The 110726-nt window shown below is 48.9% G+C and overlaps 27 protein-coding genes across 27 annotated transcripts; 13 read left to right on the forward strand and 14 right to left on the reverse strand.

The window, feature by feature from the left end:
- Nucleotides 1-10710: 10710 nt before the first annotated feature.
- Nucleotides 10711-11170, forward strand: N7473_004455 (uncharacterized protein; the record flags this gene model as incomplete). Its single annotated transcript, XM_057150395.1, has 4 exons — nt 10711-10817; nt 10857-10991; nt 11049-11066; nt 11128-11170. 4 exons carry the CDS (start codon nt 10711-10713, stop codon nt 11168-11170), a joined length of 303 nt encoding a protein of 100 aa, XP_057010505.1.
- A 711-nt stretch (nt 11171-11881) lies between these two features.
- Nucleotides 11882-13195, forward strand: N7473_004456 (uncharacterized protein; the record flags this gene model as incomplete). Its single annotated transcript, XM_057150396.1, has 1 exon — nt 11882-13195. The coding sequence occupies one exon, from the start codon at nt 11882-11884 to the stop codon at nt 13193-13195; it is 1314 nt and encodes a 437-aa protein (XP_057010506.1).
- Nucleotides 13196-13629: 434 nt separating this feature from the next.
- Nucleotides 13630-14453, reverse strand: N7473_004457 (GFA family protein; the record flags this gene model as incomplete). Its single annotated transcript, XM_057150397.1, has 2 exons — nt 13630-14079; nt 14148-14453. The coding sequence occupies 2 exons, from the start codon at nt 14451-14453 to the stop codon at nt 13630-13632; spliced, it is 756 nt and encodes a 251-aa protein (XP_057010507.1).
- A 194-nt stretch (nt 14454-14647) lies between these two features.
- On the forward strand, nt 14648-15834 carry N7473_004458 (zinc-binding alcohol dehydrogenase family protein; the record flags this gene model as incomplete). The annotated part of the gene is made up of 3 exons (XM_057150398.1): nt 14648-14902; nt 14952-15069; nt 15122-15834. 3 exons carry the CDS (start codon nt 14648-14650, stop codon nt 15832-15834), a joined length of 1086 nt encoding a protein of 361 aa, XP_057010508.1.
- A 1108-nt stretch (nt 15835-16942) lies between these two features.
- On the reverse strand, nt 16943-18045 carry N7473_004459 (short-chain dehydrogenase; the record flags this gene model as incomplete). The annotated part of the gene is made up of 3 exons (XM_057150399.1): nt 16943-17034; nt 17131-17889; nt 17970-18045. The coding sequence occupies 3 exons, from the start codon at nt 18043-18045 to the stop codon at nt 16943-16945; spliced, it is 927 nt and encodes a 308-aa protein (XP_057010509.1).
- A 1082-nt stretch (nt 18046-19127) lies between these two features.
- On the reverse strand, nt 19128-20084 carry N7473_004460 (SDR family oxidoreductase; the record flags this gene model as incomplete). Its single annotated transcript, XM_057150400.1, has 1 exon — nt 19128-20084. The coding sequence occupies one exon, from the start codon at nt 20082-20084 to the stop codon at nt 19128-19130; it is 957 nt and encodes a 318-aa protein (XP_057010510.1).
- A 342-nt stretch (nt 20085-20426) lies between these two features.
- Nucleotides 20427-21990, forward strand: N7473_004461 (Zn(II)2Cys6 transcription factor domain-containing protein). The gene is made up of 3 exons (XM_057150401.1): nt 20427-20761; nt 20826-21300; nt 21356-21990. Exons 1-3 carry the CDS (start codon nt 20559-20561, stop codon nt 21887-21889), a joined length of 1212 nt encoding a protein of 403 aa, XP_057010511.1. The 5' UTR covers nt 20427-20558; the 3' UTR covers nt 21890-21990.
- Nucleotides 21991-23154: 1164 nt separating this feature from the next.
- N7473_004462 (uncharacterized protein) lies at nt 23155-25006 on the forward strand (the record flags this gene model as incomplete). The annotated part of the gene is made up of 4 exons (XM_057150402.1): nt 23155-23328; nt 23447-23998; nt 24116-24454; nt 24749-25006. 4 exons carry the CDS (start codon nt 23155-23157, stop codon nt 25004-25006), a joined length of 1323 nt encoding a protein of 440 aa, XP_057010512.1.
- Nucleotides 25007-29301: 4295 nt separating this feature from the next.
- Nucleotides 29302-30888, reverse strand: N7473_004463 (uncharacterized protein; the record flags this gene model as incomplete). The annotated part of the gene is made up of 2 exons (XM_057150403.1): nt 29302-30803; nt 30855-30888. 2 exons carry the CDS (start codon nt 30886-30888, stop codon nt 29302-29304), a joined length of 1536 nt encoding a protein of 511 aa, XP_057010513.1.
- An 11022-nt stretch (nt 30889-41910) lies between these two features.
- Nucleotides 41911-42165, reverse strand: N7473_004464 (uncharacterized protein; the record flags this gene model as incomplete). The annotated part of the gene is made up of 1 exon (XM_057150404.1): nt 41911-42165. The coding sequence occupies one exon, from the start codon at nt 42163-42165 to the stop codon at nt 41911-41913; it is 255 nt and encodes an 84-aa protein (XP_057010514.1).
- Nucleotides 42166-43832: 1667 nt separating this feature from the next.
- N7473_004465 (uncharacterized protein) lies at nt 43833-44417 on the reverse strand (the record flags this gene model as incomplete). The annotated part of the gene is made up of 2 exons (XM_057150405.1): nt 43833-44172; nt 44233-44417. 2 exons carry the CDS (start codon nt 44415-44417, stop codon nt 43833-43835), a joined length of 525 nt encoding a protein of 174 aa, XP_057010515.1.
- A 946-nt stretch (nt 44418-45363) lies between these two features.
- Nucleotides 45364-47044, reverse strand: N7473_004466 (uncharacterized protein). The gene is made up of 2 exons (XM_057150406.1): nt 46599-47044; nt 45364-46543 (listed from the first exon to the last, which is right to left on the reverse strand). The coding sequence occupies exons 1-2, from the start codon at nt 46689-46691 to the stop codon at nt 46493-46495; spliced, it is 144 nt and encodes a 47-aa protein (XP_057010516.1). The 5' UTR covers nt 46692-47044; the 3' UTR covers nt 45364-46492.
- Nucleotides 47045-58219: 11175 nt separating this feature from the next.
- Nucleotides 58220-59097, reverse strand: N7473_004467 (uncharacterized protein; the record flags this gene model as incomplete). Its single annotated transcript, XM_057150407.1, has 2 exons — nt 58220-59004; nt 59031-59097. 2 exons carry the CDS (start codon nt 59095-59097, stop codon nt 58220-58222), a joined length of 852 nt encoding a protein of 283 aa, XP_057010517.1.
- Nucleotides 59098-60846: 1749 nt separating this feature from the next.
- On the reverse strand, nt 60847-61161 carry N7473_004468 (uncharacterized protein; the record flags this gene model as incomplete). Its single annotated transcript, XM_057150408.1, has 1 exon — nt 60847-61161. One exon carries the CDS (start codon nt 61159-61161, stop codon nt 60847-60849), a length of 315 nt encoding a protein of 104 aa, XP_057010518.1.
- N7473_004469 (uncharacterized protein) lies at nt 61162-61761 on the reverse strand (the record flags this gene model as incomplete). The annotated part of the gene is made up of 1 exon (XM_057150409.1): nt 61162-61761. The coding sequence occupies one exon, from the start codon at nt 61759-61761 to the stop codon at nt 61162-61164; it is 600 nt and encodes a 199-aa protein (XP_057010519.1).
- Nucleotides 61762-62421: 660 nt separating this feature from the next.
- N7473_004470 (uncharacterized protein) lies at nt 62422-66362 on the reverse strand (the record flags this gene model as incomplete). The annotated part of the gene is made up of 6 exons (XM_057150410.1): nt 62422-63132; nt 63198-64362; nt 64485-65322; nt 65373-65722; nt 65897-66000; nt 66039-66362. The coding sequence occupies 6 exons, from the start codon at nt 66360-66362 to the stop codon at nt 62422-62424; spliced, it is 3492 nt and encodes a 1163-aa protein (XP_057010520.1).
- A 690-nt stretch (nt 66363-67052) lies between these two features.
- N7473_004471 (uncharacterized protein) lies at nt 67053-67349 on the forward strand (the record flags this gene model as incomplete). Its single annotated transcript, XM_057150411.1, has 1 exon — nt 67053-67349. One exon carries the CDS (start codon nt 67053-67055, stop codon nt 67347-67349), a length of 297 nt encoding a protein of 98 aa, XP_057010521.1.
- A 12898-nt stretch (nt 67350-80247) lies between these two features.
- On the forward strand, nt 80248-80580 carry N7473_004472 (uncharacterized protein; the record flags this gene model as incomplete). Its single annotated transcript, XM_057150412.1, has 1 exon — nt 80248-80580. The coding sequence occupies one exon, from the start codon at nt 80248-80250 to the stop codon at nt 80578-80580; it is 333 nt and encodes a 110-aa protein (XP_057010522.1).
- Nucleotides 80581-81681: 1101 nt separating this feature from the next.
- Nucleotides 81682-84587, forward strand: N7473_004473 (uncharacterized protein; the record flags this gene model as incomplete). The annotated part of the gene is made up of 5 exons (XM_057150413.1): nt 81682-82158; nt 82221-82681; nt 82726-82862; nt 83320-83686; nt 83849-84587. The coding sequence occupies 5 exons, from the start codon at nt 81682-81684 to the stop codon at nt 84585-84587; spliced, it is 2181 nt and encodes a 726-aa protein (XP_057010523.1).
- Nucleotides 84588-86272: 1685 nt separating this feature from the next.
- On the forward strand, nt 86273-86530 carry N7473_004474 (uncharacterized protein; the record flags this gene model as incomplete). The annotated part of the gene is made up of 1 exon (XM_057150414.1): nt 86273-86530. The coding sequence occupies one exon, from the start codon at nt 86273-86275 to the stop codon at nt 86528-86530; it is 258 nt and encodes an 85-aa protein (XP_057010524.1).
- Nucleotides 86531-87133: 603 nt separating this feature from the next.
- N7473_004475 (Allergen) lies at nt 87134-87913 on the reverse strand (the record flags this gene model as incomplete). Its single annotated transcript, XM_057150415.1, has 1 exon — nt 87134-87913. The coding sequence occupies one exon, from the start codon at nt 87911-87913 to the stop codon at nt 87134-87136; it is 780 nt and encodes a 259-aa protein (XP_057010525.1).
- Nucleotides 87914-89041: 1128 nt separating this feature from the next.
- N7473_004476 (uncharacterized protein) lies at nt 89042-89782 on the forward strand (the record flags this gene model as incomplete). Its single annotated transcript, XM_057150416.1, has 2 exons — nt 89042-89441; nt 89502-89782. Coding segments are annotated over 2 exons (681 nt in total), but the record flags the coding sequence as incomplete, so codon positions are not given.
- A 6-nt stretch (nt 89783-89788) lies between these two features.
- Nucleotides 89789-90773, forward strand: N7473_004477 (uncharacterized protein; the record flags this gene model as incomplete). The annotated part of the gene is made up of 4 exons (XM_057150417.1): nt 89789-89836; nt 89889-90011; nt 90111-90348; nt 90382-90773. The coding sequence occupies 4 exons, from the start codon at nt 89789-89791 to the stop codon at nt 90771-90773; spliced, it is 801 nt and encodes a 266-aa protein (XP_057010527.1).
- A 2519-nt stretch (nt 90774-93292) lies between these two features.
- N7473_004478 (uncharacterized protein) lies at nt 93293-93708 on the forward strand (the record flags this gene model as incomplete). The annotated part of the gene is made up of 2 exons (XM_057150418.1): nt 93293-93529; nt 93595-93708. 2 exons carry the CDS (start codon nt 93293-93295, stop codon nt 93706-93708), a joined length of 351 nt encoding a protein of 116 aa, XP_057010528.1.
- A 1006-nt stretch (nt 93709-94714) lies between these two features.
- On the forward strand, nt 94715-95727 carry N7473_004479 (uncharacterized protein; the record flags this gene model as incomplete). The annotated part of the gene is made up of 2 exons (XM_057150419.1): nt 94715-94776; nt 94827-95727. The coding sequence occupies 2 exons, from the start codon at nt 94715-94717 to the stop codon at nt 95725-95727; spliced, it is 963 nt and encodes a 320-aa protein (XP_057010529.1).
- Nucleotides 95728-96180: 453 nt separating this feature from the next.
- On the reverse strand, nt 96181-97176 carry N7473_004480 (uncharacterized protein; the record flags this gene model as incomplete). Its single annotated transcript, XM_057150420.1, has 4 exons — nt 96181-96276; nt 96329-96537; nt 96589-96688; nt 96736-97176. Coding segments are annotated over 4 exons (846 nt in total), but the record flags the coding sequence as incomplete, so codon positions are not given.
- Nucleotides 97177-102102: 4926 nt separating this feature from the next.
- Nucleotides 102103-104859, reverse strand: N7473_004481 (uncharacterized protein). The gene is made up of 4 exons (XM_057150421.1): nt 104674-104859; nt 103622-104569; nt 103319-103530; nt 102103-103260 (listed from the first exon to the last, which is right to left on the reverse strand). The coding sequence occupies exons 3-4, from the start codon at nt 103459-103461 to the stop codon at nt 102813-102815; spliced, it is 591 nt and encodes a 196-aa protein (XP_057010531.1). The 5' UTR covers nt 103462-103530; nt 103622-104569; nt 104674-104859; the 3' UTR covers nt 102103-102812.
- Nucleotides 104860-110726: the final 5867 nt, after the last annotated feature.

Here is a 110726-nt window from a genome sequence, read left to right on the forward strand (position 1 = left end):
ATTCGCCCTCTCAGGGAAGCCAGGTGTAATGGAGTTTCTCTTCTGTGATACGCTTGAAAATCAACAGTTGTCAAGGACAAGTTTGAGGTTATACTCATAATCCTGACCAACGGCTGTATGAAGAGCGATGTCTTCTCGGTTGTCCGTTTCAGTCAATTCCACACCATTCTCAACAAGAAGCTCCACTATCGGGAAATGAACTCGTGGAGGTTCACTTTAAGTGCACAATGCAGAGGGGGTCTCAAAGAAAATTGAATTGATCGAGTTGTTCTTGCCTTGTTGCATTGACATTCGCTCCGTAATTAAGCAAGACCTCCGCCAAGGCGACATGACCCTTCTCCACAGCCATATGCAATGGGGTCTCCCCAGAACTGGTACGTATGTTTGCATCAGCTCCGTAGTCAAGAAGAAGTTTAGCTATGGCCGGTGTCATTGCAAGATGTAAAACATCTCCAAAATCTTCATCGAACTCCTACCTGAGAGGAAGGAGAATTTCACAATGCTTGATCGCTGCACCCTGCGAAAGCAATAACTTCACTCCTCCTTCGTTTTCACGGTGAACACACCATGGAAGAGCTGAACTCGAAGAATTAACAATATTGTGTTTATAAATATGCGAAAGCAGCAGCCAGTAGAATCTTTTGTTTGTCCTCAGCAAAGAGAAAATATCCCTCTCTGTTTTCAGTCTCTCGCTAATTATTAAGATGACTTCGTTTGGTAGGCTCGATAGAGACATCTCAAAAGATTTCAAGTGTCACGGCAATCGAGTTATAATCAAGTGGGGAGAGAGCTACTGGGGAAAATTGACGCCATTGTATGTGCCGAGTTACAAGTCACAATTTATCGTCAGGAGTCGGCTTTCGGCCGAGTTGGTGACGTCTTGGAGCCCAAGCTCGGTTGTGGGCTAAGCAAATGACGGCAAGTATTTATGTATGGAGAAACTGGCCCGCCGATGCCCCGCGGGCTACCAGCTTCTCGCACTCCAAAATGAAGCATGGAGTAACAATAGGCCAATCAAGTCTTCGCACGTCGCAACGAGGCAAGCTATCACAAGACCATCTGCCCTTGTTGATCGAGCCATCGTGCAGGGGAGCCAAGTCCGCGGCACGGATCGCGGGACGGGTCACGGAATCCCCATTGCGATCCAGCGACTTACCTTGACAAGCACCTTCGGATTCGTCGCACAATGGCTGGGGATCGGGGGAATTCCATTTGATTTTACAAGCGCGTACAAGGCGAGGCCAGCGGGTTCAGAGCCAAGGAAGAGAAAAAAGCAGCAGAAGCCAAAGGCGTTAGAAAACGTGGTGAGGGGTCTCCCTCCGACCACACCACTAATGCAACTACCACCAACCACACGGCCGGAGGGAGAATATGCAAAGGAGGTAAATGCCCTGAGCACCAGGAGATCTACGCCGACTGGCCAACACGGGATGCCGATTGAACGATCACTCAATGCATGAAGGTCTGCAGGTGTTGTGTCAAGGACTCCACATGAGGGAAAGGTGGAGGTTGTTTGCTCCTGTTCACAAGTTGCTGGTTGAATCTTGGCGAAGGTTCCTCGTCATTATGGATTCTCTGCTATTCTGACTGTCTTTTCTATGTCCGATCTGTCACAGTATCCTCAGGTGCATTGACCGGAGTGCCAAGGAGAGTGTTTGGAACAAGGGACCATCATCCTCGCAATGACCGGTCGCAGGTCATGGATCTCGGGTACGAGGGTTCATCTGTCCGCGAAGTGGCCCTTATCAGGCCATTATGAGATATCTTTGTGCCCTTCGTAGATCGCTGACGGCGCTGTCAATGAGACTAATCGGGATGTATAATGTTGGTAAAAGTCAGGAATAAAGGCGTAGCTTCCTAAGTTCGTGGGACATACGCAGGTGGAGGCTCACAATACGAAGACAAAGAAATCGCATCCACATTCGCACAGCGTCAATTTGACGTAGTGATTTGAGGCTGTTGCAGATTAGGAATCAAGTCGCATCAGAATAAATTCGAGAAATACCTATGTGAAGCGTGAAGGTGCTTGGAAATCAACATGATACTCTCAATTCATAATTAGCTTCAACCTTCAACTGACCCTTCGACATCATACAAATCATACTTTGTTTAACGAATTACCACAGTTATCCATCAAAGAAAGGAGACCGGTGTATACTCATCACTAATTCAGCACTAATTGAAATATGTTGTGATACAAGACAAGAGCGCATCAGGAACAAGTGGGGCGCTGCCGACTGGAAAAGGCCTGCAAAGATCAACGTTGAACCGTTGAACCGTTGTCCTTGCACCATCAACAGTGAACGTCCAATCTTTATAGTCCATGAATGGTGCTATACCTATGAAAAATTTTCCCACCATTTTGCCTCCAGCCGATGGTAGCGCTGTTAACTATGCAAATTTCATAGGGATTTGGGAAACTGCATCCAGCCTTGAAGGAAACCCTCCGTTTTTGCTGCCAGTTGAGGTGATTCAACAGTCGTTGAAGTACGCTTTTTAGGGTTTGCGGCTAACCTCACGAATCGCCCCACTTGGAACCGTGGCATGCGTGAATCTATGCGGAGCGACCCCTTAGAACCGCAATTTGGTAAAAGCCTCATACACTGAAGATGTGTACGGTAAATCGCCTTCAATAATCGTTGGAATAGGCGCTGAACAGTACGTTTGAAAACACAAATTGAGATTAAGGAAGGCTTGGTGGGAGGGAATCCTAGGGTCTTTTGGTGGGCCATCTGGATGGCTACCCTGGTATTTACTTGGTGGACGTGAGAATGTGTGCGTGTTTTTTGAGGTCTTGGCATTCCTCCTCCCCCAAAATGTCCCGTCTTTGCTATTTTTCAACACCTCTTGGCCGATTGGCCTGGCCACTAGAAGATTTAGTCTGCGAATGGTCTACAAGACCAGATCTTCCACAGTTCTCACAGTAGAGGACGGGATTGCTAACTGCCGAAGAGTGCAAGGCAATTTCGAAAATGAGAATAATCAGGCGGCAGATGCGCCAAGAAGATTTCGAGACTTGGTCAGGACATGACTTTGAATTAGACACATCTGCGCGAAATCTGGGTGCTTCCCAAGGTGGAAATGAAAGGGTAGGTTCAGACATGGTTTTGAAGAATCTAAACGCTATCTAATTCAGTGCGTATAGAATGCCCTGATAATTCGGTCGATTTCTTCAAGGAAAAACTTGGCTAGTACGTAAGAGCAAAACCTCGGGCAATACGACTGCCTTCAACCAAACGTTTGACCAGGAGTACTCTACGAACTATATTCTCTTATTAGGATGCCCAGGTATCGGGCTCTATTTCAAGCATGTCATTCTTCAACCAATAACACCGCACCTGGGTAATTGAAGGTTCTCACAAATGCCCCCACGATTCTCAGACGGGCGGGTATTGCGTAGCCATTTTGCTGTGTGTCATAAGAGGGCATTCTGTAGACAAATGGCGCTAGTGACTGTTTCCATCACTATTGTGTTGATGGCTGAAAATTGAAGGTAAACGTTTATGGTGAACGTTGGTAATTAATTCAGCGGGAACTACGTTGACATTTCCACTGTCCAGCCATGCTGGAAGAGGCTTTGAAAGAGACTGGACGCTTCGTATAAGAGTGAAAAGCTGAGTGTCTCATAAAATAATTTGATTTAGAGATTTGACTCTCTGAATAGCCTAATTGAAAATTTTTCGGATCCATGGAACGCTCACTTTGCGCGATTTCTTCATCCTGTCTTTTGCCGGAAAGGTTCACCGCAGAAACTTCTTTCGTAGGAGGGGACAAGTTACCAGTACAGTCTCAATTAGTAGACGAAAATGGTATACCACTGTTATCACCTTTGTGGTTTGTAAGTGAGATGTTGATGGGCGGTGCTGAGAGCAGTGCCGGCATTTGTGACGAAGATTTTATGTTGATGGGTGGAAGTTTCCTAGGTAGGATTCATACGCAGAGCATTGTTCACTGGCGACGGCCCACCGTTAACATTTGCCAATCTGCCCAGTTGACAACGCTCCACTTTAACTAAAATCCCCACCATCGACCATTTTCCAGGAATGTACTGTAACACTGCTTGGGTCGGTGGCAACCAAGAAATGTTCCTTCCTACACTTTTCCATGCAGCAGACAGATTTTCCCCTTCAATCTAATCTTAACAGTCCTATTTTTTGACCCCTCTTCATCGTCAACCGAGTCAAAAAAATTGTTGACAATGACACAGCATGATAAGAGATCCTCTGAATATCGCTGCAGAAAACTTTTGAGGGATTACAAAAAATGGTGTGATGGCTTGGAGGGAGAGACCTGCGCCTCAGCAAATACGGACTCCTCGAGAACTACAAGCTCGTCTCACACGAAGCTACCGACAGAACACGGTCGCGCACTGCCTCCAGCTGCGAAGCCTGAGAGCAGACGCAATCGTAGGGTTAGAGTTGACCTCACTGAAGGAAGAAAGTCACCAGAGCCAATTCAATTCAGTATAAATGACCAGGCTCATTCTATCAGCCCACGGTGAGTGCTTTTTTACGCTTTGCGCTCCAACACCAGGTTCTCGGAAAGCCATGTTTCTAATTTAAAGTACAGACAGATCACAGGGAAGCAGAAGGGAAAGAGACGGCCCGCTAGACGACAGAGGTGAGTACCCGGAGCCTTCGTCATTATTTCGGGATCGTACAAGCTAGGATGATCGTGTGACTGATGCAAAACATAGATCGATGTCAAGAAAGCGCAAGGAGGGCCGTCGGCAAAACCTTGATGGTAGTTCCAATCTCACCACGCCACGCAAGTCCTGCATGACGTCGAAAGCCTCCTAGAAGGGATCTCAATGACCATGTTGTGACCGGCGCTCGCAATTCCTCCAACCCCGTCCACGCTAGTTTCAGCTATTGTGGGGATTTTTCTCTCGTTTTTGGGTATGATACGGTCAGCGGGCATCCTACCAGCACCAAATTGCTCGGCCGGCGGGTATCGGGTCGCGAGTTTTGATTTACGCTTCACATACTGATTTCTACATTCACGATCGTGATTTTTGTTCTTTAATCTCTACCAGATTCGAATTGTGTTTTAAAATTGGCTGTGAGGACGCTGGAGATCGCCCGACACGATGTCCTGGACTTGCCTGGCTTTGAAGTAGAACATCATGAAGTGTTACCAATTGGCTTCGTCAGTCCAAATATAGATCTGAGCTTCGGTGTCTTCCATCGCAGCGAATGCCGTCCTTGTCTATTTGATGTTCTTGGTAGACATCGATTTAGCAGGTTTTCTAGGGCGCAGCCTACCGGTCCGTGGATACCAAGAGTGAAGGGGCTTGTAGCCGGACCTCGGTAGCACACAATATTCAGGCCTATGCTTCCTCATCGAGCAACTAGGACAAAGCGGTGGTCCAATAAGGTAATAGCCCATCACAATCACTGTGCCGATAGAATTGAGGAACAGGGACAGGGGCATAGGGCTTATGACGTTTTCGAGCATCGTTACTGCGATCGCCGTCGTAGTTCGGATCTAGTACCCAGTGTAGGGTGGGGGAGATTATGGACGCAGGATTCGCTCACAGAAGAAGCAAGGACAAAATATGATCCTGGGAACCTTTTGGAAGATCGATTCATTTCCTGATATTTTTCACGTTTTGATTCACACTTCAATTCAACAATATGAGATGCAGCCCAATGAACCGCGCCTCGTGGAAATTCAACCTGCAAGAATCGCTCCATTTATACAATGAGGTCCATTTCAACACATCTACACATCTCACAAGGCTCCTTATCACATCCGGAGACTCAATCAATCGGTCATTCCAACGTGCGCATGGGGAGGACTTGGGCAATGGGGCATGGGACGGAGTTGTCTGCTGTGTCTGCTGTGTCTGCTGTGTCTACAACTGCACCATGCCAGACTTCAGGACCGGTTTGCTGTAGAAACCAGAAGAGATGACAGGGACTCTCTGCGTCGGGGCTTCAGTCTAAGTAAAGATAATATTCTATGGCGGCACGGTTCATCTGAAGCAGACTTTCCCCGTCCTGGGCCAAGAGATGAACAGCAACGTGACGGATGCTGGCACTTGAATGGTGCTGGTTCTCTATAGAGCTGAGGTTCTTGCAGCACTGCTCAGATGCTATTTTGGATCGATGTTGAGTACCGAATTTGAAGAATTTGTGAAGTTCCAGCGCCTCTGGTCATGCCCATCCAACAACCAAAGACTGCGGTAGGAGCCATCTTTGGACAAATTGGAAGGCGCAATACTCGAGATGACGTTGCACAGTTTAGATGATCCGATACTGTGCTCGAAAAGGAATTTGCGTCGTATGAAATCCGAGCATGGGGTACAGGGTTTCTATGGATTCTATCAAAGGAAATCAGCGAAGGCACTCCAATCCCGGTTTGGACCTACCCGTGACATTCTTCGCCTGGCAATGTTCCAGGCAGCGTTCCAAAGACCTGAGACAAGTCAATTAGAGAACATATTAATTTACGGAGTATCAGCAGGGGTGATTTACCGATGGCTGATGGATCGTAGAGACCATGAGTATTGGGCAGGAAGGGAGTCTCGATTGGGGCTCGACGAAACCATGTTCCGGCGGCGGAGTCAGCGTCGACATCTCTTCATCGATGGTACCTTTTCGACTGGTTTCCGGGTACTGACCCACGAGGCACCCCGATCCTCATGCACTGGTTGATGTTATAGAGATGTGGGCGGCATGATGTCTCGCTGTGGCTGCAACTCGTGACAAGATAGTTAACAACCAGGCAAACGGGGTGGATGGAGGGGGGAAAGCATTCGTTCAGGCGAGAGCATAAACCTTGCAGGCAAAAGTTTCAGTGGCTAAGCAAGCGATTTGCCAAGGCAAGTTTTCCATGGAACGCTTCTATATATTAGCTGCGTGAAAGCCGTTTCACCTCGTTGAGCAACGTTGAGACCAATGATTCGCAAATCGATTGGCCACGGTGCGAACGAATATTGGCAGACTTCTGAAGCTACGGGAAATTAAGCTGCCAAGGCGAGTGGCCCATGGAATGCCACTTCAATCTACACCTCATACCAACTGCGTTGAAGGCCGTTTGACCTAGGTCAATCAACGTTGATGAGGCAAATGATTTGTCACCTATAGCTTCGTGCCAACCACGGCTCCAGGTGGATCCAGCCACTCTACCCGCCCCCCACCCCAGAATCTTGAAAATTCTTATTTCAACGTTGAATAAACCGCCTCAACGCCCAGCAAAAACGCAGCCGCCCGGTACGAAATGGCGAGTGGAAATCTCTGGGTCTGGCAGGATGTACGCAAGTGGTAGCTGCCGAGAAACGTACTCGAAATGGCATAAAAAGTCGCTCTTTTCCCGTCGATAAAGAGAGCAGGGGTTTCTTCCTCACACTCCCGGGCCACTCGGGGTGTCATCCGCAGGATAAGCTCTGCGTTAACAAGTGTTCTTCGCAGGATAATATCTGCGTTACCAAGTACTCTTCGCGGGACAGACTCCGCGTCATCAAGTGTCATTCGCAGGGGGGCGCTGCGTCGCCAATTGAACTCCGCAGGAGAGTGCTGCGTTAACAAGTTCTCCCTCGCAGCAATGAGCCCTGCGATTGTAAGTGTGCTCCCTCACAGACGATGAGCCCTGTGTTGTAGAAACGCGCTCCCTCGCAGCAATGAGCCCTGCGTTGTAAAAATGTGCTTCGCAGGGACATCTGCGATATCAAGAGCCTCCGCAGGGACATCTGCGACACCAAGAGTCTCCGCAGGGACATCTGTGACACCAAGAGTCTCCGCAGGAGACCGCTGCGACACCAAGTTCTCCCTCACAGCCTTGAGCCCTGTGATTGTATAATCTTGAGCTTCCATGCAGCCTTGAGCCCTGCGTTATCAAATTTGTGCTCGTTTAGGCGACCCGTGGCGCCGCGGTCCTCGTCCTGATCCTCTGACGACATGCAGGCACCTCTTCGCGGTGTCAGAGACTAGTATTCGTGTCCGTCTGAGATCTCGAAGAAGCCAAGACCTGCTCCAAAGAATCGATAGAAATCAAGAATCCTCCAAGGAGGCTTTGTGTGTTATGCCGTTCAGCTTGTTTGTAGAGTTCACTATTCATGTTCCTTGTTCGCGTAGGGTATTTTGTAGCCTTAAATCACGCCCTGAGTTTCGATAATGGGCATTTTCTTCCACGTAGTGTGAAGTAGAGCATTATTATTATTATTATTATTAATCAAGTTTATTGTCCATATCGAGCCCTAAAGCTATGACAGACCGTGAGTCTGAGACAAGGTCGGGTGCCGCATGATGAGGCGGCTCCCAGACTTCTGCTCCTATGAGTCCCTGGGCGTGAGCCCCGTGCGCGATACAGGATTGGAATTTGGATATGCCGCCTGCTAACAGATATAATTCCATAGCACGAAAAAGAATTTTTCCAACACCTTCAAATCAAGTTGATGAAGCATAATGTGATATCACCAGCTGCAATATCAACAGTTCTGTAAACATCAACGGAATCCATCGCGGTCTCCAACCTTCCTTATATGGTAAACGCTCCTCTCGAAACATCGCTTTTACATATTTTGTTGGTAGGTTGTAGAAAGCCCCCTTACCGATAATAGACTGGAAAACCACAAGCTAACTTACCTTGTGTTTTGAGGAGTCGAAATTTAGTTCAGAGTTCTTTGTCTTTCGCTCTGCATATTGCCGCTTACGGAACCGACCGAGGTCGGAGATTGTGGAACGATTTTTTGTTGCCTGGATACTAAATTACTCTACTATGTCAACCAAGTCTGGGTTTGGATTAATGCAGTCACCCAAAGCACGGTCTTCTCGGGAGAGAAACACATCAGGTTCCACGGCATGAGGGCGACCAGTCTGATCCAATTCTAGCACAGGTCTTCCAGAATCATTTACTTGTCCCGGGTTCCGGAGGCCGATATGAGAAGTCCCGTCATGAACAGTAAGCACTCTCTTCACTAAAGTATGTCGGATATTGATACCAACGCTGATGTGTTTGAGAGCATCTTTAAGCTGATGGGCCGTGATTTTACGACCATCGCGGGGAATTAACCCGTGATTCGCAAGTGAATAAAGGGCCGGGCAGGGAGATCGTAGATCCCCTAGTGCTGCAGGGCAATATTCGCCTTCTTCCAGTGCTTGTGTGGACTAGACATTTAATCGTATGAGATGGGTGTGCAGCCCTGGTTTCTCTTTGTTTTTGCAGCATATGTTAAGATTACTTGTAGGTCTCGGCGTATCACGGCCCATTGCAAGATCGCAAACATTACGTGAGGTCAGCAGATATTTGTGTCCGAAAGGTCCAGCCCCATCCATATAGCCATAACCAGCAGTGAAATCATATCTCAAATTATAACGAGAAATTAGAAAAAGAGCACGGTACTGCTAACAACAAAACATGAAGTTCTAGATCAATCATTTGCAACCATAATTGCGCCGTAAAGTATGGATTTCGACCACAGCCGCAAACCTCATACCTTCCTACCTCAATCGGTTGATTCTTTATCTTTGGTCGGAAGAAACCTCCAAACTACAGTAGCTATGGCTCCCACTTTTTCGGGGGCAAGTTATGCGTCTTTATTCTGCGCATAATAACGAGTAATTCACATCATTTGTGCTACTCTAGACCCTACGCAATTGCAATTGACTGCATGTGCAATAGTAAAATGGTCATGTAATCCAGATCATATTCCCGGCGGGGCTTCGTCATTCTTACTGGTTAGTTATTTAAGGTCTATGGGTAGTAGAAGCTATTACTTTCCTAACTCTTTAAGTACTACGAGATGTAGGTGACTTTTTATGACTGGCGGATTGATAAAAGGTTGGATATTTGTCAACCCCAATGGGTTGCTACTCGTACCAAAACAAGGATGAACATCATAACAATTGCGTTCCAGCTGATGCAACACTTTTGTATGGCGAATCCCAGCCTTTTATGTTGTCATCAGGCACCAGGATTTTCAACATCCGTGGACCTCCGTTATACTGTAAGTTCATGGGTATTTCAACCCCCATGAGCGCCCTCATTTTATGTTCTTCAATCAATCAATCATACACTCAATTTCTCCCCTTTTGATTCCGTTGCTCTGATTGGCCTATTTCCAAGTACTCCGTAGCTGTCACATTGTTGATAACCGGTCAATAAGTTAATTGCTCTGAATATTTAATTTAGATAAATCAATTGACTGACAAGACCCGTGTCAACATTCACCCCATACATCAACAACGGCAGTTTCAACGTTGGCTTAAACGAACCAAGTCGACGCATACACGTCTTTGCCACAGAGGTGAAGGATGTAACGTCAAATATACTTTTGAGGTCAAACCATGGGACTGAAAGTGATTCATTTGTCATGTTGATGGTTCCACGCCTCAACGGTGAAACACAGAGTTTTTGAATAGGTACTCCGTACAACTTTGCCTGATTCATGCATGCTCTGTTCCTTGTGGATACAATGGGGTTACTGTCCAATAAGATAGGGTGCAATCTGAGTTTGTGGGGCCATCAACGTTGACTTGAGGGATACTTCAGATCGTCTGAAACTGATTTCGATATTCGACACCGGGATTGGAAAGTATGGAAATGCATAGCTGAGTACGTTGGCTACGATTCAAATGGCGAAAGCTGTAAATTAAAAACAAAAAAAGACAAAAGACCGTAGTCCAGTCCAAAATATATATAATGATTGTTATGTGAACGAAAGAGAACACAAACCACACGGCCCCTTATGCGACACTAGACACCGACATGGGATCTGTTCGAAAGTCTACCGGGTATTCCTCTCGACGGCCCGACTTCCGAAGACAACTACAATGTGCGTTGAGCCTGTCCTCGTTTGAGACCGAGGAGCAGTAGTCAGTTCTCTCGGAGAGTGATGGACCTAACGTGCACAGCGACAGTATTGGTCATAGCTACGAAGACCAGATTGACCCTGCGTTGTTTCCGACTACTCAAACGGCGGAAAAGATTGAAGAACAGACAGACCTGCTAAGAGATCGCGACATGATAGCCCTGGAATGCGTCGCAGAGTGAGTACTACACTCGCTGTCTCTGAACTTCTCAAGCTAAATTTGCTTTTTGACAAGGCTAGGTGTGCGAATGAAGTAAGCTGAATCTGGGTGCATCTCATCATCTGGAGCGACTGCGGGCTAATCTTTGCCACAGGAATGTGGAAGATTCCATGAACAACCAAGAAAATGTGAATTAAGTGAAGTTGTCCGCACCGATTTGGCCTACATCCTCGGTAGACTGGCTATTATGGAGGCGAAAATCAGCTTGGCCTCCCAAGTTGGGCAGCAGGTTCCGCCGGAAAATCGTCAAACAGAGCGCAGACGGATTTCAAGGCGATGAGCGAGGTCTTTCCAATCCTAAAAAGTCTTCCTGCACCGATGTGATCTGACTACAAAATCATTATCGCTATTTTGTGATTATAGAGTAATATCATACATTTGAACAGACTAGTCAAAGAACATCGTCTTATGCGGATTGGCGTGCTTTGCATGGCGTTCTCCAAGCTGGTCTAAAACAACATGGCAAGTTCTTGCGCTGCATCTAGAACGTAAACCCTGGCATAGCAGGGACAGGACTCATTGAGGTACCTGGAGAAAGGCGAAAAATGCACCACCATTGGAGAAACGGCATACCATTAAACTTCGCGGGACCGTAGATCCCGGCCGATCATGATTACAAATCGCCGAAATGTGAAAGTATTTGAAATACTGCACAGGTGGAGAATCTAGACCTTTGTTCACGCTCATTTAGACAGTGCATAGCTCATATAGTGTCGAACTTTGTGAGAACCACTGAACCTTAGCGACTCGGTGGGAACAGACCTAATTGAGTTTTCGAGTCAGTCGAGAGAGAAGGCTAGACCACGATTGGAAGTGGCGCTGAACCATCTAATAGTCATGTGCAAACCATGCATACAGCACCATCAAGCGTGCCGACTCAAGACAGACAAGAGGAGCCGCAGGGACTGAGTGGAGTGCGACAAAGCATGTCACGGGACCATTTGAGACGACGGCGAAGGTGTAAGGTTCAGATACGCGGGCTTACTTCACACCGCACGACCGAGAGGGGACAAGAACCTATGGAGCGGAACTTACCAAACACGGAAACCCAGGATCAGGATATGTTAGATCAAAGCAGTCCTCGCGATGAAAATATTTCTCTTCCGGAATCAAATATCGAGACAGCTCCGATCGATTCAGCGATGGCTTCTCCATATGGTTCTCATTACAGTACTGGCCCTAGAGATGCAGATACCACCAGTAATTGTACGAGAATCTCCTTTGAAGCAAATACACCTGAGCAAGACCCGGGCGGAGGATCCTTGACCGTGGCGCCAGATCCACAAGATGCTCACGATGATCAGGTCAGGGTTAATAATGCACTCCCGCCGGCGTCCCCAGAGTCTGAGGCAGACCATTCGTCAAATATCAGTGGCCATCCTGGGCAGCCAGGGTTGGATGCATACCTTGCCCATTTACGGAGAGCTCAGGAAGAGCAGGAACGATTGGAACAGGAACTGGAGCGTGAGCGGCTTAATGAAGAGCTCGGTCTGTCCAACCAAGGGCAACTGCCTCCAGGGGATTCGCCTCAATTTGAGGATAGACAAAATTCACTAGCACCGGCCTCTGATAACGAGCCAGCGGCACCAGTGCACGCGGACATCGAGCACCCAAGTTCTGCTCCAAACGTCACCAGTCACGATCTATCGCCAGTTTCCCGCCGTGAAGGACAGCCAGAACTCACAGTGAAGAACCCGGATCAGATAAGACCGATTTCCCGGGACGTTGTCAGAACGCTCTCTACTCACGCCTCTTCCACCGATGAATCCAGGGCTGGAGAAGCGGACTCGTCTCAACCACAGCAAGGGCCTGTCGAGATTCAGTTCTTGGCTCTTGAACGAGAACAATGGAGGCAGTCCGATCGTCTCCTCGTAGACCCGTCAGACCCGTCGCCGCTAGAGCGACTTGCGCGAAAGTATTTACGGAAAGGTTATTCACTGTACGATGCATATCTTCAACATCTCAGGCCAGCGCAATGTTTCCGGGCGGCCACCGTCGATGGCGAAAATTCCATATTCATGATTTCCGAGCATGAAGAGCGGGAACTTGTCGCTGCAGGCCGGCTCACCCAGGAGAGGCTACTTCTAACAATGGCCTCTCAAGCTCTGGATAGGATAGAAGAGGAAACGCCTGGTCGTTCTGTGACGCAGAGAATATCATGAGGACCTTTTTAAGCTGACGTGGGTACTATGTAGCCCGGAACAAGAGGCCATTAGAGATATGAGCGATGCCGCCCCGAGAGAAAGCTCTTGGAAGATTTGATGAAATGAGCAGCACATCTTGTGTCTATCTTTGAACTATGCAGGGATTCTTGTAGTCTTCGTCGTAGAAAGACGTGGAAAGAAATATTGTTTCGGGTAGATCTTCTTAGGAAGTTAGGGTACTTGGGAACCCCGGAATAAAACCTTTATTCTGAGAGGGTAATCCTCCTGAGAGAATCCTCTTGAGAGGAAATTAGTCTTGGGAGGCCCGACCGAAGAGGAAATGCCACACAAGAGGGTCTACGTCATATGAAACCCCTCTTTGTACAGGACCCGTCCTATAACGGTGGTCCTAGTCCTAGCCTGGTCATGAGCCGGCTTGCGTCATTGGCCAATTATTTCTCAGAGCCCCATTCACTTTCTTCAAGTTCAGAAGGATCAGGACCCCTTGGGGTATAAGCCGATCCCTTGACCTGTTCCACATCACTTACACCACAAAGCCATTGCACATGGTCCTTGATATATAGCTCAAACCGGGGCTTCAATTTCGTTCCATGCAGGGTGATATCATCCACCGTTCCGGTACGCAGGATACTATGGCCCGGCATCACTTCACCGATGCGGTACATGAGTGAGCCACAAATCGAACAGAAAAAATTGGTCATTGCCTTGCCGGAGGCTATGGTTTTCGACTGGCTAAATGTCTTGATGGTTTCTTTGCCACGTAGATGCTGTAGGTGTGTGTCTGCCACGATGAAATTAGTGGCGAACATGGATGCAGTGATTTTTTTGCAGTCAACGCAATGGCAGGTGAAAGTGTCAATTAGGCCGGGGCCTTGTGTTGGCTGAACATTGTCCGTCATATTAACGGGATATACTAGACGGAGTGTATGGGACGTTTGGGAGTACTTACAAAGGCCAACTGTACCGCACCACAGTAGCATGTGGCAGTCGCCTCGCCTTCTTTTGACCAGCCATCATCTGCGCAACCGGCGACAGGTATGTAAGGCTTAGAATCGTCTCGCAGTAGCCATGATTGGGCCTTTTCGAGCGAGAAAGGGTACTCTGTCGTAAACTTGAGAGAAGACTTTTGCTTTGCCCTATAATGGGAGATTAACCAGCGTCCCGGCTCCCACCGGACTCCCACTTTCCCGCTCTCCCACTCTCCCACCGGTCTCCCACCACTGACACTTCGCTTATCATTGATTATGCCGTTCATGACGCAATTCAATGTATGATGGTGGGGTAAATCTCCATGAAACCTGTTGAATGAAGAAGGGGCTTTATAAGCCATTAAATATCAATAGCGGGAAGGCAAAATGTGCATGCTTATAATGAAAGTCTGCCTTCGGCTTTACCCTGGGACTATTAGTGCAGCTTACCTCTCAGTGTCGAAAATTCAGATTGAAGAACATGAAGGAGGTTATCAATCTGGCAGGGCCGACCGTAAAGATTGTCGAGAGCCCGATTCCCGAGCCAAATGATGACCAGGTTCTTATCAAAGTGGTGGTGTCTGGGTCGAATCCGAAGGACTGGAAGGTCCCAGAGCTTGCAGCTTCTGGGAACAACAGTCTCGACATATTGGTTGAGGCCAAGAAGGGAGTGAACCAAGGGGACGACATTGCCGGTGTGGTTGAAAAGGTCGGCTCTAGGGTGGTTGAATTCAAAGTGGGCCTTCCTAGCTAGCTATGTTGGTCTGAGCTAACTTCTTATCAAGCGAGGTGATCGTGTTGCGGCGTTCCACGAAATGTGTACGCCTGGCGGCTCCTATGCGGAGTACGCACTTGCGTGGAGCCATACAACTTTCCATCTGCCCAAGCACACCTCATTTGAAGGTGCGACAAAACAATAGATTCCATACGGCTCTTAGCTAATAATGCTTCACAGAAGCCGCAACAATCCCTCTCGCTGCCTTGACTGCTGCTGTGTCCTTGTACGCGCACCTTCGATTCCCACCGCCATGGACACCTGCAGCAAAACCAACCCCGTTCATCGTTTACGGCGCAAGCACGGCTGTTGGCTCATACGCAATTAAATTGGCGTGCAACAGTAACATCCATCCCATTATTGCTATAGCAGGGAAGGGATCTCGTTATGTACGGGGCCTTCTAGATCAAAGCAAAGGAGACGCAGTGATAGACTACCGTGAAGGAGTAGCAGCAACGACCAAGGCGATAAGAGACAGTCTTGAAAAAGCTGGACATTCTTCTGTGCGGCACGCGCTTGATGCCGTTATCATTACGCAAAGCGCAGAGGTCTTGAAGCAGTCGGTCACCGCAGGCGGACAGGTCGATTTTGTATTGCCCAACGACCTGGACATCTCGCCTGCTATCAAATCGATCACTTCTGTCGGGTCAGTGCACAAGCAGCCTGGTTTTGGCGACTATGAGGAACTCGGATTTATTTTCTCTCGGTATTTTACGAGAGCATTGCAGAATGGCAGGTTTTCTGGTCATCCTTTCGAGATTAGGCCGCGAGGCCTCGACGGTGTTGAGGAAGCCTTGAAGGACTTGAAGGCTGGAAAAGCAAGCGCTACCAAGTACATTTTCCGCATTTCGGATACCCAGGGCTTATTTAGTGCTGGTTCTGCTCAGATCTGAACAAATTTTCAATTATCACGAGGCTCTTCATTGGGCACAGATTGCAGGCCTTTGCCATTTAGCAAACTGAGTTTCCGTTAGTCGTCGATATTGATCTCTATACCACGTAGTAACAATCGCAATAAAAATACTCTTTCACCGTGGGGAAATACAGCTATGAGACCTAGTTACTGGGCCAACCTCGTATCCTTGATGTACGCAATGCTATTGTTGACGGCTAGCCAATGGCAAGAGTGAGCTACTCAAACCACACACGTTAATCCTAAAAATATCTGCCAAATCAGCGTCGTCACCGCATCTCATGTCTCAGTCTTCCCACCAATACACTAAGAAGTCACTAGAATGACGGAACTGTTTCGTACGTCTATTGCTGTATCTGACCGCGCAGTCAAGACCTTGCTGCACATAAGTTCCACTAGGAGCTAGGTATACCAAGAACATATTTTCTTCACTAGAAGCCTTGGTTGAGGGTTGACCGGAAGCTCGGATCCAGCAAAGTTACGTTTAAAGATCAGCTAGCTGAATTAAAAATTTATTTCCGAATCCCGCTCGCTGGGAATTCTTTGTGGCAGATTGCATCTTCATAACCCGGCCCGAAAGAGCCTCTTCGTCGGGCGACCGCGTCCTCCATCTTGCATAGAATACTTCATACTTTACGTGCTTTTAAACCCCCCCCTGAATTGGGGGATTGTTTCTCCTCAAGTAATGACACTGCGCTTCAGCGGAATTCTGCCTCGCAGAAGAAGCTGTGTCAGATTGATCAATAGACCTAGAAGAACTTACCAATTCTTGGAGTTCTTCCGCAGGGAATGGTGGCTGTCGGATCCCTCCCTAGGTATACAATAAACGGTCCACCGTGTACCAGGCAAATAATCATGTCTCGGAGGGTGCTACCAGTAATTATTTGGTCGCCGTCAGCGACTGATCGTAGTTCTACATCGCTATTGCCCAAAAAGAGGAGAGAATTCAAGAATGTGTTCCAAATCAATACGACTTATCAATTCTAGCTATCGAGAACGCAAAGGCAGGTTAGTGAATGCTTCCATCAAGACATATGTATTCGAAAACACGTCTGGAGGTCATCTGCAAGCAGAACCGCAGAGACATTTCAGTAACAGAATTCTTCCCCGACAATTGCCTCACTGAGATTCCACAACTTGTTTGCATTGACGACGTCAGAGGCGTAGTCCAAAACATTTTCTGGATTGCAGTCATTCAAAAAAGACCCTGAGTGATCTGCATGAACTTGTCAGCCCGTTTCCCACTACTGACTACTGCCAAGATTCGTGTACTTACCGCCCAGGGCGGGGTCCAGGGCCGCAGCAAGAGTAGTTGCGCAGCCTTGCCCGATGGTCTTTTCCTTCGGCATCTCCAGCTTCTTGCTTTCAAACAAAGCTCCCACAATTGGCCACGCTTCTTGATCCACTTCGGACAGACCCTTTGTGTGTATCACTCCCGGATGCAAGGAATAGGACTTGATTCCCTTCTTCTCCAGTTTCTCGGCCAATGCAACGGCAAACAAAATGTTCGCTGTCTTGGACTGGCCGTAAGCTTCCCAAGCGTTGTAGGTCTTTCCGTCGGAGAAGTTGTAGTTGTCAAACATGACTGGACTGAGCTGGTACATAGCACTGGCTACATTCACGATCCGAGCGCCACCACCAGAAGCTTCAAGCTTTGGAACAAGGAGGTTGGTGAGCAGGAAATGACCAATATGGTTTGCACCCAGCTGGCTTTCCACGTTCTCAGGAGTGAGAGAAAATTTGACACCCATAATGCCTGCGTTATTGACGAGGACGTCGATCTTAGAGACAGACGCATTGATCTCCGCTGCCGCGGCGCGCACTGATGCGCAGGACAAGAGGTCGATTTTGATAAATCGAACAATGGTCGAGGGGCTGATACTGCTGATCTCTTTCATAACTGGGGAGACTTTCTCCTCGGAGCGCCCAAGAAGAATGATCTCCGCAGGATTGGCAGCTGCTAGGCAGAGGGCTGTGTGGGCTCCAAGTCCTCCGTGACTGGCTCCAGTAATCACAACTAATGGCTTCTCAGCAACTTGGAATCGAGCAGCACATCGTTTCCATTGCCCACTATAACGGAAATCCGGTTGTTGCCAGGACGGAAGGGCTACTTACATGTCTTCCCAGTGACTCGATCTGCCAACGCAGCGACTACTTCAGACCCAGTGGTCGAGAAATTGAAAGCAGTCATTTTCAAGACTGTAGGAGGTAGTAGTACAACACAACCAAGGCGAACGGGAAAAGGTATCAGCTATCCGTAAAATAGCAGTGAGTGTCAACCGGTCACTCAGGACCTCCTTCGAGTTATTTATACGTGTTCTGCTCCTTCATTTGGCTCAATAACTATTACGAAGCAACCCAGTGACAATTACATTTCCAAACACTACATGGCTGTTGCCCGATCAATAACCAATACAGCGCCAAATTTGCGGGTTTCTTGATATACCTGCATTTCCAATTGCTATTCCTGTCGGACCCCGAATCTGTCCGGCTCCGAACTTGTGCTAGGGTTCGAACTCCTCGATTGCTCATCAACGCCCCACATAAAAGCTAAAGAAAGTATTATCCCAACACGGCTGAGTGGAGTGCCGATGGTGGGAGACCGACGGGTGGCCGATGGGAGGCCGGTGGGATACCGAATTAGTTTGGGAATCAATTCGTTAACTTGCTGGCTATTTGACAGGCCTCCTACTCACACTTAGAGATTGTCGACCAGAGAATATAGGCATCCTGTATGATGCATCGACCAGACTTCATCAATAGTATCTCCGTATCCGAGTCTCTTTCCTGACTACCCCCTGGGACAAAAGACAAGCTTAAACGCAAAAGCATAGTTTCAAATACGGGCGGCAAATCCCATGGAGGGCCTCGTGGAAGGGAATATTTTGATTTGGTCACTTACTTCAACCGTGACGCTACCGCAGAAAGTAAACAAGCACGAAACTCGCAGTCCCATACTAAACGGCAAATATCTGGATGGAACGGATACCTTCTGATGGAGATGGAGATTCCCCTTCTGTAGACTCCTGTTTAGCAGGCCTGGCGCCGTTTGTCCTACTGGCCTATAAGAGATCTTTGTCTCCCCTGTCTTCTTATTCTCTCTTAGAGATCTCTAGAGATTCCAAGCTTCAGATAGCTTCCTGACTGCTTCCTTTCGGGTAGGCGTACACAACTGTCGATCTCTTACGACTACAAGCAAATAGATATCATGATTCTCCAATACAAGCAATTTGTTTCATTCTTATAGAGCACTATTGTCAACATATAATTCCATTAGCCCTCCAATAAGGCCTTCAGCGTACCCCCAGGCGTACGCCCTGGAGCAGCAAGCCCCAAGACCCCCGGGCTGGCCGTAGAAGCCGAGCATTTGCCTTCCCACGATGCCTCGGGAGCCCGCTTGATTGAGTAGATGACGTTCTTCGATTCCTTGGTTGCTGCATACTTGTACTCGTACACCATGTCGATGAACGAGACGTCCTTGTAACTAACATCCTTGACGGGCGTACCAATGTGCTGCTCAACCATTGCAACAATCTGCATCCCAGTTATATCCTCGGGTCCATTCAGAACGTATTTGGCCTTGTTATATGCGGAAGTGTCGTCCAGAGACAAGAGATGAGCTGCAATAACACCAATCTCGTCGGGATCGATAATGCCGACGGGTGCGTCCTTTGACAGCGGCAACCGAAGTGTATCCTGCTCTCCAGTCTCACGGAACTTTTTGATGAAATCCACAGCAGGGGACATGATGAGCGGCGAGAAGACGTTCGGCTGAAGGGAGGTCCACTGCAAGCTGTCGAACTCGGGTGAGCCGAGGAGACTCTCAATAGCCCAGTGCTGGCGTGGATAGTAGGCGGGACAGTCCGGGCGGACATTTGCAGCCGTAGTTGAGATGCGCACAACATACTTCACGCCACCGTAGAGAGCGTTGAGGTGGAAGGTCGACTCTTCGGCGAATTGGCTGGGCTCGATGTGTGATGCAATGAACGCTCTGACAACTTGATGTTCGCGGAGCCAGTCGGCGGTGATCTCAGCCCAGTTCTGCTCGATAACTTCAACTCCGGGCAGTTTAGCAAGCTCGCGTGCTACCGGACTGCTCGAGGAGCGAGTGAGAGCAATGACGCGGTGCCCGGACAAAGAGCTGCTGGATTGAAGCAACGTTGGCAGTGTTTGGGCGACAGCTCGGCCAGTATTACCGGTGGCGCCAACGATAAGTATGGAAGGAGTCATGGTTCCGAGGGCCACTGAGCTAGATTGGAAGCCAAATGATCCGCGGCGAGGGGATGTGATTTCCGAGGTATTTATACCGGGACTTTGCCTCAGTAAATCATCGTTTAATAATGGGAATAATCAGGAATCCTAACACAGGATAAGAGTCAATGTACGGGCAGAATTACTAATTGCCTCCCACGCCTGCCCACGCCGCCCATTCGGCATCACTCGAGACTGTGCCCTTTGCAACATTTCTGCAAGTTCGCCGAGGCATTTGCTATATCTATAATCTGACTGCGACTCACATTCTTTGAATATCGATAGCCTTTTTGAGTTGAAGCGCCTCAAAGTGTGTCTTATCGGAAGCGGTGGGAGACCGGGTGGGAGACCGGGTGGGATGCCGGTGAAGTTACTTTGTCGATCCGAACACCCGCGGAGCTCAGCGAGGTCTCATCACTTTCGAAACGCTGATTGTGAGAGCCATGTTTACCGATGGAAGGGTTTGGGAGCGAAATCGAATTCCATTTCCCTCCGAGTCCCTCGGACTCTTTCGCACACGACGCGTTCCGGTGCCGATTTCCTGGCTGCAATGCTCGGTACCGACGCAAGGAGCATCTAAAGCGCCATGAAGAATCAAATCACGCTCCGCAGCAGGACTTTGTTTGTTCCTCCTGTGGACGCCAGTTTAAACGAAGGTATCTGCATAGTTACACTTGCCCTTACTCAAAATCAATCCTGACCAGAGAATGGTGGAATTAGTGATACTCTTCGGCGCCATGTTCAAAAACAGCACAAAATCACAGAGCCTCTCAATCGCGCGCGCCGAGCTTGTGCAAGTTGCCATGCAAGCAAGAGTCGGTGCGAAGGGGGCGTTCCATGTGGGGAGTGCGTTCGTCGCAATGTTTACTGTTCTTTTCAAGACATGGATGCTAGTATTGCAGAAGAACAAGAACAACATCCTAGCTCCTTGATCCCACGTTCATCATCTCCAAACCCGAAAGAGTCACAAACATACTATCTGGAGAAGAGGAAGCAGTTTGCCCATTGTTATTTTGAGGTATTCCACCCCTTTTGGCCTTTTATCCATAAAGCAACATTCGATGTACACCAGGAAACCCCACTACTTCTACAATCAATAGTGGCTCTAGGCATGTGGACATCGGGAGAACGGTCTACGCAGTCTGCGGCGGTGGAACTTCACGGTAATCTTGATTTTGCTATTCGAGATCAGAGGGTACGTCGAATCAGGAATCTAGGATAAACTCGATTTGCTAACGTTCAAACTATAGGAGAAATGGGATGCCTCAGAAGTAGAGGGCGCATGTAGCACCTGCTTCTGGCCAATAGCGACATACCAGGCTATCCTATTACATGTTATTTTTTCTGTTCTCGTTAAAAGCGAGAAAGCTGTCAACCTCGACCTGAAAGCGTCTATTTCCGCAGCGGATCTAACATTACTCAAATCGCTTGTTCGAAGCTGTCGAAGACTGGGCATGTTCTTCTATCCGAACATACTTGCCAAGTATAAGCAATCTGACCTGCCCGGATTTGTCTGGGTGGGGGTCGAGGAGATCAAGCGATTCAATATAGCGCTGTATAAGCTCTGTGCGAAACTGAGCAGCGAAAATCCGAAAGACCGCCCTTTACTGCCTGCTGGTGAGCTTCAATTCCCACTGCCAAGCAACGACTCCCTGTGGAATTCTGTTGAACGACACGAATGGGAAGCTAATGCGAAGAGAGAGGATACGGTTTCCTTGGGCGACGACTTTCAGGCAAAGTGGATTTCCAATTTTGCAGATGTATTAGGATTCTTTGGTGTGTAACTAGACAAATTGACCTTTTCATTTCGAGTTGCCCGCAACAGTTCTGATGGTTCTGTCGCCTCAGGTCTTGAACCATGCGCCACTACAGAGACTCATATAGCTTAGTTCTACTGAAACCACAAGTGCTCTTGATGCCGTTTCCGTTGGATAGGCTCTGTCCGGCCATACTACATGACATATTCTAGACACCTGTGAGGGATTGTCGTAGATTACTATTCATATATCCTGCGATCTGTGAAGGTTGAAAGAAAGCCTCGTCCCCACGAGGGAGGGAATCATCGGCACCTATTTCAATCTCTAGATTACCGGATCTACTGTGACGACGTTGTCCCGCGCATATCCCAAAGTACAGCCAGTGTCTGAGCATGCTAGGGACAGGCAGGCCACCACCGTGCCGGGAAAGGGCAGCCGCTGGTCGTAATACGGGAAGCAGCGAGGGCGAGGATTGCGTGGATCTCATCTCAACACTAATCGATGTCTGTCGATCGCACCTACCATCACTAACCACCATCACTAACCACCAGCTATCCTGGGCGAAGGGAGAAAGTGATTCTCATGGGCGGCAGCGGTACTGAGGCGTCAAGGTGGAGATGGACTGCGGCACTAAGCCTGACACGGATTGGTGCCATAACATCTGGCTCCACCCTGGCCCTCGCCAGCAAAGCAGGTAGTTCAACAAAAAAGATACAGTCGGTTCACTCTTTGCCGCAGCACGTTGTCTGATGCTTCAGTACATTTAAAACATGTTGCCAAAATTATAACCAATGACGTCATCTGGATAATCTAAGTCAACTCTCTGAGAAAAGAGAGAACCAGTTCTCTCTTCGACGCTGAACATCGTAGAAGCGCGCTAAGGTTCGAAATAAGTATATGTGGCTAGATCTTCCTCCTGCTGCTGCTACTGCTACATTGGTACATTCGAAACAGGTCGTATGAAGGCCAATGAGGTCATCTAGTTATTTGAATTCAAGGATCTAATAAACTCTATGCACAAAAAATAACATAGCGAGTCATCACTTAGAGACTGCGCACCATAGAGGTCCGGTCACAGTCGAGTGAGAATCATTAGCATGACGCTGAAAGTGCATGACTTCTGCAAACTCTTTATTGCAAACATTGCAAGCAATAACAGTGCTCGATGCGAGGTTTTGTAGATGCTTTCGCTTGATATGCTTCGAAACATCTCCATGCGATGAGAATTGCTGTATACGCTTCTTGAGAGCTAGGTTTTGCTGTCCCACACAAATGAAACAAAATAACGGTCGATGGTCTTCTATGATAGATCGAATAGCCTTTTCGAGTGGGCTTGCCGATTTAGTTTGGACGTCGGCCACTTCGCCTTCCGGCTTGTTATCATCGACACAATCGCGCTCGGCCGGATGGCTTTCAACCCGTTTATTTTGTGGCAAACGGCACGTGATACCCTCCTCAAATTGACAGTACGCGGCAACAGCATCAATAGCTTCAGTCAAAAAGACGATCGAGCCTTCTCATCTAGGAAGGCCCCAATTCTATCGAATATTCAGACCAGGCTCTCGCTCCCGGCGTCCAGCCTAGGATAAGGGACTGCTTCCCATCCGCCCGCTGCCGGACACCTGCCCGGCCCCTACCACGCAACGCGACGCGCCTAGACGCGCCAACAACATGGCAAGACGTGATAACCAACCTGTTGGCCCTCTGCAGGCCACACTGCAGGAGACAACCACTGCAGCCACTGCTAGAGCTCTAGAAAGCCAGAAAATCTTCAGCCCTATAGCAGCCTTCCTTGACAACCACCGGCGCCAGAATACCAGCCTCACACCTCACCAACTCGGAGCGCTCGCTGCCCTTAGCAACGACCTGGCTAACGTAGCCCAACAACACTTCAATGCCTACATCAGCGGCGTGCCTTTGACCAAAACCCCCATCACTCCTGCCCCTGCCCTTGCCCCTACTCCCCTTCCCCCGTCCCCTCCCCCTTCCCGTCCCCCCTCCGGTCTTGCCCAGTCCACGTACGCGTCTGTCACCCAAAGTCCCCCGGCTAAGAATGTCGCGGCAAAACAAGCCAACAGTGCTTGGAAGACTGATAGACTTGCTACCAAGCTGCCATCTCCCGATAACCGTCTCTTTGTACGCCTCCCGGCGCACCACCTTGCCAAGAGCATGGATGCATTTGCGATATATACTAGCCTACGATCCCATTTAGACACTAATGGAAAGCTTCTCAAAGGCGTCTAAGCAATCAAGACTGGATTCGCTCTTCTGCCCGCCTCCACAGATACCCTCCCAGCCCTAGAGGCCCAGAAGGAAGCTATAAGCGCCTTCTTCAAAGACTGCCAAATTGAACGGAGCTCCCGCTGGATCTCCTATCGAGTAACCAATGTACCCAGGAAGGTTGGCCGACTTACTGGTAGCCAATACTCCATGATCCCTGTCAACCCTGAAATCTTGTCTTCGGAGATCACCGAGATGACTGGCCTTATCCCAGTCTCTATCGCAGAGACCGCCATAAGTGCCGCTAACACGGACACCATCTCATCCAGCTGGTTTATCAACTTCCCGGAGGATAGCAAGGCTAACCTTCCTGTACGTCTCTCCTTATTCGGGATGATTACCAACGCTCAGCCGCTGGTTAGAAAGACAAAGGTTGTACAGTGCAACCGGTGCTGGAAGTGGCATAACGCTAGATCCTGCGCTCGCTAGCCTAGGTGCCGACTTTGTGGCTCCACACAGCACACTGAGAAGGGCCATAGCAACAGATGCAGTACCTAATCTCCCTATACCTGCCCTCTAAGGTGCCTACACTGCCACGGCCCTCATCCGGCGGACTACGAGCAATGCCTCCTCCGGCCTAGCAAGACCGGCACTCGATGCACAAAGGCCCAGCAAGCTGAGATCCGTAAGACTGGCTCCCTAGAGCTTGCCAAGGCACGCGTAGAGAGACAGTGCTGCACGCAAGCCCCCGAGCCTTCCCAGGAACAAGATTTAGCCTCGAATAGCCACGCCTCACCCTTCCCCTTCCGTACGGCTACCCCGCCGCCCCAGGCGCCTCTAGACTCTCCCCCAGTCACAACTAGGGCTGTCCGCTTCGCAAGTCCTAAGCCACAAAACAGCCTCGACGTCCTAATGCACGAATAACTATGATTTACCGAAACCGCCTAAAGAAGGAGTCTATCTCTATACTCCAGCTGAATGTTGGCCGCATTCTAGAAGCCCACGAAATTGCCCTCTCCTAGGCACACTCCAATCATATCGACATCGTTCTTATACAGGAGCCCTATATTTACAAAGACCTCACTCGAAAGATCACGAAAAGACACCCGTCTTATGAGTGCTTCTCTCCAACTGATTCGTGGGAAATAAGTGGCACCCCTTGAGTCCTTACCTACGTCCGCCGAAAATGCGGCATCCGTGCCTCCTAGCTCCGACCTGATACATTAAGCTAGGAGACCCTCTCCGACCTTCTACTCCTCCAGATCTCCACATGTCCAAGGCGATCTGTCCTGGTATTCAACATATATAATGCCCTAATCGCTGCAATCCGGGTAGGGGAAGCAGCAAGAGCCCTTACTTGCTTGCCTGAATCTTACTTTATATAGCCTACCCTACTTGCTGGTGACTTCAACCTGCTACATAGCAGGTGGCAGCCCTCTCTCCGGCGCCCTCCCACTACCTTCGCAGGCGCATTTACAGAATGGCTCGACGAGCGCGGACTACGGTTTACTTCTGAGATCGACACCCCCACGCACGATAGAGGTAATGTGCTGGACCTGACCTTTGTCTCAAGCTCCCCAAGCCTCCTTGGAGCTAGTACTAAGGTTGCATATCATCTTGACGCAACCTCTGATCATCGCCCACTCCTCACGCGTCTGCCTTGGAAACAGGGACCTCTGGAGGCCCCGTAAAGGCTAAGGTTCGACACACTGGACCACACCCGCTTCCTTACACTTCTCGCTTCCAACTTAGCGAACGTCAGGAGCTTGGCAGAGACTAAAGATGAACTAGACTGCCTTGCAAATGAGATCACTTCAGCAATCTATAGCGTATACACAGCCTCTGCAAATAAGTCAGTCCCCTAAGGAGGAGGCCAACGATGGTGGAACACTATATGGCAGAAGGCACTACAAGACTACCGGGCAGGACTTTGCATACAGAAGGACTTCCGGCGAATAACTCGACGAGTCTAAGTACAGTACTGGCGAGATAAGATCAGCGCAGTGACCGAGACCAAGGAAGTCTTCGATATGGCTAAATGGCATAAGTTAACCGGCTCCTACCGCAGTCCCCTACTCAAGGATCCCTTAAGGCCTGACAACCCCCTAGCGGTGAACATGCAAGAAAAGCGAGATATCCTATCCCGGAACCTACTTCAAAACACGGCGGAGGCCGGAGATATCCCGCTAGACACTCCAGCAGTCCTATCTTGCTTACTGCCATTCCCTGATAAAACCGTGGCCTATGTAGAGAAATCAATCCTATAAGCAGGAAATACGACCCCTGGGGCAGACGAGCTGCCTACCTGTATATTCAAGGTGGTATGGCCCTTGATTAAGGACAGAATCTTCACGCTTTACCAGGGATGCCTTCGAACCGGCTACTATCCGAAATCCTTCCGACACGCAGTCCTGGCAATAATTCAAAAGCCAAACAAGTCTGACTGGTCTAGCCCTAGGTTATATAGACCAATCGCTCTCCTCTTAGTGCTAGGTAAAGGCCTCGAGAGGCTAATCGCTCGGAATATAGCATGGATCGCTGTCCACCACAGAGTTCTGGCTAGCTAACAGTTCGGGGCCCTGCCTCTACGTTCAGCAGTTGATCTGACTATATGTCTGCTCCACGATGCGGAACAAGCTCTAAACCAAAAGAAAACAGCCTCGCTCCTTACCTTCAATGTAAAAGGAGCCTTCGATGGAGTCCTCCCTGGAAGACTTGTTTACAGACTTCGGACACAAGGATGGCCTGATAACCTGATTCAGTGGGTAGCCTCCTTCGTCACAGGTCGTGTAGTTCAGATCCGGATTGACGGCGAACTAGGACTAATAACGGAGATACTCTGCGGCCTACCACAAGGCTCGCTAGTGTCTCCTATCCTGTTCATGCTTTATCTAGCCCCTCTGTTCCGGCTTGGAAGTCCAAAGACGAGGTTTGGATACGCAGACGATGCAGCTATCCTGGCAACGTCTCTATCCTTAGAGGCTAACTACCAAAGCCTGTCAACCTCCCTGCAGGAAGCCCTCGACTGGGGCACTACGGAAGGAATCACCTTCGCGCCTGATAAATATGAATTGATCTATTTCTCGCGCCGTCAGGATGACCAGGCTTCTAGCCGCACACTAAGCGTCATCGCGGGCCCGATCACAATCTCTGAGAATACAGAACGCCCCTACCTGCGTTGGTTAGGGGTCCTCTTCGACAAGAAACTTAGCTTCAAGTATTATGTCGGTGAGACAACCTCGAAGGCCCTAATAGTTGCAAACGCCCTCCGCGGCCTTGGGAACACTGTCCGGGGAATCAAGTCATACCTTATGCGGCAGGTCGTAATAGCCTGCGTACTCCGAAAAGCCTACTTTGGAGCGGAAACCTGGTGGCTAGGTCGCTCGCGCCACTGCCCCCGGGCAGGCTCTATCTCAAACTAAGTCCAGGGACATCTGGACAAGATAGCCAAAGTCATACAAACGGGGGCTAGGGCAATTCTCCCTGTCTACTGTACCACTCCCTTACCTGCTCTGTATCGCGAGTCAGGGCTTCTGCCAGCTGAAGTGGAGCTTGATTATATAGCCGCAGCCGCTACTATCTATGTTCGTCGCCTAGATCCTCACCACCCCCTACGCAGGAGGGCAGCAAAAATAGTGCAATCTGGCTGGAAATCTAGCCGGTTTGCGCGCCGAATACTAGCCCTGCCGGAATCAGAGCAGATAAACCCGTTGCAACATGCCCCCTGGCTCCTAAAGGAGTCACGGGCGGACGCGCAACTACGAATAAAGGCACCTAGCGGACGATCAAAGGAGCAAGCAGCTGCCGACTTCCAATCCTTTTACTCCTCCCTCCCAAGCAACGATATGAAAGTATTCACAGACGGGTCGAAAGTGCCTGATAGTATGGCAGGTGCTGGGTTTGCTTTATACTAGACAGGAAGACTCTGTCACCAATTATCCTTTTCCCTCGGACCAAACAAAGAAGTTTTCGATGCCGAAGCTGAAGCAGCTCTTGCTAGTATCAAAGCAGCTATACAGTCTTACACCGCACGTTTTGCTACTGACCTCTGGGTCTGCCTGGACAACCTGGAAGTAGCCACCTGCCTGCTCTCACCCTTTACGGGGTTATCCCAAGAAGTTTTTGAGACCTTCCGAACCCTGGCTTCGACCTGGCCCGAGCGAGAGAGGTTCTCCTATACAAAGGAGGGCTCCGTACGTATCTGCTGGGTCCCCGGACATGCAAAAGTCCCTGGGAATGAAGAAGCTGACCAAGCTGTAAAAAGGGGAGCTGCCTCAGAACCCCCTGTTTCCTCTATTTACTCCTTTGCCTCGCTTAAGCGTCAAACAAAGACTGCTGTAACCTCTGACCTGCAAAGGCACTGGCAGGCCGCGGCTCCGAAGTCATACTAGGATCTTTGGATCACCTCCTCTCCCAGGTGCCCGGCAAAGCTGCGCCTCCCACGCCACTTTCTCGCGCGGATCCTGGCAGCTCGCACAGGGCACGGTGATTTTGCAGACTACCATGAGCGGTTCAATCATGAAGACGCACATCTATATTGCCGGTGTGGAGCCAGGAAGTCTCCAGTTCACTTCTTCTTCTGCCGGGTAGCTAAGAGACGCCTACCCCGACCCTCAGGGCCACCCTCAGAGACGATTCCCTTCCTTCTGGGAACCCCAAAAGGCGCAGCCAAACTGGCTGCCTGGCTAGCAGAAACTCGATTCTTTGACGACATCTGTCCAAGTCGACCCCTGCTTGAGAATGCCTGAAAAAGAAAGAAGAAGAAAAAAAAAAAAAAAAGAAAGAAGCTGAATAAACGTAGAAGGAGAGAGAGAAGGAGGATTGGCGGATCATGGTGCGGAGACGGATCCATGCAGCTGGCATTGCTATATAACCTGCTATTGCAGACCCTCCTGTTGACCGAGGCAGCTATGTGAATGCGCCAAAGTCTCTTAATTGTACATAGAACTAGCAATAGTTGGAGACGCCCAGGACTCACCCCCTGGCGGCCTTTGCCCCGATCGGGGATAGTGGATATCGTGCTCGTCACGAGCCACGGCCGTTAAATACACACTACTACTACTACTACTACTACTACATCTATCATACACATCCCAACCTCATTTACTCCTCCTAATAATCCCTCAACCCCTCAAAACCAGCTCTACCCCCCTGACAAACCCCCTCAACAAAAGTCCACTCGTCCTCCTAATTATCCCTCAACCCCTCAAAACCAGCTCTTACCCCTTGACAAACCCCCTCCACAAACCCCCCTCGTCCTCCACTTTATCAAGCCCCAAAGCGCCAACCTGCCAACTTACCGCGATAACAAGGCTCCCACCCTTGAGACTAACAACAGAAAACACTAGCGGCGCACTCAGCGCATTCCCGGGGTGGGCAAAAACCACCTTTGTGATCCTGCACTTACCTTTCCCTACCCGGGGCGCAGCAGTAACAGGATCAGCAGCCGCTGCTGCAGCAGCAGCAGGAGAAGGAGAAGGATTGAAGGCTAGCAAATTGCTAACCTCATACGAAGCGTCGCGTCTCCCTCCAATCTTACCTAGCGTCCAGCCACGGATGCTAGGTGCGTACCGGAGGAGGCCGATGGCTTGGTCCTGGAGGCGTGTACCGCACGCGGCGAGGTTGCGCGTTATGCTTCGTGCCGATTCCCACATCTCTTCCGACAAAGCTTGCCCCTTCTCTACACCTTCACTCGAATCAGAAGTAGGGTCAAGCGGGATCCGTGAACGGACCTCATAATGCCCAGAAACATACAACCCCCAGTCACCAGCGGGAACCCCAATTGAGGCACGCATATCGACCGCCGTCCCCGAGACGAAGTTCGTGATCTCCTCACTCGGAAGCGCCCGACTCAACGCACAAACAATAATCTGATGCAGCGTCGCCGTGAGCTTCGCTTCATGCGCCCGCGAAGCCGCCAGCGCAGCTGCAACTAGTGGCGCCTCGATCTCAAGCATTCGCACGCGGCTGCACCCTTCGGCTGTCGCCGCCCGGGCTGCATCGAAGAACATCGGCGCGCCCGTCCACGTTCCTTCGTCGATGGAGCTGGTTGATGCGCGGAGGCCGAGGATGTGCTTTAGATAGTTTGGGAGGTACTCGGCTGCGAGGGGGGCGAGGAGGAATTTCCAGGAGACAGGGAGGCGCGAGGGTGTGTCGAATGGGTCGGGAAGGGGGCGTGGCGGGAGGCATAGTGATGGGGAGGATGTGTTCGATTTTGGGGAAGTGATGGATTCGGTCCATGCGGCTTGGAATGTGCGGTGGAAGGTGAGCCCGACGTTTCCGTCGCCAAGAGTGTGCGAGAAGGAGAAGGCGATGAAGCAGCGGGATGCGACTGCTGTCGAGGTTTTGTCAGTCCGCGGTAGCGGGAGAACGACGATACGCCAGGGTGGGATATCTGCTGGCCACGGTCTGTCGAAGCTCGCAGGTAGGATCTTCTCAATTGCCCGGACCTCATCCTCCTCCAGTGACTCGGGGAGGATACAGACGTGCTCCGGAAGGTCGATGCTCGCGACGGCCTCGTACCCGGGCTTATCCGTATCCTTGTCGCGGACGACGACGCTGAGGAACGGATACTTGAGCACGCATTCTTTTAGAGGTGCAATGAAGGTCTCTGGCCGCTTTACATCTATTTCCTGGCTTTCTACCTCGTATGTTGCACCGACGACGACCGCGTTGTAGAACCCGGCGTCTTCGCGGCTGATTGTGCGGTGTTCGTTGGGGCCTGGAATGTTGGGTCAGGGGCAGGTCTGCCTTAGCGTCAGGGGTGGCTTACTCGCAAATCGTAGGAAGGTCCGCGACTCGGCCATTGTGTCCTATATGTGAGGATGTGAGAATGCAGTATAATAAATGTCCTCAAAGCTTCCCCCGATCCTTCTGGCCTGATATATTGTAGAATGAAGGTTTAACCCAAGCAGAGACTTGAATTAATCTATATTCACGTGGAGCCCGCTAGCCCTCGGGGCTCGGATGAATACACGAGTCAGACATAGTCCACCCACCCGTTTAGCGTGCCACATTTGGGAAGGCTTGCGGGCGGAAATGGAGACCGTTTAGGCGCGTTCCTTCCCACCTAGGTAAGAAAAACCAATTTCCTTCTATTTACAAGGGGGAATGATCCTGAGTGCAGCCGCTCCGCTACTGTTCCTACTCACATGGAGAAGCATTTATATTTACAGTAGAATCACTTTCACCTTACACTCTTTCGACTTGATTTCCAGAAGGTGGGTCCTAAATATGTGCGCTCTATTTGATGATGATGATGATGATGATGATGATTTTTTTTACCCTGACCCCTCGCGAACGATACGCAGGATCTGCAACTAATCTACAACTATACAGTATGTGTACAGGTGTCCTGTCCCATTTTTGATGCCGCGCCGGGGCTTCTCGCGGCTCATTAGCCGTTTTGTTATCCTGCTTTCTCCATGTTTCTCGGCATTGAGACCGCTGTGATGCTTCGGCGAAGTCCCGGACAGACTCCCAAGACAGACTCCACTGTCTTAGCGCGTGAGGCACTGGATCTTACCCCTTTCCTCTTCGCCAAATCATCCCAACAAGGTAGATATGCTGTTATAAGCTTCTCCGACCTTCCCTTTGAGCTCTTGCTGAAGGCCTCTCAGCTCCGTGCAATCCAGCATAACATGAGTTACGCTCTCTCGTTCATCACAGGCGCATAGGTCATCATCGCAGAAATGAAAGGTCTTCGCGTATGTTGATAGCCAGCAGTGTCCAGTTCGCAGTTGCGCTAGTAAGTAAGCCCGGGACCCGTAGAGACTGTTGTCTTGCCAAAGGAAGCTTGTTGATTGTTCTTCTTGAGAGAATACATGAGGCTATATATACAACATGAAGTCCAAGTTGATTTCCAACCAACTTGGTTCTTCCTATACATAGAGCAGGAATTATTTCCGATGATGCGGCTTCATTCCTGAGCAGCAAATGCCTGGTATCACAACATTCCCCCTCAGGATCGCCTTGCTGCGAGGCGATACTGAATGCATGCACATCGGTCTGGCCTCGGTAAAACCACTCGAAACCTCAAAGAGGAGAAATAGTGGAAAGAGCGCCATCGCCGTTACACATTTTCCTCCTTCATGTGTACTTCAGTGCCAATTCCTAAGAGATTGCAAAACTTGGTGAATGGAGAGGGTCCCAGAGGCTTGGTCAGTCCATCAGCTGCCTGTTCCTCAGTTGAAACGTATTCGAGACAGATCTCCCCTTTGTTCAGAACGGCTCGCTGGTAGTGGAATTTCACGTTGAAATGCTTCGTCCGTTTGTGAAACTCAGGATTGCGGGAGAGAGCAATGGCAGATTGATTGTCAGCCATGATGTTGGTCACCGGTGATCGAAACAGGTGGGTTTCCGCTAGAAATGTGCGGAGCTATTGTAGGTGAAGAATGGCGTTATATTGGCCAATGTACTCGGCGTGAGTCGTGGACGTCGCCACTTCCCCCTGTCTTTTGGACGACCAGGAAACTGGTGCTCCTGCAAGTTTGAACACATAGCCGGACGTGGAGTATGCACCATCGGTAACAACAGAGCTACCAAAATCGGCATCTGTATATCCGATCAACTGCCCGCTGCGGTATGTGATGCAATAGAATTGCGTCGCCTTGACATAGCGTAGCAGTCTCTGCAATGCGGCCTGATGATGCGACTGCGGTCGGGATGTGAAGCGACTCAACGTCCCAAGCGCAAACGCGATGTCAGGGCGCGTACCGACCATAAGATACATTAGTGACCCGATTGCTGTCCCGAACCGAGCCTTCGCATCTTCATCTAGGTCGCTTTCTTCGGGAACGTAATTCAGGAGAGTCTTTGGTGCCATCGGTGTGGATTTCGGTTGGCAGGTCTCCATGCAAAAGTCGGAAAGCACCTTTTGGATGTATTGATGTTGGTGAATGGAAATAGATCCATCTGCGTGGAAGTCAAATTGGATTCCTAGGAATGAACGGGGGGGTTCCCAGATCGTTTAGCTTGAACTCCGATTCCAGGGCCATTTGAAGTTGCTGGATCTCGGCGTCGTTCGATGCTGCAACCAGAAAGTCATCGACGTAGACGCAGACGACATAGTTTGGCTTATAGAAGACACAATTGTCAGACTGGGCCATGGTAAAGCCGTGAGCCACCAGAACACGCTGGACGCATTGGTACCAAATCCGTGGTGCCTGCTTCAGTCCGTACAAGGAGCGTCGAAGTCGACAGACGTATCCGTCTTCCTCAAAGCCCTCTGGAAACTCCATATAGATAGACGAATCGATATCACCGTGGAGAAAGGCAGTGACGGCATCGAATTGGTGGAGTTTCTATCCACGCAACACGGCACTTGCAACGATGCTGCGGACCGAATCTATTCGGGACACGGCCGCGAAGGTTTCGTGATAGTCGATGCTATATTTCTGTCGGTAGCCTTTGATCACTAGTCGCGCTTTCCGAATTCCATTAGCCTTCGTCTTGAATACCCACTTACAGCTAATGATCCGATCCCTGGAGGGAACTTCATTCCGTGGAACCTTCTCCCATGTGCCATGCTCGAGAAGCGAAGCGTATTCTTTCTGGATCGCGGCCCACTATTCCAGCTGGTTGGGTCCCGACACGGCTTCGTAGAAGGTCAAGGGATCTATGTCTTTTACGACAGTTGCATTTAATGTCCCTGTTGCATAAACTTTGCCTAGAGACTCCAAGAGACGCCTGGAAGGTCTTCGTCTTCGGCCATATAAGGAGTAGCCTAGGTCCTGTGTGGCTTGTGTTTCGCCAGAGACCGGGTTGACGGGTGAAGGAATATCAACTGGTTCAGAAGGCATGTTATCAACTGGTTCATAAGGCACGTTCTCTAGATCATCAGGCGACGGATAGGACGGAGGCGGCGTAAGTGGTGCGTTAGATGAAGGCGCTATTGGTTCAGGATAGACAGGTGATGGAGGAGCGTTATCCGGGAGGTCGTTGCCTGTTTTCCCCTCGATGAGCGGCGCCACAGGGGTCCTTTCATCGAACTCGACATCACGGGAAAAGACTGTCTTTCCAGAGTGTACTTCGTAAAGCTTGTACTGATTGGGTTCGCAATAACCGAGCAGTCGGCATTCAGACGATCTTGGTCCGAGTTTAGCTCGATGCTCTTTTGGGATTAATACCCATGCTCGGGAGCCGATCCGTCGAAGATGCAAGAGCTTAGGCGGCTTCCCGTATATGACTTCATACGGTGTCTTTTTCTGTAGGATTGATGCTGGTGCGCGCAGCTTCAGATAGACTACCGTTTCCAGGATCTCGGGCCACGAGAGAAATCGTCAGTAAAGGTGATGACGTACCTAGAGCCATCTTTAGAAACTGGCATTTCCATAATGTCCGAATGGATCATTTCAAATATTCTTGTCGAGTGCAGACGTGGTCGTCTTGCACGGGAGTTCCTCTTCTGATGCTGCTTACCCGACATGCACGCTGGGCACTGCGGCGTTGCCAGCAGTTCTGCCCGGGTCAGCTGTCGGTACGGAGTGCCGGTCTGACGGAGGACCACCCTTAAGTCTCCCCGATTCAGATGTCCTATCCGAGCGTGCCACAGCGCTTCGGTGGCCTGGTCTACTCCTGTGTTCGCATCTTCTTCGAGTATCCGAGCTTCACCACCGAGTTCAGAGGTGGTCGCCGTGCCTCGTACCACTTAACTCCAGAGGGTCGTCGACGTCTATGTCCACCGCCTGTGGTTCTAGGGAATCTGCATAGACACGGTCCGTCGGCGTCCTCGCCAGTTGGACTCGTTCTCGGGATCTTTGGCTCACATAGCACCGCAGGATCAACAGATCCTCCTCCGTATGGTAGGCGGTCCCCACTGTTCGTCCTCGGCGTTGCACAAAGACGTTCTGTGGGTGCGCTACCACCGAGTAGCGGTCTCGTAATAGCTTCGGCACGCTGATCAGGTTCATCCCGATGCGTGGCGCGAAGTAAACATTCTTTAACACCAGGGGGTGGTTGAACTTCCCCCGGAGCGTGAGCTTCACCGTACTAATCCCTTCGGCTTCCACTGAATCGCCCGCTGTGTCCAGCATCTTATGGTGGGGCCGCAGGCTACTAAAGCAGCTTCGGTCCTAGCAGATATGGCTAGTGGCGGCGGAGTCCAGGATCCACCGGGGTTGCGGCGCGTGGGTATAAAGGGTCGTCACCCCCGCCCTCACGATATTGATCCTCGGTCTCTTGGAAGTCGGCCGGCCCTGCCGTTCTTCCACCTAGCTTGATGATGTTGGTGAGCCGGAAGCACTCCGTTCTGCTTTGTCGGCATGGTCCTTCTGCGGACGCAATTCAGGGTGTTTCTTCCAACACTTCGCGGGCATATGGCCTCGCTTCTTGCAATGGGAGCACTTTCGTGTGTTGGTTTGGATCGTATTGATCGATGCTCCCGGCCCCCTTTGTGGTGGTGTGGGAGAGTTCTTCCCCCGCACCGTCTGTTCGGCATTAGCCAGACGGTTTCCGACCGTGGTCGGATCGACTAGATCCTTGTCATTCTGGATAGCATCCACAATCAGGATGTACTCCGGTCCGATCTGCGTTAACAAGATCGCAATGTGGGCACGATCGCCAATGGATCCTGGTGCGATGGTGTTCAATCGATGAACCAACAGTCGTACGCGGTCGACAAATTCACGCGCGCTGGCGCAACTATCGCCTGTCGTTTCACGAAGCTGGGCGAACAGCTCGCAAAACGTGGCGAGTTCCATGCGCCGGTACCGTTCTTCGAGTTCATTCCACAGGTCGCGGGACGTCTCCAGCCCCGCGACATGGATGCTAACATTAGGTGACAGATATCGCAAGATGATGTGGTAGGCATCGGCTTCACGTCGCGACCATTCCTTATGGCGCTCGAAAGCTTGGACCTCCACTTCGAGGCGGGTTTCAATTGCTCGCTGCCTCACGGCTCCATTGAGGTGGGGCTCCACAAGCGGACTGATATCCGCCGTGATTGGCTTGGCATATTTGAACTGGCAATCAGGACGCTGGAGATCGCCCGACACGACGTCCCAGACCTGCCTTGCTTTCAGGTAGGAGGTCATGAGACGTTTCCAGGTTGCGAAGTTATCGCTTCCTGTCAGAGGCTCAATGGCCATGACGGATCGGTCAGGAGAGTCCTGGGCAAGAGCCGACATGATGTTTGAGAAAGCGGGGTAATATATAATCACAAATCAAAGAGATAAATGGGTCTCGGTGTGAGTAGAGACGGCACCCGAGTGACTGCACTCGGGCTCATAACCTGTTGTCTTGCCTTCCACCGATATGGGAAGGATGCGTTCCCACATTGAGAGAGATGTCACGGTGGTGATTAGCGCGCGACGGGCCAACTCAGGCTCGACCGGTCGCGTCCGACGCTCGGCTAGCAGGCCGTCTCTTAGAGCCGTTGACGACCATTCGAGTCTGGCAATACCTGCTGCGCGAATCAGCATATAAGCAGTTCTTTTACAGCGAGAATAGCAATGATCAGGTAGGTCTTCGGACGCAGACTCTTTGGCATTCTGATGACTGACGCAGACAGACTGTAAACACAATCCGGGACAGCCTCGGCAAGCGCCCGACGCGCCTGCCCGAGACGCTATAGAACTTGCTGCCTGCCCACTGCTCAATCCGAACCGTCGAAAAAGAGCAGCAAGAGCCGTTCAAGGTTGCGAAGCCCTATACCGTCCCGAACACGGCATTTGCGAGAATAGTCGATCAAGCTTTGCAGGCCTATTTTGCTCTGCTGAAATTCACCGATCACATTCCGGTGGTTTACGTCAAAGGCTTGACTAACAAGGCCGATGTATACTTTAACAAGGGTCAGGGCATACTGAACATACATTGCCGATGGTTGGACTTTGCTTGCACGCACCACCGGTCATTCTGCCGGCCCTGGTCTCCGAGCAGCCTCGCTGACACGCACGCCCGTTCTTCTGTGGTCATGTAGTAGAAGAGCTCTTGGTTCGATCGATTGCCTCCATGTTCAAAGCACATCCGAAATCTCGGCCGGCAGAGATAAAGTTCATGGGTCAAATTGGACTGCGATTGCGATACCTGCCGCACAGCATCAAGTTGAAGCCATACCCCAGGGGTATTCTAGTCAGCTGGGAAGATAACGAGACGGAGGCATTTCGCACGCTCGGGTCTGGCGGCCCGGACTACCATGTTGTGCTGCATGAAGGCAATTGTGCAAGTGCCGAGACGGCGTTTCTCCACGAGAAAGCAGGTCAGTGGCAATCGGCCATTCAAGGAGATACAGCTAACCCGTCATATAGCCCTCACCAACGAAGTGGTTCCCTGTGGCTGCCGTCGGCAGTTCGCTCGTCAGACACATCGAATGTTCCTCTTTACCGGTCTGTCGCACACATCGACATATTATGCCATGATTGCGCTGGACGAGGATCGGGCATTCTACGGAGTTCCATCTGATCGAACCTCGCCAGGGTCGTATGAGAATGGCAGAACTACTCTCTAGTAACATTCGGACAATGTATGCCACTCTCTGCAGCATATGAGGCTTTGATGGGAATATGCAGTGCGGGATTAACTCATGCAACAAGAGCACAAATGGTAACTTCATTGTATTCGGATCAAGTATGATATATACTGATATTCTACGTGTTCCGCAGGCGTCCGAGGTTGACTCTGATTCGTATTATTCAAAAGCTATTGCACGCCGTCATACTGTCGAACACCCAGATCTCACGATCTCTGCATCTATAATCACCAAAGTTTGATGAATTATTGAGGGTGCTTGTTACTTGTCTTCTCGCACATATGCAGCGCAATTTGATTCGCGGCCGTGACCAGACAGGATTGTCATCGAACAACTGTCTAGACACGTGCGGAAACATTACGAATGAATATTGACCCCTCGCCTCACATATCCTATCCATTTACCAACCACCGACGTATGCACCACCTTGTGCTATGATCGGTTCAGACGCGACGATCGGCGAAGCGAAGGAGTCGTGTCAGCCAGACGGGCTGACCGACGAACACTGCGTCCCGCGCCAGACATTGTTGATCTGCGGCGCGATGACACTGGCTGCGCCGGTAGACGGGCTGAACCGGCCCGCCGAGGATTGTCGATGGCATCCGTCTCTTCCGCCACTGGAGATCCACGTGTTCTCGCGTTTTCAACTGCCGTGTCGGGATTTGTCATGATCGTCCTCGGTGAGCGGAGCAGGGCATCCAGAGCTTCGTCACTCCGGCTGCGACGTATAAGCAATTGAACTAACTGGGAAGGCTAATCGAGACTTACCAAGCACAGCAGGACATGTTAGATGCCACCTCACGCTTCTGTAGCCACTCCTCCACACAGCCTAGATGAGCTAATCCCCGGCACTGTTTGCAGCGCAGGATTACGCTCTCATCCGCCTGGTCTTCCTCGTCAGCCAGACAAAATGGACAATGTATATGAGACACCTCTTCGCTACGAGTGAGACTGTGCAGTTCCAGATTTTGCATCCCCGCCCCGATATTGAATGCGGACAGAGTGGCTGGTTCAGCCGGCGAGATACACCACCGGACACTGTCGGTGCGTAGCATCAATGCCGTGACGTATCGAACTGTCCTTTCCAATGGCTCGAGAGGAATGGAGTCATGGACCAGTGGTATTTGTCTCTCCTCGTTCTGACGTGTAACCCTGCGGGGAATCTCCGACTCTGAGGGACTCGCAAATACTACAGAAGCAGCCTCAGAGATGGGACCGGCTCGTTCCCGGTTGCGAGCCGCAGCCTCATACCACTGCTGGCCAACTTGGTCTGCCTGTCGCTGTCGGTGCCATCTCGCACAGAGAAAGTTTTTTGCCATATCACATAAAATAGGTCGTAAAGTCGACAAGTCGAGTGGTCGTGCCGCGAGATTTGCCAGTTGCTGTTGGCCGGTCTTGATGTCTTGGATTTTGATGGAGTTCTTGCACGTGCACCCGTCTTGGTGATCCCGCAGCAGATTCGAGCTTCCGCGTGTGCCCTGATACCCATCTCGTAAATAATGAAACGGTCCGACTCTTGGTAAGATGCCATGGCTTGGTGATATGCTGGGAATGAGAAACGATCAAAATGATTGAGATGATTGAGATGCCAACCAAGGGGCGAAGCTACTCTTTTATACAGTACCGTAACTCTGGCTTCGTCTGAAATAATACGAAGCCATTTCATCGGCAACATCTCACATATGTAGCTGCCTACCGCGGTGAAGGAATGTGTCTTTTCTGTAGCTGAGGTCTCCTTGTTTTGGTGGTCATGAACTGAGTGAAGGCTACTGCCTCTCTAAGCAGCCCTGTGGTATTCCGAGCAGTCATGCATCCGCAACAAGTCACCAGTCATGCTTCTAGATTTCCTTAGGAAGCTCCTAGGGTCTTCAAAGTTCCCTGGAGCTCACAAGTATGATCCCCGCGACAGACGCACTGTCTCCAGGATCTTTTGATGCGTTTCTAGGAGCCATTTAGTGAGAATGGCACGACTGAGAAGTCGTGACCAACATATAAAGGTTAATTCCCTCACCAGACTGGCAATACTACAAATTCATCCAATCCACAAGCATCCAGTATTAGTGCCTCTCGCGCATTCCGTTTGCTCTAATCGGTTAACGGCCTCCACTTCCACGACCTACGATTTCCGTTCTACTCTGTCCTTTCAAGAACCAAACAATGGGCCAATACTGGCTAGTGGTTTGCCCATCCAAACGCGAGTACACAACACAACCATTTGGGGGAAAGTTGTCAGAACTGCTTTTTTCCTCGTGGGCCAACATACTGTGTGAACTGATTGAAGACGAGTGGGCTGGCACTCCGCTCATCTGTATTGGGGATTACCTAAGACCAGACGACCTCCCTGCCACGATTCAACAAGACAACCTCCACTTAATCTATAGCGAGGGCGATACAATATCCAAGCCTCTTCGCTACGATATCGTTGAAGAGAAGTTCAAACTTTGCTTTTACGAGGAAGAAGAGGAGGGAGCAGCGACTATCTCGGCCGTGGAAGCATCTGTCAATCCCAAAAATCGAATCCTGAGGAACTTGACTGCCAAGCAATATGTCTGGGAGGACAAATTGCCATCTGGAATCACCATTGGCGATATAGTTGTGATGAGAATTTGTTGGTCGTCTGAAAGTTCAACCGGCATTGAGGGAGGAAAATATCTGGCCAAGGGAGACTGGGCTGGCCATGAGTTCGACATTGTTGACGCCGACATGCTGGAAAATACAAATGGAGAATGGGAAGATGTCCCCGGGGACACCCGCGACGAGGTTCAGGATCTGTGGTCGAGCCATTTCGGAGAGAACTGGGAAACCGAATGGAGTGCATGATACGTCATGAGCAAGAAGCTATGAAATCACTCGATGTAAAGTATACCGGAGATGTAATTCTAGACTATCAAAGAAAGCATGAATGAGAATACCTTTGGAGACGCCCTTGCGCTTTTGATGTCTTTCTATCAATCGTCAAAGAAGCCCAAAGAAGCCCAATCCTCCTCATGCTCCAAGCACGTTTTCACCCTTTCTAGTTGCTCTGTTCTTCTCAAGATACAGCTTTAGAGCTTGATGATGATTTGTCTCAACCTTGTCTTGTTGCAAGAGCCGTGAAAGAGGGGTCAAGGAAATGTTATCCAACGAATTGACGTAGGCTCCGTTCTCCACCAGAATTCTAGCGGTAACATACGAGCCATACTGGGCGGCCCAGGAAAGGGGCGTTCTTTTGCCTCCATCGCGATGATTTATTGGTGTGCGAATCACTAATTGTTGGTATCACCAGCTAGGTACTGTATACACAGTTAAGTGGACAATTTATGCTCCTAAGCAAAAGTTGATTGATTCGTGTATGATAGATGTGTGTCAGCGCATGGAGTGGTTATTTACCACTAGCATGCGATTGGTTGCCCAGGAACCCACATTTCTTTGTGTTTGGTATGGTAAATTGGTTAAATTCGCAATCTCGGTGTTATAACCACCGAGTATCACCACATTCCGGGGGTATTTCAACCTGCCCTTGACCGCACGTTTTCTATTCAATCAATCAATCATTTTTCATCTTAGATTGGTTCCGCTTGATCTCATTCGTCAAATATGCATACTAGTCCATACACTTTTAGCTTGTGCTGATAATGTGTGTTCTCAAGTCAGGTCAGGTGCCAAGATACCCCTTAATTCCATGCGCCGACACTGGGCAGTCACAACACCGGAGCCGCAGCTCCGCGCAAGAATGCGTAGACCAAGCAAGGCATATTATCTCTCGGCTGAGAGAAGATACATCCCGACACTAATAGTTGAAGAAAAAGCACTTTTCAATCACCCATAGCTGTGTAATGAATGAGAGACCTTTTGAATGGGCCTATTGGGTTAGATACGCCTCTGAACTTGAGATCCGAATGAGCCTCTTCGAGGAAATCCATGATCTCTTCGCTGACTTGGTTGTCTCTCATGCGTTTCAAGCGTTGGAATTCTCCATCGATAGAAGTAGTATAGGTAGCCATTAGAGGCCGAATGTAATGATTAGTAGACAGCGAAATCCAAGAGCTGAAGTGAAGGTATTGATTAAGATAGGTCTTGAGATGAGCACTTAGCCATTCCCAGCCTAACGTTCGAAACTCCTGCAGAATCAGATATTTGAGGCTTCTTTAAAAATTTCTGGTTGGAAGGACAATTCGTGTACTCCGAAAACAAAGTATTGCAGGTAGCCTGTGAAGTCTGAGGGCGAAAACAATCCGTATACTACAAGTCCACCAATGGTTAATCGTTCTTGAATTTATTTAAACTCAAATTTCCCGCTCCTGTACTCCGGTGTCGCCGAATAAACGATACCCATCACCTCGATCTGGTTAAAAAACAGGGGATATTGGACTATGAATGCGTTCTAAAGCTGAGCAGGATTCTCCACTAGTTGAGAGATTTTCAACTTTTTGCGACTCTCAGCCTTTACTAGATCTGACTCATCTGAGAAAGGCCGTTTAACCGGCAGCGAGAGTTCTCGATCATGATGATCGGGCCCCCTATGCCGGGGTGTGGTGTTCAAAGCGTCCAGAGCTGCGTGTGGAGCCTGATCCGAGGCCGATAGACGTAAGTCCTTGTCGGGGGATGGTACAACTTCACCACCCTTCTCCTCATTCATGATACGACGATTCGGCGATGCAGGATGCTTTGGCAGAGGCGGAAAGCCGTAGATGGCTTGTAGCCGATTTAAAGAGATTATTGGGAAATACCGTTTTGAGCACTGCAGATTTTCAAAAACAGCTGTCTTTGTTTTCTGGCTGACAAACTGTTGAGGGCATCCGCACGAAGCACGGTCCGCAGCACTGTCCACTGAGTCCGCCCGTGTTAGCAATTGATAGTAATCAAAGTTTATGAGGGAAGGAAAACCATATACTTAAATCGCCGTGAATCAGGTCTGCTCTCACACCACTACATTTCTCTTCATGGAGGACCACGTGATACGGTGGGTCATGAATAGAGCGTTTGCGGATTGATTCCGTCTCGTTGTCTTCCCACGTAACCTTCAAGGCTCCAGCCAAGAACGACCTGGACACGGTGATTGTATGCGGCACGTGCCGAAGCAATCTTCGAATTCTCCGCAGAATCACCACTTCCGCGGATTTGGAAGCAGCGGACCGTCCCAGCAGGGGAACCAGGCAAAATTTCAACAACTCTTCGACAATGTGGTCGCAGAAGAAGACGTTATCGCGGAAGTTGACGTGATTGCAGAAAAAGGATTGCGCGTCCGATCTTCTTGACAGAACTTCGCGACAAAAGCCTAGTCCGTGCGAACCGACAAAGTCCAGCTACTGGTGAGCAACCTTCAAGACCCTGGAGTGAGAGTTATAGAGCGCCTGGATTGCACTGCGTTGAGCACGCATATACTGTACCTCGATCTGTCTGCTGTCTAGAAGGATCGCTATGTAAGCCAGAAACGCTCTGTGTATGGTTTGTGCGTAGCTGGTCTCTGGGACTGGACACACCTCTGTATTGTTGAAACACCCGATTTGTTCTTCCTTTGGCGTCTGGATTAGCGAACAGGAGCGCAACAAAGTCCACAGAGATTCCGGAAGCTTGACCGGCTGTCTCTCTAAGATTTCTCGAATGCTTGCGATGCTCTGTTTTTCCGTGAGCTGCGCGCCACGCAATACCCCGTTAAAGGAAACTTACCTCGGCACTGGAGGCTTTATTGTAGAAAAATTTGTTATCGCTAGCCTCGCCTAGAAGATGCTTCTAGATGAGAAGCTTGGTCGATAATTGCAGAAAATGGGTAGCCGATTCAACATTGAGTGCCTCCGGGGAATTGCGTAGGAGACTAACATAGATGGGAAGAAAAGCGGTGCGATGTTTCCGTATTGCGGCTTCCTAGATTCGTCGCACTATGTTGGCTTCCTTATCTCGATCGACTAGAATCTGTCGGTCGCGATTCACCTTTCCCTGCAAGAAGTTGTAAGCAAATCGATACTGCTTGAGTCCGGACCTAGAGCACGGCAGACGTATTCCCTTGAGGTAGACCCGGCTGTGGAAATCGGGATCGAGGATCAGATCTCTAACCTCGGTTTCAAGAACATCTGAGGGATGCGAAAACCCTCGAATGTCGAGCGTGACTGTTAGCTAAGTACGAAATTCTGCGAGCGATACAGCGTTTTTTCGCGATTCTTTTGGAGCTCGGATCTCGACCGTTATATCTCTCTCTACGCGAGAACGGAGCCGAAATATGTCGCCTCGTGGATCAGAGCTCTCGGGGCTGGGCTGATTGGAAGGCTTAATATCGCAGAAGAGACGAGATTCCAAGAGGCCAAAACGCTAGTAGCGCCTGCTAGCAGATAATTCCACCTCGAATCCACTGCGCACTATCACCAGAGCTGCTAGCTTCAGACCCTCTCTATGACAGCCAGCGGAGTTAGAATTATGTTGCTTCGATGAGCTACCGAGTTCAAGTGCGTTGAGACCTAGTTCAGCGCAGGAGTTGGAGATTGTCACGCAACCGCTGTGCTTGTTATACTTGATGAATCCCAAAGCACGACCTTGTCGATGTCGATCTGAGAGATCAGGGACGATGATCGCAACACAATCGCCTCTATCTTCATAAAATGGCTGAAAGTCGAGACGGCCTAAGTTGGAACGTGCCAAAATGGCATCTCTCCTATGTTTAGTTAGCTTTAGTCTCTGGCTACGTGTTTAGCAGTGGCGACATAGAACTGACCAATTCTGATAGAGCTCCCTGAACGCGGCCCGGGTATCCCAGTCTGGGACATATGACGAAGAGACGCCAAAGAAAACTGTTTTCCCGCAGCCACTCTGGTTTTGATGATGAGCTGGCTCAACTTGGAGAGTTTTGTTTGGATCCAGCTCTCCAACGACATTGTTGGGGGGATTGTTTGGCTGCATCGAGCCTATAGTAGTAGGATTCCCACAGTGTGACTGCTTTATTACAACCATGGGAAACTGAGGTGGAATGCGAGACCAAAATTGATTGATGGGAGAGAATAGTGGGATTTGACGGGAATTTATAGGCGAGCGGCCGCCATTAAGGCTATGATGCCAGCCAGTGCGGTACTTTCATCACTTCCGAAATAAGTCGATTTCCCAGTCCGTTTCAACATCCTGGTGATCACCGGCCAGAAAAGGGTTTTTGTATAGACCATGACATCCAAGTACGTACATCACAGACTGTGCAGCCAAAGGAAACGTTTAGTACTTTTCAGTCTTCGCACAGCATGTCTCATCTGAAATTACTCATCAGTGACCTTTTTAGTCTATTAGCCAGTCGCAAGTCGTCCTGACTTCAATATGACAATTCATGTTGTGAGAGACGATGCATAACCAATTGATAACTTATCGTTTTGTATGATCCGTAAGCAGCCCAGATTTTGTTTATGTTTATGAATAAATGTTGAGTTCATGGTGAACAGGAGTCAGACTTTGATGGTTCCTTTGGAAAGTGGTTTCTCGTAGAGTGGGATGACTTGTATGGTCCTGGGCTCCGGCGGAGGTTGGAACACTTCAGACCCCTCCCCTTCTTTCTAGTGCAAATATGAGGCGTATCGAGTATGCAGCGACCGTTCACGGGAGCGAACTTTTTGGACATGGCGACTGTTGACGCATCCCAACGGTTAAATGTCGACGTTCAACGGTGAGCCCTACTTGCTCACTTCGTGTTCGAAATAGTTTTCTCAGATGTACGATCCATGGTACGCCAAACTGTCTGCAAAGTCAAATCCGCAGTGAAAGAAATTCGGGTCTGGTTTCCCAATAGTATAGCATCGCCCAGATTGTCAATTCGGTAGAGCGAACAGAAATTTTGATTTCAGGGCTTAACAGCACCAAAGAACTGCTGTAGTATCATTCCGTTATCCGCTATTCAGTAGGATTATTCCAAACTCTGTATGATGCATCGGCTTATGCGGGACCCCCGATTTGATCCAGAGCCTTCAATGGCAGAGAGCATTGATTCTCCATTAAATTGTATTCGGCATATTTCTAACAGTAATGTAGTGAGCATAGGCCATGGCAATCGGACTCAGAGCTATGGCACTTATATTTCTTCAAGCTACTTCGTACTTCTTGGATGTGTACTTGAGTTTCCAAGTGCAACGAGTACGCCGGTCTTGGAAATTAAAGTACCAAATACAGCCACAACCTCGTGATTTTATATTAATTTCTCTCAAGATATGCGTGGACCTGTCTGTGATGATATGACGGCAATAACAACTGCCCGGGTCTGACTTGATAGCAGAGCTCAACGACCCCGAGTTGGGCCATACCATGATTTGTTGCCGCTTCTCATTCAAACTCTTTCTCTAAAAATTGTCGTACCTCGTGGGAGAAGTCGTTCTCTACAAGGTGAAGAATTCCTTTAAGGGGTTCTGGCAATGTGATGGAAGGGTGCGACGAATGACTGAGCCCATTCTCTACTCGGCAGGACCGGAGATTTGCCTGTCGCCGTGGAACGACAGACCGTCCAGATGGCCTTGGAAGCGCGACCCGCAGGTATTTCCTAAGACGCCGGAGACTTTGAGTGTGAGAAGAACCACTCGTACGTTGAACAAAACCGATAGCTGCTCGAGTCATCCGCAGAAGCGATTGTCGATCTTGGGCGAGATGATGGACCGCCGCGTGGCGAATAGCCGAGATCGAATCTCGCCAGCCTTGGATATCGCTGACAGCTGGACCTGAAGGATTCGCTGTTGATGCGCGTCGGTGTCGATTGAGAAATTGAAACAGCTTGTGTAGTTCCAAAGCCTCCGGACATGTCCACCTATTTTGTACCGATTCCGGGAGGAAATACCGCTCGACATACCAAAATGCATGATATTCGAGATGCCGCTGGATTGACTGCAGAATTATATGCTGCGCCTGAAACGGAACCCAGCCCTCTGGTGTCCCGACGAGAGAATATAATGCGTAGAGTACATCTGGTCAACAGTCAGTCAAAGGCGTTGGCATCATCCGAATTTGTGTTCTCACCGGACACGGGTTTTTCTTGCAGGGAACGGACGAAACATCTGAGCGTTCTATACGAAGTGTATTAGAGAGCGTCTAGGTTGAAGAAGCTATGTTCATACTCACCTTGTGGTTTCCGGTCGTGAACGCACGCGGGCGAGCGGAGATGTCTGATGGCCAGTCATGTCCTGGCCAGGCCGCGACATCCTCTTGACGCATTTTCCACCAGACAATTCTCGTTTTCGGAGTCGCCGCGATATCTTCGGCATTGGGCTGTTCCAGCGTTCCGTAGTGTAAGGGACGAAGACCTAGTCTGGTAGACTGTTTGAAAATTTGATCTTTTAGCAAGCCAGTCAGTCAGCCAAGATGCACTGAGAAAAGTAGCATATACTGATAACAGTCATGAAAAGGAGAGGACGCCAAACCCACAATTGGACCGCAAGTACCTGTATAGTCGTCTATGCCGGCCACGTAACCGGGAGGATCTTCCTCTTGCCAGACATTTTTCAAACGCAACCGATGTTGCTCAATGCTCGGTTGAACGCGCTTTTCAACGACCGTTGAAGGTGATTCACCGTAAACATCTTGAAAATGAGATGCAACCGCCAAGAGATGGTTCCAAGGATGGCCCAGTCGAGATTCATGCACGCCACGGTTCGAAGTGGGGCGCCTGGCGGGATTGGCCGCAAACTCTAGATCGCATACTTTAACAGATGTTGAATCACCTCAACTGGCGGCAAAAATGAAATATTTTCTGCGGAATTACAGCATAGTCCATCATCTCTCCCATAACTCTGCATACCTGGCAGCTACGAGCGGCCGAAGGCGAAAAGGCATAAAAGGTTTTCGTAGGTACAGTACAATCCATAGGCTATAAAAATTGGACATTCACTAGGGATGGCTCAACGTTGATATTTGCAAGCCTCCCTCACCAACAGAGCCCCACTTTCAACTCAAACCTCCACCTCCAACCATTCAGGGAATAAATAAATATAGCAATACTCGAGTGAGTGGCCACTGATAAATTTCCTGCCGGCACGTTTTCAAGTGGCAGATAGGACCTTTCCCTCGATCTATTTCAGAAAATTCTCTTTTTTTGACAGGCCCTCATCCTCGACCACGTTAGAGTTCCTTCGTTGACAATAGCGCAGTATGACAGGAAAGCCGCTAAATATCGCTGCAGCAAGACTTTCAGGGATTACAAAAAATAGTATAACAGTTTGGTGGGAGAGACCTATTCCTCAGACTCTGCGGGCTCCTCGAAACCTACGCGCTCATCTCGGACGAAGCTAGGATCCACGCCCACAGAACATAGGCGCGCATCGTCCCTAGCTGCAAAGCCTGAGAGCAGACACAATCGGAGGGTTCGGTTTGAGCCCATTGAAAAAAGCCGGTCGCCGGAACCGACTCGATTCAGTTAGAATGATCAGGCTCGGTCTAAAAGCAGTCAGGCCTTTTTGCACTATACGTTGCAACACCACGTTCTCGTCGAGTCTAATTCCTGACAGAAATAGCAGACCGATCAGACGGGATCAGAAGGACAGGAGCTGGCCGACTAGACGAATGAAGTGAGTATTGAAGTCTCTTTCATAATTTTAGGGGCAACAAGCCAGGATGATCATGTAACTAACGCAAGATAGATCGGTGTCAAGAAAGCGCGAGCGTCGTCGGCAAACCGGTGATAAACAGTTCCACCTCCGCCACACCAAATAAGCCCAAGGGGATATCGAACGTCCCATAAAAAAGAAAAGAGGTGTTAGAAGGAACCGGGGCCAGTAGATCACATCTAAAAAAGGGCATACTAAGACACAATATGAAAGGTTATTTTTGAAATTGCTCTCTATAACGATATTTCAATCAGCGCTCCCAGTTCATCAATCACCAATCAAGCTAGTACTAGTCGTTATGGAAATTCTTCGCCTCGTCTTAGGCTAAGGTGCGATCGGCGGCCGTCCTCCCAGAGCCAAGTTGCACGGCCGGCGGGTATCGGCTCCCGAGTTTTGTTATACGCTTAACATAGTCATTATTACATTCTTTGGTCATGAAATCTGTACTGAAAACTCTATCGAATTTGAATTATGTTTTAAATTAGCAGTCAGGACGCTCGAGATCGCCCCACACGACGTCCCTAGTAAATATTCAAAAGAATTCAAATAGCAAGCATATGCTGGAATCATCTAGTCAATGCGACCTGGTTCCTCATCTGCATCCACAAGAGATCCGATCAAGGGCAACCACGTAGCGATTGCCGCCTCCTTGTGATGGGCTTTCAGGTTATTGTGACGCGAGAAGCCGCGCCGACAGTCCGGAACCAGCATGCATGCGGCTTTTCAGCCAAATGGCCGGATAAATAACGCTGAAGGCCTATGAAATATCGAAGGCAACTTCTACACGCCGCAACGCTGCATTTGAATTCTCGCCGCCGGAAGTGCCATGGTATGTTTGCTGTTGCGACTGTGGCTCAGGTGTCACGGGTGGAAAGACAAAAGACCTGGTTTATTAGACTGTTCGCAGGTTTGATCTTTGACCGGCCGTACAGTCAGCCAAGACGTGCGGAAGAGAGTGTATAAACTGACAATAATTTTCGAGACAGAAACGTCCCATCCACATATCTCCATAGAACGACCCAGGAAAAACTCTGATTGCAAAATTTTCTCAAAATTTATTTGCACTTTTCAACGTTTGTTTCAACGACTGTTGAAGGTGATTCACCGTAAACATCTTGAATATGAGATACAACCGCCAAGATTGATTCCAAGGGTGGCCCCGTCTAGATTCATGCACGCCACGGTTCGAAGTGGGGCGCTTGGCGAGATTAGCTGCAAACTCTAGATCGCATACTTCAACGGATGTTGAATCACCTCAACGGCAAGAATGAAGTGTTTCCTACAGGTTTACAGTGCAGTCCACCACTTCTCCCATATATTTTGCATACCTGGCTGCTACGAGCATCCGTAGGCGACAATACATAAAAGGACGCTCCACAACCGGTCTAGAAAATTCAGGACTTCCATCCTCATCCTCCGAGACAGTCACGGTCATCTTCTCTAATTGCAGACTTGACTTATCATCAGTCTTGGCTTTCGCTGGCATGAGCCCATTGAAGGAAGAAATGCGCTCTCTCGCAGGGCAGGCTCTGCATTATCAAGTGAACTCCGCAGTGACAACTGCGATACCAAGAGACTCCGCAGGGGGGCGCTGCGTCACGAATTGAACTCCGCAGGAATCGAAGCGAATCCAAGCCGAAGATGCGAGCGCGCTTGAGCATTAGTACGACCAGCTTGGTCAGCTACTCCATGGCGTACCCTCGCGTTTAGTATACAACTTTGATGAATGCGGCTTCCAACCTGGTCAAGGGCGATCGAGAAATGTTATCGGCTCTGGCTTAGCTTGCCCTGATCTAGCTGAAACTGATCGAGGCGAAACTATTACAGCAGTTGAATGTATCGCTGCTGACGGCTGGCTAATGGATCCGCTCTTTATCTTTAAGAGTAGCGGATCTAACTTCAAGGAAGCCTGGTACGATGGTAGCGAAGCCCTTCCACCTAATACCGGCACTGCAATGTCACCGAACGGCTGGATTTCTGATGAACTAGCCCTGTGCTGGCTAGGGTATTTTATCAATGCGACTGCTGGTGATCGCTTACTACCGGGCGAGAAGCGGTACCTTATCTTCGACGGGAACGGCGCGCATCTAACTCTCCAATTTCTAGAGAAATGCGAGAAGTATGCGATCGTACCATTCGCATTTCTACCGCATTCTACACACCTCTGTCAACCGCTCGACGGGAAGCCCTTTTTGAATTATAAACAGCAATTTCGGCTCGAGAATAATGAGCTATCATTTTGGGGTGGCCGACCGTACGGGAAGGCTGAATTTCTACGGATTATCCAGCCGATTCGTGAGCGAACATTCCACCCGCGAATTATTCGCGATTCCTTCAAAGATAGTGGTATCTGGCCAGTTAACGGTTGTGATATCGTAGATAGTCTTGTACAAGGCTCACTTTACGGTATTCCTGATCTATATGCACCGGAGCTTCGATCGGCCGATCGTACACCATCTCCAGCACTATATACGCTATCTTCTAGTATAGAAAATAGCCCTCCAGACACTATCGAAGCGCTCGAGAGGAATCAGGCGAAGATTCTAAGAGATATCGCCTCTGATTCAGCGAAAGCTCAGCGAAATCTCACTAGGATCTTCCAACACCAGCGAGAGAAGCTTGAAGAGCTTGCTATGACGCAGGACTCGATTCGGCGCATTCGAGCCGCGCAAGCCCCCCAACGTCGTGTATACACTAAGCGGCAGGTTAAAACGCTAAGCCAGGATGGTATCCTACGCCCTCGTGATGCGAATCGGTCAATTAAAGAGCGGAAGGAGAAGGAAAACGCTGCAGAGAAGCGGAGGATTGATAAGGCAGCGGAGAAGGCGTACGGCTTCAAGCCTTCACAACTATCGGATGAGACTATTCAGAGGGCAAAGGATAGTGCGAAGGAAGCGAAGGATAACGGAGAGCTCTTTTTTTATGGGTTAATTGCGTGTTTTTAGCTAGTTTTGGTTGATTAATCGCATGGTTTATTCAAAAATCTATGAAGGTCGAGTGGCTATGAAGGGAGCGTATGGGTGGGTCGCAGCGTAGCGAAGGGCACGGATAAGGCCTTAAGCGGTATTGAAGACTGCTGAAACCTCAACATATAGTAAACCGAAGTTACTCCTACTTTATTGTCTTAAACCCTTCCTCCATAATTAAGCAAGACCTCCGCCAACGGCCGTTGACCCTTTTGCATAGCTATATGTAGTGGGGTGTTTCCAAAACTGGTGCACATGTTCACATCAGCTCCATGGCTGAGAAGAAGTTCAGCTATGATTGGGGTCTTTGCGAAATGTAAAACATCTCCAAAATCCTCATCGAACTCCCACCTGAGAGGAAGGAGAATTTCCGGGTGGTGGATGGTTGCGCCATGCGAAAGCAATAACCGCACCCCTTCTTCATTTTCATGGTTAACACACCATGGAAGAGCCGAACTCAAGAACAAATAACATTGCGTTTGTAAAGATTCGAAAGCAAAAGCCGGTAGAATCTTTTGTTTGTCCTCAGTAGAGCAAAAAAATCCCTCTCTTTTATCAATTTCTCGCTAATTATCAAGACGACTTCGTTTGGTAGGCTCGATAGAGACATGTCGATAGACTCAAAAGGTGTCGGCAACGGAGTTATAATCGAGTGGGAGGGAGCTACTAGAAAAATGTGTCGCTACAGTAAATCGTACTATGCCACAAATTTTATATTTCAACCTGTCATCTTTCGGCCGAGGAAGTGACATTTCGGCGCCTAGCTTGCTTGTGCCTGACACCAGTGACGACATGTATTTTTTATATATGGATTAGCTGATTGGCGCCCACGGGCCTGAAGATCACCAGTTCGTGGGGCCTGGCCCACACTAGGTCGGTCGCGCGACGCTAAAGCGGCGACTCACCCTAAACTCACCCGGGAGGCAACCACCCAGCTATTGACCGATAATCTTTTCCCTTCTTGCTATTCAAAATATCATATCCCCATGACTATCTGTTGACTTTGGCGTGGCTGACAAAGCGCGCTATCAGAAAAAGCACGTTGGTTACTCCGCTCTTAGCCACTAGTTCAGAAAGGCGAATCGCAATCAAGTATCGGACGACCACGTCGCATCCCTTATAAGTTTCCTGCCATCGGATGTCAGCAACTAGGTCTACCGTAAGTCTACTCGCCTGTTAGGCGCAAGTTTTGAACGGATAAACAAAATTACGTGACTGCTTACTACTCCGCTCGTACACCTCGCCCCTGGTTGAAGTTTGCGTTTATATAGGTACTCCCTACATCGCAACAATTAGCCTTCGCGACAGGCACTAGAAGCCTAGAGACAGTGACATTCTCAATTTCATAATCCCACGTACTGAACGCGGTCCAAGGTGGACTTGCTATAAATTGGGAGCGATAGCTCTAGGCCACTCTCCTCGAATATTTAATCTATAGTCTAGTTTTCTAATGTCTGGATGGGAGGATGGGAATTAGACTTGCTTTCGTACTCCGAAAGATATCCGAGAGTTTGATTCGCCCGATTAACGATAACTTACCGTCCAATAGCCTGGATACCAACGCCCGGCTGGCGAGGAATATCTTGCACCTGACAGATTTCCGCCCATAGTACCATATTACCATAGCGCTAGCTATGGACACTTTTCTACTTATCGCTTTTTAGAATGATTCCACCCGGAGATAATCATAATTAAGTGGCACGAACCGCACAGCTTGGCTGCTTGCACAGTACCTATTGACTGACCGTGCGCTTTAAGACACTGATCAATCAAAAACCTCGGAGAATCATAAAGCGTCCAAACGCTATATTTGAGGAGGTTAGGACTGATAAGCTAATTTTGCGGGGTTAGCGGATCCGTTGGCTATTTGGTAGAGACCGGTCGTAAAGGGTTGGACGGTCTAGAACCTACATAGGGATGCCCGAGTGCCGTGGTTAGGCGACTCCAGAGGAATGTTAGAGCAATTTCGGCGCTCTCGGCCAATAGATCTCGTAGTGCCAAGGCGTATTAAAGACTTGTTTCCAGACATTTAGAAGGCCTCTTGTAGCCTTTATAGCTGTATGCTAATGCGGTTTCAAGCTACTGTGAAACCATCCGCAAACCCGACGCTTTCGCTTCCGAGTTTCTGCCGGTCTCAATATCACATATGCGATAGATTGTCAGGCAAGGCCGGATCTGTATAAACGCCGCCGCCTCTTAATGCTCGAAACCTATCAGCTTTCTCAGTTCTAACCGCTCAACTAATACAGCTAAGCTTTAATGTCCTCTTACAATGTCATTTACCTTGTCTTCGTAAATTACCATTTCTACAGATTGTCGCGACTATAGCCTGGTCCTTATTACTATGACTACATTACTAGGTTTTGAACGCGCCCTGTAAGCCATAACTATAAGCTACAGCACCAACGTTAATATTCGCCACCCCTCTTTCAATTTAACTAGTTAAAAACTAGGACTTGCATATAAGCCGTCAAACTGTCTCCTTCTCTAAAGGGCTTTAGACCGTTTTGGACAAAATCAATCCTCGAAAAGATCAATTCTGGGAATTGGCGGCTTTTAAAATGCTACTTGGCTATAGCCAACTGTTGCTTTCAAAAAATGATTTGACTACGATAATACGCGAGTGGTGTATGGATATTCCGCTCCTAAAATGCATTGGATCTGACATTTACACGTTCTTAGACTCTAACCAGAGTGAATTATGTTTTCAAATCAACTACAATGATATGGCTCGCTATATCGAAACCGTTCTGTTGTCCGACGATAAGCATATATCAGAACTCAAATCGGGTTTTGCCTCGGAACATTATATACAGTATGCGTCCGCCAGTCTATTCACGAAGCTCGTGGGGGAGAATGGAGACAATCAAGATCTGGAATGTATTGTCGTCACCGCACGTCTCATCATTAGTGGTCTATTTCCTCCACTGGAACTGTGCTACTCTATCTTGAAAATATTCATTTTATATAGCGGAGCTGAACTTACAGATCACATTTTATCTACTACCGGGGAGGCCGCGATAGGTTTCGGGGAGAACCTAGCGAGGCTTAGCATTATGTGCGAGCAAGGTTCTAACCGTTCACAAGGTGCACTATGATGGGAGGGGATTCCATACGCTTCGCTTAAAAATTTCAATTTGTCGATGAGAGACAACTCAGATTATATAGGGTCGTCTCTGATCTGGAAGTTTTCGCCGTTCAGAATTGTCAAAGCTTTGACAGGGTGCGTGATAACGTTCAAGGCACCCCCGGTTTGGACTGACATTATGATACCGCTGTATACACCGACTTTTGTTCTTCATAATTGATACTTCCCACTCAAATCAATCAATATTTCCAGCTCACCAATATTTGGCTATCTACGCATTCATATTCCACCCCAATCGCCATCGTGGAAACCCTATTGATCAAACTTGTTATTCCGATCAGGATTTGGTAAGTAGAAGGCGGGGGAACATTCAGGGTCCCAACAGCGCTTCGGAACTACCAGTATTTAAATACCTCACTTCAGTAACTGTTGGTATCACCAGCTAGGTACTGTGTACACAGTTAAGTGGACAGTGTTATGCCGTAAAGCAAAAAGTCAATTGATTCAAAATGTAGATAGATGTGTGTTCCAAGTCCTCGTCCAATGCCCCCGAATCCATGCGGCGGGAGCCGCAGCTTAGCAAGATTACGTACAACATGTCTTTGCTTATTCTGACGGGAGGATACATCCCGACAGGAATCATGGCTGGACGATCTATATCCCTATATTTTGTTCAAAACTATAACGTATTCCACAAGCGAGTGGGCCACACAAGCGGGTGGGCCACTCACCCCCATTCCAAAACTTCAAATTCGATTATATCAACCAACACCCATTAATTCAACTAGATAATACGATTTTTACATGAAGTAATCCTATGGCCAATTTGGCCACATCCACTGCAGGTAGGCGGAGCCCTCCTGGCCGGTCGAACCGGCTGATTAGGCAGATCGACCGCTTCATGCGATACTACCTCATCAGCTTCTACTGGCTGAATTGGCTGCTGAGCTAGCTGTAGGCCCTCTTCGATTGTTAGGCCCCCTTTGTGTGCAATCCGCTTAGTCGATCGAGTGCGCTTTTGAAGTTTCTTTTCATTCGCTGCGCGTAGATCGTCGTTCTCCTTGGCTAGTAGCGCAGTGTTATGCAGTGCTATCCAGTGGCCCTTGATGATCTGATCAAGCATGACTTTTGACGGTGTAGGCGGGCTATGCGATCGCTGTTTTAGAAGCTCTTTAAGCATAGAAGCTTGCTTTTCTAGCTGAATCGCTGTTTTGGGCGTTTTTGGTGTGAATTGGCTAGATCTGCTGCTTGGTCGACTTGATGGTGGTGGAGGCGTTCGAAGCGATATATTAAGCTTAGAAAGCACCCGACTAGCATCAACTGGCACAATACCAGTAGCTGCGAAGCTGCTTTGAATAATATTCGGCTGAAAAGCTTCTATCCTCGCGCGTGGGTAATCAGCGAGGAAATCAAGCTTGTCGATATGATTATAGCCTGTTCGGGCTAAATCGCTCACGAAGCGACCGTACGCACGCTTAAGCACTGCAAAGCACCCAACATCAAGCGGTTGAAGTAAGTGAGACGAATGTGAAGGCATACAAAGTGGTATGATATCATTTTCGGCACAGATTCGATCGAATTGAGGTGTAAGATGGCTACCGTGCCCGTCAAGAATCAACAGCCGAAATCGCCCTCGTACACGCGAAGTAGTGTATGGAATAAAGATCTTTTGGAGCCAGCGAAGGCCGATTTCATCGGTAGTCCAGCCATTATCCGACACTTCGATTCGCCAATCCCTCGGGAGATTCGACGATTCAAACCAACCAGCGATATAGACCTGGCCTTTGAAGATAATACAGGGCGGCAGTGAATAGCCGTCAGCGCATATCGTTTCAATTGCAGTAACCCATTCGCGATTACCAGGCTGTAGAATCGATCGCCGACCGTAGTATTCTGCTCGTGTCACCACCCTCTGCGATGATATAAGGCCCATCGCAAAGCCTGTCTCATCAAAGTTGTAGATATCCTCCGGTTGAATCCCATTCTCCTCAATTGCACGTTGCACCATCAAAAACCACTCTTTTATAGCCTTTGGATCCTCGTTAAGAGCGCGCTGATAATCATATCGCTTAGAAAAGCGTGTTCGAAGCTCATCGCGTCGTTTAACGAAATTTGATACCCAATTAACGCCAACGGTTAATAGGGGGGTAGTTCCACGCGCTGCAAGGAGAATATTGGCCATTTCTCGTACAGTAGTGTGCCTAGGCGCTGCTCCACGCGAATCCATAGAGAGTATCCATTCAGTAAGCGAATCCTCTTCTAATTGAGTCAATTTATGCGAATTTGCGCGTGTATCGACGCGTGAGATAATACCGTTCGTCCGGCGTGATAGCGTTTGACGGGGGATATCATATAGCTTCGCTGCTGCGCGAATAGATTTGATGCGGCCATTTTTGATATCGTCAAGGGCTAATAGGATCCTGCCCTCCTGATTGGCCGATTTCTGCGAAGATTCAGTACGAATTGGTGGCATGGTAGGCTGTTGAATTAGGTAGGGTTGTATGGAGACGCGATTTTGGGGAAGGTGGCCCGCCCGCTTGTGTGGCCCACTCGCTTGTGGAATACGTTATCATATCATATACTGAGTCACATCATATGACAAGCCCTTTGATACTTCCACCCAGAAATGTGAAACTCCCCAGCATAGGGGGGACCTGGTCCTTCGACGTCATACCTGTGTTCATGGATCGAACAATTGGTGGAATGGTACTACTATGCATCAAGTAGTGATATGTAAGGAAGTTTGTCAAGACGCGTGTCGTACTGATTTTAAAGCTACGAAGAGCGTGTAAAACTAGGGATTATCAAGGGGAATAGAGGAGAGGGAGTAGACTCGTTGAGAGGTAGATGTTGTGGTGAGATTTGTTGGAGAGACGTATGACTTATATGCTAGCGGTATATCGTCAAGCTGTACAGATAGTCTCCCGATACAGTGCAAAAACTATAAACCCGATCCAAACACCAAGAGCAATAAGGAATATCAATCCAGTCATTTGTGAGCAAGTGTCACAAGTAGTCTGGGGAAATATCTAGAAGTGTCGGGACACATAAGCCACGCACGATTTGCCAATCCTAGCAATTCAGGTAGTTTAACTTGGGGTGGAAATGGGTGATCGCCGTTTTGTGGCCGTGCGAGTAGGGGTGAGATGGGGTGAGTGCGCAATAGACAGGGTAGGGTGAGAAATGGGTGAGAACAGGTGAGACTCACCCTCTGTCGCGCGACCACTGTTAATTTTGCTGTCAAATCTTGGACTCTAGACAAATAGTCCAACTGATGTTGTACAGTATTAGATCACAGAACTGTACCACTACTTGTCAATGTGATTGTTGGATCTATATATCCTTCAGACTTAGCGAGCGCTTCTCGATTTTTGCTACGACCGCCTGTGTCTTCGAGATATTATGCGGCCACTTGACCTCAAGTCCCTTAAGCGCACACCAACGAAGGGGTCAGCGGTACTGTCCGTTGAGTTGCGAATTGTGCCTCGCTAGGCAGACGATCGGTCGAATGTGGTGTACTGATTATACAGCGGATTGACATGTGATCTTGCCCTTTGTCTGCACATTCGCCTATCACTTCTCTGGTTGTCTGGAGTTGTTGGCGAACGCGCTTGCTTGTACCGTATAGTGTTTGGGTTTCCGGTCGATCAACCTCAAGTACCGGGAAGGAAGTATATACAATGGATATATGATGTTGTTTGTCAAATTTGCATTGGCTCAGAGCTTTTCATCGAACTTGTATTGCCTTGCTGGACTATCATATTCTATTCCAAACATTGCTACACTGGCACAAATGGAGACGAATAAGATATTTTGGCCCAAACGGGGCACCTGCGGTCTGAACCCTGGCGATGTAGGCCTCGTTGATGGAGGGCTACAGCGTTGTGAGGGCTGCAGGCGGGCCCAAATGACCCGGTGGGCCAAAAGAGGATGGTGGAGGGGCTGGTGGTATGGAAGATGAGACCGGAGTTGGATGACCGGTCTGGAATTGACGGTTCCAGGCGCATAGTGTTGTTGTAGGTGTCGTGAAGTAAAGGCGGAATGCTTCGGAAGACCATCTCCCAAGGGCTTGAATGTGGTCATTTCTTAAGCCTGCGTTGTAGGCGTGTTGTGCTGCCCCTTTCCTGAAGCTGTGACCCTTAAGTCCCGTGGTATCTTCCCCGGCGCGGTTGAGCTTAGAGATAACCGCACGTTGGAAGGCGGATGAGGTGAAAGGGCGGAGGAGAGCGTAAATAAGGGCGCAGTCGTGGGTTGTGAGTCGTGGAGGAATAGCTTAGAGAGGCCTTCAACGGGGCAGGCAGCATCGTTTGTCGCTGCAAGGACAATATTGACACCTTCGTGGTTTCGGTCGGTCTTGCTTCTCTTTAACGTGAGGAGGACGTGGTCCATGGTGGGGGATAACCTGATATCCCCGCGGGTTAACTTGGTAGCAGTGAAGACTTGAGTGTTTCTAAGGTCGGCAGCTGAGTATGTAAATTCCCCCACCCGAAGGAATCCGGCGAAGGCAACGCGGGCGGCCACGGCAAGATTAAGGTCATTTTTCTGGGCCTCTGAGAGCCTTCGCGGTTGGGTAGGGAGGTGTGAGATATTACTCGAAAGGGTTATGATTGAGGCGCGTGAAATTGGGTTTCGAATCCGTTTTCGGCGGGGTGGTTGTAGCCGGCGAGCGCCATCGACCATGCGACGAAAATGCTTTGCGTGGAGGTCAAAAATTGTATCAGGCAGACCGTTATCGATGTGATACGCGCGGAGAGCCGAGAGCTCAGACATAGCTGAATCGGGCTTCACAGGCGGGGAGCCGCCCGCGCCCAGTAGGCGTTCCGTTAGCCAAGTGTAGACTGCCGAGGCTGTGGCTGGCCACGGCTGTACTCCTATAAGAGCGCAGCAACGGACATACGAGCGCTGTGCAGAGCGATATTCTCTCCTATTGCCCTCTGCAAGGCCATTCCAAACCAGCTTTTCATGGCCAGCATTCACGAAGATTGGCTGTCGGCAGAACCAGGCGGGCGGAGCAAGGGAAAGGAGCTCGTCCACTGTGGGCAAATGTCAGCGATGGTCTTATAATCGGAACGGGATAGTGCGTCAGCAAGCAGGTTCTCTGATGAAGGTAGCTAGTGTGGCTGGACTTCGATGTTAAGGGCGGCTGCTACGCTGAGAAGCTTGAGCAGTTAGCGATGGGCCGGCCCCCGGAGTGCCTGCTTAGACAGGCCATGAAATGCGACGGCGCTGTCTGTGAAAGCGAGGACACGATAATAAGCCTAATAGGGGCTATATAGAAGGAAGGCCTGCAGGATTGCGGAGACCTCCTTGATGTTAATGTGGGCCACGTCGCTGCAGGCGGAGGAGCCGTCCATAATTGCCGCATGGGTGGAAGGCAGGTGAGGCGCTGCAGATATCCAGTCCCTAGCGGAGTCCTAGGATGACGTATAGAAGAAGAAGAGGCCTAGACCTAAGTCGCACGCGTCTATGTAGAGGGCAACTAGGGGGCGGCTCTTGTTGAAGAAATGGATGCCGTTGAATAACGGGAGAGTGTCCCTCTACCAGGCAAGATCCCCGCGGCTATTATAGGATAGGCGGCGAACGGAGCGTTAGTAAGACGGGAAGGAAGCGAGGTCGCTGTAGAGCGACTGAAGGCAGGCTCTGCCAAGACGGATAACTATTAAGCAATGTTGGAGGAAACCGACTACACGTTGCAAAGCTTTATGCGAGACACGATCTAGCTGTAGTAGCGACGCGGCTTCGGAAGATGTGCGTGTTAGCTTATCGCGAGGTATGCGGGCCTGCAGAAGTAACGTGTCGATTTCGACCCTAAGGACACTGACCACGGTACCCGCGGCGTCTTTCGAGTCATTCCGTGGGATGCCTAGCGTATCCGTAAGAGGAATATATACGGTATTGAAAGTGGTAAGAGCTTTCGAGAGACTTCCTACGGAGGAAGGGAAAATAGCGATGAAATCATCAAGGTAATACACGATAGAAGCTAAGGGTAAATAGGCAGTTAGGAGCTAGTTAAGACCCTCGGCAAACAGGTTGAAGATGAAGGGTATAGTTGTAAGGCCGAATGGAAGGCAGCACTCTATATATGTCTTGTTATCCTACGAGAAGGCTAGGAGGGGTCGGTCAGTAGGGGCGACGGGGATATTGCGGAAGGCATCCTTAATATCGCGTTTGATGATATAGCAACCTCGACCGGACGTGCGTATAAGGTCGAAGATGTTGTCTATAGAGATATATTGTATAGCAGAGGCGGAGTTAGGGATAGACTCGTTAATACTGCGACCGTGTGGGTAGGAAAGGTTATAGATCCGGCGCTAGCCCCTGTCGTGTTTAGGCACTAGCCCTAGTAGGGAAACAACAACGGGACCCGTGGATAATTGCACCCGACGACTTAATAGGTTATAGGAGAGCTTCTGGGTAATAAGAGAGGGTTCCTCAATACGGTGGTTCGGAGTTCGACGGTCTGTCGGCCAGGTCGTACAACCGAGACAGCAACCGAATGTAAGGATACCGCTACAAATAGTCCTAAGGTCGCCAGGGTAGTGTTCTAGGAGAGTTTCCCACGCTAAGGTGATGAAGGGGGAAGCAGAATCACGCAGAGGCGGGAGGGAGGGGTCGAAGACTATAAATTGAATAGAAGTATTAGGACGTGGGGCTAGCCAGCTAGTTAGCGGCGATAGCGTTTGAGCTATATCAGGGCCACCCCTAGCGTAGTCCTAACTCGCTGGTTTCACTCTGTAGCTTATCACGGAATAGTCGTTGCCACACTTAGAGCAGACGTGTCTGCGGTGATATGTTCGCCAGTGGCAGCCGGCAGAAGTGTTGAACTTTTCGCAGATAACAGTATCGTTGTTTGGGGCAGCAGTAGAGCGCGTTAACCGAGTGGTTGGAGTAGTCGGTGCCGTCTTCGCTGGGAGTACGTTGTCCGGGCGTAGGTAGGAGCTTTCGAGGGCTTTCCCAATCTCCCAGTCACTAAGAGAAACAGTGAGGTCGCCTTTATCAACAACCATCTGGTGGTAGTCTAGGGCCATTTACAGGATACAATCCTGCCATTTATATACCCTAGCAAGGTCACAAATGCGACGGTGGAAGAGGACCATCCCACTAATGTATACCGGGTGCTTTACAGCGAAGAATTCACACCAGATAGCGACGTAGTTGCTAAAGCAATAGGCCCAGAGGGATACGTCGTTTCCCCAATCCTTGATTAAGATCACCTTACGGAATTGCAGGCCAGATAAAGTAGATTTTAAGTCGAAAGACTCGCCATCCAGTGCCGAGACTTTAAACTCGGGGCTACGCAGTTTTATAAGGTCCTTCTTTAGGCGGAAGGTGTGCTCGAAGATGGCTATAATTGCAGCACGGTCGAGGCCAGGGAAGCGGGGGAGGATAGGCAAAACAAGAGACGGGACCCTACCATGGTCGGCATCCTCCTCCGTAGTGAGATCTATACGTGGGCGCTTGCGCGGTCCATCGCCCGTGGCCAGGGACGCTGACACAGTGGACATGAACGAGTCCCGTTGGGTATCCGAGAGGGAATTCCATATATATTCTGGTGGATAGATCGAGGAGCCCAAGACGGTCTGTCCCCCAGGAGTAGGACTGGGGGCCTCCGAGCTATGACGCACCATTGCAAAGGAATTCTTGGAAGAAACCGTCGCAGAGAGAGCCCGGCTCTCCCTCGAAACGGCGATGTTCCCTTTCGAGGGAGGGGATACCCAAGCGATATTTGTGTGCGATGTCCTGCACGGAATATCGTGGGCCCGACGCAAGGGGCTCTCACTCAACTGTCCCGAATAGAACATATCATAAATATCTAACCACATAGTACGGCTACAACAAAATGTAAGGCTACGCAACGGAAGCGGATTGCGCTAATTAACGAGTATCTAAGCTTACATTCTCTTTATAGTAGAGTTTCCTATACCTAGGACCGGTAGCTATTCTCTTATTTTCCAATTACCGGTGACGATATATCGCCGACGATAACTTCAGTTGCCGATATCGTATCGATAGTTTAAGGAAATGTCGATGTCGATTGCTGATACGATATCGGCAGACTTCGAAGTTGACGATGCCGATTGACGATATGAGGAAACAGTGCCGATATCGTATCGTTAACAGCTCTACCTAGCTGGTGATACCAACAAGAAGTTTGAAGGATTGCTCTTTGTTCACTGCCCATGAATTGCGACCAGGCGTCGCCGATGGACATGTCGCCGATCTGGAGCAGGGAGGTGCGGATGCCGGTTGTGGAGGAGAGCACGTGGTAGTGGAGACTTTAATCCCTTTCAGGAACCATAATCCCGTAACATCTGCACAATCATGTCGTGCCCTTTGGAAGACGCTGCCTGAATAGCACTCCCATACACCCCTCCCTGAGCATTAATATCTTCCACTCCTTTGTTTAGCAGCATCTGGACAATTCCTTTATGCCCCCCTCGACAAGCTGCCTGGAGAGCATTGCCATATAAGCCTCCCTGGGTGTTGATAGCGGCGCCATTGTTCAATAATGTTCGAACAATATTCTCATGCCCTTCTCGGCAGGCCACTTGAAGAGCACTACCATATTTTCCACCTTGAATATTCACATCAGCTCCTGTGTCCAGTAGTATCTGGATTATCTCGGTATAACCTCCCTGACAGGCCGCTTGGAGAGCAGTACCATACTTCCCACCCTGGTAGTTGACATCCTTATCAGCTCCCTGTTTCAACAGTAGCTGGATAACCCCCTTGTGACCACCGTGAGAAGCTGCCTGGAGGGCACATCCATAAGGCTCGCCCTTCATATTGATGTCAGCTCCCTTGTCCAGCAACATTTGGACAATTTTTCCAAACCCCCCATGACAAGCTGTCTGGAGAGCACTACCATGAATTCCGCCCTGGACATTGACATCGGCACCTTCGTCCAGTAGTATTCGGATAACATCCTCATGTCCCCCATGGCAACCAGCTTGCAGAGAACTGTAGTACTCTCCACCATAGCTATTCACATTCATCCCCTTGTTCAACAGGTCTTGAACGATAGCTTTGTGGCCCCTGCAACAAGCTGCTTGAAGGGTATTACCATATGGTCCACCTTGATAGTTGATATCGGCTCCTTTATCCAACAGCATGTGGACAACTCTTCTATGCCCCCCTGTGAAGCTGCCTGAAGCGAACATCCAAAAGGTCCACCTTGATAATTGACATGAGCTCCCTTGCTTAATAGCTCTTGGACAATTGTTTCATGCCCTCCTTGGGCGGCTGCCTGAAGAGAGCTGCCATAGAATCCCCCTGGGACATTTATATCGGCTCCATTTTCTAGCAGCCTTTGAACAATTGTTGTATGCCCGCCTTGGGAAGCAGCCTGAAGAGCGTTGCCATAATTTCCTCCTTGAATATTGATATCAGCACCTTGATCCAGAAGTATCTGGACAACTTTGCCGTGACCTCTATGAGAAGCAGCTTGAAGGGCATTACCAAAGAACCCACCCTGGGAATTGCCATCTTCACCCTGGCGGATGAGAGCCTTCACCTCTTTTTCCAACCCTCCCAGTGAAGCATAATATAATGCAGCAGCTGGTCTCTCTTTTTGGTTCTCAATTTGAATCATTTCAGCTCTCAATTGATCCCTCGATCCGTCGGGGTTGTACAAGCGAATCCAAGTAGTATATGGTCGCTCATAGACATCAAACAGCTTCATGATCAACCCATGCAATATCACGTCTTCTCTGTTACCCTCAATGGCATGGTCCATCCAGTACTGTGCGGAATACCGAGCAAAAGGAAATTTTCCCTTGATTATGGAAACCGGCAGATCCACATCCAAATGCAACAGGTATGTCACACATAGTTTTGCGATTGTGGTTCTCGCTTCCATTTCATGCAGATATTGCATAAAATCATGATTCGCCCTCTTTGTCATCATATACTGCTTCACTGAGAAGTGGGCCAACCGCAGTTCCAGGACTCTCTCATTAGTACCGAGCCCTAAAACTACGAGACCCGAGCAGTATCTTGAAACTTCCTTCGGGTCAGGCATTCGGAACCTTGAGTCGAAGTGCGGCTCTGACTCGGTATCGATTTCTATAGCATCAACAACTTCCTCGAGGAGCAGCGGGCGGTCGGAAAAAGCTAGGAGTTGGAGGATCCGTATAGCCTTTGGTCTGTGGTAAGAAGGAATGCTCTGCAAAATCCGGTTGTATGTCGCATCTAAGCCATCTGGAAGTGATGCGAGTTCAGTACAAAGGCTGCGGTAGTCCAGACAGTTCTTTAAGACATTGAGTTGGCATGTAACCCATAGGAACCTTCTTTCAATTTTAGCTTTCCTCTATTGAATTGACCGAATAATGTCGGTTATGGGAAAACTTACATTCCATCTGCTTTATCCAAAAGCCTAGTCTCGATCTCCTCCTGGACATCCGGACGTGATCGCCAACGTTTAAACCCACTATCATTCCTCACTTTTCCGTGAACATACGAGCGAATGTCATCATGAATATGACTACTCTCAATAGCAATAATATTGTCATCAGATGCCCATTCCCGGATTTCTGAGTTAATATCCTCTTCTGGTCGGCTGATGATCATAAGGTGAACATTTCTGTCCTTGGAGCTTAAGACATCTTTTATCCACGATAGCAGTCCTTCAGTGGAGGTACCACTCCTGGTGCTGCATTCATCAAGCGCATCTATAATGACCCAGACTTCTTTAATCTGCAGTATCATGCGATAAAGGCAATTTGAGAGAAGCTCACGTGTTGGTTGTCGGTGTCCGTTATCACAGCAGGCGAATAGGGACTGCAGAAGAACTTTTGTCTCTTCGCACGTAGAGTACAGCTGGCTGATAAAAGAACGTAAGAGCCCATCGAGGGTCTGCTTCTCAGAATCGTTGAAATCGAAGTAGAAGTAAAGGAGCGGCGTATTGGCCGTAGCACTTTCAAGGGCTTCAATAATAGTAGAACTTAGAATTGTTTTGCCACACCCAGGAATGCCATGAAGCCAAAGAAAAGAGTTCCGCCGGATCTTCCATTCTGAAAAATCATTGCTCTGCAGGAACCAAAGGCCAGAACCTTCATAACGTTGTTCCAAGGCTTTTTTATAATCGACTGAAGCGTCTTGCGGCGATAGCCAATGCATAATATCTTTTCGTCTTTGTGCTCTGTTCATGTTTTGGATTGCAATAGAAGCATCTTGTGTAGTTTTCTCAACTATCAAAGGGTGAGCTATATTCCATTCATAGGCCCTCTTGTGAACTGACCCGAAGAAAGAATGCCAGTAATTCGCTTTTCAGTTTCAACCCTGGTAACGGGTATATGATAGAGAATGTCCATGGCATATGCTGCTGCTATCATTGCTGCATACCCTTGCCATTCATCATTTTTGTGGGAATCTGAGTAATCGCATATACCACGAATAACAAGACAGGCGAAATGATTCATTAATCCTGCAGCTTCCATTTCAAAACATAATATATCTTTGTCTGCCGCAAGCTTGTCCCGTATTGAGGCATCTTTCATTAGTTGATTCCCGGATGCAATCAAGCCGTAATGGATAGTCGGCGTATCATCTTCAACAGTCCGTTCAGGGCGAGATATTATCCGATCTGGACTATCACCACAAACGTTTGTACAGCTTGACTCACTGCCTGGAGGATGAGTAAATTCAGCCCGGTACAGACAATCAGTACTCGTGTCCGGCCTCTTATACTTCTGCTTCATTCTCGGATGATCATTAAGAATAGCAGTGACGGCTTTTTCAAGCTGACTCCCTTTTCTTTCATACCGAGTCCTTAGTCCTTGGACAGCTGCCCTAAGAATACCAGGTGGCTGGTTCAAAAATCCTTGTTGCTGGAAGCTCATATCTTGAATGGCTTTCCCGAAGTCGTACTGAAAAACGCCAGCCTGCCCGTTGCGTGAGCACTAACCACAATATCACCTAGGCGGATATCATGCCTCAAGCTTGGCACTCCACCACCAACACCCACCATTAGACCGAATCGAATGTTTGGAAAGCTGTGGAGCATATCTCTTGCAACACTGGCGGCTGAGGATATGCCATACTCTCCATCGGGTAACACTGCGACCACAACATTGTGCTTTCCGATTTTCCCTAATGTGTAGTAGTTATTGTCGTTAGGAGACACGTATTGCGGTCCCCCGTGCTCCTCGTCGAGAAAAGATTGAGCCGCCACATACTCTGCAGTGATAGCGCAAATCCATCCAACAGAATAGTCCTCGGGATTCGACATGGTTGCAGTGTATCAGACTGAGTTTAGATCATGGAATCGCTTTTCACAAGCAACCCTACCACGGGGAAATATTTGGACAGTGGGAACAATGGGACGCCTTCTTCAGATATACCTGAAGCTCTCAGGTGAGCTGATATTTCTGAATTGGATAAAACCTGCATGATATTACCACCCTTCTCTTATAATTCGAAGAGGACAACACTGGGGCTCCTGTTCTCATGTTTCTTGGTAGATAATCATACCACAGGACTCCACAGCAGCGTTTGTCAGCCGCCACATCACCTCGTATGCAAGGCCATCACATCACGTTTCACAATTCAACCAATTGGAAAGGCCTATCAAGTTTCTCCGTTATCAATTAGTCCAACTCCGGCTCCACATGACCATGCATGACTTGGCAGCTACTTTAATATGCAGGTTATTAGCCGCCACATCACCTAGTATGCAAAGCTATCACATCATGTTAACAGCTCAACCAATAGAAACCAAACTATGAATATTCTTGGCTATCAATTGGTGCAATTACTCCGGAATACCCGGATAGTGCTGTGCATGAGCAACCATGACTTCGGGGTATTATCAGGTGATCAAACAAGGCTATTTTAATATAAATGTCGGCATAGGACACTTAAAATCATCCTTTTTTCAACATCTTTAAATATTCCTCTAATACTCTGGAGGGTTGACATTATGTGGCAGCTTTGGAATCCAACCTCCAGCCATGGCTTACAACTGCCAGCAGATCTCAATGATCAGGCGGCTAAAGGTGCGGCATGGCAATGGCTTGGACACGAGACTGTGTATCAAGGCGAGCAGTTGTGGATGGGATGGGTATATGTACGATTTTGGGATGGTCAGCAGTGGGAATGGAGGCTATGGATAGTCGAGAATGGTACATGGGAAGAGCGCCCTGTCACAGCGCAAGCTTGGCAAGAGCAAGTGGATGATGTTAGTTCAACTCGCACTGGCGATCAACCAATAAACTGACAAATGCAATGATGTTGTAGGGAAATGTGGATCCGGGCTCGTGGCCACTTGCGGATTAGCTGTCTCCAGCTGACGCTCCCAAAATGAAGGCGCGCTGGATCAGAGCTCTCACCCGACTTCGACTTCCGTGGCTTCACGATTTAGCTCTTTAGAAAAGGAGAAAATAACGGGCACAGCGAGTGCACACTCTTAATAAATCGTGGGCAGGCGCGAGAAGGAAGCAGACATATTACAGCTGTATTCTCTATCGAGGAGGTTCACTTGAGCTCCATCATGGGAGATGATTCAAGGTATAATCAGGGTCATCCAGGAAGCACGGAGAGGGACGCTATACTTAGAAAGCATAGGTCATCAAGGATGAGGTCGTGGTCCCGCTGGATGTCATCCAGGAAAACCCCACTGGCGATTTATCGAGAATACACAAAGAAGACTGCTTATGGCAAGTCATTTGCCATGACCTTAAACCGTTTTTACCGTCTCCACCTCTTCACTCCCCCACGCCCTTTTCCGCAAACCCATCTACCCAGATCTCCGCTGTCGAATCTAGCTCTCGACCCAACCCGCACCAGACACCAACAGCTCCTACAATCGTGAACCAAGCGGAACCCGAACACGAGACTTCTACAGAGTTACCACCTGCCAGGCTCGAATCAGTACCGCTAGCACCGCGACCAGCCACCGTTCCTCCACAATCTGTCCAACCCACCCCGAAGACCACATCTCCCCCCACATACCAGAACCAAACCTACGCCTCTGTTCTCCAGCAACCCACCACATCTTCACCGCCACCGACGACTAGACCTCAACCCACACCTCCTAATCCCCTACTTACAATTGAAGAACTTCGCCGCCGTTTTCACAACAAACCGTCGCCATTCTAGCTTGAGAAAAGAAAGAAGAAACGCCAAAAAACCACATCCGCCGCCCAATCGTTGACCAGGTTCTTGAACTCAGCATTACCGGCATTCTCGCGATTTCTGGTGGAGATGCAGCCAGCTGCGGACAAGAGTTGGCCGCCTAGTCCGGGAACTCATCCTAGCCGCGCCAAGAGGGCAGCCTAATAGCGCAAAAGGCCACGATGCCACGAAAGGCTTTACCAGGTGAGGCTCAAAGTCCACCGTCAGGAAGTTTGGAACAATCTCGGGAATCAAACAACATGTATTTAGGAAGTAGTCGTATGCTGCATATCGCTCTCAAGCGAGGGGTCAGCGTAAATGACATCCACCAACCAACCAACCGACTGTATCATTTACGGTACTTCTTCTGGAAGACCGGAATCGAAATCCCGCGGACTGCAAGAACGTGGTGGTTGATATTATCTTGATATAAAACTGTTGTGGGTGTGTGCCGAGCGGGAGCTAACCCCGGACCGATGGCGGACCCACCCGCGGGAGGGCCCGAACCCCCTCCCACAAACGCTCAACGAGGGACAGCGATTTTCACACGCGAGAACTTCGAACCGTCGATTGTGCCTCGTAAAAGAAGAAGCCCTCGCCATGGGGACGAAATCACCACTATTGCACGCTCGAATCCTGAGTTTGCAAACACGGAAGACAGCACTGGACGGGTGACGACCAAGGAGATCCGGCAGCTCATCAGCAGCCTGAAGGAAGTTATCGCCTACCACACCACCGTAATCGAATCCACCAAAGCGGAGCTCCTGGAAGTTAAACACAATCAAAACGTCCTTTGTGATCAGAATGGAAAGCTCTACGACGAAATCAGAACCCTGCGAGAACGAATCGAAACCCTCACGCCAGTGACCGAGGCCAGATCCTGGGCCGCAGTAGCAGCCAGCGGCAGTACCAGCTCCCCTCAATCAAACCACCAGAGACCCGAGAAAGAACGGAACTGCATCCGAATCAGCACCCAGAGATCGTTCGTGGACCCATCAGACAACGACAACACCAACGGAAACACCTTTAGCCGCTATTTCCCCACGAACGCCGCAAACACCCATATACGCACCGCGCTATTAAACGCCCCCTCAACGCAAGATGCCCAGGTTGCCGGAGTTGGCACCACCAAAACAGGTTATGTGATTCGATTTAAGGACCCGGAGTCGGCCGAGGTGGCTCGTAACAACACCGAATGGTTGAACGAACTCGGAAACAACACGAAACTGGTAAAACCACGGTTCTGTGTCGTCGTGCGCCGCGCCCCGACAGAGGATCTCGACCTAAAAAACGCCAACACGAAAGCTATTGAGAAGATCATAGAAGAAAACGACCTAGCTAAACAGGGGTTCCGGATCGAAGAGGTAGCGTGGCTCAAGCGGAAGGACAAAGTGCTAGGGAAATTCGCATCGCTAGGCATCTAGTTTAACTCTGCAGAGGGAGCCGAATACATCCTCAACAACAGTCTTCTTGTTAGCCAAAGACAGATAGGCAGCGTGGAGCGCCGTGTGAGATCAAGAAAAAGAGATGCTTCCGATGCCAACGTTTTAGACATCAAGCTTAGTCGTGCAAGGAAACACCACGTTATAACCACTGTGCCGGCCCACACCTTCGTGAACATTTCCCATCCGGTGTACGGCCGCGATGCCTCGAGTGCAGCGGTGAACATCCCACCGGCGATCGTCAGTGTTTAACCACCGCAACTTTCAACCCCTCTCAATGTTAGGGACTAATCTACGCGTACTACAGTTAAACATTATGAAATCGGGGCCAATAATAGAGGCTCTCATCAACGACTACCAGAGCCAGGACCTAGATATTCTCTTAATCCAGGAACCGTCCATCACTAGCTATTAAACACACGTTAATCACAGTGCATGGCAGCTATACCGACCAACCGTCGACACGGACGCAGTTCGGTTTCTGTATATGTTATCCGCAACCTATCAACCTCCTCGCACCGGCAGATTCGGTGCGAACACCCAGACATTACCGCTATCAAGATCTGGACTGCCGACTCCCAGATTCTCCTGTTTTCCGTTTACCTCCCTTCTGTCCCGTTGCACGCTCCCGATGAAGGATCGGCAGAACCCATGCTCACAGCAATTCAAAATGCAATTTCAATCGCCCGGCGGGACGACCGGAGGTCTACGAGCGTTATTCTATCAGGAGATTTCAACCGTCATCACCCAATGTGGGGCGGCAACCATATTCAACCGAGATTTATTGAAGACGCATGCGAACTCATCACCTTCTTCCAAGAGCACAATCTACAAACCTGCCTACCTCGAGGCACAGCGACCTTCTGGCCTCTCAACGACCCAGGAAAATGCACTACTATCGATTTGACCGTGACGGACCAACCGGGCCTGCTCATCAAATGTCATCTTTACCACGAAAATTACGGGTCGGACCACCGGGCGACATACTCGGAGTGGAGCCTTAAACACTATCACAAGCCTACCGCTAAGACGAGGAAAGCGTACGAACGAGCAGATTGGGACAAGATCGGAGCCGAAGTGCTCCTGCGGATAGGCCCATGGAAAGACATCAGGACGAGACCCGCTCTAGACAAGGCAGTCGAACGGCTCACGGAAATCACGGTATCTGCTGTAGAGAACCACACTCCAAACCGACGCCCATCCCCCTATTCTAAACGCTGGTTCACACCAGACCTCAAAGTCCAACAGACTGAGGTCAACCGCCTACGTCGGAAATGGCAAGAGAGTTGTGCGGAACACGGGCGAGACCATACACGCTCAGTGACCCTCTTCCAAGAGATGCAGCAAAAGCGTCGAGTCTGGACACGCACGATTGAAAAGGTCAAAAAGTCACACTGGAGACAATTCCTAGACGGAGCTGGTGAAGGAACGCTATGGAAAGCTGCTACCTATATGAAACCGCGAGAGGCCTGGGGCTGCGTCCCGGCCTTGCATGTCGAGTCCAACGAACTAGTGGAGAACGAGGACAAAGCACGAGCGTTTCTAGACACTTTCTTCCCTGAGATGGACCAACCGAACGAAGACCCGCCAGTCCAGGCCCCGTTGGAGCTACCCTGGCCACCAATCACGGAACTAGAAATCCAGCGATCTCTTGAAGCAGCCAAAAGCTCAACGGCACCGGGCGAAGACGGTCTACCGACGCTTGTGTGGAAACGCCTATGGAAGTATCTAGGAAAGGTCATCACCAGAATTTTCACAGCATCAATCGACCTAGGGCACCACTCGAAACGATGGCGGGGAGCAAAAATCGTGGTATTGCGGAAACCTGGGAAACCGGACTACTCGATCCCGGGGGTGTATCGCCCGATCTCGCTCCTCAACACCCTCGGTAAACTTCTTGAGGCAGTTATAGCTCGACCACTATCGCACCTCGCCGAGAAGCATGGCTTACTACCCGACACACAATTCGGAGGAAGACCGGGCAGGACAACCGAACAAGCACTGCTAGTCCTTTCCAACGCAATCGACCAAGCTTGGTATAAACATGCAGTAGTGACACTTATTGCGTTCGATCTGAAAGGGGCCTTCAACGGAGTCAACAAAATCAGCCTTGACGCCCGACTCCAAGCAAAGGGAATCCCAGTCGTCGCTAGAAAGTGGATTGCAAGCTTCATGAGCGACCGCTTCGCTAGCATAGGATTTGATGACTTCCGTACCGAGGTCGCTATGCTACCCAACGCGGGACTAGCGCAGGGTTCACCCCTCCCACCCATTCTGTTCACATTCTTCAACTCCGACCTAGTCGACCAACCGGTCACCTTTCGTGGTGGCGCATCAGCCTTCATTGATGACTACTTCCGCTGGCGAGTAGGCCGCTCAGCCGAAGAGAACTTGGCCAAAATCCAGTCAGAGGATATTCCTCGCATCGAAGCGTGGGCGCAACGGACTGGCTCCTGCTTCGCAGCCGAAAAGACCGAGCTTATCCACCTCACTAGGAGAAGAAGCGAGCAGCTACAAGGGCAAATAGTCATGGACGGGGTAACTGTTGAACCATCACCCACAGCGAAGCTACTAGGCGTCATTTTCGACCATGAGCTGCAGTGGAAAGAGCAGGTCCAGCAAGCGATCAAACGTGCCACCAAGGAGACCATTGCCCTGGCTGGACTATGACACCTTCGACCGGAACAGATGCGGCAAATTTACCAAGCGTGTGTCACACCAGTAGTGGACTATGCGTCAACAGTCTGGCATGGCCCTCTACGTGATAAAACTCACCTACGCCACCTAAACACAGTGCAGAGGGCCCCTCTGATCCGCATCTTGTCGGCGTTCAGGACAGTAGCTACCGCCACTCTGGAGGTGGAAGCGCACGTCCTTCCAACACACCCCCGCCTCCGCCGCCGAGCACAACACACTATCGCCAAACTTCACACCCTACCTCGCAATCATCCTATTTGGAACACGCTCCTCCGAGCCCAAAGACGGAGGAACAACATCGGAAACTACGCTCGGTTCCCACTCGCAGAAGCTTTAAAGACCATGGAACTACAAAAATTGGATGAACTAGAAACGATCGACCCAAGACCGCCGCCACCGTGGCGATCGGATCCTTTCACAGAGATTGAACTTGATTCAAACCGAGAAACGGCCGTGGAGCGAGCCGAAAACGTACGGCACACGTCGGACATTGTTGTCTATTCAGATGCCTCTGGACGCGAGGGCTACCTCGGTGCTGCGGCGGTGGCACTCGATGACGATTCGGAGATCGTCAAATCACAACAGATCCAAGTGAGACCAATGGACCGGTGGTCGGTTCATGTTGCGGAGTTTATAGGCATCTTTTACGCTATCAGTATGGTGTTCAAGGTCACCCATCGGCTCTTGGGAAGCTTAGAACGCAGACGGAAAACAGGGACTATCCTGTGCGACAGCAGATCAGCGCTACAGGCAACTCAAACCCCGAGGAATAGGTCTGGACAGCAGATCGTCCACGCGATCCTCCAAGCTGCCACAGAGGTCCAAACAGAGGGAATCGCGCTCCGCCTTCAATGGGTACCAGGGCGCTGCGATAATCCTGGAAACGATGCTGCGGATCGACTGGCCAAGGACGCTGCGTGCCCAGGCAAAACCCATCCTTTCCGCCCACTACTCTCGAGGGAGAGTGCGCGCCTCCGTAGCAATATTCTCAATCAGTGGGAGCAGGAATGGAGGTCATCCAACAAAGGTAGTCACCTACGGAAGCTCGATCGTACCCTACCCGCAACCTACACGAGAAGGCTCTATGGGAGCCTGCCCAGGAACCGAGCGTACCTGCTCACACAGCTCCGCACAGGCCACAATTGGTTATCCACCTACGCTAAGGCCTTTCGCTTCCGCGACGACGACCGGTGCGTGTGCGGCGCACAAGAAACTGTCACCCATGTGCTAGTGGACTGTCCAGATCTGAGGGACATACGAAGAGAGTTACGGAGGGAAGTAGGGGACGCGTTCAGTAGCGTCTCGAGCCTGCTGGGAGGCTCGACCGAAGGTAAGAAAGGTAAACCAGACACCGTCTCAAGGGCGAAGACGGTCAAGGCCGTTTTGGACTTCGCCGAGGCGTCACAGCGGTTTTGGAGTCGCGCGCCACGAGGGCAGCCTAACAGTGGGAACGGCAATTAGGCCACGGCAGGCCTTGACGAGGCTCTAAGTTCGTTTTCAGGAGGTGGAACATTCTACATGTATGTACGCGGATATATATAGTTGAGGTAGCCTGCATATCGCTTTCGAGCGAGGGGTCAGGGTAAATGACATCAACCAACCAACCAACCGACTGTAGGAGACTACTGTTCTGACGCTGAATGTTCCACTTGAGGATGTGGGGCTGTAGTCTGCAGTAGAGATCTTGACATGATATGCCCAGCGAGCCCAGGTCATGAAAGTCTAGCTGAGAGACAATAAGTGAGATAACCTTGTCTGGAAGGACTAGGAGTATTTTCTATAGGGCTTCAGCGGATGTTCACAGGAAACAGTGCAGGGTTTGCAGAAGTGACATTAAACTGACCATCACGGAGGGTGAGTGTTTAGAGACAGTGAGAATCTTGGAAACGGCAGTAAGTTTGTGAATGAGACGAGCTTATAGCTGTTTTCAGATACTGTCCTGATATCTTTATATTCGACAAAACTGATCGTAGACAGCTCCTGGATTCAACTGAAAGATATTGAAGGTCATGTGGCCATTGGAGGACCACATTTGTGAGCTCCAGGGAGCCTTGTCGGTTCCAGGAACATAGTACGAATCCGTAGAACCAGATGAATGATTTGCTGGTGGGCAAGACCTGCTGGGATATTTCGGGGCTATGTGGTCAGGTTCGCATTCTTTCAAGGCGGGAGGCGGCAACACCACTCTCGTGAGCTGAGACTGAGAGGTTGTTTCGAGTCTTCAAGACAGACCCAATATGAAAACCGGCTCCTGGCGCCTAGTTGATTTGTCAGCGCTCTCACCTATCCTATTTCTACAATGGGATGGTTCGTAATTTCCACCTTACAAAGTTTCTCTTCCAACCACATTGAGATGAAATGACACTGCAATGCACTTGATCCGTGCCAGATGGCACCTGCTGCAACAGCTATGGGCGGTTTCCTGTTGTTTTCTTAGATAGATCTCTCGATGTAGTCAAGTATCCTTTCACTGAATATTTAAAAGAACAAGCAGGGCACGAGAGTGCTATCTATAGGAGACACGCTGATTTGACGGTCTATGTGACTCTGGAAGCCAACCTACGATCTAATCCTTATTTCCTTCCAGGATCGCGACCGAGGTTCCCGTGAACGCTACTCTTGAGCCTGGGAATCCATAGGCTCCTGGGAGCGTCTAGTTTGCCTCTGCAGATCCATAGAGTGGCGTGCTAGCCTAACCTAGAATGCTCGGATGATGCATCAGGATCCGAACAAGCGATATAAAAGCGACCATTCCTTCCACCAATACGTTCTGCGATTAGTTTGCCTACCATCTAGCATCTTGACACTCGAGCTTGGTATCATCTCGAATCCACATGATGTCACAAAATCTCAGATGTAACACTTCGAATTGGCTGTTTCAGCTTCCTCCAGAGATTCTTCTCTACCTTTCGGAATTTTTCAACTCATCGCGAGATCTATTTGCGATGGCTTGTGTGAACAGGAATTCAAAAGATTTTTTCCTGCCGTGTCTCTACAGCTTCAATGTTCGCCGTCAAGAATGCTCCGCGTTAATCTGGGCCGCTCAAAATAACAAAGTTGCTCTGGCAAATCGTTTGCTAAAGGAATATCGAACAAATGCCAACACGACAGATAATAGATCTCGCACGCCTGTTTTCCATGCTATTCAAGTTGGAAGTGAGGAAATGATCCGAACTCTTTTGGAAAATGCGGCAGACATTGATTGGCAAGACGACCGAAATCAGACTCCGCTGCTATATGCTCTGCAGCGGAGACACCTGTCCATGGCGCGCGTTTTATTGCGACATTTCAATCTATCAGTGGACTGTACGGACTCCATGGGTCGAAATGCTATCTGGTATGCTGTTGCCAGTTGCGATGAGCAATTGGTACAAATTCTCCTAGAACGGCAAAGTGACATATGGATGATGGACTACCGACAAACCACCCCTCTCAGTCTGGCGATTTCCAAACGAAATTTGCCTATTATCCAGCTCCTGCTTGATCATTCACAAGCTCGTCCTTCACAGCCTCGACTGGTGGACGTGAATGCTGGAGACCACCCGCTTTGCTTGGCCGTCTACGCTGGTCTGAATGAAATTGCTCAAACTCTGATTGAGTACGGTGCAGAACTCCATGTCAGAGACAGATACGGCCAGCCCTTGTTGCACCGAGCCGCCAGCAATGGACATGATGACGTCACCAAGCTGTTGCTGGGCCATGGAGTGGATGTCAATAGTACTGATCCGGGGGGCCGTACAGCATTGCATTTTGCTGCATTTTATGGCCATAAGTCGACTACTAGGCTATTGTTGAGTACCCCTGGAATTGACATTGCGGCTTGTGACAGCGAAGGAGCTACACCTCTCTGCGCGGCCGCGCGTGGAAACCACCGATCTGTCGCATTGCAGATCTTGGCCGAGGAACCAACCAACATCAATGCACGCGGCTTTGGCCAAAAGACTGCTCTTCACTTTGCGGTTCAAAATAGAAACTTTCACCTCGCGTGTCTCCTTGTGGACTTGGATTCACTGGACCCAAACCTCTGCGATGACCAGGGGTGGACGGCCCTCAGCTACGCGGCATGTCAGGGCGATATCCGGATGTTGGAGCTTCTCCTTACCAGGACCGATCTAGATTTGGATGTACCGCGAGCATCTCCCATTTATCTTGCTGCCGAGAGGGGGCATGTGGAAGTTGCCCGCCGACTCGTTTCCCTTCAACAGGTCGATATCAACCAGACATTCTGTCACAAGTCTCCTCTTTTCATCGCGATCGAAAACGGCTACCGTGATGTGGCCAAAGTGCTCCTCGCACAAGGGTCTCGACTGGATGTTAATGCAAAGACCTCTCTTGGGGACACCGCACTGCACATGGCTGTCTCGTATGGGAATCTGGATATTGTGGAGCTTTTGCTCAAAGATGATCGACTAGATGTCACGGGTACTAATCGATATGGAGAGTCAGCCCTGGAGCTGGCAGCCCGGAACGGAAAGGAGCACGTTGTTAGGCGTCTTTGCCGCGATCACCGCGTAAGAATTGTTTGCCACTTCCGGAGTGCCATGGAAGCAACATCAAATCTTCGGATTATGTATTTTCTTCAGGGGCAGTTGATGAGACATGGCGTGGAACACGGCGTTCGTCGGTCAGCTCGACTTGCCGGAGGAAATTACCAGATCGTAGAATCTCGCACCAGGCCGTCACTTCGAAGGTCGGCGCGCTTGTCACAGTCAAGAGTCAGGAGAGCTTAGATGACGGATTCAGGTCAGTGTGAACTCTAAATTAGTAGTTTTCAGGATTATCTCTCCCTTCTTAGGATTAGTGAACTAAGACACTCAGTAATGGCAATATGAAACATATTTAGGATATCAGAGGAGGAACAGAGAATGCGATAGTAATACCCCATGTCGTATTCCCCCGTCCGAACTTTTTTTTCAATCGTCGCTTGTATGGCCCGGCGGGTGTCTGTTGATGGCGGTGTCCGAAGCCATGACTGTTAAATGGTGTGATTTAGAAGCACTCCCGCACCTCCACAAGCGCTGCTTCCGTTTACAATTATGGGAGTGAAAATTCTCAAGCCTAAGAGAATCGGCAAGAATTTCCGATATCCACGTGAAAAGAATAATCTAGTTCTCGAATGTAGTCGGCGGCGAGAGCAAGTTATTATCAGAAATAAGGAAGTTCACATACAGAAAGAATCATTGGATTATAGGAGTTGTGAGGTTCGAATCTTTCTGAAGTTTCTGAATTGCTTGTCTAGACGTCGGCTCATGACTACAGAAAAGCTCAATGAAAAGGGAGCTTACTACTGTACCATGATTGTGGTGACAGATCGAAAGATACCTGGAATGTGAGCCTCTGAGACTTGTAGAGTAATGAAAACCAGGATGTGCAACGACAGAGATAGCATTAATCACAATATCTGAAGCAGCTACCTGGTCACACTCTCTACTCTTGACGCCTCATTTTAGTGAAGGCATTTCTATTTTCGGAGGCAACCGACTGGGCCTCCAGGAGCGAGATGAACATGTTTGAGAGTATTTCATGGATACATAGAGTTCATGGATACATAGAGTTCATGGATACATAGAGTTTGAAAATGTCTCGTCCTCAGCAATCGACAGAAATGGAACTCATAGTGGTTGGCCCTAAATCCAAGAAGTAGAGCGAGGGATCAATGCAGCAGGGCTCTCTCCCATCTACGGGCCATATTTGGTGCAGAATGGTGCCAACCCCCCTAGATACTGAACGGTCGAACAGAGATACAGGGTGCAGGACTGTACAGTGGCCTACACCATTTGCAGCGTGTGGGCCTCGGGGATATCATGTCATCATCCGCCCTGTGAGCTTCATATATGATGCTTACCGGGAATTCATCACATATCTCGTAGAAGTGAGAGCCAGAAGCCTGCACGTGAAACTACCTGTCCTAGTGATATCCTACATAAACCATTGAAAGTACAGTCCTGGCTCCGGGAACGAGAACAACGGCTCCAGGATCTGGCTCGAGAGCCCTAAGAGCAAAATGGCTCCCGGGGCGAGTTTTGGCATTCCCAGATTCCGTTCAGTCATTCGTAGGATCGCCGATAGGGATCCCAGAACGGACCATTGTCTCTTGGTCTGATCGGAGGAGAAGCCTGCGCGTAAAGCCAAAGTGCCCGGTCTAGTGGCTTCTCACACAGATCTCCGAAACCAAAGGACTGGCCCTGGGATCGGAAGTGAGCGTTGTAGGAGCCCTCTAACCGCCGACACGGTTTAATATGACCCTTAAACCGACCGTGCCGAAATTAGATCAAACTAGGTTGTGAGTATGAGCAAATCAAGGACGTGGCTTTCAGTTCTCAGAGTTGCACAGCCAATGCACTGTAGTCTGGTTGCACTAAATAAAGGCGTATGCATGGATGGTAACTAGGCTCATGCGCGAGCGTACTCAACAAAAGAGGGCGCGTTGACGTAAACTTACTCAGAACAAAACACCTCTACCAGCCTCAGTTTCAAAGCTTAGCCAATCCTGAAAGTGAAATGACGGTGACAACATAGCAGGCCGCAGTGATCCGGCGATCCGCTGCACATCGTTTTTTAGTGTTGATCGTTGATACAAAGTTGAAGCCTCAACAAACAAAGGTGAGTATTGGGAAAAGCCACCACCGCCTCACCAGATGTAGCACAAAGAACCGATGCCATGGTGTGGCTCTCAGAAAAGCCTTTCATTGAATCACCTTCATTGTTGGCCACCCCACCGCCGCAGTAGAGAAAGGTTCAACAGGCATCACTTTGCATATGCATGAGGCTGTTTAGATTGGCGACATGCAGACAAGCCCACGGCATTGCAATATAAAGCACGCGGCAACAAGATAAGCCAAAAACCTATAAATATGGCCTTCTCCCCGGGGTTTCTGTCAAAAAAAACCTCTGCTTTGTCGCATTGGATGGTTTCCATTGCACTAAGAACCCGTTAGATGCTCCGCAGCAGCCAGCCCATGATAAGTTCGTCACCTTCGATTCTCCAAGCCCTTATTGTCACTCACACAAACAGTAACATAAACAGTATACACCCACCCAGCTCTCGCTAGGCCCTCGGCGGTTCACTCCAACCGACTTGTGTTCGTGCCGACCATCCAGACCCTCAGTCCAGACTAGGCTCAAACCGTCTGTATATTCGCACAGCTTCATGAGCCTCGTCGAGTCCAGATATTCATGTCAATTTTCACTAGCCCGTTGAGGACGAGAAGACAAGTGAGTCTTTCTATGCTGGTTAGTTTTTTGTCAGCACAATACAACCGGAGACTATGCTGAAATACCACATATTACGACCAGCCCGGTCGATTCAGATTCAACCACTCCAAATTAGTGTTACAGATGTTCCGCACCCACCAGCCAGCCACAGGCGAAAGCCAAATCGCCAATCAGTCCTGAAGGTGTGAGCCAGCTCTTTATGTGAGTCATGAGTCTCTTGTCTGATCCACTTCCTAAGTTATGTCCAACAGAAAGTGACTCCGGCGAGACCTTCAGGGATCATCAGCGTCTGAAAATGATGCAAGCGCGACTTACACGGCAATACTCGACAGGAATTTGCTAGGTTCACGCACACGTCGCCGTGGTCTCGGGTGATTCGAAATCTGGGGGAGTCTCCGGAGCATGGCTACACCTGCAGTCCGCCACGGCTGGAGCTGCAACTGGCTCGTATTGAAGTATTTGTTGGACTCCGAAGACGTCCCCTCATCGTAATATCTCCGTGATCTTGGTCGAAGCCTGCGAAGACTGATAAAGGACATTAGACAGGATGGGAAGACCGAGAAGGGACTCTCATATTACGAAATTCATGCTGAATATCTTCTGCCATCAACTCTGCAACAGTGGATTCCATTGCCAAGACGAGTACGAATGTCTTTTAACTCGTCAGTCCACGAGCATTCGATGAGCATCGCAGTCTGGTACGACTTTCAAGTCACTAAACATCGATTCATCGACCTCACGCGAAACCAACGACATCGACAGCGCCAGCTTCCTGTCGTCCAACTCCTCGTCGATGAAGCGACTGTCGCCCCGGCTCCTGAATCAAAGGTTCTCGTCAAAATCAACCTGAATGGCTTCTCAATTCAAGGATCGGTAAAGCTGGCGGACAAGATAAAAGCAGTGCTGTCCCCCACGACTACGCAGGGAATCTCCTTCGTGGGCTTGGCAGCTCTTCATCACCACAGTCGCATCGGAAATTGATCATGCGGCGATGAGATGTGGTCTATACGGCGAGATACATCCCTCACAGTAGAATGGAATGGTACTTCAAAACCATCCCTCGTGTCGCATCCCATGCGATAGCTGGGGCATCTCCAAATGCAGCCCTCGTCATTAACAAGCAACTGTCGTGTGCCGTTGAGCCCGCATCCTGAGCATCGGCCCATTTGCTAAACTTTGCCAAAGGGTCAACCCCTTTGGTTTAGCAGTCTCATGATTCCCATGATGAGTTTCTCACCTTTGATACTATCCGACCCCTTCACTTACTGATATGAACAGCATACACCCCCAACCTTTGAAGTCACCAGCTCCGTTACGCAATGCATCTCGTGCGTCTGCTCCGCGCTATTGCCTAGCAATAGTCACACATGACCTTAGCTGAAGGGCAGACCAATACGACGAGGCGTTGGGTCGAAAGTAGGAGGAAGTAGGGCTGATCCGTGCCTAAGTCAGCCGTGCGTTGTCCAAAAGTCCACCGAGCATCTTTAGAGCGAAGCAAAGCGTGGTCAAAATTGAAGATGAAGAGTTGCGAGTGGGCTCTTCTTTAACAGAATGCATACTGTACTGACAAAAGGGTTATTGTTCAAGCGCGGCGACCAGACCAATCCTGCGGGATTAGCGAGCAGGGCGCGAACTTACACGCGTCTTGCACGACCTCACCGCCTAATCGTTCGCGGTGGATCTTTACCAAGGCCAGCCAGGTGACAGCACTGCTTAGCGACGCGTCAGACTCAATGCACGGAATCCCTCATCCATCTGTTGCCCAGTAACGAGCATCCTGATGCGGCATAATCAGGAAAGCGCTCCTACCGCCCATCCCTTTTTTGACGTCCTCAGAGACACCGCGCTGTTTTTTCACCCAAATGGTCGGCTTGACTGGGCAATCAGCAACCACACCCTCTACCATTCTTGCTCACGACAGGCCGCTCAACATTGGCCAGCCTTCTAATTCTTTCCGAAAAACGATATCTACCTGCCGGCTGATCGATACTTACCGATCTCAATCGGCCCATGCTCTGGAGAATTTAGCGAATGTGCATTTCAGCGTGTCATCCGCTCGGCCTTTGTGATGCATGGATATAAATGCTAGCGGATCGCTGTACTTCCGCAACATTTGCGAACGGATCGAGACGAATCCGGGGTTTCAGGAAGATCCCGATCAAAAACAACAACACTTTCCCCAACGAAGAAGCCGATGATCCCACCGAAGTCAATGGGCCTTACAGACTCGTCCGGCAAGTGGCCCATACGCGATTACAACCGCTGGCACTTCAAGGCGTACCGGTTGAGCGATTCAACTCAATTGTTATTGACACAAGGGCCATGACTCCTCCCAAGATAACTGTTAGCTTATCGAGCTCTGTTTCTCTAGGAGCAGAGCATACCTCCTCTGAACTTTTTGGTAAAGTGGGAGATACTCTTTCCCCGGGGCCCGTCGCCGTGGGCTCAAAAACTGGTATCTATGGTCTGACCACTTTCATTCCGATCATCTCTGGCGGACCGATTACATCCCCGTCAGCTACTTCCAATCCTACACTGGAAATCATTGCCCACCAACAAGTACGGAGGCTCAGTCGAGTATTAGCCACCTGTCAGTGGAGCTTGTTGGCTTTATTCGCAAGATTAACTCGTGGGTCGAGCATCCTGGTGCCCCCGAGGCTACAGGCGTTATTCATGCTATCGAGAATATTCATCCGCATATTGAGGGCCTCCTCAGCAAGCTCGAACCCGAACCGGGCTCAAAGAGCTGTAAGAGCACGAGCAGGAAACGCATTAAGAGAGACCTTTCTAGCCGCAGCGCTTTCCTGTCCTTGTTTGATCTCGTGGATAACACCCTTTGTTCGGTAAATGATATCAAAAACAATGTCAGAGACAATATTTTGAACGACGTGAAATCGAACCTCAAAGACCTTCAGAATGCGGTTGACAACCTTTCTCAAGAAGCGGGGCCATATAAGACCCCACTCAGTCTCCAAGCCAATCGTCTTCGAACCCATCAACTTCATCGCTATCTTGCTCTGCGACAGCAACAGTCAGCGATTGTAGTGTCATTTGCGACATATCAACCCTACCCACTTCTACCGTATCTTGCTCTACCACTTGTTGTTCTACATTCTTGGATTCTAGTTCGACAGGCACAACCACAACCACCACTGTCGAAGCCTGCACAAAACCCTCAGGCTGGAACACTGTGGCGGACGGGGAGGATTTTCCTATGTCCCAGCACCTTAGCATATCAGGTATAGCTGCTCCCAGTGGCGCAAGTGCGTCCTGACGCTCTACGTCAATTGCAAGGAGCCTACGACTGGGAGCTCGGCCCAGCTCCTCGGTTCCTGTAGAGACAAGTGTCGGCTTCCCAACCTCATCGAATGCAGCCATCGAGTTGAGCATATCCGTCCCAGATTGTCTGGCAGATAGGGCTCCGCGGTACCGCCCTACAAGTTGGTGCGACTGTGGACCGGGTTCAACCTATCCAACACTGCCTGTTACCTCTGGTTCTACGATAGCCAATTGTGCATACACTTCGCTGCCTGCATCAAAAATTCAACCTGCGAGTACGTCCGCCCGCCGCGCCAAAGAGTATCCTAGGCCAAGGCGGTATTCCGGCCTGTGTTGCGGTTGCTTCAAGCAAGGAAACATCAGCATACTGTAACTGCGGTGGTATACTGGCTCCAACCCTCAATCCCACCGCTTCTGGGCTGCTAAACTGTGCCTACACAGCTCTGCCAACTCATTCCTACAACCCGGGGCGGACGCCGCCATCTGCTACGCCAGCCCGCTCATATGCACCTGGAAAGTGCAAGGTGCATATCGTGCAAGCCCTCGGACAACAATTTAGAGATCCTGAAGTCGTGCTCGGCATTAATATCACTGACGCGCATGGCACCACTATTGGTAATAACAAGGGCTCCGTTAAGTGGGGTCAAACACTCAATACAGACAGTCTACTCCCATGGGTCCTCATAGTGACTCCGCAGAGTGGTATTAGCAGCAAGAGAGGAACATCTGGGGCATTCCTTCGAAAGAGGGTGGGGGGTCCTATTCACTCTAATCGGCTGTTGTTCGTGAGCGGCCCGGTTGATTTTGCGTATGCTTCGCAAACGTGGGATACCACCTCTTCACAATGCTCGGTGGGAGACTAGAATAACGGCATCGCAAACGACTTCTTTGGATCCCTGATTTTCGGTGAAGACTTTTTGCCTAATCGCCAACTCGACTGCTTATTTGACTGCCCGGCTCCAGATAATAGTGAGAAACGGGAAATGGTTGAGCATCATGACAAAGGATGGAAGCAAGGCTTGAAAAGTCCTTCGCCGACTATCGGCAACGACCCGTCACCTAGTGTTGAGCAGCTCTATAAGATACGAGATCTGAATCCCCAAGCAAGTCATGGCGCAGCGTGGGTCAAGTACGCCCCAAGTGGAGCACGATATTTCAAAGAGTGGCAAGAAAAGACAGGCGATGACATAGGATACCCATGCGACTTCGACGATTTCTTCAATGTCGTAGCCTTGAACCGAGCACAGCCAGCAAGCGGTATCCGAGGCAACCCCCAAGAAGCAGGATACGGCACTGGCCGGGAGTATCTCGCTGTCTCTATCGAAGGCCCCAAGGACAATCTCATCGCTGACTTTACCAACACCATCAGCGCCACCCAGGGCGTCTTTCTGGCCAACGCGAACGACCGCGGCAGCCCACGTGTGGCCTGGCAGTTTTCAGCGGTTGCCTGGGAATTGTGGAAAAGAACCGTGCTGACAGAGAACCCGGAATGGAAAAATGACATGTCAAAAGCAGACTACTCAGGCGTCATGTCTTTCTGGCGCCGGGAGATCGACAACGAGGACACCAGTCCATCCTCCACGAAGCTTTCAATGACCTGGATATCAATTCCATCCAGACGTGGTACCCGGCCGATACTAATGAAGATACCAACCCTTTCTGGGCGCTGCTGGGGAGCCCCAATGGCAATGGAATCCAGCACTTCTTGACGGATAACAAGGTGGAGCTAAAGGGTAAGGGAGTGATCAGTATTAGTGCGGTGGTGAGAAGTAGCGGGTATTATACCATGTAGGCGACCTTTGGATGATAGTCGAGCATTATATATCGTCAGAAGAGTTAGATACTGCCCTTCCCGACAAGCCCATTGATCAACACATAAAACATCATTATCTATCACCTGGGCAGAAATTATGAAATGAAATCTATCTGCCATATCTCAGAATACTGGGGCTATTGTGTGCTAAAGATGGCGAGGCGGTTTCGAAAACGATGCTTGTCAGTAGGTAAAGACGCCAAGAAGATGCGAAGGCCTAGCCAGGATCTCGCTTCTGACCCGATACCTCTGCCCGAACCACACGTGCTTCCCACAATGGAGACTAAGATGTGAGTTCGAACACGGCTTTTTCCAACGAGGGCATTATCTAATTCAGTTTGTGTAGGAGGTTCAGGCATTTCGTTAAATCCCTGCAAGGAAAGAACGTATCTGGCGAGAACAGAACCTCGGACGCTACGATTGCCTATGGACTGAAAGATTGACTAGAAGTGCTGTATGCGCTGTATACCTTCTTTGAGATGCTGGAGGACCGAGTTCCATGTCAGGCACAGCATATAATTCTTCAGTCAATCCAGCGGCATCTTGGATATCATGCATTTTGGTACCTCAAGCGGTATTTCCTCCCAGACTCTGAATACGGAGGTTGGGACAGATCTGGACGACCATGGAGACATTTTGTCAAGCCCCTGAAATCAGATTTTCTTTTCACTCTACCTACAACCTGGGCAATCTCATAGTATCAGGAGCCATACGTGATCCAAATCTTAGTCGCTGGCTAAGTTGCTCTCTGCAGATCGTTCTGTGTGCCATAGATCGTATATCTGGAGAATTTTTACAGACCAAAGTGGGTCTCACCGTTGAATTCCGAAGTGTAACCGTTCAGATGTGTCAACGGTCACTTGGTTACAAGGCAAGACGGGTATCCTGTGGTGTCTGATTTCCTCTGGCAACATTTCCTATGTAGGCATTTTTGTGGTTCGATTAGTTTGAATAGAAGATTCCTGGGCTAAACCTCCTGGTGCCCACCAACTTCACAGATCTACAATTTTTGAGAACTGTTGTCAACTTTGAGATAACGGTAGTCTACAAAAGCGATGGCTCGTTCGTTGTGCAGTTGTCCTGTCGGACGTCGTCTGATACATAGCCAGAAATTCGTCACCTTAACGGCCGTAAATAACGAATAGATTGAGGATAGATGGTTGCTGAACACCAGGTAAAATATGCAGCATGGAGAATAAAACGCACACCAATTCCCAAGGCCAGCACTGGCCCTAGGAACTTGATGTCCTTACCAATAATCTGGACAAACCCTCCCAGGATGTAACAGACTAGGACTCAGGAATGGAAGGGGTGGCCCCAGGACTTACCTCGAAGATTTCTAGAAACTTCCCCTTCCTGGGAATAGGTAATATTATGAAACATTCCAAATAGTGTACCCCCTCTACCAGATCAGCCGTATCGAGCTGCCTAGAATACCCGCAATGTCACACTCAGGGTATATCACTGCGTCGGCCCCGCTCAATACCATATCATAAAACGCCGCCAATTACTTTTTTGTTGCAGCACACTCTTTTCAACATACCCTGTTTCGGAGCTCGCTCTTTCCCTTCTCCGCTCACAATGACCAGCCATAGTGCATGGGTTGATCATCCCAACACTATTATTGTACCAGATGAGGATGACACACGAAATCTGGCAGTAGAATCGGATTCTGTACGATCAGCGGGCCGCCTCTTGACTACTTCAGGATACGTGGAGGCTACGGGTGTACTCGTTGGATCCAGCATGAATGCACATGAGACCTCGACCTCTCTGAAACGAAAACGAACGAAATCGAAGGAACTGTCCGACTTGGTATGTCCTGGTTTCGTGACTTGATCATTATCATCTGGGACTGATTGAGACTAGGATCATACTTTTAAGAAACTCCGAACTGCAATTGATACCGAATTCACAACATTACGAAAAGAAAATCAGAAGCTTAAAAATGATATTAGTGTGGAGAGGGATAAAACCCAGAAATTACAAGCTGAAGTCCTAGAGCTGGGCAGAAAATTGAACCCTGAGTGCAAAGTTTGTTACAGACGGGACGAAAAATGGACTGTGCTTTTATGTGGACACATGTTCTGCTGGTCATGTGTTGAAAGCCTCGAGAAGCCACGGAGATGTCCATATTGCAGAGCTGATGTCATGGGATACTTTGTCTGTTATCCATTCGCCGGGTGAATGAGAAAGTACAGCTCCGTGGAAGGGAGGACAGTATTCTATCATGCGCGGACTATCGACCGTCCAGGACTGGCATATCTGAAATTGAATCTGGCTAGTACATGGCAAATTTGTTGTCTGGTGTTCCCTAGACATCGTACGACGACATCTTCCCCGCTGGCATTTACGGCATAGTTGAACGAATAGATTGTTACATTGGCGGATTTTCACGCTATAATTGATTCCAAACGATAGGCTTAGGCACGGTCGGCAAGTCTAACCGCGGTTTTCTGGCAATAGAAATTCATCATAGCCAATACTGACTGCAAGCCTGGCTAGACCAGGTCGAATCGTACCTCCCATCTTAGCATTGCCGGCCACCGTGGTAGTGTAGGCGTTATGGACAGCTGCGCTTCTCGCGTCGACCGATGAGCAAGTGTCTGTGTGGACATCACATATTCTCATACCTTGGACTTCCAATCCGGCCTTCTCTGCAGCTATCGTGGAAACGACGAAAGCTGATCTTCCAAAGTTGATCGCTGACCCAAAGTCGAACTCTCCCCATGTTGCCGCATAGCTACCATCTCGGTCAACTGGAATGGATGAACCTGAAGCAGCGGCCCATCCACCTTGAGAGTTGTCATCGAAAGCTATATACCGAACTTGACCGCGGTCCAGAGTGAATGTTCTGCAAGCGTTGCCAAGCCAACCTCCTAGATGTCCGTCGGAAGCAAAATTATTCCATATCGACACGGTCCAGCTACGTCCATTGCTGGGAGCTTCGAACCGGACAACATATTTGTACTGGTTTGCGGCCTCGGCAGATACTTCGATGATATTGCTACCATATGGATCGCCAACGTTGCCTAGATATTGAACCCTTTTCACCAAGAAAGTTGGAGGTCTGAGGGATATTAATGCAGAGGGAGGTGCACTCATATAAGCGATGTTCCAGTTGAACATAATCTGGGACGCGTCTGTGGCGTTGGAGTACTCATAGCCTCGACAGCATGATTGCAGGAAGGACCATGCGAGAACCCAGAAAGGGGGTAGCATGATCGACAGACGAATATTGCAAAGCGGAAAAAATGATGTGTACGGTATAGTGATATGTTGGAAAAGGAGAACTCTTGACACGATTCGATGGCCTACAAATACTTTAGGTCTTGCTAGCAGCCAATATCAAAGCGGTCTAATAGCACTTCCACGCTAAAAAAATATTTTCTGATACCTCTTTATCCCGGTACATCAAATCCTTAACTAACTAGTGGTTTAAACATGTAAACAGATGAAAATAAGTGCGGTGTCTAGGATAAATCAATAATGAGGTCAACGTTTGATATTGCCCGAAATGACGGCCAACGAGGAAATTATTCGGATAGTCCGCAAATAGTTTGAGGTAAATATTTGATTATCATGACAACATATCAAAAACAAGTTCTTTTGTTCTCTTGGACTGATATCAGTAAACTAAGCATCGCTGCGCATAAAGTTAATATTTGGCACCAAATGAAAGTCGGGTGGGCTAATAGCATAATTGATTCAATCATAGCTCTGAAAGATGCTATAAGACCGTTACTGTTATGGAGAGTTCAGCCGCAGAAAAGTTTTGATTAAGGCCTTGTTAGAAAGCTCTGTTAACGTATATAAGCTACACATAACTCGACTGCAGGACACTATGTAATGAGAAGTACTAAGAGAGATTCTGCTGTGAGATTTCTCGCCTATGAAGATCTGTTAACTGCAGGAAAATACGAGTTCTGATGATGTGGCGGTGGAAAAGCTGAGGTTTCTTAGTACCTTGTTAGACTTAAATACACGAGTTTAGCCTACTATAGCATAGTGCATTCTTCACACTACGTTCTCCATCCTTAAGTAAAATTACAGGTGTTCTGAAATGAGGTTTTCATAATTCGTTAATATTAGGCTGAATGAGGTCTGTCATTACGCACCTCCAATGTCTGGTGCGACCAATTTCAAAATTGATAACTAGAAATTCTCTCAGCAAAGAACGTTGTTTTGAGTAGCCTCAGTATTCTTTTTTGAAGAGGTGCCAATTTGGAGATATAAAGCTTCATGAAACGCTATCTTGTAGAGTCATAGATGTTTTCTCATTATTATCTACACAGAAAGGCTAGAGAATTGGTCAGCTAGAAAATTCCAAACGTCTACCCGATATATCAGCAGTCTGAAATCGATAAAATAGAGCGGGATGTCTTTGCTCATCGCCAGCGACGCTTTCGGTTATCTGCAAGAGTCCACATAGCAAATTTTTCTTTTGAACAAAGTTTTCGCAAACGAATAGACAGTGGTCAGAACACCCGCCGGATAAAACGAATCATGACAATTCAAGGTTGTCGTCGATTAATGCAAAATAACTATGTCCCCGTCATCGTACCCAAAGCAGACTGGAACACCCGTGTTCGTCCGCGTTCACACGATGGTATCAATTTCTGGCTAGATGTTGATCCAGATTATCAGCTCCGCGCCCAGGACCACGAGAGCCTTATCAGAGCCGCCCTTAGTAGGCTCAGTATTCACAATCAATGGTGGATCGCTGATGTATATGTAGTGGATAAGGACGGTACGTCAACTCTAATTCACAAAGACGTAAAAGATCATCGCTAATTATTATGCTATTCAGACGACCGTGACACCAACCCAGATACTGTAAAGCGATTTTTTCGGTCGCTGAACGAGCGATTCTCTAACGACCGTCGGCCCCCTAATAGGCTGGTATATAAGCGGATTCGTTACTATAAAGGTCATCTAGATAGGCCAATCGATAAGTGGGCTGCGAAGGATTGGTGGGCTATATTAGAGACGACGCCTGGCAGTAAAAAAGGGAAATACCTTCGTGCATTCTTAAGGCATCCACGATTTCCCCAGAAGCTTAATTCCCTGCTGATCATTAGTGGTCTATAGGGAGGAATGCGTATTAGTCTTTTACACAAGCTGCTAGCAATACATTGTGATAAGGTACGTCGCTATCCAGAAGTGTTAAAGCTTTAGCTAATACTTTACGTTGCAGCCAATCCTTTGTTATTGGGACTTGATTCTCAAGACGTTTCTGAAAATTGCGGGCAACCGGCATAAGCTCTTGCCTCTGATAGATAGAGCTACAGTGAAGTTGCTCCAATCTCGCGCCCCGAAAGTCTCTCCTCGCGATTATAGATTCTTAAAAGGGAAGAAGGATCGCGCTAAGCTGTTTCCAAACCTGTCGCCTTCACAGCGGCAAGAATTTTGGCAATAGTTACAAGAAATCGACTACCCAATTCCAACTCTGGAGACGTTCTTCAAAGATCGTTCCTATCTCGAGGTCGGCCAAAGCGTTATAAAACAACTTTATCTATCTGATCCGCACCGACAACTCACCGTTGATCAAAAGGTCAGTGAGTTATTCGATACGCCCTTACCAGTCCTTTATACTATGAGTCAGCAAAGGCTTGGACATGATTTACTGGAATTCTGGCGCTTTAGCTTCCAGTACGGTTTTGAGCTGACAGATCACTAACGTCGCAAAGCTCTGGTTAAGGTTTTAAGGGAGTCCACTCCTAGTCCAGTTTTCGAGGAGCCCGGCCCTCCAGACAGGATATATATATGGGGCCACTTCTGCCAAATTATTCAGTCGAGAGGATTTCGACCTCCTACTAGATTCGACTTCGTACCTCGGACCCGACTTCCCGACCCGGTTGCTTGTGATTTTCCCGAGATAGGGCTAGAAAAAGACGTAGAAGTGGAGAAGCGCTCGGGGAAACCCTTCTCCAATACCGTTGAGGTAGACCGCCATGCTCTATCCGCCGAATTTCTTCGACAAAGTTGGACGACTCCTCAAGTGACGGCAGGATTCCTACGGAGGTCCGTGTTCAAGGCATTTTTCTCTTATCTCATCGAAGAGGGCCAGGAATTCAACTAAGCACTAGCAGTCTATAGTGCCCCGATTGATCTCGACGATTTCTTACGAGAGATAGTTCGTCCAAACTCAGATATAGATATCAGAAACACAGAGATGGCATCAAGAATTGAACATACACCGGGATCTGCCATCCCAGTCGAGACATTCACGGCTCTACCCACCGCTGCCATTAAGGGTGATCCAGATATAACAACTCACCCAAGCCAAGGGCAATTGTATTTCCGTATGCTCGTCACGATCGGCAGTGACCAGAAATCGCTGAATTTGCCCGATAACCATGAATTCATAAATTTGTTTCAGCACGGACTGAACCAGCACTATTTTAGTATTGCAGTACCAGACGGACGACTGATTTGTCCGGACGAATGCTATACATATTATCTCCGCCATCCGGAAGCAACACTACATACGCAATATTATAACGGAGAGTATACTATCACTTCTGAGTCAAATTCTCAGGCGGTGTTGACAGGCCCACCCTGGCAAAATGATGCAAGGACCCAGATGAAAAAAGCCAAAAATTGGCTGAACGAAATTGCGCGTCGGTGTGTTCAAAACACTTGATCTGATATAGGCGAGCTGAAATCCTTTTTCCGGACAAGTTACTTCCAGGATCAGCTAGAGACACTCTGCAGGCAGTACAGGAGAGCAATGGAACAGACATCCAGAGGTTTCGCCTGTTGAATCTAGCAACCTAAAGATGTGACAGGCCAGTCATATTAAGGTGAAGAATCACGCAATGCGGATGTGCTATTGAATGAATACTCTCCATTTACCCATTCCTGTCAACACGGGCAGTGTACAGATGAACTTCCTCTATGGTTCCTTAAAGAAGTTTGATACCATTTCGACTTTGAACAGGAATCATCGCAATCGCACTATGGGTGAATATATTTATGATTCTCGGGTCATTCACTATTCTCACATGTCCGCTAAACAATATAGTCTTTGACTATTATCTGCCAAAGCGATAATCTTCTATCCTTTGCCAAGTTCCTCAAATACAGACTTATACAGAACTGTATCGTATATAATCAAGGCGTGGTGTGTGGCCATCTTCAATGCGGTTCCAGTGGATTGTAAATGCACGCTGAGGGCGGGTTTTGCACGTAAAAGTTCGTATGCACTGGGGTTTCCAAGTGCGAAGAGATCAACACCAAGATCACATTAACATACTACGATATAGAGGAGCAACACTATACTTTTTCATTTTGTGATGAATTATATCAGAGCTTTTGAAACAGTCTGAAGATAGAGCTACAAACTTTGAGATAAGTTCCAATAGAAATTCATATGCTTCGTGAAATCTCACAGCTTCTCCCCATTTCAGAAAACTGTGTTCACCCAAGACCCAATATTCGCTGATAGGTTAGACAGTATTCAACTGTGCACCTGGACCTCCAGCGGGCGCCATCACACCGGCGTACATGATGATGCTCTGGAGCAAGACCGCGTGCATTATGACCAAGCCTATTCGGGGTAAAAACCGCATTTGAAAAGTACACGAGTTGCATATCATATAAATGCCAGCACCAAGAGTATTTTGTAATAACATATGAAGAAAATCCACTACAAGCTTAGTTTTCTCTCCCGATATGACTAAAGTATGAAAAGCGGGAACGAGAGATAGCAGTCCAAAACGCGCACACAGGTATAGGAACCGGGCCTCAATTGCTGCGGTGTCCAAAGAGCTGGTATAAAGATCAGTGATGCTGACAAGGAACATCCAGGTAGAAGCAATCAGATATGAAGATTGCAGTAATGGTTCGGTATCAAAGAAAAGCATGATAACAGACGAAGTGCTTCCCCAGATGAGAGCAAGAACCCCTCTATATTCTACCGCTCTTCTAAGTGCAGCATAGCTGCCTTCAAGACACAACTGGCTCTATAACTAGAGAGAGGAAGCACACTAAACAATAGCTCCAAAGCAGTACAATAGGACGGGAACAGTCATTTTCGGCCATGGTTTCGTCTGATTTGGATATGCGAGTGTTGTTTGTGTAGCCAAAGTTGAAAAGTATGCTGCTCCAAAAAGATGAAGCGCGGAGATTATTATCGAGTCGCAAGCCTGAGAAAGATTCATCTCGTCTGTGTGGAGTACTGTATAAAGAGAATGAGAAGTGAATGATTTGGAACCCATCAGCCACTTATAAATTACCCAGTTAGAGGGCAATTGATTTTCGAGACATGTGAAGTAAATATTCCACAGCCTACTGTCAATTGAATTTTTTTTTCTGAAGATCGGAGCCCAGTCAGGCGTTTTGGTGATCAGTTTGTCACTGTTGAAGCCCGTCACTATTGATACCAAAGCGTGTATTTGCGTATTCAACGTTAATAACCGTTTCTATTCAGTAAATGTGACAACTGACAACTGAACAATTTAAGGAAACCGGAAGGTGATTGTGGGGTGTTAAATTGGAGCAATTGAGTACTTGAAGCGGAGTTATATCCCAGAAAACTGACGAGCTTCTCATTCCCGTCTAAGAAGTTATCATCAAAGAATTCGCTCGACAGCAACAATGACTCAAGAGCCGACCGACATCTTTGAAGTTTTGTCATCCTACTACGAATCTGAAAGTGCAGGCTCAGAGAGCTCTTCCGCAGCATCTTCAGAAGACGACAACACAGAAATCAGTGAAGACTACGATTTCGTGGTTTCCGATGGCGAATCCCTGGTCTACACAGAAGTTTCATCAGCCTCCTCTGATGACAGAGAGCTTGAGGAACCAAATTCGGAATATGACGATGCCGCTGCGGTAAGTAGAGCCAGTGGGGTGACTTCAATTTTGAATGATGGTGGGTAATTTAACATTCGGAATAGGTTGGTAAGAAATTTCCTATAAGTGCCATCGCACAACGCGTCATCAATCGAAACGGAGTTCTGGTGACGCAGTATTTGGTTCTTTGGCAGTCCTGGGAAGATTCATATCTATGAGGCTATGAGAACGGCATGTCGCTTCGTTACTGAGGCCATCATAGATCAAGTGAAGGGGCTTTCCAGTGTTAAATTGTACCATCCAATTCCAAAAGAATCAGAGTAATATGTGGTGACTCTACCTTTTCTCATTTCAGGAAGATATCTAAATTCATGACGGACATAATCAAACCAAATTCCATTGAAAGTGGACTGGATTCAGGCCTTTCTTTGACCTTTTTCGGGGTTTGTAGCCGGGATGATGGGTAAATATCATGTCCTCCTGTATCCCGCAGAGTTGCCCGGTCATGTAGCTATAGATACTTTAGAGGAGGCCAAAAACGATCCAGGTTGAATTGTTGTCTCCTATGGGCTTTTTTGATTCAAAAGAGAGAGATAGAGAGTAAAGGATCGTCGGTAAGCTGTTGTCAATTCTGGAGGAAACAAGACAGCATAATGAAAGGGCGTACCTGCAAATAGCAGCTGTTCCTATCTTTGGAAATTCTATCCATGTGTGACGATCTGAGATGTTTATGCGATTTGAATTGAGTTGGCCTGAGACATCAGGCATGGCCGCAGGAGGCAAGGCTGCCTGATCGGGCAAGACGGAGGTTTTCAGGAGAGAAACTTCAGCTAGATACTTCTCTTCTCTTCCTTGAAGACTTCCTTTAGATCTCTAGTCTTGATACTTTCGTTGAAATGCACAAGTTGATTTGATCTGCTTCCTGGCACATAAGACCATGTACCCGTGAAGTGCAAGTGGGATGGGACTGGGCACAAATGTTGAAATTTGCCACCTTTGGTGTGATTTCAGCTTGTCTGTTCAGAAACAGTGACACCTTTATATTCACCATGAGCCAAGCTCTGCACGCACATAACACAGTCCAGAGCTTATATTTTATTCAATGGCAAAGATGATCTTACTTTAGAAAAAACACGGTTCTTTTTTCCCGACTTCACTTTCGGTAAGAGCCGCCCAGAGCTTTTGAAGGTCAACAACCATCTGTTCCAATCCAAAGCGCTGGTGATGTTGATGACTGAAGAAACCTCCGAGCGGATTCGGTGGCAATTCCATAGCCTATACAAGAGGTATGTCACGTGCATTATAGGGTAGTAAACACAAATGCTGATTTTCAAAGCTCAACTCAGACGGTCCAGCCAGAGATTTCGTCTCCATCGGTCCTTCGGTTTCCGTTTATCTACTCCAAGACGGAGGAGTTGGTGTGGCGATGGGATCAATTAAGGCTTTGTGGCCAGAGTATCGACATTGCTCTAGAGACTGTCGAAATACTGGACGACCAACCAATCAACTGGTCGGACCGAGATCACCGGTACATTTCTGGTGAAGGAAGCACCCTCAAAGTCTTACCTCCAGCACATCTCACCAATCTGGACTGGGACGGGTACAAGATTGGAATTTTCCAATCGCCCATGTCAGTCCGCAGGAAGATCATTTTGCTCGGTTATCGAAGCCATAGTCCGATATTCAAATTCCCGAGGTTTTTGCGTCCCCATGGTCGGACTCGATGGAGGAAATTTCAGCAGTGTCGCGTTGGCTGGTCGACTGAATTATGGATCTCGGATTGCGTTGTCATTGATCGAATGAGCCCAGAAAAACAAGAATTGGTGATATCGGCTTTGCGATCTAAAGAGTGTTCCACGAGAGTTTTCGTCTGCATCGGACTACCCGTCACCACATTTGGCCCACTGTTCAATACTATCGTATCCACACAAAACGGTGGCACAGACTCTTTTGAGCTTTCCAATGGCTTCATTTGGGTAGAAGCCTTGTTGGACGTGAAGACATTCTCGATGAAATCAGATACACTCCAGGACCCTATCCACCATCCATTTCTGTACATGCAGAAGCAAATGGGCGGCAAGTCATTATTGGTAGAGGCAAAACTTACTTTCGAATTGGCAACCTCAACCCGGATGAAGACAGCTATACAGGCTGAGTTGCTTGAAGTGTCCAATATTCGCACTACGTCTTCGCACAAACCAATCACACACGCAGAACCTGAGAGCTTGGTCGTGTGAAAAATACCTCGTGGCTCAGACACAGTTCGAAACCGGATCTCGCTCCTTGAAATTAGGATCCAAGACCACATGTTGGTTCAGATAATAATCCAATCCGCAAAAAAAGCTAGTTTTGTCCCATTCTTAAATTCTCTCATATCAATACTACCCGTCACGGTGATCACGTTGCAAGATGCCTTGAGGAACGTGTCAGGTTTCATGGGCGGCAGACTAGGCCTCTTCTCGGGAAAAGTCAGCAACTGATTATGAAATTTTCAAAAAGGACTGGTCTTTCCCGTTTTGCACCCTCATCCTCGATGTTGTAGAAGGACAGTAGTTCATTCGATCCTAACAGCATATTGTGGCGTCATAATCTACCTCTCCACATGAAATGATATAGATAGCACAAACATGGCAAAATTGTGCGAGTATTACCGGCATATTCATAGTACTAGGTAGACATCTACGGGCTCTTCAATTCTCATTTCTGATCTCACTCAAATGCAATGTCGCTCTGGCGAGGCTCATGAGGTCGCTAATTGAATGGTACCTCTCTGCGACAAGTGGTTGCTAGCGGCGGTCAGTGTCTGAGAGCAACGCTTCGGTCATATATGTTTCTTACTTGTTTCAAAACAAAGAGGGATGATTCTCCCTTCGCGGCATTCAGAAATTGAACAATGTTGGATTTGATGGGCGAGCCACTCGACATGTCATTCGCAGCTACATCCTTGTCATCTCGAATCATGAGCTGCATCACAATAGGTGGTATTGCTGCAATATAAGTTGCCTCCGCCTGGGCCGTGGTACAATCTACACACCATTCTAGACGTGCTACAAGTCATCAGCAACGGGGTGAATCTGAGAGGATGATTGCTGACATACCGATCTTTACCACTCCATCCAGTCCAAACAGTATATCATGACATGTCAAGGATGGATGAGTCAGACCAAAGGTGCTGAGGTAGGATACACCGTTGAGAACCTGATAATAAGTCATTCCAGTCCCTATTGCTGCAGAAGGTCACCTACTTGAACCATAATACATCCGAGCTCGAACTCCGCAGGACGAATTGTCGGGCAGGCTATGAGATGGCCGAGGGTTAACGCCAGATCGTCCACCAGAAAATACGTGAAATCAACATCGAGGTAACACTCCAACAAAGAAAGCACATTTCTGTGTTGAAGCCGCCCAAATCGTCCGATTAGCCGCCGCGTATCTTGTTTGGGATACTTCCGGACGGCAACCATCCGAGAGGGACGGGAGCAGCGAGTAGCGATGGTAACTTTCCCTGCGCCTTCGTAGGTGACCACTGGGTGATAGGTATCCCATGGCGATTCTCGTCTGACAATCAAGACGGATCCCATATCATCGGTATTGCACAAGCGAGGAAGATAAAGGGTCTTCGGGGGCCAGTAACGACTTTCGGTCTGGGCGCGCGACAAGATAGGCGACTTTCTCTTTTTGTTATCCACTTACTACCCGAGTTGATGGCGGAACCATTAACTGTTGTTGAGGCGTGCGCCTGAGCCTGAATTGCGGCGAAATCGAACACCACATTAGCCTGGAATGTACTTTCCGTCATAGTAGAGCTAACGGCGAGCTAGGGAGAGAGAAAAAATTGAATTTTTGGCTCAAGCTGACAGATTGGGCGAAGGAGAGGCCGTCTGTATAAATACTTGTCGCGAATGCCATTTCCCACTCCGATGACTTTATATGAGGTGGCCAAAATTTCGACCAGCGGCGCAGAATCATGCTTTCTCTGTGATGCCGCTACATCGAGCTGAGCTGTCTTTCTTGGAGGGCAACCTTTTTAACTGGCCTGGACCGGATGTTGTAATCCATTTCTTGAGGTAAGTGACGGTGAAACATAAAATTGATGGGAGGCTTGAGAGGTTCTTGCCAGCGTGTAGCAACTAAAATAAAGATCGATACAGTAAGCACTCTGCTTAAGTACTAATATTAATTTATCTGCTTCAGAACAGTCTGTGATGATCGTAAATGACAATTTCCAATCGAGACTCGTATCAGACCCGCTTGACGAGAGGGAAACATGGATCGTATGACTATGCCGTACTTGCATATGGCTAGGTAGGGGTACCAATCCTGTATAAAGTCCAGGTAGTGGGTGATTTGATACTACATAAAATACTTAAGCTCTCGGACCAAAAATCCGAGAATCTTTCCGGTATAACATGAGAAGTGCTTCTGATGTCTTTTTACCGTCAAAGAAGCCCAATCCTCCTCATTATCCAAGCACGTTTTGTACCCTTTCTAGTTGCTCCGTTCTTCTCAAGAAACAGCTTTAGAGCTTGGTGATCATTTGTCTCAACCTTGTCGCCTTGCAAGAGTCGTGAAAGAGAGGTCAAGTACATTTTATCCAATGCATTGACATTGGCTCTGTTCTCCACCAGAATTCTCGCGGTAACATACGAGCCATATTGGGTGGCCCAGGAAAGAGACGTTCTTTTGTCTCCATCGCGATAATTTATTGGTGTGCGAATTGCTAATAGTTGAAGCAAAAGCTCTTTGCAATCACCCATAGCTGCATAATGAATAAGAGACCTTTTAAATGGGCCCGATGGGTTAGAAATGCCACTACACTTGAGATCCGAATGGGCTTTTTCGAGGAAATCCATGATCTCTTCGCTGACTTGGTTGTCTCTCATTCGTTTCAGGCGTCGGAATCCTCTATCGATGACAGTGGTATAGGCAGCCATAAGACGCCGAATGCAATTATTAGTAGACAGCGGAATCTAAGAGCTGAAGAGAAGGTCTTGATTTAATATAGGTCTTGAGATTAGCACTTAGCGGTCCTCAGCTTAATGCTCGAAACTCCTGCAGAAAAAGATATTTGATCCTTCTTCAAAATTTCCTGGTTGGAAGAACAATTCCACCTTCCGAAGACAAAGTATTGCAGGTCGCCTGTGAAGTCCGAGGGTGAAAGCGATCCGTATCCTACAAATCCACCAACGGTTGACTGTTCTAGCATCAATTCGAATTCGAATTTCCGGCTCCGTTACTCCGGTCTCGCCGACTAAACGATTTCAAGTCTGATAAAAAACAGGGGATGTTGGATAAGGAATGCGTTCTAACGCTGAGCAGGATTTTCCACTAGTTGAGAAATTTTCAACTTTTTGCAACCCTCAACCTTCGCCGGATCTGGCTCATCTGAGAAAGGCCGTTTAACCGACAGCGAGAGTTTGTGATCATGATGATCGGACCCACTATGCCTTGGCGTGGTGTTCAAAGCGTCTAGGGCTGTATACGAAGCCTGGTCCGAGGCTAATGGACGTAAGTCTTTGGGGGATGGTACAACTTCACCGCCCTTCTTCTTACTAAAAATACGACGATTCGACGATGCAGGATACTTTGACAGGGGTGGAAAGCTATAGATGGCTTGCGGCCGATTCAAAGAGATCATTGGGAAATAACGTTTTGAGCACTGGAGATTTTCAAAAACAGCTGTCTTTGTTTTCTGGTTGACAAACTTTTGAGGGCATCCGCATGAAGCACGCTCCGCAGCACAGTTTACTGGGTCCGCCTGAGTCAGCAATTAACAACGTAATCGAAGTTTGTGAGGGAAGGAAAACCACATACTTGCATCGCCATGAATCAGGTCCGTTCTCGCACCACTACATTTCTCTTCATGGAGGACTACGTGATACGGTGGGTTATGCATAGAGCGTTTACGGAATGATTCCGTCTCGTTGTCTTCCTACGTAATCTTCAACGCCCCAGCCAAGAACGACCTGGACATGGTGATTGAATGCGGCACGTGCCGAAGCAATCTTCGAATTCTCCGTAGAATCACCACTTCCGCGGCTTTGGATGTAGCGGACCGCCCCAGCAACGGAACCAGGCAAAATTTCAGCAACTCTTCGACAATATGGTCGCAGAAGAAGACGCTATCGCGGAAGTTGACGTGATTGCAGAAAAATGATTGCGCGTCGAATCTTGATGACAGAACTTCGCGACAAAAGACCGGTCCGTGCGACCTAACAAAGTCCAGCTACTGGTGAGCAACCTTTAAGACCCTGGAGTGAGAGTTATAGAGCGCCTGGATTGCGCTGCGTTTAGCACGTATATACTGTACCTCGATCTTTCTGCCCTCCAGAAGGATCGCTATGTAAGCTATAAAGGCCCTGTGTATGGTTTGTGCGTAGCTGGTCCCTGGGACTGGATATACCTCTGCCGTTTTGAAACACTCGATCTGTTCTTCCTTTGGCGTCCGGATTGGCGAACAAGAGTGCAACAAAGTCCATAGAGATTCTGGAAGCTTGATAGGCTGTCTCTCTAGGATTTCTCGAATGCTTACGATGCTCTATTTTTCCGTGAGCTGCGCGCCACACAATACCCTGTTAAAGGAAACTTACCTCGGCACTGGAGCCTTTATTGTAGAAAAATTTGTTATCGCCAGCCTCGCCCAGAAGATGCTTCTAGATGAGAAGCTTAGTCGATGATTACAGAAAATAGGTAGCTGATTCAACATCGAGTGCTTCCGGGGAATTGCGTAGGAGACCAACGTAGATAGGAAGAAAAGCGGTGCGATGTTTCCGAATTGCGGCTTCCCAGATTCGTCGCACTATGTTAGCTTCCTTATCTCGATCGACCAAAATCTGTCGGTCGCGATTCACCTTTCTATGCAAGAAGTTGTAAGCAAATTTATACTGCTTAAGTTCCGACCCAGAGCGCGGCAGCCGCATTCCCTTAAGGTAGACCCGGCTGTGGAAATCGGGGTCGAGAATTAGATCTCCAACCTCGGTTTCTAGAACATCTAAGGGGTGGGAAAACCTTCGAATGTCGAGCGTGACTGTCAGCTAACTACGAAATTCTGCGAGTGACACAGCGTTTTTTTGCGATTCTTTTGGAGCTCGGATCTCCACCGTCACATCCCTATCTACACAAGAACAGAGTCGAAACATGTCGCCACTTGGATCAGAGCTATTGGGGCTGGAATGATTGGAAGGCTTGATGTCGCAGAAGAAATGAGATTGCAAGAGGCCAAAACGCTAGTGGCTCCTGCTAGCAGATAATTCCATATCGAATCCACTGCGCACCATCACCAGAGCCGCCAGCTTCAGACCCTCTCTATGACAGCCGGCAGAGTTGGAATCATGTTGCTTCGATGAGCTGCCGAGTTCAAGTGCGTTGAGACTTAGTTCAGCGCAGGAGTTGGAGATTGTCACGCAACCGCTGTGCTTGTCGTACTTAATGAACCCTAAAGCACGACCCTGCCGATGTCGATCTGAGAGATCAGGGACGATGATCGCTATACAATCGCCTCTATCTTCATAAAATGGCTGAAAGTCGAGACGACCTAAGTTGAAACGTGCCAAGATGGCATCTCTCCTATTTTTAGTTAGATCTTGTCTCTAGGCACGTGTTTAGGAGATGGCAACAAAGAACTGACCAATTCTGATAGAGCTCCCTGAACGCGGCCAGAGTATCCCAGTCTGGGACATATGACGAAGAGATGCTAAAGAAGAGTGTTTTTCTGTCATCCCTTTGGTTTTGATGATGATCTGGTTTATGTTGGAGATTTTTGTTTTGATCAAGCTCTCCAACGACATTGTTGGGGAGATTGTTTGGCTGCATTAAGTCTATAGTAGTAGGATTCCCACAGTATGACTGCTGTATCACAACTATGGGAAAGTGAGGTGGAATGCGAGACCTAAATTGATGGGAGACAGTAGTGGGATTTGATGGGGATTTATAGACGAGCGGCCACCATTAAGAGCTAAGATGCCAACCGGTGCCGTACTTTCATCACTTCCGAAATAAGTTGATTGCCCAGTCCGTTTCAACAACCTGGTGATCACCGGTCAGAAAGGGGTTTTTGTATAGACCATAACATCCAAATACGTACATCACAGACTGTGGAGCCAAAGGAAAACGTTTAGTACTTTTCAGTCTTCCCACAGCATATCTCATCGGAAATTACTCATCAGTGACCTTTTTAGTCCATTAGCCAGTCACAGATCACCCTGACTTCAATATGACAATTCATGGTGTGAGAGACGATGCATACCCAATTGAGAACTTGTCGTTTTTGTATGACCTGCAAGCAGCCCAGATTTCGTTCAGTGTTTATTTGAGGCGTATCGAGTACGCAGCGACCGTTCACGGGGGCGAACTTTTTGGATATGGCGACTGTTGAAGCATCCTAACGGTTAACCGTCGACGTTCAACGGTGAGCCCTACCCGCCCACCCCGTGTTCGAAATAGTTTTCTCAGATGTACGATCCATGGTACGCAGAACTGTTTGCAAAGTCAAATCCGCAGTGAAAGACATCCGGGTCTCGTGCGGTTCCCAATAGTATGGCATCCCCCAGATTGTCAATTAGGCAGAGCGAACAGAGAATTTAATTTCAGGGCTAAACAGCACTAAAGAACTGCTGTAGTATCATTCCGCTATTCAGGGGGATTATTCCAAAATCTGTACGATGCGTCGGATTATGCGGCCCACGATTGGATGCAGAGTCAGAGCATTGATTCTCCATTAAATTGCATTCGGCATATTTCTAACAGTAATGTAGTGAGCATAGGCCATGGCAATCGGACTCAGAGAAATGGCACTCGTATTTGTTTAAGCTACTTCGTACTTCTTGGATGCGTACTTGAGTTTCCAAGTGCAACGAGTACGCCGGTCTTGGAAATTAAAGTACTAAATACAGCCACAACCTCGTGATTTTATATTAATTTCTCTCGAGGTATACGTGGACCTGTCCGTGATGATATGATGGCAATAACTGCCCGGGTCCGACTTGATAGCAGAGCTCAACGACCCAGAACTCGGCCATACCAGGATTTGTTGCCGCTTCTCATTCAAATTCTTCCTCTAAAAATTGTCGTACCTCGTGGGAGAAATCGTTCTCTACAAGGTGAAGAATTCCTTGCAGGGGTTCTGGCAATGTGATGGAAGGGTGCGACGAGTGACTGAGCCCATTCTCTACTCGGCACGTCTGGAACCTTGCCTGTCGCCGTGGAACGACAGATCGTCGAGATGGCCTTGGAAGCGCGACTCGCAGGTATTTCCTGAGACGCCGGAGACTTTGGGTATGAGAGGAGCCACTCATACATTGAACAAAACCGATGGCTGCTCGAGTCATCCGCAGAAGCGATTGTCGATCTTGTGCGAGACGATGGACCGCCGCGTGGCGAATAGCCGAGATAGAACGTCGCCAGCCTTGGATATCGCAGACAGCTGGACCCGAAGATTCCGCTTGCGGTGCGCGTCGATGTCGATTGAGAAATTGAAATAGCTTGTGTAGTTCCAAAGCCTCAGGGCATGTCCACCCATTTTGTACCGATTCCGAGAGGAAATACCGCTCGACATACCAAAATGCATGATACTCGAGATGCCGCTGGATTGACTGAAGAATCCTATGCTGTGCCGGAAGCGGAACCCGGCCCGCTGGTATCCCGAGGAGAGAATATAATGCGTAGAGTACTTCTGGTCAACAGTCAGTTCAAAGACGTTGGCATTATCCGAATTTGTGTTCTCACCGGACACGGGTTTTTCTTGCAGGGAACGGACGAAACATCTGAGCATTCTATACGAAGTGTATTAGAGAGCGTCTAGGTTGAAGAAGAAGCCATGTTCGTACTCACCTTGTGGTTTCCGGTCGTGAAAGCACGCGGGCGAGCGGAGATGTCTGATACAAAGTCATGTCCTGGCCCGGCCGCGACATCCTCTTGACGCATTTTCCACCAGACAATTCTCGTCTTCGATGTCGCCCTGTTATCTTCGGCATTGTTCTGTCCCAGCGTTCCGTAGTGTAAGGGACGAAGACCTAGTCTGGTAGACTTTTTGAAAATTTGACCTTTAAGCAAGCCAGTCAGTCAGCCAAGATGCACTGAGAAAAGTAGCATATACTGATAACAGTCATGAAAAGGAGAGGACGCCAAACCCACAATTGGACCGCAAGTAGCTGTATAGTCATCTACGCCGGCCACGTAACCGGGAGGATCTTGGTCTTGCCAGTTCAAACGCAACCGATGTTGCTCAACGCTCGGTTGAACACGCTTTTCAACGACCGTTGAAGGTGGTTCACCGTAAACATCTGAGTTGCAACCGCCAAGAGATGGTTCCAAGGATGGCCCAGTCTAGATTCATACACGCCACGGTTCGAAGTGGGGCGCTTGGTGGGATTGGCCGCATACTCTAAACACATCCTTCAACGGCTGTTGAATCACCTCCACTAGCAGCAAAAATGTAATGTTTACACCGCAGTAAATCATGTCTTCCATAGATTTTGCATACCTGGCAGCTATGAGCGGCCGGAGGCGAAAAGGCATAAAAGGACGCTCCATGACCGGTCTAGAAAATCAGAACTCCCATCCTCATCCCCCAAGACAGCGTGGTCGTGTTGTCTGCCTGCAGACCTTGGCTTCTAAGTCTTGGCTTTCGCTGGTATGAGCCCAGTGAAGTAAGAATTGCACTCTTTTGCAGGACAGCCTGCGCTTCGCAGGATAAGCTCTGCGAGATCAACTGTGCTTCGCAGGGGGGCGCTGCGTCACGAAGTGAACTCCGCAGTCTAGGGTCTGTGATGACAAAATCCTCGCAGCTTGAGCTCTGCTTTACCAACATCCTCCCTCACAGACAATGAGCCCTGTGTTTGTAAAAGCGTGCTCGATCGGGTAAGACCTGGGGCCAGGGTCTACACCATGATCCTCTAGCGACATGCAGGCACCTCTCCGTGGTGCTAGGGACCAGTATTCAAGTGCCGCTGCGGCGCTTGAAGAAGCCAAGATCTGCACGACTCATCTCTGGGTACATTATGTAGCCCGGACCATGTAGCCCGAACCATGGGGGAAGTCGATAGCATTGCAATGAAGATAAATTCTCGATTCTGACTTGTCCTATGTAGAGATAGAGCTTGTAAGCCCCGTCACTGAAATTTCAATATAAGGGAGGCCACTACGTGGAAATCCTCAAACCACACGGGAAGAAAGAGCATACATACAGTATTGTCTTAGCGAATAGAGACAACAGGATCACAGGCGACCCGTCAGTATGAGAAGCAATCGTCTGTTCATGCCGGTGTCTCCCATGTAATTCACGGATATTGAGATGCTTGTTGACGGTGTTGACGGTGAGGATGGTGAGGACCGTGAGGATGGTGAGGACCGTGAGGATGGTGAGGATGGTGTTGACGCTGCGTTGATAAACGGAAGTGCTGAAACGTTGGAAACTGTGATCTCCAGGCGGTGAACCAGGCTCATCCCTGGCGCCACACGTATTTGCCCGTTAGGCACAAAACCCCTCCTACACAAGTTACAGTGGCCGTTCAAAAGTATTTGGAACACAGTACTTCCCGCCCGTACCGCTTTCTAACACCGCCTACCTTTAGTAGCTACCTACGACCTTATGTAAGCAGCCAAATCTAGTGAATCTATTTGAAGTATTCACTAAATTGTTAATCTAGCTAAATTGAAACCTCGTAGTGTAGAGTAAAGTCATTAGATAGAGAAAATCCGTTCTAGTCATTAATATATTGAGTGACGCTGGTGGTTTTGCCAGCAGAAAAATACGTGGGGCATGTAGCATGTTCCAAATACTTTTGAATGCTGACTGTACTTTTTCATTTGCAGTGTGCATTACGCACTTTTCGTCAGCAGGCAGGTTGGGACCGGCTTGTCAGGATCGCTTTTGTGAGGTCGTACTTGGCTGCTAAACATTGTATCCCACATACATAATTCAACGGTGACGGTCAATCCAATGATTGATTATGGTTGCAAACGATCCTCCAACAGGGCTTTTTGTTCACCGCAGCACTTGTTGACTCAACAGCACTCGCAACATCAAAATTACATTTCTGTGCTGTGACTATTCCAGGGTTGAGGCGGTAGACTGGAATATTTGGCAGCTCACACTTCGCAAATAAACACGGGTGATACGAGTTGCGGCTTTGCCAATTAGGACCCAGCGGTGTTAATTTGCGGTCGCGCTTTCTGACATTAGGAACCACAACAGACACTTTACCGGTCCGATGGGATCCATTAAATTGTTGAACGGCGACTTGTTTGGTCTTTTTTCTTGAATTTTGAATGGCTCACATGTTTCTTGTCGTGTGGTGGGTAATACGTGGATTCGTGGCTGCATGACACTTTAATCCGTTCTATCTACATGGACAAAATATATCTTGCCCTATATTGACACGAATGCATATTCTACACAACACCAACACCTTGGGGTGGTCGCAGGCGCACAGCAATTTGCAGGACTGCGTTCTTTGAACAAACTTTGCCTTTCTGAACCGCTTTTCTTTACCTGAATAAGCCCAAATCGAGACCAAATAAGAACCAAAACCTCTCTGGAACTTTTTGGACCTCGGAGGTGATCGGGGCTACATGCGAAAGTCTAATTCCATTAACAACATGAGTTGAAACGATTGTAATACTTTTTGGCCTAGTGGTTATCTTCTTCACTGGGGTCTGGGGTCGCGCGTTCGAATCCTCCGCGCGTCGTCATTTCCGAGCGATATTTAGATATTTTGCGTTTGATCAGTTTCCCCTCATGGGTCTAGCCATTCGGTCTTCAATTCAGTCTTCACTTCCGTGTCGTGTTGTTGACTGCTCAAACGTGACATCCAAAGCCGGTTCGCCCAAGTAGAGAGGGCTCGCGTAGCGTCGCCAGGATTCATGTCGTGTTTCCGCACTTTCGCTGATCGCCCCTAGCGTCCGTCTTTAACACAACGCGTCACCAAAAATACTTCAATCCCCCTGCTCTCATGGCAAACCCAGTTCAAATATCGGGCAAGCCCATGTTTACCTCTCTGACCGGCCAGCCATCGGATGTCAGCTGTCCGCGGAAACAAGGATCGTATGCAGGGCTAGTCCGATCAAGAGTAGCCACGTAGCGATTGCGGCCTCCTTGTCTTCCATGTGTGGCATAGTGGGCTTTGAGGTTATCGCGACGCGAGAAGCTGCGCTGGCACTCCGGAACCCAGCAGACATATGACTTCTCAGCCAAGTGGCCGGACAAATGACGCTGCAGGCCTTTGAAATATCGAAAGCGACTGCTGCACTTCGCAACGCTGCACTTGAATTGCCGCCGCGGAAGCTGCCATGGTATGCTATTGAGGGTGTGGCTAGAGTGTCCTTGATTGTCACAGACGAGGCGTGTGAATTCTTCAAAGTCTTGCCAGGACGTCGTCCTCCAACCACCGTCGGGCGGTTTGTCGCTCATATTTGGCTTGATCACGCTGTATGGCGGCTCGATAGTGGGATTTCTCGTGAAAACCTCGACCTCCGATTCGAGGACGGACCCATCTTTGAACCAGTCCATATTATGAAGTTGATCTTGCTGTGTAGGAGCAGATATGACACATTCCCTATCGGGCCAGGTAGTGCTTTGGAAATCCCAGTCTACTGGGACTTGGCTGTAATCGGCGTGGAGGCTAGGCCATTGACCGGATTCTTGCGGAGGATAGAAAATGTTCCACTCTGCATGGCTTGTTTAGCGATGTCATTGAGTTACTACGAGGAGGCCATAAGAACTCACCGCTGTGGTATTCTCCACCATTCTCCTCCGCTGATGGGGTTGCTGTCCTATCCTGTGAATGCATACGGCTGATGGGCAGATTTAACAATCTCTGCAGACACGAACATCAGGGCCCGAACAGGGAGATATAGGTGAAAGGCAAGTCCGCAAGATAAGGTATTGAACATAGGAAGAAGTAGCAGCTAGGGAACGCTGTACTATACGGGACGTGCAGCTGTTGCAAGTAGATCCGCTTTCCTAAAGCCTTAAGCCGTGTTAAGAATCTGATTCAACTGGCCTCAATCATGCGCAGCTGCGTGAGCATGAGCGGGGAAGGTGATCGTTTCACCGGGGAATAAGTCTGTTGATTCACACTATCACCGTTTGACCACCCTAATAATACGCTTAATAGTATGTATAGTCATTATTTTGGAACAATTTCTAGTTCTGTTCACTGAAACGTACATCGAAAAAGATATAACTTCTCGTGCAACCTCGCGAAGCACCAAAAGAATCTTCCACGATCACGCTCGACCCAATATGGACGCTTCTCATGCCCGACCTGTCAAAGACCATGCGGAGGATCAGCTCACAAATGACCATCCTCCGATCGGCAAACCTGTCCCCGAGAATCAAGACAACCTGCAGACTACGGTCGACCCACCCTCTGACCCACCTGCTGTGAGTAGGGAAAGCACGACCATTTTGATGATTGAGCTGACCACTGCTTGACAGCCCGAGGATCCACGGAGACCTCCCTTGACGGATCAGCCGTTTGAGCTTGCTATGGAAGCTCTCGCGCGGCTCGAACGCGAAGACCCTAAACTTGCCTTCCAAGCCGCGAGAATCGTCGGACTGTATCGGCGCTTGTGGGAGTCGTGCACATCGAAGCATATAGAGGGAAGCAAGTTGGCCAAAGCGAATCACGGTCTACGAGAGACTAACCGACATTTGACCGACGAGAGGAACAAAATGCAGTCGCGTCACGATGATCAAATTGCTCGGTTGCAATTCTTTGACCAGGCACTGGAGTTATCTCGGATTCGACTGTCTGATATTCTTAAGGAGTGGGACGGGTACTCCGAGGGGGTCCTAGCTCAAAGCACAGTGAATGATAGGGAGTGAAAGGGACATGGCGGCAGTGGAACGATCATCGTAGGAGATATCTTGGGAGATTCAAGATGATGATAAGACTATAACAGACCCTTCCACTTTTGAAGTCTCTACAGTAGCGTTTTATTGCGAGGGGTCACCGTAAATGATATAAACAATGAATAAACCGACTATATCAGCAAGGGTTCACAGAAGCCTCAGCTATGCTATTGTTGTTGAAGAAATCGCCCGTGGCTGAAATCAATTATTGCACATTAAAGTGTGATTAAGATTTGATCCGCCGCAAAGTGTCCAAGGGGAAGGGTCTGATCCTGGATAGTGGTAGTGGAAGAAGAGATACAATTCCCAACACAAGCCTCCCTTTACGGGTTGAGTTAAAATGGAACAAACAATATTTTGGAATATAAAATTAGATTTATGTCGAAAACTGGAAGGACTTGGGACATAGGAATGGAATAGAAGCTGATTAAAACCTGGGAGAACATGTCGTAGCCGACATATTCACTTGCAGAGACACTCGCACACAGAAGCCATGGACAAGTGATGTTGGCTATAGCAAAAGTAAGCGATCGCTCACCGAGAATAAGACTCGCAAACACAACGGACGCCAAAAAACAACCAGCTCTTCTCGTATTCTCCTTTATCGTGCCATAGAGACACTATTTTAACTCAATCATCCTGAAGGCGCGTTTCTCGCTCGCCTTCAAAACCTCGACAATCCCATCATTCAAGGCAGCCACAGCTTGCCTGCGGCCAAACAGCTCCAGAGCCTGATCGTTGCAGCACTGGCGCAGTACATCGCATTCGGCAGTCAGCCACTCGATTGACCTCTGAAGATGACGTTGCTCCTCCTCAAGTCGTATCTTCAATGCAGAATCGACAACGTAGCATTTCCACAAGCAGAGATACAAGCCAAGAAGGCCGACGATGGGAGCCGCGAGGGAGCTGTGATGACGCAATATGTATTCAAACTCCGTGGTGAGGCTTGCTGAAGGAGAGGGAGCCTAAATCAATCAGCATAGTTATACAATAAGTGGGAGGCTATATAACCTTGTTTCCGTCTACCGAAATGATTTTCTCAGGTGGTTGATCGTGAATTTGCTCCGGCAACTCATCGTCAGTCTCTCGGTGTACCTGTTGTCTTTTGGAGGACTGGAATGTAGGAGAAGACAAAGGACGTTTCGAAGAGCTCATGGTGTTCGATTTGTTGCTGGATGTAATCTGACTCTTATGAGTGCTTAAATAGGCCGTATATCTCTTCACGATATAATATACATAATTTCTACCAGTGCAACGGTAAACTTCATAACGGTGGCGTTCACAGTTTATCAAAGTCTAAATGCTCCCCTCGGAAACGATCAAGTTGCATCAACGTTCAGACTTGGCCTGTCGAACCCAGTTTCTAAGTCGATAGCCTCGACCGCCCTTAGCTCTCGGACCATTGAACGGAACCCATAGCCACTGAAGAGATCCAACGTGACTAGTGCAAGTGTCCATAGGAGGTGCAGTTCGGTAGTGTTCGCTTCGGATTTTGTTACCAAGCTGGGGCTTAGCCAACCTTCCCTTGCCGGCGCAGGTTCCGTATTGAACGGCGTAGGTTAAGGCACTTTCTCCCTCTCGATTTTGCATCCGAAGGTCAATATTCTTATGACTTAGCAGAAGTCCGAGAACGTCTATCGATCCATGTTGAATAGCTCTCATCAACGGAGTCTTTCCATGCAGGAAGGTGTTGGCATTGGCACCATAAAGAAGTAAGAGCTCGGCTCGAGCATAAATCGTTGTCTCTGGCTGCTAGGTGTAGGAGATCGCTGTTCTGACACTGAATGTTGTACTTGAGGATGCTGGGCTGCAATCTGCAGTAAAGATTTCAACATCATTTGCCCAAGGAGATCATGTCACGCACGTTGAGCTGAGTGACAACGAGCATGAGAATTTAGGCTTTGGAGGATTGCCTGCAGGAAATTAGCCAATGCCCTTACTCAAGAATTGAGACTTTTAAGCAGCAACATTGAACAGACCATAGTGGAAGATAAGCTCTTGTAGACTGCGAGACGTATGCAGAAGCCGGCAAGTCTGTGGATGAGACGAACCTGTCACTCCTTTTCCAGGAGGGTTCTGAGACTTTTATATTCGACGCGGCTTCTCGGGACTTCTATTTCAAATTGACAGCTCCTGAGAGACAATTGCATGTTCTTGGAGACAATGTGACTACCCCAGGGATCATTCTTGTGAGCTCCAGAGAGCCCGGGATATCCTAGGAGCTCTTCTAAGACGACCAGAAGCATGCAGGCGACTGGTGGCAGGGCACGACCAGCTAGAATGCTTGCCTACATTTTCTTCAAAATGACCAAGGCCTGCTACGGAAGGGGCGCATTCCTTCACAGCGCGAGGCAGCTACACCCAGGTGATGCTGATCAAATA

This window comes from Penicillium subrubescens (genome assembly GCF_028828155.1).
Source record: "Penicillium subrubescens strain IBT 31985 chromosome Unknown utg000003l_segment0_segment0, whole genome shotgun sequence".
In the NCBI taxonomy this organism is placed as follows: Eukaryota; Fungi; Ascomycota; class Eurotiomycetes; order Eurotiales; family Aspergillaceae; genus Penicillium; species Penicillium subrubescens.

Excerpts from the sequence above, each read along its gene's own strand:
- N7473_004461 (XM_057150401.1), top strand. The coding sequence starts at position 20,559 with ATGGAAGGGTTTGGGAGCGAAATCGAATTCCATTTCCCTCCGAGTCCC. Across the intron at positions 20,762-20,825 it reads GGACGCCAGTTTAAACGAAG|TGATACTCTTCGGCGCCATG; the intron begins GTATCTGCATAG and ends TGGTGGAATTAG. Across the intron at positions 21,301-21,355 it reads TTGCTATTCGAGATCAGAGG|GAGAAATGGGATGCCTCAGA; the intron begins GTACGTCGAATC and ends TTCAAACTATAG.
- N7473_004466 (XM_057150406.1), bottom strand. The coding sequence starts at position 46,691 with ATGCGTCAAGAGGATGTCGCGGCCTGGCCAGGACATGACTGGCCATCA. Across the intron at positions 46,544-46,598 it reads TCACGACCGGAAACCACAAG|AACGCTCAGATGTTTCGTCC; the intron begins GTGAGTATGAAC and ends CACTTCGTATAG.
- N7473_004481 (XM_057150421.1), bottom strand. The coding sequence starts at position 103,461 with ATGCCGAAGATAACAGGGCGACATCGAAGACGAGAATTGTCTGGTGGA. Across the intron at positions 103,261-103,318 it reads TCACGACCGGAAACCACAAG|AATGCTCAGATGTTTCGTCC; the intron begins GTGAGTACGAAC and ends CACTTCGTATAG.